Genomic DNA, 126,229 nt, shown 5'->3' with positions numbered 1-126,229 from the left:
AGGAGGAGGAGGAGGCGGCGTCGGTGGTAGAGGTGCAAAAAAACAGGTCCTTGCAATGTCCCTCACTCTTTGTTTTTTTTTTTCTTTTTTTTGGGACAAGGAGGACTTTTGAGTGCAATGTTATGCATATAGATGTTTATAATCCTCCCTGTACGCACTGAAAGGAGTGAGGGTATCTGCTGTTCAAGTGCAGATGTAAGAACACAGCAGACACCGGTGTGCAATGTTAGTGACAGAAGGAGAATTGTGGCTGTAGACTTGAGGGTGGAAATTCCTCAGCTTCCCATGTTTGTCACCATTCTTTCTAAAACACCACTGAGGAGGAGGCGGTAGAGGAGGAGGAGGAGGCGGCGGCGGTGGTAGAGGTGCAAAAAAACAGGTCCTTGCAATGTCCCTCACTCTTTGTTTTTTTCTTTTTTTTGGGACAAGGAGGACTTTTCAGTGCAATGTTATGCATATAGATCTTTATAATCCTGCCTGTGCGCACTGAAAGGAGTGAGGGTATCTGCTGTTCAAGTGCAGATGTGAGAACACAGCAGACACCGGTGTGCAGTGTTGGTGACAGAAGGAGAATTGTGGCTGTAGACTTGAGGGTGGAAATTCCTCAGCTTCCCATGTTTGTCACCATTCTTTCTAAAACACCACTTTTCCGTGCTCATCTTCAGTGAAAAGGAATTGGCAATTGATGCCCCAAGAGCCTTGCTGGGGTCTTAGGTCCCTCACAAAGGATGCTCCTGCCAACCCCTGCCTCAATTCCAAATGCTGTCCCCAAGACTGAAGCTGCACTGAGGCAATGCCCTGAGGTGCAGCGGAGGGATTTGAGGATTTCTGAGGCTTCACTTGTGGCACAAACTTGAAGGTCTCCTCCAACACTAATGATCCTATGATTCCTCCACCACCTAGCCCTCCACCACCTCCTCCTCCTCCTCCTCCACCTCCACCGCCTCCTCCTCCTCATCCACAACGTCCTCCACCACGGCCTAATCTTACTTGTAGACTGCCTCTTCCTCCTCGTCCACTGCCTCTTTCTCCTCGTCCACCGCCTCCTCCACCTCCTCCACCGCCTCCTCCACCTCCTCCACCGCCTCCTCCTCCACCAGAGCCTCCTCCAGAGCCACCGCCTCCTCCACCTCCTCCACCGCCTCCTCCTCCTCCACGGCCTCCTCCTCCTCCACTGCCTCCTTATCTTCCCCCTCCTCCACCACCTCCTCCACCTCCATCACCTCCTCCTCCTCCACCACCGCTACCTCTCCTATTCTGACACTGCCAGTTGAAGTAGCATCTGCCGTCTCCAACTCTCTGCCTCCCACTGCCACCCTTTGGCCCTTATATAGGGAGGAGACGACACACCCACTATTGATGACAAGCCACTTGCACAACTCCTAACAATCACTAGGCAGCCAATCAGGGGACAGGCAATGCATCACACAGGGTCATGAAGATGCTGGGACCTGCCAGCTGCTGCCTTACAGGGCCACGGAGACGTGGTCCTGCCGGGTGTCAAATGGAACTAGAACTAGGAGCGGTGAGCAGCGCTCACCACTCGACCCTACCCGGGAAGCCACCTATGCACACCTGGTCCCTTGCAACTGCTCCTGACATCGCTGGGCTCACCACCATTGCTACCACCATGCCCTAGCCAGGGGCACGCAGAGCCATTTGGCCAGGAAGTTTCTGCCAAGGCAGAGGAGGCGGTAGAGGAGGAGGAGGAGGCAGTAGAGGAGGAGGAGGAGGCGGCGGCGGTGGTAGAGGTGCAAAAAAACAGGTCCTTGCAATGTCCCTCACTCTTTGTTTTTTTTTTCTTTTTTTTGCGACAAGGAGGACATTTCAGTGCAATGTTATGCATATAGATCTTTATAATCCTCCCTGTACGCACTGAAAGGAGTGAGGGTATCTGCTGTTCAAGTGCAGATGTGAGAACACAGCAGACACCGGTGTGCAATGTTGGTGACAGAAGGAGAATTGTGGCTGTAGACTTGAGGGTGGAAATTCCTCAGCTTCCCATGTTTGTCACCATTCTTTCTAAGACTCCAGTTTTCCATGCTCATTTTCAGTGAAAAGGAATTGGCAATTGATGCCCCAAGAGCCTTGCTGGGGTCTTAGGTCCCTCACAAAGGATTCTCCTGCCAACCCCTGCCTCAATTCCAAATGCTGTCCCCAAGACTGAAGCTGCACTGAGGCAATGCCCTGAGGTGCAGCGGAGGGATTTGAGGATTTCTGAGGCTTCACTTGTGGCACAAACTTGAAGGTCTCCTCCAACACTAATGATCCTTTGATTCCTCCACCACCTAGCCCTCCACCACCTCCTCCTCCTCCTCCACCTCCACCGCCTCCTCCTCCTCATCCACAACGTCATCCACCATGGCCTAATCTTACTTGTAGACTGCCTCTTCCTCCTCGTCCACTGCCTCTTCCTCCTCGTCCACAGCCTCTTCCTCCTCGTCCACAGCCTCTTCCTCCTCGTCCACAGCCTCTTCGTCCTCGTCCACCGCCTCCTCCTCCACCAGAGCCTCCTCCACCGCCACCGCCTCCTCCACCTCCTCCACCGCCTCCTCCTCCCCCACCGCCTCCTCCTCCTCCTCTACTGCCTCCTCCTCCTCCTGCACCGCCTTTTCCACCTCCTCCTTCTCCTCCTCCTCCACCGCCTCCTTCTCCTCCTCCTCCACCGTCACCTCCTACACCGCCACCTCCTCCACCGCCACCTCCTCCACCGCCACCTCCTGCACCAGAGCCTCCTCCACCACCACCTCCTCTACCACCACCTCTTCCACCTCCAACACCTCCTCCACCTCCAACACCTCCTCCACCTCCAACAGCTCCTCCACCTCCAACACCTCCTCCACCTCCAACACCTCCTCCACCTCCAACACCTCCTCCACCTCCAACACCTCCTCCACCTCCAACACCTCCTCCACCTCCAACACCTCCTCCACCTCCAACACCTCCTCCACCTCCACCACCGATACCTCTCCTATTCTGACACTGCCAGTTGCAGTAGCATCTGCCGTCTCCCGTCTCCAACTCTCTGCCTCCCACTGCCACCCTTTGGCCCTTATATAGGGAGGAGAAGACACACCCACTATTGATGACAAGCCACTTGCAAAACACCTAACAATCACTAGGCAGCCAATCAGGGGACAGGCAATGCATCACACAGGGTCATGAAGATGCTGGGACCCGCCAGCTGCTGCCTTACAGGGCCACGGAGACGTGGTCCTGCCGGGTGTCAAATGGAACTAGAACTAGGAGCGGTGAGCAGCGCTCACCACCCGACCCTACCCGGGAAGCCACCTTTGCACACCTGGTCCCTTGCAACTGCTCCTGACATCGCTGGGCTCACCACCATTGCTACCACCATGCCCTAGCCAGGGGCACGCAGAGCCATTTGGCCAGGAAGTTTCTGCCACGGAAGAGGAGGCGGTAGAGGAGGAGGAGGAGGCGGCGGCGGTGGTAGAGGTGCAAAAAAACAGGTCCTTGCAATGTCCCTCACTCTTTGTTTTTTTTTTCTTTTTTTTGGGACAAGGAGGACTTTTGAGTGCAATGTTATGCATATAGATGTTTATAATCCTCCCTGTACGCACTGAAAGGAGTGAGGGTATCTGCTGTTCAAGTGCAGATGTGAGAACACAGCAGACACCGGTGTGCAATGTTGGTGACAGAAGGAGAATTGTGGCTGTAGACTTGAGGGTGGAAATTCCTCAGCTTCCCATGTTTGTCACCATTCTTTCTAAAACACCACTTTTCCGTGCTCATCTTCAGTGAAAAGGAATTGGCAATTGATGCCCCAAGAGCCTTGCTGGGGTCTTAGGTCCCTCACAAAGGATGCTCCTGCCAACCCCTGCCTCAATTCCAAATGCTGTCCCCAAGACTGAAGCTGCACTGAGGCAATGCCCTGAGGTGCAGCGGAGGGATTTGAGGATTTCTGAGGCTTCACTTGTGGCACAAACTTGAAGGTCTCCTCCAACACTAATGATCCTATGATTCCTCCACCACCTAGTCCTCCACCACCTCCTCCTCCACCTCCACCGCCTCCTCCTTCTCGTCCTGAACGTCCTCCACCACCGTCTAATCTTTTTTTTGTGACAGGGAGGACTTTTGACTGCAATAGCATGCCGTTGGTTCTTTATAATCCTGGTCTACCTGATGAGCAAAGGAAGCATCAACATCATTAAATGATTTGGAGAATGCATTGGGAAAAGCAAAACGAGCTAAAGCATCGTCATCTTTGCTCCCCAACTGTGAGACGCCACTGGGCTGTTCTGTGGTATCAGAGGCAGCAGGGCAATGCCTTTCTGCTCTGCAGGACAGGTGCTGAAATTGTTAACGTTTGCTTATTTTTTGTAAGCAAATAAAGAAATAAAATTATAAATGATTTTTGCGGATGGTGGAGTCAGAACCTTTAAAAATGTCTGTAATTAGCTACTCATGTAGCATATGATGATATTTAGTAGGCCCCTCAGTGATAATTTTAGTAGCCTTTCCTGATGCCTGACAAATACTGAACATGGCATACTTAATTTTATTTTAATTAACAGCTCTTTAAAGAAAATGTCAGTGATGTTCCTGTAGCATGCGGTTTCTTTGGAGGAGTATGGGGGACACTAGGATTCCTGTTGTGAGAAGAAAGACAAAAAGATGCCCTTTTTCTGGGTGAAACTGTGTATCTTGTATGAAGACCTGTCTTTTCTTACATCTCTTCTGTTCTGAGCTGTCTGAAGTACCTCTTCTTGCATTGAGTACTTACGGTGGTATTTACCGTTTTATTTTTTGAGTTGAGGGAAAGGAGGGAGGAAAAGATTGCATCAAGTATTGAAACCACATTTCAAGATTTGTGAGAGGGGAAGAAAAGCGCAGGAAAAGAAAGGCCCTAAGATTACTTCCCTTTCAGAGCTGGTGTTCAGAGATGTCCCTGCTCAGTAGCAGGTGTCTGGCTACCCCAAAACATGGGACTGACATCCAAATCCCCATGTGCCTCAGAAGTGACCAACATTGTCCTCCCCAATGTACATTCAAAACAAACAGGTCCTAAATACCTGCATTTGTTATTATTTGCTTCTAGGTTCAAGATGTCTGAAGGTTGCAGTTTCATGATTTTCAGTATATCCTCAGGGGTTAATAAGATTCTTAATAAGAAACAAAACAAAACAAAACAAGGAAGAACTTTCTTTGACAAATTGTTTATTATTACAATTTGCAATTTGCAGTTGCAAAACTGAGTAGGTGAGGCATTCTAAAAGTGTCTTCAAGTATTTTTGATGGCTTTAATGGATTTAAAACATAACACACACACAAAAAAATATTAACCAAAAAAGGTAAAAAGTCAATTGAGCCCCTAAACAACCAGGTTTGCTACCTGGTTATTTCCAACAAAGAGCAAGTTTGCTTTGGTTTGGTTTTGATGTAGCCACAAGCTCAACTTTAAGCTTGCATTGCCTAAAGGATGGTTTGTGGTTGTGTGGTGCTATCCTGAGTCTTCACTGGAGTTTAATGAATTGAGTGCAGTTTCGGGGGTGCCTTTCCTCTGCCCATGTCCCCAAAGCAATTAGCAATCCTTAGGTCTGCCAGGTGAGAGGGCATCTCTCTGTGCTCCCAGAGCTCAGCTTTCCAGCCACAATTAAGGTGTTTTTTTATCTATTCGAGCTAGGTGTACTAACTGCTCTTGCTTCTCTCAGGGACATGGAGTTAGGCACAGCAGCCTGTCTTCAAGGATGCAAAGATGCTATCTTCAAACAATATCCTTACTGCTTTCTCCAGGGTGCTTTATTAAGCAGAGAACAGAAAAATAAACAGAAAGCACAAAACATCAGTGAGCAGTGTGCCAGAACGCTTTGGATGAAGTTTTAACAATTAAAATAATGCAGGGAGGAAAAAAAAATGCAGGATGTTCCAAATGCAGCTGGGGAGATGCCAGTTTTGTCCTTCCAAAGGAGAGTTAGAAGCAACTATCTTTACATCCAGCTTCCCAGATCTTCTTTTAAAGGGCATTGAAAGGAGTGGGTCAGAGGAGAAGCTGGTTGCTCAGACCTTGCGCTTGAAGGTGGAAACCAAAGTCTTTTGAATGGGCTCTCGAGCCTCGCACATGCCGGTCAGCAGCACAGGGTCCATCTTGTGCTCCACTTCATAGAACGGGCACTTCTTCAGGTGCTCTGACATGCACGCCACCTCGCTGTGCTGCCACCTGTTAACTCTGGAGAAGAGGCTGCTGAACTGCCAGGTCTGGGTGGTGATAAAGAAGGAGAGATAAATCAGGGAGGGAAAACTGGAATGTTAGTAAAAACAGAAGAGGATTTAGAAAAAACAGCTATATATGTTTGTAGTGGGCATGCATTACTTGTACTGGTTAGTGAAATCCAGACCACACAGGGCTGCACAACAAGTATAAGTGTAGTCTGTATTGTTATGTACCTCACACTTGTTGTTCTTGCTGCATTAGTCATCACCTGCCATTTTTAACAAGAAAGCACAGTTTTTGGTGCCAATCTAGTGCTGAACATGAGGAAACCAAGGACACCTGACCACCACAACATCACATGTGAGGTGGGGTCCAAGGTGCTTATAGGTGTATCCAACGATAATTATAAGGTACAGTGACTATGGGATGCTTGCGTGATACATATCTCAAAGAAACCTGACTTCATAAAGACCTTCCAAAGTGTTTATCAGTAACTTCAAAGGAAGGAACATTATAACACTGCTGTTACTCACCCCACCCCAGAACAAGCCTGGAAAAATCTAAGGTTGAGGTTATTCCTAGAAGAGTTACAAGCTTGTAAAAAACAGAAATGTGCAGTTAAATTTTTCTGATTCTTATTGCAGTGATACCATGTGTCATTTACTGATACACTACCATGTAGTGATAAGACTGTGAATAAGTCACTTGAATATTTCCTGTATGCCATTAAATCAAACGAATTTTTAAAATCATAGTTTAGAAATGTTTCTTCCTGTAGAAGGACAGTATGTGGATTTACTGCACTTAAGATTACCTAAGCCTGCCCTATTCCTATATAATCATAGCTATCATACAAAGTAGACAATAAATTCAGATTAATTACAAATGGGATGTTTTCAAGCAGAATCTGTGCACTGGATACAAGATTCCTGTGTGGTCAGTCTAGAGATCTGACAAGAAAGGGGTTAGACAGCCTTTAAATTCACAGCTGCTGGTTTGAAGTTGTGCAACCGTAACTGGAGTTAGTTGGAACTGGAGTTATTTAGCCCAGGTGGAATTTCTTCTTTATGCTACAGGAAGCTTCATCCTCCAGTAAATGGTCTCAGTGGCTAACTCCTGTTTGGATTTGGCTAATTCAGCTTGCAGCCACTGTACTTGTTGCACAGATCTCAAATTCTCTCCACTTCATGGTTTCTCTTAATAAAGATTTATTGTCATAAACTTCCATTTGGTAATATCTGTAGGTGGAGATTTTTAGGGGTCTGCTTGAAAGCCAGGTCCTCAAATAATTTTTATGAGCCTTCCTTGGATCTCTATATTTGTTCCCAGACCTCTCTCGTTTGCTTGGTCATGCAGGAACCTCTGATGTTATTATTTCAACCAGCTTTATGTTAGAGCAGCTGTAAGGCTAACAGAAATAAATCTGTATTAACTATTGTTTCAACTAGGACTTAAACTGAGCTGTATTTACATATTTCATTCTGATTACCCAAGCAGCCCATAAGGAAGATAATTTTCCAACACCACAAAGAGTGTGATGCCAGCTTTGCAGAAAAAATGCTTCTGCCTATGTTGTTCTCCCAGGTGCTCACATCCTAAGGCAAACGTTCATGACAATCTTATGAACTATGAATCATGAAAACAGACATTATCTACCTGGGCTTGTGCAAAGCATTTGACACAGTCCCACACAACAGCCTTTTCTCTAAATTGGAGAGACATGAATTTGATGGATCAACTGCTTAGTGGGTAAGGAATTGGCTGGATTTGGTCGCATTCACAGAGTTGCTGTCAATGGCTCGATGTCTGGGTGGAGATCCGTAATGAGTGGTGTTCCTCAGGGGTTGATACTGGGACAGGCGCTGTTTAACATCTTTGTTGGTGACATGGACAGTGGGATCGAGTGCACCCTCAGCAACTTTGCTGATGACACCAAGCTCTGTGGTGTGTTCAACACGCTGGAGTGACGGGATGCCATCCAGAGGGACCTGGACAGGGTTGAGAGGTGGGCCTGGGAGAACCTCATCGAGTTCAACAAGGCCAAGTGCAAGGTCCTGTAACTGGACCGGGGCAATCCCAAGCACAAATATAGGCTGGGTGGAGAGCAGCCATGTGGAAAAAGGCTTGGGGGTATCAGTGGATGAAAAACTAAGCATGAGCTGGCAATGTGCACTTGCAGCCCAGAAAGCCAACCATGTCCTGGGCTGCATCAAAGGAAGCGTGGCCAGCAGGTCAGGGGTGGTGATTCTCCTCCTCTACTCTGCTCTTGTGAGACCCCACCTGGAGTGCTACCTTCAGCTCTGGGGCTCCCAGCACAAGAGAAATGTGGAACTGTTAGAGGGGGTCCAGAGGAGGGACATGATGATGATCAGAGGGCTAGAGCACCTCTCTTATGAAGACAGGCTGAGAGAGTTGGGGTTGTTTAGCCCAGAGAAGAGAAGGCTCCAGGGAGACCTGCTCCACAGAGCAGCCTTCCAGTACCTAAAGGGGGCCTACAGGAAAGATGAGGAGGGACTCTTTGTAAGGGAGTGTAGTGATAGAGCAAGGGGTAATGGTTTTAAACTAAAAGAAGATAGATGTAAATTACACATTAGAAATAAATTATTTACTATTATTATATGATTCCAAAACACTGTGGGATTGATGTGAATGCCTGAGCTCCTTTCACAGTCACATCTAGTTCTTTACCCTTCAATGTACTCTATATCAGCTTGTAAAGAATAAAACAAAAGGATGAACTGCAAGTTCTTTTAAACCCTGTATGTGACCTTTAAGTACCAGGAATTCTCAGCTCCTAGTGCCTAAATACGGTGCAAATGCAAACAGGTTACTCAAGACAAGCTTGGGTGGCAACCTGCAGCTAGTAAGTAGATACCCACTTACACCTTCCTGCCTTTGCTAGATGTACTGTACTTTATAGCACTGACCTCCCAGGACACATTGGGCTGCAAATTCTTCACTTCATGAACCTTCCCCCTATCTACGTGCTTATATGCAGCATCACTTGCTGTGCTTGTGTGTAATCTGGTGACACCCCGTGACTGTCTTTTCCCCAGTGTTGCAGTCACTTGCCTTTCTGCGAGCTTTCCATGAAGTACCACCATGGGAATATCTTTTTTTCTCCCAGACCAGCAGGACCATTCCCCTCTCTTGAAGTAGAGTGGCACAGATATCCCTCATCAGCACTGACACTTGCGATAGCTGAGATAAACTGAAGCTGTCCAGGAACCCAGCAATGTACTTCAGCACTTCCAGTGGGAGGCTGCTCAGCAAATCCTTGTTTCTCCCTCGATTGTCCACTGTGTAATTGCATTTTCCTGATTCAGCAAGGAGGGTGTCAACCTCTGGTTTAATAGCAAATGTCTTGACAGGCTTGCTGTATATAACCTTGGCCTTATGTCCATCAGGGCGGAAGTGATTTTGAACAAAAGTACATCCCAAGTAGGCCAGCGGACAGCGATGCTGAAACCATCCATCCAGACATGACTGGATATCAGCATGCACATTCTTGAAGTGGGATGCAAACTCATCCCTCCTGAAGAAATGACTGCAAGTGAATGTGAAAGCTGAACTGCTTTTGTTGTGTCTTCTGGTTACACATTCAGTGTACAGCTCCACGTGGAGTTCTGGTTGGCTTTTTTCATCCAGAACATCTGCTAGAACAGCATTGGAGGAGAAAGGCTCCAGAGGAAAGCTGTAAGTCTGTGTTGCAAAGTCCACAAAGAGTCCATCGATACCCCTTGCTTCGGAGATCTCATGGCCTTTCAGTTCTTTCTCCAATGCACACAGCAGTGTGGCTTTAACTATATTTGCCGTAGGCAGTTCTTCTGGGTTTATTCCCAATTCTGAGGTATCCACCGACTTGTCTGAAGTTGGCATCTTGTGTCCCAGTGCATCTCCTAGTCGTGCTCTTTTGCCACAGTAACTAACTGGCACTTTGAAGGTGTAGACAGTCTTCACCTCCTGAGCTTCCAAGTTCCCATATACAAAGTCTTTTTCTTTCGGAGTGCAAGCAGCTAGCTGGCCAAAGCGGATAAGCATTCCCCCGTGATGTACCAGATACATGTTGTAATCGGCTACACCAACTTCTTTCTTCAGCCTCTCCAGGACCCCTTCTTGCCAAGGAGCCAGCCCTGTCATTTCTTTATTTGGAGTTACTTGTTCAGACTTTAGGTCTTTTGCTTCTTCTGTATTACCAGGCGTTTCCTTTGCCTTCTCTGCAGAGCTGGCAGCACAAGGTCCTGATGCTGTTTTCTTGGAAGCCTCCTCTGTATTTTTTCGTGTGCCAGCTGCTGAGCCTGTTACCTTGCAAGCCAAGAGCTCTTTGCTGAAAATGTTCTCCCAGGTTTTGTAACTCCCCAGATCCATTCCTTCCTTGTCCTTTGCCAAATCTTCACGCTCACGTTGGCTGAGCTCAGATGCCTGGTCATTGCCATCTTGGGAACCACAGGCCAATCCTCCCACGGCACCTTCTTCCCCACCCATGGTTTCATCCATTAGCTCTTCCACTTCATCCTTTTTCCTCCACTCCGGAAACAAGTCGGCTACTCTCAAACTCCTGAAAAGTATCTTCTGGTCTCTGAGTGCCAATGCTGTGTCCAGACACTCCTCGCTTAAGGTCTCCTTCATAATGTTCTTGTGCAGGGTTGTGTCTGAATCCACGTTTGGCCAGCGATTCCACTCCATCGAGCAGCAGACAACGCTGGCTGGACAGACATGAAGGTGCTTTGCCAGCTTAAAGCGGGCCATGGAAAAAGGACAGCCATAGTCTGAGTTGAGGCAGGGCACCTGCTCCAAGGGGCAGAGCAGTTGGTGCTCCTCCTCCTTGCATGTGTGGAAGGTGGCTCCGCAGTGAAAGCGGCAGCTGATCACCATGCAGGAGACGGAGGGCTCGATCGGTGCGCGGCAGTGCCGGCTGAAGCATCTCTCACAGTGCCTGTGCTGCCCAGGGGGAGTTTTCTGAGCCCTGTGCTGGATGTAGAAAAGACAAGAGTTACTGCCTGGAGGGGCAAGAAAGGACACAGACCACCAGTGCCAGTGCCCACGCCTGGTTTCTATGAGTTAGGTGTTCACACGCACTCCTAGCCTGAATAAGGCTATGTGTAAATGATGCCCAGCTCTGATCAGCACTGATCCCCGCAGCACAGTGTGCCCTGATAGCAGCATGGATATCAGTGAGACCTCAGTGCTCTTTGCTCTTAGCTCAGCAGAGGCAGCAAAGGTTTGAGAATGAGCTGTTTTCTGCCTCAATATTTTTGCTGATCCTGTCCATTGCATACTGCTGAAATCAAGACTGCTGCAGGCACAGAGAGGGAGCTCCTCCACTTCTTCGATATGATTTGAGTGGGAAAGGTGACATTTCTTTTTCCTCCCTAAAAAATTAGCTGGTCATTTGGCCCACGTCTTGTCACACCTTCGTCACCTCACCATGGACATGAATGGTCACAAATGAACCAGCTGCAACTGCCCTACTTTTTTTTAGTTCATCCTACATACTTACAGATCAGTGTCAAACACGACCCAGAACTGAAGAGGTGATCCTGAGGTGATCATATCTTAGATTCAGTTTATGACGCTGTTAGTGGTACCACAGGGGACCAGAAAACAGGGAAAGGTCCCAGGCAACAAGAACAGAAATAAACAAAACCAGTCTGCATTTCATAAATTCAGCTGCCACCTGGCAGGTCCATTAATTTAATGTTTTGCAACTCACAGACTGGATTAAAAGAACAAGTTGAGGATGCCAAAACAAATGTCTCAGAAATTTTAACCAGCCTTATCATAAAAAAAGGCTAAATGTTTTCTTAAGGAAGAATGCATGTCAGTTCTCACACTCCCATATTAATGTGGTTTCAAAAATATATATATTTTTTGCTTTTCTCTACCTAAAAAATGTTGAAATGAAAAGGACGTACCATTTTCCTGAGGTCCAACAGCAAAAAGCAGAAGTACAAGAATATGAAGTATGAAGACCCTTATGTAAAAAGATATCACTGCCAGATTACTAGCTTCGTGTCAGAATGAATCACTCATCTGCTTTGGTTTCATTATTGTGTTTTCCACTCTTTCCCAGTAAATCAATTAAATCACTTTAATTAGCTGAAAATAATACACTTATGAGGCCTGTCTCCAAAAGTTATCAGTGCCCCTTGCTTATAATATCCCCACCCTGGCAAAAAATCCAAGCAATGGGTATTACTCCTCCCTAAAAATGGGAAAACAGAAGCACAGAGTTTGACAGCAATTAAATAGAGACAGTCATTAGCATGAGGCATGTCTTCTTTTGTCATAAAAAATAAGAACATAACAAGAACATAACAAATGACAGTCTGGGTCAGACCAGTGGTCCATCCAGCCCTGCACTGTCCTTCGACAATACCCATAGGAGGTGAACCTTGATTCAGGGGAACATGTGGGACCTTCTGTGGATCCACAGGACTTTTCTCTTCACATGCTCTCAGCATCCATAGTTGTTGTATTGGAGACCTAGAAGCTGCCCAGTCCTTGTACTACTTGGAGCTACCTCCCTGGATAACTTGATCTGGTAGCAGCAACTTAGCCCAAAGAATACTGCAAGTAGAAAACTCCAGGCTTCTGTCTTTCTGCTCTTTGCAGTAAAGGGCGGTTAGCCAGGGCTTTTTTTTTTTTTTAATTTTATTTATTAATTTATTTATCATGAAAATGAGAAAAAGATTTTTGATACATCTTCCCACCATGCTTCCTATGCAGTAGGACCTACCATAGCTCAACACAGTTCCATTCCATCTATTGCAGCCTCCAACACTGACCAAAACCTGTTTAAATCCCCTTACCGAATCAACCCTATTCCACTGAAGTATACAGCTCAGGTGCCTGCACCTTTGTTTGCACAAGCAAAGAAAAGCTCTTTGGAAAGAACTGAAGACAGCAATGCAGAAAAGTAGTATTTCATGACCATTCATAATAGCATTCTCTGCTTGTCTTGGGAAGCACAGGGTTCTGCCCAGGGCTGACACCACAATGCTGGTCAGCATGACCCCAGACAGATTCAGCCCCTAAATAAATGTCATTTAGGACGGCATCCATCCTGCTTTAGGCTGTTTAGTGACATCTACATTTATGCAGCTCAGGGAAGAAAGAGACGCAGATGGATTTATTTCACATTGGCAGCATCCTTGCTACTGTCATTCTTGTAGCATTTTGCTGCAAATATAATCTCTAAAAATAGTCCCAGCTATGACTCGCATAAGGTCAGAGGAAGGCTGGGTACATTACACTGAAACAAAAACATGAATGTATGAACAATACTTTCCACTGCAAAACTAGCTATTAGAGAGAAATAATTGATAAATAAGAACACATCTGAAGTGCAGAGGCCTTACAGTTCTCCAAAAACACAGAAAGGGCTGATTGCTAAGTTTCTGGAGAGGAGCCTGCTTTCACACTGTTGTATGCTGAAACCAAACACACTAGACTCGCATGTAGAAAAAGAAAATATACGTTTTTTTTGTGAACAATGACGACATCACAGCATTCAGATCTAGAATCAGTCTTCATGATTACTCAGATTTGCCATTTTTAGTTCATTTTACCCCATCTCTAACTTGTACACGCTGTTCTGTCAGAAAAATATTGTTTTTCTCTCTCTTCTAATTGTCAGATCTGTGAAGCTAAAAGACAGGAAGAAGGGAGAGAGATTTTTTCTGATATATATTAGGATTTGAATGCTTCTGTTCTGACAAGACAATAATCATGAGCTCTGTATTTTAACTGATGATTTGCTCCATCTCTTAGCTGTTGATATCATTGTCAAACACAAACTACAACAGTGTTTCAACACACTTAACAGAAAATTTACAAATTCTTGCCTCAGTAAGTGATACATTAACATCCAGAGGCAGATAACACACAGATATGTCAGGTAATAAGACACTTCTCTAAACCTATATACATCTTTTTTCACTGCAACTTGCAATATTTTTGAAGGGCTGCTTAAAAAAAAAAAAAAAAGAACAGAATTTTTTACTTAAATCATGCTTAAGGTGCTGTGGAATGAAAGGATGCAAACTCCCATCCACAGTCTGTCCACTTTGGTAAATCTTTATTTTTAGACTGTCAGGACAGCAAGTCAAGTAAGATTTAAAAATATACAGCTGCCTTTTAAACTACAGATATGTCTGTGTCTGAAGTAGGTCTGTTCAGTGACAATAACTTATTGTTTATAAATCAATTATAATTTGTTTTCAGTAAATGCATATTAAATTTAGTTGCAGTTATTGAGCTAAAACAATACAACTGTTTCCTTATTTGGTATTTGTTCTGTGTAGGTGACTGATAATATGACATACCAAAATTACACATCATATCTGAACTCTTCTTGCAAATTCAAGGGATGCCTCCCAAGAAACCATTAAAAAAGGCCACCAGAAACCCCAGACAATTATCTTACAGACTGCCTCTGAGATCTGATTACCAACGAACACAAAACAATTTTTCTAAGATTTACAACATGATAAGCATCTCTTAAAAATCTCTGGAAAGTTTTCATCCAAACGCTGGAGCCAAGAATGTTAAAGTTACATATAATATTACAACAAAAAATATTTTAAAGGAATGTGAAGTATGTAGGGCAGATAGCAGTTATTTATTATCTCTTTTAATCCCTGCTACCCAGTATACAGCATTTATCTTGTTTTCAGCATAATACTTAAATCTTGGGATGAATGCAGGGTTACTAATTTCCTTACAGGGTTTTTCAATATATTTACTATGATAGTATCTGCGTGGTTCACAAGTGATAATGAATTTGCCTTGCAGTACTAGAGGTGCACCTGAGGTTAAAAGACATTGGTACTTCTGTCTGACATGTAGAATTGGAGTGTAGGAAGATAAAAACCAAATATAATTAAATATAATAGTTTACGTAAATAAAACAAAAAAAGCATGGGGATGCCCAGGTTCTGATGTCTCACTTGCCTGGCAGAGGCAGCAATAGAATCACATTTTCTAGAACATCCAAGCCTCCCAAAACTAGAGATTTTCTTCTCTTTGTGTGCAGTGCACCTCCTCAGTCACCACAACCCAAAAAACCTCAGCAAGAAATCAGGTTTGGGTCTCCAATCACTACACAGACATGTTTATTTCTGGGAGCCGAGGAAGAAAACACTACGCCAGTGGAAACTGCATGTGTATGTGATTACTAGGAGCCTAAGTTTTCTAACATCCTGCCCTTCATTACAAAATAAAAAGCAAATCCGAGAATGTCACCATCTGGAGTGACAGTGACCTCTAAGCGAGTGACGCCCCACATCTTCGCAGCCAGGACACTGTCCTGCATGGCACGCCTGCTCTGCAATTGCCATTCAGACTGATCTAATATTCACATTGCCAGCCAGGCTTCAGATGAGCCTGGTAGTGAACATGGCACAGCTCAGGGTAAGTGCAAAGGGAGAATAAAAAGTGGAGATGAAATCATTATCAGTAACACTAACAAACTTCTATCAAGTGTGTGCAAGGCATAGTTTCTTGGAGTCTTAACTCTTGAACAAGTTCATACAGATTTTACAGGGGCACTTTGATGCCAGGGCAATCCTTCTCATGAACCTCAAATCCCTGGTATAAGAGAAGAAGAGGGAAAAAGTGTTCCATGAGACAACTGTCCCGTTAGATAAGCCCAAATATGGAAAGACAGGTGACAATTAGGGAGCTATTCCGTGTATTTTTCAGCTGGGGAACAGCTGACTGAGACTGTGATGTTTTGTGGCAATAACCACTGGTTTGGAGGTGCTGAATGGGTCGGATTTGCTTTATATGAAGAAATATACTTTAAAATGGCAGGGATGGAGTAGGTCCACGGCATAGTGCATCAGTCAGGAAGAGACATCAGTTCCCTGCTTTTCTTCCAGATGATGCATTCTACTCAGGCTCCCGCAACAGTACATCTACTTCCCTTCAGCTCCCAAAACCTGGCACACAGGACCATGGAGCAAAAGATAAGCTGTCAAATCACCAGCCTTCCCTTCTCCTGGTAAATCTGTGCTGCACACGTGCAGTGAGGAGGCACAGAAACTCACTCAGGCCATTTCTATCCAGCCAAATGCACCAGTGCTGCTGAGGGAGGAGCAGGTGAGGCTTGACAGTAATGAGGCACAGGTAACACAGGGCGCTGCTGGTAGAAACCCCATGCAGCGCTTGCCTGCATGAGCGCCGGGTCAGCAATATTTCTTGCTCCTCCCTACCTGGAACAACATAGTCACAGCTCATCTAAGACAAACCCACCAAAAAATTCATGTGGATGTGGTCCCCTGGGTTCATGTGTCACGCAGGGCAGCACAGCAGCAGGGGCTGAGGAGTGGAGTGGGAAACGAGGAGACTGTGACAGGCACCCACTCTGCAGCACATGTGAAGGACTGTCCTTGGGAGGGACATACTTAGGCAAACTCTCACAGTGCATCAATACCTGGGTTTATGATTTGAGTTCACCAAGTGCCTTAAAATAACAGGTTACAGTTCAGTTGAAGCTTGAGAAAAACAAAACAAAACAAAACAAAACAAAAAACAAAACAGTTTTGTTTAGGGCTCGGGTTCTATTTTGTTCCCTGGTAACAATCTCATTAACATACTTTTCTGAAAACTTCTTGAGATAGTCAAGTGAATGGATTTAAGCAAAACAAAAGAAAACCAGCTGAACCCAGATGCCCGGTACAAAGAATGTGAGTGCTCATGGTTAAGATCTAAGTCATAAAAACAAAAGCTAAAAGATTCATGAATAAAAACTGCTAAGCATCCACAACTCTAAAAGGTACAGTAGTACCTGTAATGCTTGTAATTCTTACTTCATCACTGTATTATTTAGTCTGCACTAAAAATGTAGTTTGCAGTCTGAATCTTAAAACTCACTGGATTTTAAGTCTTACTTTTTTTTAGTTTCTTGAAAGTTACATAAATTGAATTTTTGATTTATTATCTGTCATACTACCGAAGTTCCCATTTTAGAGTCAGTATCTTAGTTTTTTAAAACCCCAGATACAGTGCTGCAAGCCGTGGCTAACCCACTGAATATGTTATGGAGGGTTTTTCTTGTTAGTGCAGCCTGTCACAGAAGTGTTCAGAGTTACCAGCTGCCTCTGTTCTCAGGTGTCACTTAAAGACATCTTGTGTCTGATTATTCTACTTCATCCTAATTACTAAGATTGTTTTGAAGACATCTTGACTTTCATAGCTTGATACAGTAACCATTGCATTGCATAAGTTTTCACCAATAAAGGCTCCAACCCTATTTACAAAACCTTACCTTAATCATAGTGTCCCTGTGTTTGTACCGAACACTTGCGCTCTTGGTTTTGCTCAGCTGGGTTGAAGTGAGGTGAGTAAGGGCTAACAAGAAGCAAAGACAGAAGAGAGAATGAGAGGACACAGAGCAAGCCCAAGCAGAAACATCAAGTAGTTTGAGGTTGTTAAAAATAAAACCTGTGCATGTGACTGGGCAGCTCAGCTTTCAGAGCTGTCTCTTCCACTGTATTTGTTAACACTGTCACTACTGGCGTGATACTTAACGGAGAGGATGTAAGCGATGGCACTAACCCTGCCCTCTGCCCTGGGTGTTAAGAGGAAAAGATCAGAGAATATCCCAGAGCCCTGTATCAGTTTCCTGCCATTCTCATCTTTAATGACTCCACTCCTCGCAGTGCCCACATCAGCCTGTAGTTTCTGCTGTTGCAGCTGTCACTGTGTCCCCTGTTCCTGCTTTCACTTACTCCAGCGGTGGGTGCACACAGTGATGATGGGTTTGCACCCACAGCAGGACCCGCCTCAGGGCATAGCCTCCAGCTGGCTGCCCTTGCCACAGGGCTGCTTGTCCTGGGACAGAAGAGCTGAACCAGCACCCCTCATGCTGACGGATGAGTTGCTGCTTCTTCCTGGTGGGGGAACACCTTGTTGCTGTGGTGGAAGCTCTGAGATCCTAAATCACAGCACGCTTTTTGTTCTGCCTTATCTTTCTCTTTTCCTATCTGTGAGACCTCAGTGACGCTGATAGTTTGAAACAGTGCAGGCAACTGTGTTTTCATTTTTAGGTTGAACGAAATGTCAGTAGGCGACAACCAAGGCTTGCTGGTGCCAATTGTAATTTAGTAGTGCTAAATACGGTTAGCAGGCTGGCTCCGTGGCCTTTTTTAGAAAGGGCTGTATTACTGTGGTACCATGTTGTATCATCCCACTGCACTCAGGAAAACAGGGGCCAGCAGGAATATGTCTAAATCCATATTTCACCCAATCACATTATCATCGATGTGTTTGTCCCTTCCACTTCAACCCCTCACCTTCTAGTTCACAATTATTCTTCAGCCTTGACCCACAACAACTTCTTCAATGTTGTTGTTGTCTTTTTAGACTGTGCTTAAAAACGTACTGCTTATATGCTTCACTTTTACACAAATCTACTTCTCAAAATTCTCTGCTACTAATTTAGGAATAAATTCTCCAGCTGAATTAACCCAGATGACAAATATTTAGTGCTTTAGAAGCAGCTGTTGCCAGAAATGAAGCTATCTTCTATCTTAATTTCACCAGAGAAGGTGACAGAAACCAGGAATTCATCTTTTTTATCTGCAGCACACCATTTGTATTAACCCAGATTCATCTGAAACTCTACACTCAGCAAAAATGGGTGAACTTACAGATCTCTGCTGCCACCGTTACCCATGCTAATTTGACTGAAGATACCTCAGGAACATCAACCCATAACCAGACCTCCCACTGCAGTACAGATGTACTTGCTGGTGGGATGGAAGAAATGCGACTTCTCTGAGAAGATGTATAACATTTATTTTGTGATGCACATACTGCTGGAGAAAGATGTTGAATGTATGCTTTATTCTCTCTTATCTCAATTTTGTGGGTGGAAATACTGTGCCATATGAAAGTCCTATGAAATATACGTATCTATATGATATGTGTATGCACATATGCATATAAATACACACATGTATGTACATACTGTATGTATATAGATGTGTAGTTGTACATATGTGCATGTTCATACCATATATATACAGATATGTAGCTGTGTACCAGCTGCCATGCCCCTCTGCTTAGGGAAGATGGCCTTTGTTGGGCTGATGGTGCCTGTGACAGGGCAGGGCAGAGACGAAGCAGGACTCCCCCTGCTGCGGCTGTCTCTGCGCTCCCTTGGGACACACGCCGTATCGCACAGCCCAGCACACGCACCTATCCCAACACACCCTACAGTCGCGATATGGCCTGTCCGCCACTCGCCAGACTACAACTCCCGGCATGCCCGGTGCGCTCTTTCTACGGCTGCGCAGCACTGGGGAATAACCTTGCGCTGCGTGCCGGGACTTGTAGTCTTTCCTGAGCCTACCAGCGCGGGCCCCGCCGGAAGGCCTCCCCCTCCCAGAGCGCTCCGCGGTCGGTCCGGAAGCTGCGCGGCTCGCCGTGCGCAGGCGCACTGCCGCCTCCAGCCAGCGCTGGGCAGGCAGGGAGGGAGAGAGGGAGAGGCGCTCGCGCGCCTCGGGCCCGTCAGCAGCCAGCGCCGGGCCGGGCCGGGCCGGGCCGCGCCGCGCCGGCCGCAGGTAGGAGGGGAGCGGAAGGGAAGGGGCCGCCGGAGGGGGGGCGGCAGCGGCTGCAGGGCGCCGAGCGGGGCCGGTCCGGTGCTGAGGGAGCCCCCGGCGTGCGCGCGTGCAGCGGGCGGGCGGGGCGGGGCGGGCCCGGCGGGAGGCCCGCGCGTGCAGCCCGGCGGCAGCCACCGGGCCGGGCCCGGCCGGGGCGGAGCCGCACCGGCAGCGGGCTCCTGGGCGCGATCGTGCCTCGGCATCCCCGGCACCCCCCTTCCCTTAGGGGGACGGGGCTGCGAGGGGGGCAACGCCCGGCCTCGTGGGGCAGGGGGCTTCCGCGCGTGCCTGCTCAGCCTGTCCCTCGTTTGTTTGTTTATTTATTTATTTATTTATTATTTATCTTCCCTCACTGATCTCAGCTGATCTTACAACACCTATCACTTCTCGCTGCAAACATGCCCTCGTATCCTTAAGTTCCCCCAGCGCTAGCTTTTTGCGTTCCTGCATGCGACGCTGCCCAGCGTTCGCTGTCCGGCCGCGGTGGCCGTTCGCAGCTCTCCTGCGAGTGGAGACCGGGTAATCGGCAGGAGCTCGCCCCATTCATAATCCTTAAATTTGTCTCCCTCGTACGGGGATACATGTGGTGATGATTTTGTGCTTTGCCTCTTGAGGGCGTTTAATGAAAACTGAAACTCTAGGCTGGAAATACACGGCGTGAGCTGTGAAAATATCGAGCTGCTGTTTTTGCAGAATTCCCAAATGGTTGCATTTAGGAGTTCCCTCATCTTTTTTTATTCAACTTTCTGTTTCTCTAGATTATTATTTTTTTGTTCCCTGACATATATTCTGCTTTAACTGCTTAGCGTTAATGACAGACTAAAGAAGTTGGGATGTGTCTGTGGGCTATCCAGAGATGGATTGTGACTTTACACCCAGCAGCTAGTTATTTGAAAGCTATCTTGTATATACTGGAATGGTATGGCAATTAATAGTTTGAATCAAACTAAGCTTTGGTATGTTTTTGTTTTTATTATGTTGCACTCCCTGGTACAGTAACGCATTGCACTGACATACGAACAAGCTAGTTCAAAGCAACTTTGTTTCTACTTGAGCCACAGTTGCACCTTTTAATTGTGCTTGAGATGTGCCCATAGGCACAGGGAAAATGAAGAGTAGATTGAGGCATGGTAAGGTAAGATGATGTGGGAGGTAGAGGTTCTCACAGTGGGGTCCCTTGCCAGAATTTTTCGAACAGATGTAGTAATGCTTCAGCTCCAAGAGAATATCGCAATTACTGAGACTGTAATTCCCCCCTGAGGCTTCTAAACAGTGCCTTTGTCACATCCCATCTCTAATTCCAGCACTGTACCAGGCCGTTTCCCTTTGCCATCAGTGTGCCATCCATTGGCTTTTCCTGATGTGTTCCCAGTGTTGAAGTGTTCAGACCTGGCTTGCTTTGGTGGTCCTGTCTGCGCACTGAGCTCAGTGCTGGTTACTGAGCAAGTCACAGGCCTTCCAGTTCAGAAAGGGAAAGGCAGCAATAGCTCCTTTCAGCAGCACTGACAAAAGAAACTATTAAAACAAAAAGCATTAAACTTTTCAGATATGGAAAAAGTTCCTGAAATGCTCTTTATAGACACTTAAGTGTAAATGTTTATTTAACTGTATTGTTTGGCAGTTTTATTACAACTTCAGTGTTTCCGTGCAGTGCTACCGTGCTTCTTTCTTTTCCTTTTATTTTTCTTTTTTCTTCTGTTGAATAAGTTGAAGTGAACAGAATGGTATATTTTATTTTAGACTGTTTGTATATAGCAGGCTTGCTTTGATGTCTTTGTCTCTTTCTTCTTGAGATGGTGGATTTTTCTCAGATGTTTTTCATGTCTTGGAGGGGCAAATGGGCCTAACTCATGTCCTTAAGAACACAAAAGGAAACTGCCTTTAGAGGCGACTGTAAAGGTCGAAAAAATTGTGGAAAGAAGTGTGAGATTAATGGAGCCAAAACAGTGCCCTCCAGAAAAATGAAAATCAAATTTATGTGAAAAAGCATAATATATAACAGTTAACCATGATTCACATCACCTATTTTGTACTTTATTGGTTCTAATTTAAATTAGAAACATGAGCGGAAATGAAACAGCAGCAGTAAGTAGCTAAATTTAGTAGATTTGTTTAAATACTTCAGAAGGCCAAACAGAGTAAGTGTGCAGAGGAGCCTAATAGGCTAGGAGCAAGTCAAGAAAAATAAAAGACAATGAAGGAATTACTCATTTGAGAAAACACTAGGAGAGGTTAAAATATCTGAACAGGAGGTTCTGGAATGATGTAATAGACAAACAACAAGTTAGAAAGACCAGACCACCTCTTCTTTCAGAGAACGAGAACTAAAGATGAACTGATATGAAAATTATTCAGCTTCATGTGAAGACACTAAACATAACAAAACTCCTTGTTTAAATAATACAATAATAGAGAGAAAAAATCCCCATATAAACTTCAGAGATAAGTGGCAATGATATGATAGCAAGTCACTTTTTTTCTGCTCTCAAGAAAAAAAATAAATGTGTCCATAGTCTATTACAACTTTTGAAGTCAAGTGGGTAATGGATTATACTGGTCTATTTTATATCCAGGCATGAGTGTAGGGTTTTCATGATACAAAATGCAACAGCAAGATGCAAGTCCCACAGAAATATCGGTGCTTTTGAATTGTTTTGAAGATGGTAGGGGAACTCTGTAAAAACAGCAAAAAGGAGCTTAAAGCACTTGGCGAAAACCTCCAGTACATAGAAAAGCTGCAGAGCAATAGGACTGGAAATCATATTATGCCACCTCATGAATGTCTTAGACTGTATTAAACATTGTGTGAATTCAGTAATTTATTATGAAGAAAAAAAAAGTAGAGGTAGTCTAGGTAGGTGATTGGCAGTGAATTTCCTTTCACCAGAAATTTTGGGTTTAAAAAGTATGTCAGTAGTAGTAGGTGTATGAAGAAGTGGTAGGAAGTAGTGGTGAATCGGACATAACTTTTCCATTTCTATTTATCCATTCATGCAGTAAAGGGGTAAACGGAGTTCAGTAGTATAGAATAAATCTTGTATCAGGATGAAGTTAATGCTTTCTTGAAACAAAATTAATGATCAGCGTCAGGAGGAGACAGAACCTGAAAATATTAGAACTGGAAGAAACAGGGCTGTGTTCCTGGGTGTGTGCAGAGAGTAACACACTGAGTTGTAAGAGTATCTCGTAAGATTTAAAAGTTAGCTAGTCACCAACTGCTGAAACTGTGATCTAGAATCCTTCTTTTCCTGCTTTTATTTGGTAGTTTGGGCTGCTGGCCAGGCTCAGCAGGAGAATTCATATGTTTTGTGAGAATCTAACCAGTTTGACAAGCAAGGATTTATTTTATTTTACAATCTGGGTTTGATGTTGAGATGGTAAGAGTTGCTGGCTTTGGAATTAAATATCCTGTGGCTAAACATCCTGAATGTCTTTATCTCCAAAGGCGGCATTGTAAGCCTACTAAATCTAGTGCTGAGGTTACACCTGACAGAAAATGCACTTGTTGCTGTATGAAAATGGCATTTTGGTGAACAAACCGCTTTTTGGTTGCAAACAAACCACAAAGTGCCTTTAAGAAATGTCAGATAATAATTTTGTCATTATGATTAAACTATTTTTTTTTAATTATATGAAGCAGGATGAAGTTGCCTGTTAAAAGACGTAGGACTCCTTTGTAGCTTACACATGATCACCTGTTTAACTGTCTGTATGTTTTACTGTTCTTTTGTGTTATTAAATGATCAGAAAGGAAATGTGCGTTCATTGGATTTAGGAGCAGTTGGTAGGAGGGATGCTAGGTGCCAGTGACGGGAGGCAGAGCCGGCATCATCAAGCTTTAAAGTTCTTGGGCGTATTGGCTTGATGTGGCTGATACATCTGTATTATGCAACTCTTTCAGTTGCTGATGTCCAAAGCTCGTACGCATTCTGCAGAATTTTGGCTCACTGTTATTTTGTGCTGCTACAATTGCTATTGGTGTCCAATTACCCGGAAGAGCTTTGGGCACATTTCATACCTTTCATAATGCTGAGTCACAGCAACCAATAAATTTGTCGAAGGCAAATTTGTCATCAGGGGATACAAGAGAGAGGTTTTGTTTCAGTGCCTGCGGTCATTCACAACCCCAAATAAAAGTTGCTTGAAACTACAAATTAAACTTAATTTAGTTTATTTTTTAACCTAATTTGTTTAAGAATATACAGGATTTCTTATTTTCATGATATGGAGTGCTGAAAGGTTCACGCTTGTTCTCTTGCAAAGAATGTTTAGGACACATTAGAAATTTTACGATGACTTTTTTTCCAGCAGACAACAACTGTCAAATTACATAGATAACTGTTGGACTATTGTTTTTCAAATGGCCCAGTTTTTAGAGAAAATACAGAAAATACATTGTGGGTCAGCACGTTCTGTAAGTGTGGGGAGGATGTGCTGTAATCTTAATGAAAATAAAAATGAATCTCTGCTTTAAAAGAAAAGCATTGCATTTTCGTCTGACGTGTAGGAGTAATCACTTTTGTTATTTCATGTACATGGTCATGTTAGCATGAAGTTATTTTTTTAATGTTAGTATAATCCTATGTGTTTGAAAAGTTTAATTCCCCATCACTAGCTGCTTTGTTTTACGGCTTGTGGGAACTTTTTGGTTTCAGGTTGATTGTTCACTATGGGTTTATAGAAATCAGCATTAATTTAAACAGATTTGTGTGCACTGCAATGGCTTTGAATGCAGCAGAAAAAATCCGTGTTTGTTATTCAAACCTAGGCCCTTTTAATAAATTTGTAGGTGGTTTCCTTTTAACTTCTTCTGACTTTGTCAGTGTTTTTTGGCCCTCTTGTTCGAATTAAAAGCTTTGCAGAACTTTGGAAGCTGTGTCTGTTGCCTCATTAAGTTAAAATGGACCTTTAAAAATGGGACTAAAACCACATCAGAAATAACTTGGTGATAGTGTACCTATAATGGAGTACTAGGTATACTGTGTCCATATATCTTTTATTGTTTTTTCTTCTTTAGTAAAACTGTTTTCTAATAAACCTCATAAATGCCTTACTACTTAATCTCTCCAGTGTTGCTTATTTAAAAAACAAAACCACACAACAACAAAAAAGCCACCACAAAAACGTAATCATTAAACTTCTTAAGATTGGCTAAAGTGACCAGTTCTGTGGGTGTCTGTGCACTTAAAAAGTAGTCCAGGCTGGTGCGCCAGATCTCTTTTGAGACAGCACCAAGTGCCAAGTAATTCTGTTAGTTCTTTTGCTGCAACCGTGAGTATGCTTCCTTGATTTTTTTTAAAATTTTTTTGTGTGTTTTTCAGTGTGATAAGGGAAGATTAGGGGTTGGCAAGCTGATGTTTCCCTAACTTCGGGGACATCTACAAAATAAAATCTGCAACCCCGTCCATGCTTTTATGAGTGCAGAAGATCTTTCTGAAGGCTACCTGGGAACATACTAAATTGACCCTTCAGGTTTAGGTGTTTTGCAAGAATACCTTTGTATGTTTGTTTTTATTTTATTACATTTTCACTTTATTTCTGCCTTTTTTTTTCTTCTCGTGGAAGATGAGATGTCCTTGAAATGTGACATCCCTACAAAATTGACATCAGGTCATCTCAGTATTGTCCATAAAATGTAGTGTATTTTCTATCTGTTTGCTTTTGAGCATATCTGTTATATTAGCATAACAGTCAATATTGAGCTTTTTAAATAGTCTGTAATTTGATGTTCCATATTGTGCAAAATTGTGCATCTTCTCAGGCTTTGTTATAATTGACTTAAGGTTGACCCCATATTGGGCAAGTAGCAGCCAAACTTGCTAAGTGGCCAAAGAACAGCCAGAACGTGCTGTATTTACTGTAGACGAAGTGGATCAATACCTGGTTTACTATCTTATAAAAGCTGCTAGGACAGAAGCAATTGTGAATTAACTGGTGATGGATGATGATCTTAGAGATCATTTCCAATCTAAATGATTCTCTGATTCTATGGAAGCAAATTAATAGGTGCATAATAAAGCAGATTTGAAAGAAATGGAGACGGGCAGGAATTCCATGATGAAATCCCCTTGCTACTTCCATGTTTTGACAACAGGTTCCTAAGACTCCTAACTCTGTTTCAAGGCTTTATGTTCTATACGAAGTCAACCATGAATTTTACGTTGCATTTGAAGCTCCTGTAATCTTTTGACCTCTTGGCTATCAGAAGGTGGTTCCTGCTTGTTCCTCTGTGAGGTCTGCTGTAGGAGTGTGCGTCCGTGCTGTTCTACATACACTGAGGTTTGTCATTCCTTCTAGTGAGTGGGGCTTGTCTGCTGCTGCAGCTTTCCCAAGCCACAGAACATTCATTTCACACGATCATTTTGTTTCCTAGTTAGTGCTAGTGTTTGAACTATCGTCATCAAAACTTACTTTGCAGGTCTTTACAAATACTCTAACTGCTCATTTTATAGTGCTTGTGAGACGTATTTTGCAATTTCGTTTTATAGCTGGAGAAAGTTAAGGTTTTAGAAATTGGCTGTGTTGTGCTTGAAGAATAGCTTCTTGGAGCTTAGTTAAATATACTTTCCTCTAATTGTCCTGAGCTTTACAGGAGTCTGAAGACTTTAGAAATTAGAAATTAATGCCTTGTCCCTTATGGTCATTCCATAGACTTCTGGCTTCTAGTATGCTTTGTCCAATAATTTAACAAAAGAAGCAGATACAGCCTCACCACAGTGTCAGTTTTTCAAGCAACAGGAGGTGGCAGTGAAGAGAGACGTCAGTCTACGGATATTCTGTATGTTCTTTTTTTCCTCAGATAACACTGTCAGCAATGCAGAGACTTGGATGTTATTTCATCTCTCTAGCATGATGTCAAATGTAGGATGCTGCATAAAAGCTTTTCCAGGGAAATAATAGCATTAATCCCTAGGTAGTATTTGTATCATTATATGCCATATATTATTCATGGTTTTACTATGAAGACTATGCCTGTCTATATGTCTGTGTACTATGAAGTTTTCTGTCACTTGCAAGAAAGCTGACAGCTTTTTTCCAAAATATTTAAATAATTCTGTTAGTATCTTGAACCTGTTGCCTTCAAATTGGCAGAAAGCAAAATAGCAAGGCTTTCTAAAATAAGTACTTTGTGGGTAAAAAATACACCTGTGGTCAAAATGTTGGATTTGTTGGCTGATGAGAGTAATGAATAACCAGGTGCTGCATTCAGGGTAGATGTTTTTTTTAAAAATTGGATATGTTCCCAGTCTCTCATTAAGAGCATCAGAAGGTGATGCATCCTGTAATCAGAAGTCAGAGAATTGCTAGGACATCTGTACAGGCTGTGCTATAGGTGTTTGGCATGATACTAAGAAGCACAATTGTGAGGAAACTTTAATTCTCCAGGGTGCATAGAGTCCTGTGGCAGAGCCATTGAGTAACCAAAAATCTCTGATGGTTAGTCATGTTGCATTCCTTCTAGCAGTGTCTGCAATTCTAGTGACAGTGATATCTGGTTTAAGAAGACAAGTTTGTTTTTGGCACTCTTTTAGATGATTGATACCTGATTTAAGAAGGCAGGGAGTTCCTTTTTGTCCCTGTATAGATGATTGCTTGGGACAAGGTAGGTCTCTGCAATAAGTGACAACATTTCACAGTGCAAACTGAAATTCTTTGACTTGATCAGCAAGGAGGAAAAGTACTGCATTTCTTTCTCCTAGAAATTTGTGCTCTGATCACCTCCACTTTTGGTATGGCCTTTGTCTTGATCAGCAAAAGAAACGGGGAATGTCTTTTCCTTAGTGAATGCAGACACTAAGGAATAGATGGTGATTTTTCATTTTATTAAAAATTATTTTTTTCATGGTAGCTAAACTGAGGAGGGGGTCATATGGGGTTGGGCTGGTGCTGCACAAAAAGTCAGAGAGTACATCATGAAAACTCCTCCCAGGGTCACCAAAGATTTTTATCTATAGACAGGAGTATCCAGAAATGTGGAAAATACTACTCTATCTTTAGGAAAGAAGAGATTCGTAGAACATTTCCATGACAACCACCACAGACTTTCACCAGAAGGAGCATTAATTTTGATAGTTCAGAGAAGATCCTGGATTTACTATGAAGAACTCGCCATGGGTGAATTTAAAGTGACCATTGAAAGATTTTCAGTTAAGCTGCAACAAAACTGCTGGAGACAAGTGAGAAGTATTCCCCTCTCTGGTTTAGTCTGGGGGAAAGGCTACATGCTGAAAAATGGAAAAGGATCTTTATAGAAAATAATTCTTGGGTGACTGTAATGACCAACATAAGATTATTTTATTTTCACTCCTAAAGAAAAAAAAACTGTGCTCACACTGAATAGGTCTAAAGGTGCTGGCAGTAGATGTGGGGTAGATGAAGCCCGGAATGTGGTCATAGAATTTTCCACCAGTGGTCAGGGAACCAACAGAAGAACCATGTTACTTTAGACTGAGTTTTAGGAGATACTGAGGGTATTATAGAACCCTTTAGAAAATAACTTTGGATTGAATAACTATACAAATTAGGCAGATATATAAAATGGTTGTATGGCCACATGTTGTGATCTTGTTGATTTGCTACTGGTTAGGGACTAGTATGAAATAATTACAGAATTCATTGCTAGTTGAATTTGGGAACTTCTCAGCGCTGAAGGGAGCTTAATTTCTCTGCCTTTAATTGGAAAAACTGTCTTCCTGGTTATTTGGTGGGAATTTGTAGGACAGCTTTACTCCAATGTAATACACAATACACTTGTGAAAGGATTTTAAGTGTACTGATCGCTCAGAAAATAGAGGGGGTTAGTCAGCAAAGTCTTACTTTGTCTTGGAAGTAAGAAATAAGCTTAGCCAAAATTTACAGCTGAATCTTGTAGAGGATGTAATATTTCTTAAGTTCTAAACATAAAAGAGAACGAGAAAATGTGAAGCCATTAGGTATAGCAGTTGAGGTAAAGTCAGAATTCAAATAATAAACTAATAAAAGCCATGCCTGTATTTTCAATAAAGATGATAAATAACACAACAGGGCAGGGCTAATAGAGCTATGAGAGGGCTGATAGAGCTAAATGAAAGTTATTTCCTCAAAGCCAGAAGCAAATTTGAAAGGAACTAATATATTAAGGTGGGAGATGAACATAAACAAGGTAAAAATGTATATATAAGGAAAAGGAGTATGATAAGGAAACTTGTTGACGATGAAGCTGGATTATGTCACTGGTATTCAGAAACATTGGAACATCATATGGAAGGACTGCATAACAGTAATGAGGTGAAATTTAGTAATAAGAAATGAAGATGATAAATGTCTAGTATTTCTATAAACTGTGAACTTTTATGGACTGAAAGTGAAAATGTGAAATGATCGCAGGAGCTATTGAAGTCCTAAAATCCCCAACGAAGGCAAATCTAATCTTGTGAGTTTAAGATGAATGATTAGTAATTCACAGGAGGCCGGAGATTTTATCTGGGCTATTGTGTATGCCTGTGTTCATGTTCAAGGGCAGATTGACTAGGGTGGCTACAAAGCCTTTTTTTTTTTTTTTTCCTGTTAGATATGTCCTTTTAGCTTGTGTTTTTCCATCTGGTATTTGAGTTCATTTTCTCTACTCTAAAATATATAAAATGTCTTCCAAAATGTTTAGAAACGAGACATATTCTATACTCAGCCTGAGTATTTGTTGGCCTGTATATTAACAGTTAAAACAGTAAAAGTTCAGGGCTCCCACAAATAGTTTTTCTGTTTACAATACAGGTAGTAGTCATTTGAAAAACCTAGAAACAGGAAGTAAATGTTATTGCCAAGCATATTGAAAGAAACGTGAAAACTTTAAGCTTATACACCTAAACACATGAAGAATATAGTCACACAGGAAGAATGTAGCTGTTAAGAATGATGTAGGGAACTTCTGGATTTCTGAGACTATGGTTTTGTAGGATTTTCAGTTAAAAAGAAGCTATTTTAGGAAGTCTTTACAGCAGAATCAGGCTGCTGAATTACCTGTGTGATCAGGCTTTCATGTTGCATTCAGTGCTATCTGTGACTGTCTGGTCTTGAATGCAGTAGTTTTGTGTTTATTAGCAGTGTTCAAATTTTGCCTAGTGGAACACAGTTTGAAGGGATACTTGGAATGTCTTCTGAACATCAGAATTTTTATACATGATTGTCAGGTATCAGCGACTTTAAAAAGAGGCTCTAATAAGAAATGCATTTGGCTATCTGCTGTTTTTAATCTCTTAAAACTCTTTGTGCTAATGGAAAGAAGAGAAGGTTAGAGTAGACTCTATTATACATCTGATATATTTTTTAAAAAGGTAACCAAAGCTATTGAGAATCTGTACACTTGCGTTGCTCCATTTTAAAATAAAGTGCACAACAGATCATTTGTCACCTGGTGATTCTGTGCTTATGGAATTTGAAGTGGGTAGCATATCTAATACAACACGTTCGGGCATTTGAGAGACCTTTAAAAGTCCTGAAGAGCCACTTTATACGTAGTATAGTTTCCTAAATTTCATATTACAGTTTCAATATTTACAACATATTGCACATTCTGTACCTGTAGGAAAATTCATGGACATACAGAGATATTTTAGAATTCTATTCCTAACATTGTTTGGATTTAAAGGGGAGATGTAAGAGAATCATAGAACGGTTCAGGTTGGAAAGGACCTTAAAGATCATCTAGTTCCAACCCCCGTGCCATAGGCAGGGATGCAACCCACTAGATCAGGTTGCACAGGGCCTCATCCAGCCTGGTCTTGAACACCTCCAGGGATGGGGCATCCACAGCCTCTCTGGGCAACCTGTTCCAGTGCCTCACCACCCTCTGAGTGAAGAATTTTCTCCTAAACCTCTAGTTTAAATCTCTCCTTTTTTAGTTTAGAGTCATCCCTCCTTGTCCTGTCACTATCTGACGGAGCAAAGAGTCACTCTTTGTCTTTTTTATAATTCCCCTTTAAGTACTAAAAAGCTGTAATAAGGTCCCCCTGGAGCCCTCTCTTTAGGCTGAACAGCCCCAGAAGTAACAGCAGAGTGGAGCACAGAGGGTAGAGACCTGATCCACAGCCCATTTGTTTTAAGGGTGGTCTTTCTACTCAGTTTTATAGCTATTGATTTATGCTAAGTAACTCCAAAGTGCATCGTTGTACATGTGAAAATTGTCGTGAGTTGATATTAATTTTGATCTACTGAGTTATACAGGAAAACCGGCACATGGAAATAATAGACTCAAAAAAGGCTCTTCTGTATAAACAGTAACAGGATTGCAGTCTGGGGATGAGGAAGAGGGGGAAGAATGGCACTTCTCTTTGCAGAAGCAAGTCTTTTGAGTGGTTAAACCATCCTCACCTGAAATGTGTCTGTCTCCATTTATTTTTTCTTGTAGGTCTTGTCTGGATAGAAGGAACACGAGGTTGTATTGAATTAATTTAAAATGTGAATTTGAAGCGCAAAAAAGCCTCTGTACTGACTTCCAAAGTGAATTAAGCTAAAAAGGAGCTAAGACTACTTCACTTCTGAGTGAAACTGTTAATTGCCTGTAGGGAGAAATATTAAGGTCTATTAGTGTAGCTTTCTTAGCTCAGTCTGTATCCTCTGCCTTACGAATCTCAGTTCCTTCTTAATAAAACGGTTCACTTATGTCTCGCAACCTCAAAGAGTGAAATAAAAGATTGGTGGTCTGATGTGGAAAAACTGGCACACTGAAGTGTAAATTCTGTAAAGTCATTTTACATCTTTGAAGTTATTGGAAGTTAGGTGACAGGTTATAGGGAGGCAGTGGCTGGAAGTGCATGGAGAGGTTCTATAGAGATGGAGACAGACCATAAACGGATGTGTGTTGAAGAGTAATTGTTCTCTGACTGATTCTGTTTTCAATTGCAATGTAAAGGAATCATGACGACCTCAGGAAAAGAGAATTTCCGACTGAAAAGCTACAAGAACAAATCTTTGAATCCTGATGAGATGCGCCGAAGGCGGGAGGAAGAGGGTCTTCAGCTACGGAAGCAAAAAAGAGAGGAGCAGGTACTGTACTACAGTTGTGATAACCGTAACCAGTCGTTAAACATTTGTGTCTTGCACTGTCTTTACTTCTTTGCTTCTCTTAAAGCTGCTTTGCTTGATTGTTCTTGCCCTGTCAAATTCACATGTGGTCAGTCTGAAATAGTTCACTTGCAGACTTTTACTGCCTCTTCTTCAGGAAGTACAAAATGTAGAGAGTGCTCATCATCCACTCAAGTGTAAGATTGACCAGAGCAGCTTGGAAATAACGGTGATTTCTGGAAAGCTGTCTGACCTTGCACTGGAGGTAGTTGAGGAATTCCTTTTTTTTTTTTTTTTTTTTTTTACTTTTCTGCTGAGTTGTGGTGACTCTAATCTTCATTTAAACAGTGGTAAGGTGAAATGAAAGGAAATTTTTTTAGTTAAAGTTAAGTAAAAAAGTTAAAACGATAGTAGATAGTAACATGCTTAGGTTTGGAATGATAGGTAAACTCTGTAATCTGTTCCATTTAATATCCTTTTCATAGTGTCAATACCAGACACTTTCAAGGAAAGTCTTTAGTCAGGGAAGAATTCTGAGAGGGAATTGCAAGATTTCTTGTTGGAGGTTTTAACTGGGAACAGCAGGCAGTATTTTCAGACCACTGGTAGTACAGAATGTACTCAGTCTTATCTGTAAAGCTGATACTAAATTAGGAAAATGAAGTCATTTTAGGAATCTCTTGTCTGTGCCTCTGACCTCCCTTGTACCTGATTACCACAGGCTGGCTAAATAAAGTGTAGTAGTACTTTTATTCTCTTAAAGAAAATTGTAGGTCCTATCTGGACAGACGGTGCAGTGGAAGTGGAGCTGCAAGCAGTGTTTTGTTATGTTCCTTTACCCCTGCAACAGTTTCAAACCTAATGTGCAGGTACTTCTATTTTTATGTATTTGGCACATGAGAATGTCAGTGGGATGCTTGACTGGTATTGAGGATGACAGAGTTGACATTGCATCTGCTAGTTAGAGCTGTGGTTTAATTATGTGAGGGAACCTCCTTTATTCTTTGACTTGCTTGTTTTCATTTATACTCAGGTTTGTATTCTAATATTTTTAATATATTCTTTGTTTTAATGTCTTAGCGCTGATTTTGCATTTTCAGCCTCTGTGGGGAGAATCTTTTGACCTTTTATTGAAGGTTGTTCAAAGTCCCCCCCCCTTTTTTTTTTCATTTGGCTTTGTATCCCACAAAAACAATCTCAAGCCTCTGAATTTTTGCATAAACTGCCAACATGTAAAATTTGGCTTAGGATTGTATTTGAGCAATGTTTGAAAAGCTTGGGTGGGCACATTGTCCATTAGCCTGGAAGGAACAGCACTTCACAAGGATGCCTATCACTGAACTGGGGCTGGTGTAAATGTACCAGCTTTGCATACTGTTTTTTCTCCAGAGAAGGCAGAGAAATAAGCAGCAGGTTGATGTCAGGGCTCTGTCTTGGCTTCCCTCTTTAGTGGTGCAAATCTGACATGGCTCAGTGCTGGAGTCTTGTTTCCTGAACTCTGAGCAGGAACCTGACAGGCCACGCAGCACTCCTCAATCCATCTTGTCATTGCTAATGTTTCTTCCAGTGAGACAGCTGGATTGAGAAGCTGTAGCCTCTCTCGTTCTTCTAATGACATCTCTGTATACCTCCTTTATGTGATAGCAACCAAATTCTGTTCATCCCAGTATCATATCTTTACACCACTCTCAAGTGATTATCCTCCAAAGTCTTCTCTTTTCCACAGTAACTCAATTATCCCAGTCTCAGTACCTGTTCTACAGGGATTTGTTATACACAGCAATTTTTCAGGTGTTTGAGAACGAGCCTCCCCTGCTAACCTAGGGGAGAGTAAGAAACCAATTGTCTGGAAGCTAGAGGAAGCTGGTAGGTGGAGCGTGGGCAGTGAAAAAAAGAAGGGAATACCAGTGAGGATTTCTCAGAAATGGCAGGAATGAATATTCCAGCACATTAAGGTGTTCATTTGCTCTGTTACTAAATTTTGACCATTTATGGTTCAGAGAAGTCCCAGAGTCTATTCTATTAGTATAGTATATTAGACTATTAGCTAGTCTATACTAGCTTCTTTTCAGGTGATATTGTATGTAATTTTTATTATGCATAATATGACATGTCATGTTTATATTGGCTCTCAGTTCTGTGCTGCTTTTATTAAATAATTTTTCTCTTTAGCTGTTTAAACGACGAAATGTTGCAACAGCTGAGGAGGAAGCGGAGGAGGAAGTTATGTCAGATGGTGGCTTCCATGAGGCTCAGATGAACAACATGGAGATGACTTCTGTAAGTGTTGAGACAGGAATATTTTTCATTGAAACTGAGCAGGTCTGTCATGTAGTGACTTGAGGGGAGCAGAATTGCACAAAATCGTGGAAAACTCGAAGAGCTTATGGACAACTTGCAAACACCTGTATCAGTGAACTGACCTGAAACAGATTATGTTATGGATAGAGTGAGTGGTTGCTCAGTGGATATGCCTTCAAGAAAATAAAATAAAATAGCATTGTTCCAGTCAGGCTGATCACTTCTTAGTTTTGATGTTGACCGTTATGGGTAATCTTATCAACTTCTGCCCAGAGTTGTTTATTTTTTAAATATGAAAGTCATAATGCTTGAAACATGGAAATACAAATGAGTCAATGTGTTCTTGCAATTTGGAAAGTAAAAAGAGGCTGGCTGGAAATCTCTGTTAGCAAACATTCAAGTGGCAGAAATTTAAACCAGGATGTTGGAAACATAGCTAGACCTGCTTAGCTATCTGCAAGTGTCCTTGAATTCCTTTTGAAGCTGGAATTTCATCCTGCAGGAAAGCCTTCTTTTAGTAGAAATTTAGTTTTTTCTGCTTTTTCCATTTCTTTACTGCAGTCTTCTCCCTGGAAAGGAAAATGGTAAGGGATTCAGGCTATAACAGAGAGGATAAAGAAAAATAGGACTCAATGTGGACTGTAAAGTTTGATCATTGATCTTCTTATTTGTTTTTGTGTTCAGAGTATGCTTTGATGGAAATCAGGCTGCTTTTGACTTCTGTTGGTGGTTAGACCAGTCTTGAAAATTATTCAAGAGAAATGCCTATAATGTGGTAGATAACTAATGGAATATATTGTTTTATTCTTCAAGATAGTCTTAATACATCAGATGAGTCCTACATACCATTTAATTATTTGTGTGAAAATACAAACTAAATAGATAGTAAAAAGTAAGGAAAGCCAATCTTATACAGATTAACATTTTAAATATAAATAATTTCAGGGTCGTAAGAGTTGGGGCTGAAAAAGGAAAGATCTAAAAGTACTGCATGTTTTGTTTCCCTTCTCTCTGTAAACTGTTTCGTGTGACAAAAATCTAGATTTATTCTGTTTTATTACTGGGTTGTAAAAGTACAGACAAAGCTCAAGTATTTTCATTACTGTCATCTATCTTCCTATGTGTTAGGGGTTTGGATGTGATCTATAGAAGGATTTGAATCAGAAAGAGGAATAAAAAAAACAATTTCCCTTTCATGGATTTGCATGGGTCAAATCAAACGATGTCAGATTCTACCTGGCATAAGAAAGGTCACTGATTTAGTTTAGCCATATTAGTGGAAAACATCAGTATTGTGAAAAACTTAATACTCTATTTGATTATGATGCCAAGCATTTATTTTGTCAATGCTTTTAAAATGACAGTTCCTGTACATTTTGGTGTAAGAGAATGACTCATGATGTACATGTTGCAGATATCCAAACAATAGCATGATCAGTGTTCTTCTTGCATAACAGTAATTGCTATTCTAATTTAAACTACTTTTTGTTAAAGCTGACAATTTTACAGTTATTCTAGAGAAAGGGAGATAAGAGAAAAGGGGAGAGAATACCTGTGAGAGATTATGAGAAGATTTTTTATGGCATAACTTGAGTAAAATCTGAATGTGGGCTTCCAGGAAGAAAGACTACTCTCAAGTATGTTTCTACTTACGGTAGCTGCACATGTATGATGACTCATTTATTGTCCATACTGGTTCTTATCTAGGTTTTTGCTCAATAAGAGATAAACTTGTTACCATTTTAGCAAATATTCTAACCTTTCCCCCACTAATCCCCAATTTTCTTTTTCTCTTGTTCTCTGTCGCTTTCATTCTCTCCCCCACCTGAATCGTAGAGTGCTGTCATTACGGCTGATATGATTGAAATGATTTTCTCCAATAGTCCAGAACAACAGCTTTCAGCCACTCAGAAATTCCGAAAACTTCTTTCTAAAGGTAAGGGCTGAAATTACTTGCAGAAAAATGTAGGAACAGTCCATGGCATATATTTTGACTTTGATAGCAATGAAGATTGTTTCATACAGAAATGTCTGGATGAAGAATTTCATCCAGTGTTGTTTTGCAAAATGCCAACTAGATGTATTTAATAGTTGCTTTTGCTTTTGAAATCTCTAAAACTATTAAGTGATGCAGATGAGATCTCTGATCTGTAATGTAAGTTAAAGTATTGTGGGCAACGTCTCCGTGGCTCGCATATGCTGCTTTCTAGAAGTTGAGCTCTGCACTTGTGTGCCAAAGTGACTTTGCAGATCTGCTGCTGTCAAGTTTATGTGCCTACATTACTGAGTGCATTACTGTTTTGAATTGTGTTACCTTATTTCAAAATTCAAGCTGGAGATTTCCTTTGGTGATAGATATGAATCTATTGCCTTTTAATATAGGCAAAGCGGTGTTACAGAAAACTAACACTCAGGAAAGAACAGTCAACATGCCATTTGATATCTTGATGCAGTAATTTGGGAAATCCCCAGCAAAGAAATGAATATATTTAACTTTGCATTTTATTTTAAATAGAACCAAATCCCCCAATAGACGAAGTCATAAGCACACCAGGAGTGGTGGCAAGGTTTGTGGAATTCCTCAAACGGAAAGAAAACTGTACATTACAGGTATACAAATATGAATATATCTGTCTTTCTGTATTACGAAGACATTTGGTGATGTAAATCAAGTAGAAAATGTCAGTACTTTGCTTAATGAGCTATACTCTTGTTCTTCACAAGGATAACACAGCTATTTTATATTGAGGGTTTCTTCAAGACAAATTCCATTTCTAGGCCTCTGATAGGGCCAGAAGAGAGAGAGAGGTCTGAGTTATGTTGTGTGGTGGCTAATATGGAGCGTTTACATTGACTTTCTTGTGTAACAAAAATCGTTTGAAATGTGGCCTCAAAGAAGGAAAAGCTGTTAAACTAAACTGTATTGTTAACCTTTTGTACCAACTGAAAGCAGTTATAAATTTTCAGAATTATGACTTAAATTTTTCATTAAATTCTAAAAAGTTTAAAATTATATGATGATAAACATAGAAACCCTGCAACTTGCTTGCTTTGGTTTGAAAAACTAAATTGTGTCTGCTACAATGGTGGTTAATTTGTTTTGGACCTACTTCTTGGAACTTTGTCTTTTTTCCAGCTCTCCATTTTTTCTGGTAAGAAATCTTTTTTCTGGGCTAGTATAAAATGGGAGGAAATTGATCCTCTCATGAAAGCAAACATTAATAGTTAACTGCTAAATACAATATGTAGGTTAAATCAATGTTCTTTCAAAAGGCATGGTTAAAGCAATATTCTTTGAAAAGGCATAAGGCAACACTTTGTTAATGCCATGCAATATCCAAATTTTGGTATGTGGAAATATGCAAAAAGGACTTTTCCTTTTTTCCTTTTCTTACAAAATAGAGGAAAGATATAATTTATAGGAATTACTTTTCAAATTAAGACCAGCAGAATTCTGAAGGTCTGCTAGCTTTTTCTGAGGAGTATGTAGACAGTAACAAAGAGCATGTATCCAAAGTATTTTTCCCCACATGCTGTTTGTATGATGGATTGAATGTGGAAACTCATCTATGCTGGTGAACATGAAACTGTTTGAGTCTTTGTGCTACAGGCTTCTACTGTATTGTCAATGGAATATCCAGTAAAAATGGACTTAAAAAGACACATAGTCATCATTTTTGGTGTGGCACAGAAGGGTCCCAGTAAACTTTCTTCTGTACTTTGTTTTCCAGTTTGAAGCTGCATGGGTGTTGACAAATATTGCCTCGGGAAATTCCCTTCAAACTCGAATAGTGATCCAAGCAGGAGCCGTCCCCATCTTCATAGAGCTGCTTAGTTCTGAGTTTGAAGATGTACAGGAACAGGTAGAGATTAAGAATGGTGTTGTGTTTTTTTTTTTTCTTTTTTTTTCTTTTTACCAAAAGGTGTACAAGACTAATAAAAGTCCTGTTGCTTTAGAGGAAAGTATATTGTTTGGCAGTTTTGCACAAGAGTCCCTTTCTACCTAGCCTGAGTTTAAGATGCAAGTGTTGCTTTTTTGTTTTTCTGGAAATATGTTTAACTACAGCCAATGTGGTAATGCATTTTGATCTCTACCGAGTTAATATTTTTCAGCTTACTGAGGAATTCAAGAAACCTTGCTTAAAAATCACTTTAGAGATGGAAAGATCATGTGTGTTACTCCTGAAGATAAAACACTATGGGATTCGGTTCTCCTAAAATGTAGGAAAAGGAGGCAAAAGTGTAATTAAGCATGCTGTAGGTCTGTTGGATGTTGTCAGAAAAAAATAGTGAAGCAATGTAGTTTACTAAGCTGATGGTTTTTATTGTGGGAGTTGGGCTGAAGTGAAAGAATAAATGTGATCTTTATCCATAAATTCAGTTTGAATGCCTTCCTTACAAAGTAGATTAATATTCTTTAAGGCCCAAAGGGATCAGTATAAAGAACAGACCAAACACTTGACTAAGTAATTTCCACTTGAGGGCCATAACTCATGTTTGAACTATGTAGGATTTTTAAAAGACATCTAATCTTGCTTTAAGTACTTAAGATGGTGAAATATTAATCATATTGATGAACAGATTTTCAGCAATTCATAATTCTAACTTTTATATATATATCTATAAATTTGTCTAGCTTTGGGTGCAGGTGTTTGCTCTTTTTTTTTTTCCTATAGCTAATAATAGATGATAGTTTAAGCTTTTCTTGAGCAAATGAAATTAAAATCTTAATTCTTATTAAGGATATTTTTTGTGTGTGTGTGTGTGATCCTTTTCTGAACATTTGTTTGTTTCAGTATCTTTTTGTGGTGGTGAAATAACAAGCACTGCTTATTCCAAGTAGTGCTGCTCCATCAATGCTGTTTGCAGAGGTGGTAGCTAATATTAACTTCAACTTGATTCTTCCCTGTGTAAATATCCAAGATGTCTTTGAGGGCTCTTTGCCACAGAAGCTTGCTGTGAGCTCAGGTTAAGCCGATTATCCAATATGATCCATTGTTCTTTGCAGAGTCACTGACTTCCAGGGCTCAGTTCTCCATCCTGTAAGTGTGCCCTCTATTCTCTCTTCCTAGATGTCTGACCTTGCATTTGGCTGTATTGAGATGCATGATTGGAGGAGTCTGACTCAAAAGTATTGGATCGCTTTGTGTAACTTGCCTTTATCTTATAGATGGCACAGAATGTGCCACCTGTACTTAAGGTTGCCTAACGTTTTACACAAGACGGACACTTTTCTTCCAGCTGCTTGTGGCTTTCCACTCTGTAACTTTCAGTTTTCAATGGCCTGTCTCGGGCTGAATAATTTTGGCAAAGGTGTTTAAAGAGAATTTGGTTGCCCCAGAAAATTATGTTCAAGGAAATAAGTATTTTTGTCGTTTTTTTATCTCTCTTTGAGGAAACACCCTTTTTTTTTATAGGAACTAGAAATGTGATAGGGAGCTTTCTGAAATGGTAGAGATGCTATGTTCTGCCTGTGTGAAAATCTATGCAGACTTAGCTATATGATATAAAAACTAATTTTTAGAGTCTTTTTTTTTGGGGGGTGGCATTACTTCACAAAGTCAGCCATCACTTGTAAAGTGCTGTTCCTGCAGAATGATTGGTGCACGGAATGTTTTAAAGGCTACTACATTTTTTACTTCTAATGGTCTCCTGTGTAAGAGCTAACTTTTTTATTAGGTTGTTAGTGTCATCCTTGCTGATGTTCAGAGAGCATGTGGGAAGATCCAGCCTGCTTTAGAATGAGTTGTGCAGCTTTCAGCCTTCAGATGTGTGTGAATTAACGGAAGAGCTTAGGGGGGGGGTCACAGTTAAGTCCCTCTCTGACTCCAATGAACTGTTGATATATTAAAGTTCAGATTGCAGGCAGAATCAGTTATAGCTACTGGGAAATATTTTTCTACACAGTTCAGGTGTTGAATCCATGATCTGTTTGTCATCAGTATGTCTCTGACTAACAGTACAAAATTGCTTTTTGTAGTAAACTGTGCTAGAGAAGCTAATGCTGCAGTGTTACCTACACCATTTCATAATGGATTTCTGTGCTGCGGGTGTAGAGGTTGCAGCCCTGCTTAACTGCTGACTTTTGGTTTAATTTAGGCCAGCTTCGAAAAAAAGCAAAAACCTGTTCTTTCTGACAGCTTTTTTTTTTTAATCACTTTAATATCTAATAAAATAAAAAATAAAGGCATTAGGCACATACATGTTAGCTCTTATACTTCTACCTTACAGAATAGCACTAAGTACACAACTGCACAGTGTTTTTCATAATAACTCTCATTCTGCATGTGTACGGGTCATTGCCCTAGTTACAGATCAGTGAGTAGTAAAGGAGGCTTTTAATTGTTACGCTGTGCACTCTTTGTTAAAGTTGGAACACATTGTAGTAGACGGAAAAAGGCAGAGATCCTTATGATTAAGGAGGTTGCAGGTTTCTGAGATAAATGTATCTGCCACGTAGTGTCTAATGCTGAAAAATTTGCTTATATCAGTTTTCAGTAAGTGGATATAGTTATGTCTTTTTTGAATGCTCTATGTAAAATAATTAATTTCTTTTTGTAGTTATGTGCAACTCGGCACGTTTGCAAGTGACTTTTGCGATTAGATTTTTTTTTTTTTTTAATGGATCTGGTTCTGGATATCTCAGGCTAGATTTCCAAAATTGGAGGATTGACCATTTTGGCCATAATTCTCTCCCCTGTAATCATCCTTTGATTCGTATCTTGTCTCACAGGAGAACTGTGAAGATGATTATTTTGCAATCCACTCTTGCAACAAACTATAAACTTACAGGAAAACTCGGAGAATAAAACTGTGTTTAGGGCATGCAAGCCAGAAGTCATGCATACAACCATATAGTAAAATAGGAAGAGAAAAAGGAATATTGGAGGCTGTGTTTAGTAAATCATTCTTTGCACTGATACAGTAATTCTGTAGAAGGAAATCTAAGTAGTAATACTGTTTTGAATATGTATCATAGTATAAATTGAAAATTACTCATTTTGTGATTTAATTTGTCTTAATGGCTAATCATTATCTACTGTTTTTGTCTTCAATAGGCTTACACCATTGAATTTTTCTTTTATTTAAAACTTCCCTTAGCAGTGGTTCAGAAAAACATACCAGTTCACCTTATCTAATCATGATTATTCCAACATTTTTTTCTTATTTGTAGGCCAGTTTTAATGTATTGCACTGTTTTTGCATATGCTAGTTTCTGAGTCTGGTGTGATGGTTGGTCTTACAGAAGTCAGTGAGGGATCTTTATAACTTTGTTTATTAAACAACATGTATTTTAATGAATCTGTAGCTTGTGACTTTTTACAAGATCTATTTCCCATTAAGCTATGTAGGCTGACATTTTATTACTCTACCATCCTTTAAACTCTCGTATTTCCTTGTTTAAGTTGTGTAACAGCCTTTCTTGGATATTCCCCGTAATTAGTGGTCAAACTATTTTTCTTCCAAAGAAACCAATTTTATTGCAGACGCTTCATCTCCATTATTTATAAAAACTTCTTGACTACATCTTTCTCTCTCTCTCCTTTCCCCCCACCCTTATCCCTTTTTCACCCCCTCTCCATTTTTAGTATACTGTTTTTTTGAGATTTAGTCAATGGTGTATCTCCTAACCTTCTTCTACTTCTTATAATTTTTCTTTCAAAATGCATCTAGAAATTTAGATATGCCAGCCTGAAGTTATTAGTATTTAAGGACTTCATCAAAGCTCTTTAGACATGCTTTTAAGGTTGATGTAGCTTCAGTGCAGTCTTAGCTGCAGTTCTATCCTGAATGTCCTTTAGTGCAGGCATATGTAAAAGCCAGTTGTCAGCTTGGGTTCCCTTGATGAACATAGAATTTCCTTCAAAAACCATACAAAGCGTTATGCTCCATGTTTGAAGTTCCTGAGATCGTCTTTCAGTGACAGATTTGTCATTCTGCTTTGCACCTGAAGGGTAGCAGGTGGCAGGAACACCCTCAGCAGCCCTACTATCCTTTGGGAATGTATGTGTTTTCAGCTAAAGCAAGCAGTTTTTTTTTCCCTCAATATTTTTCCATTTCTAGTTGTATCCCTGTTCCTTTCAATAACCACTGTTCGGCAGAGTTGACCTGTGAGTCTGGTATCCAAGATCTGTTCTCTGGCTTATACATCAGCAGCCCTACTAACTAGGTCTTAATAATCAAAATCGGGAAAAACAACAACAACAAAACAACAGTTGAGGCATGAGAATGAGATACTTTCTCTAGTTATTTGCATCATATTCCAGTAATAAGGAAGGATGATCAGCCTAGCTTCTGAAAGAAAGGTGTTTTCTTTGTTGGGGCATAGTAGAAGTAATTTCTTGGCCCTCTGGTGTCCTTCCATGTGTGCACTAGTCCAATTGCATTTGTATGTAAGCTGATCTTCACTGTCTTCATCCTAGCATTAGATCTGTTTCCCCATGTCAGCAGCCAAAAGTGGAAAGTGTTGATTTATAATATTTCTTCTCCACAGAAAAGCCCCAGACTTCATGCACAGTTGGTGGTTGGCTTAGCTCTTGGTTTCAGTATTCAAACATGTAATGGTATAGGTGGTTGAGAGCCTTGAGAATCCATGGAAACCCATCCTTCTGTGGATGGAACGACTGGCTGGGTAGATGAGGGGAGAGCAATGGATGTTTTTTACCGTGACTTCAGCAAGGCTTTCAAAACTGTCTCCCATAACACCCTTATAGGCATGCTCAGGAGGTGTGGGATAGATGAGTGGACAGTGAGGTGGATTGAGAACTGGCTGGATGGCAGAGCTCAGATGGTTTTTCTTTGCGGTGCAAAAGAAAAACCATCTGGGTTTTTCTGGTTGGGGGCCAGTAGCTAGCAGTGTCCTCCAGGGGTCAGTGCTGGGTTCAGTCTTGTTCAGCTTATTCATCAATTAAAAGATGAGGCAACAGAGTGCACCCTCAGCAAGTTTGTTGATGACACAAAACTGGGAGGAGGGGCTGACACACCAGAAGGCTGTGCTGCCATTCAAAGGCACCAGAACAGGCTGTAGAGTTCAACAAAGTTAAGTGCAGGGTCCTGCACTTAGGGAAGAGTAACCTCAAGCACCAGTACAGGTTGGGGGCTACCCTGCTGGAAAGCAGCTCTGTGGAGGAGGACCTGGGAGTCCTGGTGGATAGCAGGTTAATCATGTGCCCTTGTGGCCAAAAACACCAATGGTATCCTGGGGTGCATTAAGAAGAGTGTTACCAGCAGGTCAAAGGAGTTGATTCTCCCCCTCTGTTCAGCCCTGGTGAGGCCACACCTGGAGTGCTGTGCCCAGTTCTGGGCTCCCCAATACAAGAGGGACATGGAGCTACTGAAACAAGTCCAGCAGAAGGCTGCTAAGATGATGAGGGGACTGGAGTGTCTGTCATGTGAGGAGAGGCTGAGAGAGCTGGACCTGTTTAGCTTGGAGAAAAGAAGGCTGAGAGGCGATCTCGTCAGTGTGTGCAAATATCTGAAGGGATGGTGTCAGGAGCATTGGGCCAGACTCTTTTCAGTGGTGCCCAGCAATAGGACAAGAGGCAGTGGGTACGCAGGAAGTTCCAGCTGAATATGAGAAAACACTTCTTTACTGCGAGGGTGACAGAGCACTGGAACAGGTTGCTCAGAGTGGTTGTGGAGTCTCCTTCTCTGGAGATACTCAAAACCTGCCTGGATGCCATCCTGTGCAGTGTGCTCTAGGTGACCCTGGTTGGCAGGGGGGTTGGACCCGATGATTTCCAGAGGTTCCTTCGAACCTCATCCGTTCTGTCATTCTGTGAAAAGTGGAGAGTTGTCGGAAAGCATGTGGCTTATTCGCAGAATGCACCATATAGCTTAACGTTTCTCTAGAAAGCTTGCACTTTACTGTTGCTGACTATTGAGGTTGTCCAGCATTGTATGAAAAGCCTCTGGAGTTGAATAATGAGTAAAATATGCTGGAGACGTGCAAAAAACCACACTTGATCATTAGCAATAAATTGAAATTTATACAGCTCTACAAAAATCTGTACTGTCAGTTGACAAGGTAGCATTTGCGTTTTTAGTTTGTATACAACTTGATACTGGTTCAAAAGACTGTGAATCTTAAAATTATGGGTTCTTTTAATCTTCGAGTCTGGATGTGGCTAGTGGAAAGTACTGAAATTAATTTTATTAAGCCTGACATTTTGATAAATGTAATAAACTCTGAAGTTTACTGGAATTAAATATCCTCTTACTTTGACAGCTATCTAGAAGAGAAGATAAAAATATTTGCGATGTTTAGAATGAAGCCAAAAATGTTATGGCAGTCAAACCATTTGCGTCTTGAGGAGTGTGCATTAGTGGAAATCACTGAACGTTATTCAGAGAGAAAAGCTGAAGACACTTGTCATTGTTCACATCTTCATGGAAACCACAATGAAGCTTTGTGTTTATAGCAGTGTCTGATAAGAAGAGTTTAAGTGAACTTGATTTATGTTCCTCATTTACCTGAAGACTTGGAATGGTGCCTCAAGGAAAGATATTTTCCTTGTTGGACTGTACTCTCTGTAGTTTTGCTAAAGATATTTCAGTTTCTTTGCATCACTGTAAGATCCAGAGCTACTGGTGGTTAGCATGAGATTTTTTTCAAGTCCTGTGGTATCAGACTACTCAGTCAGACTTCTTTGTCCTACAGAATCAAGAGCAGGCAAACAGTAGAGAAGTTTTATGACTTCACTTGCCAGAGTTTCTAATGTGAGATTTGCTGTTGCAGAACCAGTCTATCATTTAGTGTCAGAATAGATGCTTGGATTAAATGACTATTACTGTTGTCAACCCTGAAAATAGATATTACTATAATGGCAGTCTACAGATGAGTGAAATACAGTTTTCAGTGGGTGTAAGGGTGTCCAGACAAGGAGGCTGCATTGTTGTAGAGTTACCCACATGTTCAATAAAATGAAATTATTGCAAAATCCTTCCCCCCCTCCCCCGTTTTTACCATGATTCACAAGGTTATATAGAACCTGCTGAAATTTGAAAGTGATTCATGCCTGGGGTTTCTCATCACTGCAGAAATACAAGCATTGCAATGAGCAACAAGCATGGCTTCTTACAGTTATAATACAAATGAAACTTTGGTGGAGCTGGCATATGTTCTGTCTCTTAAGGTATTTTTTTTTCTAGTAGCTACCTTCTCCCATCTTGAGCCACAAGGCTGCCAGACATAACTAATTTCAGACAAACTGTTGTGACAACAGTTGTAAAATAATAAGAATTGGAATGAAAAATAAGCTTTCTTGATGAAGATTAGGTTTAGAGGAACATTCCAGAATAGTAGTAACAGTACAATTTCACAGCAAAGGACGGTATAGCCTGGTACTCTCTGACGGTGACTGACAGTAGAAGCCTGAAAAACAGTAGGAGAACAAAGCAAACTAATCTTTCTCCACAATAGTCTCCTAGTCTATAACAACTTGCAGTTTGGGGACTTCTATCAGTCGATCTATCTATAGCGTTGTTGGTACAGAGGAGTAGTTTTTGTACTTTGCATCTAGCAGCTGACAAAATGCAGATACAGATTTTTTTTAATATACATTTTATTACTTTGCTTCAGCTTTATTAATTTTACGGAGGTTTGCTAGTGTTTTTTTTGACCTTTAGAGTGGCTGGAAGAGGAGTCACTTGTATTTTAAAGTAGCATCTCTTTTTTGCCATCTTTTAAAAACTTGTTACTGTAGAAATTTAATGCAATTAACCAATTGACATATTGAGAATGAGTAAGTTTATTTTAGACTATCTGAGAATTTCTTTCAGATAACAAATAGGGCTTATTCTGTCTATTTGTTTAGAGGAGTAATTTATTTCAAGTAGAGACAGAAAAAATGTATTTGTGGGGAATTTAGGTATGTTTAGTTAAAGAAATGTTTACACACTGCTTTTTACTGAAATAAATAGCTGTCAACTGAAGAGAAATTTATCAAGGACATGCTGCTGTTGTACATGATAAACAGGATTGCTTTTGTCCTCAATATGCAGCAACTTCAAATGGAAGTATTTCCAGTGGTTGTATGGACTTTGTGTAGATCTTACCTAATAAACAGATAAATGTCTCTATTTGATATGACACTTAGCCGTCTGTTTACTTAAAAAAAGAAAACATGTTTCATACGCTTTCTTGTGTGGCAAAATGTCTGTAAATCACATGGAATTCATAAAACAATCTTTTATACTTGTACAGACTGCTTCCTATTTTTTTGTTATAGTTCTTGTGTAGTAGACAGTGATACCAAAAACACCATTTGATCCAAATGTATTAAATCTAATAAAATCATTCATTCTCTTCATATAACAAAAGATAATTAAAGAAGCATGAAATCTGTCTTCTCTTATTTTGGATCTTATTCCTCAAAATGAGGGCTTAGAGTAATACTGATGCCCAAGGGAGGAAATAGCTGTCCTTGCATTTTGTCCTGCATATGTCTAATAGCCAGCACTGGTTCTGTCTTCTGTAGTTCTCTTAAAATATAACAATGCCCATCTGAAAATATAACAATGCCCAATCTTGCATTTAAATCATCATTTTCATCTCTCTTGGTATTAGTGTTCTTAATGTGACTGTGTAAACAAAGCATGCTTTAATGGCTTCTTAGGAAATACTAATATGAGCTGTTGTACACATCTCTGAGTAGATCAAAACTTGCTTGACCTGTGCTTTGAACCAGCTCTGAACCAGGGGGTGTGTAGAATTAGTGTGTTACTGAGCCTGAGGAGATACGTTCTCATGTTGTGGATAGAATAAGGTTATGTCTACCTGCAAAGTCTTTGGAGTCATACATGTTGACTGTTTTGGTACTCCTCTTAGATCTGTGTTAATATTCCTGAATCATATATTGAGCTTGGGTGTGTATATATATATATGTAACTCTTAACCAGAATGCATTCCTCTGCTGTAAAGTGTCTAAGGTCTAGTAGTGAGAATAGAGTATCTCCCACTCTAATACATATACTGAATAGGTTGAATTGTGAAAATAAAAACAATTACTATTCTGTTCTTCATTGCAGGCAGTATGGGCTCTTGGCAACATTGCTGGAGACAGTACTATGTGCAGAGACTATGTACTGGACTGTAATATCCTGCCCCCTTTACTGCAGTAAGTCTGTTTTAATATGTTCTTCAGAATTTTGCTCAAGTGCCTGATGAGACTGAAGTTTGCTTTGCCTTGAAAAACAATTATTTATTGTCATGGACTAATCAATTTTCTTTATGGGGGCTTCTTTTTTAATGTACCTAAAAGGAAATGTGTTAGGTGTGGCTAAACTGAAGCTATTTTATTCTACAGTGTGTGTGGATGCCTGGGACTATTACAGAATTATAGAATAATTTAAAATGACCTCTGGAGGTCATCTAGTCACATCCACTTCTCATAGTAGATGGGATCAAAATTGGTTGCTTGGCCACTTAACTAGTTGTGGTTTAAACCTGCAGGCAGTTAAGAATCACGCAGCTGCTCTCTCACTATCCCCAGCTGGGATGGGGGAGAGAATTCAAAAGGTAAAAGTGTGAGAAGTCATGGGTTGAGATAAGGACAGTTTATAAAGTAAAGTAAAAGCCATGCACAATCAGGGCTAAACAGGGAGTTCATTCACTACCCATCAGCAGGCAGGTGTTCAGCCACTTCCAGGAAAAGAGGGCTCATCATGAATAACGATTTTTTGGAATGACAAAACCTGTTATTCCAAATGTCGTTCCCCCCCCCCCTTTCTTTTTTTTACCCTGGCTTTTATTGCTGAGCATGATGCTATCTGGTATGAAATGTGTCCTTGGTCAGTTTGGGTTTGGCTGTGTCTCCTCCCAGCTTCTTGTGCTCCCCCAGCCTCCTTGCTGGTAGGACAGCACGAGCAGTCATTGAATGTGTAAGCACTGCTCTGCAACAGCTGAAAACATTGGTGTGTCATCACTGCTATTTTCATTTAAAAATCTAAACCAGAGCATCATACAAGCCTCTAAGAAGAAAATTAATTCTATCCCAGCTAAAACCATGACAGTAGTCGAATTTGGAAAATCATACATAGATTCTATAACCACCCAGAGCAACCTGTTGCAGTATTTGACTGTGGCGTGGTGAAAGGACAGTGTTCTGATACCTAATCAGAATTTTCTCTGGGGTTCTACCCTGTTGTCACGGAGGCATTGGTATGGTATGGGATAGCTGTCAGAAAAAGAAAATGACTTGTTACAGTTGTGGAAAAATTAGGCCTTGCCTTAATGCATTCAACTTAGGCCAAAGAACACTATGACTAGTAATTTCTACACTGTCAGGAAAATGCCTCATTTAGAGGCTTCACACTGTTTGACTTAATTAACCAACTGCACAGGCATAGTTGTGCAGGATTGATCTCAGATGAAGGGATGCACAGTGTACCGGAGACTGGAGCGGCTTTGGTCAGTGTGGTAGTCCTAACATAAGAGGGCAGTTTTGGTATGCAGATATCATAAAGATGTCAGTATTACAGTACAACATGCTGTTGGCATTCCTGTGTCTCATGGAGCAGAAGCTGAACCCTGCAGATGGTGTGTGAATATCATCCTGTAAAAACTGCAGAAAGCTACTGGTTTGGGGTGACCTGTAGAATTTTTGGTCTTATAAGAACCCAGTGGGCAAGAGTTACGCTGGGACTGGAACCACTGTGCACAGAAAGTCTGTGAACTGTGGTTGCTGTGAGATATGTGACTGCTGTAAACGTCTGGGAAACCTTAAAGGTGATTGTAAGTATTCTCTTAAGTTCTATTCTCAGACCCTAGTAAGCTTAACAAAGAAAAGTCTATAGTAGAGCCGATGGACTAAGACTGACACATAAATGGCTGTTCAACAAGAGAGTATTTTTCAAAACTATCTATACATCCACTTACAGTAATTTTGTCACAATTCCTGTGCCTCTTGACTGTTAATCTGCCATGTCAACATCTAGAAAGTTAAATGAACATGATTTTAGTGTAATAGTATTTGTTCTTGCTAGGATACTAGTATTCACATTGTCTGACATATAGGTTAGTATACAGCTATCAAGCATAATTTTCCTCAGGATGTATTTTTATAGAAAAACATTCTAGTGCATTTTTCCCTTCCATCAGTTAAAATGTAAACCTGAGTTCACGTGGATGAATCAGGTGAATGACCCTCCTGGGTTGCCTGGTTTTGACTTTGAAAAAGTAAAGCTTGGAACTTTTGTTTGTTTTAGGTTGCTTTCAAAACAGAACCGTCTCACCATGACCCGAAATGCTGTATGGGCTCTATCCAACCTCTGCAGAGGAAAAAATCCTCCTCCAGATTTTGCCAAGGTAAGAAATATTTGAAAGGAAATATGTCGTGAGGTGGCAGTGTCCAAATAATCAATAAAGGTGGTGAAGCTTAAACTATACCAGAAACATTTCTGAATTTCTTTGATACAATGTATTGGCTTCTTACAAACTATTGGTTTTAGTCTTTTTGGCAGATATTCACAACACCACTGTTTTGATATTGCTGCCTCCTAGTTAACTTGTCGTTGTTCCTATATCAGAGATGCCCATTGCACAGTAGAACAAAAAACTCTGCATCATGGCTGCTTTAGTGCGAAGTATGACATGTCTTAGTGGACAACTATGAGTTAAAGTTGCCAGATATTGTACTGTAGAGGCTGAAGAATTGTCATAGTGCTTTTTTGCCGACTTGCTCCTCCCTATTTACGTAGCTACAGCCCTGCACAGAAATGCTACAGAGGTCTGAAATTTTCATAGTACACGACCTTGCTATTGTAGAATCATAGAATCAATCGTTTGTGTTGGAAGGGACCTTAAAGATCATCTGATTCCAACCCTCCCTGCTATGGGCAGGGACACCTTCCACTAGATCAGGTTGCTCAAAGCCTCATCCAGCCTGGCCTTAAATACTTCCAGGAATGGGGCATCCACAGTTTTTCTGGCCTCATAGTAAAGAACTTCTTCCTATTGTCTTATCTAAATCTTCCCTTTTTTAGTTTAAAACCATTCCCCTTTGTCTTATCACTATACACCCTGATAAAGAGTCCATCCCCACCTTTCCTGTAGGATCCACTTTAGGTACTGTAAAGTTGCTATGATTTCTTCCCAGAGCTTCTTCTCTGGGCTGGACAACCCCAACCCCTTCTGCCTGTCTTTATAGGATAGGTGCTCCAGCCCCTTGATCATCTTTGTGGTCCTCCTCTGGACCTGTTCTAATACCTCCATGTCCTTCTTATGCTGAATGCAGCACTCCAGGTGGGGTCTCATGAGAGCAGAGTAGAGGGGGAGAATCACCTCCTTCGACCTGCTGGCCATGCTTCTTTTGATGCCAGTGCATAGTTCTATTGCCATGTACAGAATTAACTGACATTAATAAATATTCTTGCCCTTTTAATTGTGTAACGTATGTATCTATTCTTAATGTTTTACAGGTTTCACCTTGTCTCAGTGTGCTTTCCTGGCTGCTCTTTGTCAATGATACAGATGTATTAGCTGATGCCTGCTGGGCTTTGTCCTATTTGTCTGATGGCCCCAATGATAAAATCCAGGCTGTGATTGATGCAGGAGTCTGCAGAAGACTTGTGGAACTGCTAATGTAAGAAATTCATTCTAAGCGAATGCATTATTCACTCCTTTCCCTAAAATCAAGGTTGCTTCAACAGGAAGCATAATTAGATATATCCTGAAATTTAATAATTTTCTAAAAAACAAGATTTGAGTTTTATAATTTTACCTGTCTCCACTCATGAATAACAGGAACAATGAAACTTCTTTTGTCCTAGTTTTGCTCTTGAGACATTTTCCCACATCTAACAGATGCTTTTTTGTAACATTTACCTAAAACCAAGAAACAATAGATTTCAATGATGTAAATTAGAAAGGCAATTAAAGCTTGTTAGATTAAAGCTAATCTGTCATTGAATTAATGAATAGAATGTGTTACGTAAGGTATGTTTTTTATAAAGAAGTGTTTTCATTTCAGAAAAAAAAAATCTTTACTTTTTCCTTCCAGTTTTGATTTTAACGATGATGATGGGAAGATGCAGTGCAGGGGCGAATGCATATGGTGGTAGAATATGATTAAATGACTGTTTACAGAGGACTTTATTCCTCTGTCTCATTATTTGCCTTTGTGCACGCTACATTAGGCATGTTCCATAGTTAAAGCTGATTTTTTTCCCAAAGATGCATATATTCTGAGGTATTTGCATTTTTTTAATCTCATATTTGAATTTTTATGCTGCTAAATGATATCTAACCCTAGAAAGAGTTACCATTAGTTTAAAATCAAAGTGTGTGTTGTTTCAGGTGATGAGTTAAGTCAGACTTAGCAAGGAAGTTTTCCCCTAGCTCATGTTTCTTCCTTGAGGAGGTAAAGATGATGACAATTCAGGATGGTTAACACTTCAGTCTTTCTTTGGTAATTCTAGGCACAACGACTACAAAGTAGTATCTCCTGCCTTACGAGCTGTTGGGAACATAGTCACAGGAGATGATATCCAGACCCAGGTATGGATTTACTTTCTCTCATGTTGTACCCCTCTTCATCTTTTTGTTAATAGTGATTAAGCTGATAAAACCTATTCACAAGCATCTCTTGCCGTTCCTTTTCAAGTTTGAAAGTGAAAAGATTGACACTAGTTGCCTCAAAATATGTATTGGTTTTCTTAGGTTCTCTCTTCAATCCTGAACTGCTGTTAATTCTTATATAATTGTGTCTGGGATTCTGATGTAGCTGTCCAATACTCTGTGCATTTTTCTTTTCCTTTCTGGTTTGTTTAAAGCTAGTCTGCCTCTTGTGCTGAATTTTATGCTGAATGATGTAGCATGGTGGGGCTATCCAGGGCCTGTTGCGTTTGACACCAGTAACAGTGTCAACATATTCTATGATGAATATACCAAAAAAGAGTGATCAGATTTTGGATAGTATGTAACACAATCTGCGTACATTCTTGGAGAAGTAGGAGGCAGTGGCTCCCACCACTGTGTTGGGATTAAACTGGGAGCCAGGAAGCTGATGCCTCAGAGGTACTACTAGGTTTTCAACCTACTGTTTGGTAGGCTTCTTAAGAGATGGTGGCTCCTATCAGTTTTTGTGATCAGTGGGAGCAGAGACACCTTGCCTTGCGTACATGTTACCTGTGATCCACTGGCTGGTGGCAACCTTTTTTTTTTTTTTTTTTACATGCAGAGCAGAAGATCCCATTATGAGCTTCAGCCGTTGTACCTTTTGTTAAAGTTTTCACACTTCTTTGTGCATTCTGACATCCTTTTGTCAGGCTCAGTTGGTGAGAAAAAAGCAAAGTACAGAGTAGGCTACTGCTTTTGACACTTTGCTGAATTTTAGTATAAATCTCTAGTTCACAAACTAAGAAGTGCAAAAAGCATGCCTATATGATGCAGAGCTGTCAGACAAATGCACAACCAAGCTGGATTTCAGGGAGTGTAGTGATAGGACAAGGAGTAACAGATTTAAGCTAAAAGAGGGGAGATTTAGATTAGATACAAGGAAGAAATTCTTTACTATGAGGGTGGTAAGGCACTGGAACAGGTTGTCCAGAGAAGCTGTGGATGCCTCGTCCCTGGAAGTGTTCAAGGCCAGGCTAGACGGGGCTTTGAGCAACCTCCTCTAGTGGAAAATGTCACTGCCTATGGCAGGGAGGGTTGGAATCAGATGATCTTTAAGGTCCCTTCCAACCCAAACCATTCTGTGATTCTATGACTGACGTCACAGGCTCAAACAGGCTTGCTGTGGTGGGCTGTTGACTTTGTTAACGCTGATGGCAGAAGTGGGATCAAGAAGCAGTGGTAGCTGCAAATGAGGAGTGCAGTGTGGAGGAAGTGAGAAGGACATCCAGGAGATAGCAGTGGTAGCATCCAGTGGTAGCAGCTAAACGCGTGAGATGATTGGAAGAATTTAGACAAAGATGCTTTCAGTCAGGTGTAGATGCATAAAGCATGTGATTCCCCATGCAAAGCATTGAATTGCTTCTTCCGTGTAAATTATGCTGAAGTTAAAATCTAATTTCCTCACCTTGAGGCTTGTTCAATGCTTATTTCTTGGCTTGTATAAGTGTATCCTTTTGAATTTTTTTGCTCTCTGACAATGAGGTCAGAGACAAGGATGAGTTAGTCAGCAGCAAGATAATGTTTGAATATCTTGTCAGTAGTGCTGGAGCAGGTCATCATGTTTTTTTATTGTTACTTTGATTGTTGAGTAGCTGGACTGTATTGGCATTTTTGTATTTTCTCAGTGGCTGTTTTGCAGATTGCTCATGAGCAGAGCTTTGTGATTTCATAGTGTTGTTTTTCTAAGTAAAACCTCAAGGGATCACTAAATCACGTGTAATGCAGATAATTAAACAGTGCGTTTCATAAACCGAAATCTTAAGAGTTCAATTCAAGAAAATGTTTCAACTCCTTTGCATGCTGTTTTTTTAAGAAGAGCATACCTAAGTGTTCCTAAAATTCTAAAGAATATTTAAAGGAAGATAGCTTGATGACCCTGCATGCAGACAATGTTGTATGCTAAAGAGGGGTCCAGAACACACAGTGAAATCTCTGCATGTAAACAGATCTTGGAGGGAGAAGGAAGAGCCCGGCTTTGACAGTCAATACATTTCTGAATATGAGAGCAGCATACACACCAGTTGACAAAAAAAGGTTTGTGTACAGCCTCAGAGAACAAACCTGCTTTTACCTAACATCTCACTTCCAACTATTAATAATTGCCAGTGTTTGGAGATAGAAAAAAAAAAAAATGGCATGTGCGAGAAAAAATTAACCCCTCTTGTCCCAGTGTATATCTTAAGAAAATCCTAAACCATAACCTTTTTCTTTTTTTCTCATTTTTTAAAATTCTTAATTTGCCATGGAAAGTTTTAGGTATATGTGAAGAGTTTGAGAGGAGGTGGTAGGGGGTGGATAGAGAGAGAGTGATAAGCAAGGGAATTCAGTCCACAGATTTCAAGATTAGAAATTATCACCATTACTTAGTTTGACTCTCTCATCCTTTTCACCTTCACAAGCAGGCTGAAGAATTTCTCAAAAAAAATTTTGCATCACAAGGTCTTTGTAAGCTGCCTGCTTTCGCTGTACAAGGCAAAATTACTGTGTTTCTTGGTAGGCTCTTCAGATTTTTGACTCTTTTAGGATATGGCAATTTAATTAACATTTTAAAAAAAAACAACCTTCTCTTCTGTGAAGTTCCAATTTTTTACTTTTTTTTTTTTTTTGCATCAAGAGTTGCCCATTCACATCATTGGGCACAACACTGGCAATTACTTGCTCTGCTGTGCCAGCTGATGTAGAAAACAGAAGTAGCTGGAGCTTCCAGATGTGCAGAAGCATAGAAGACCAGAATATAGGAAAATATTGGTGTCTAATTTTTGTTGATCGTAATGGTCTCAGTATCTTGGTATGTTCAGGTGATAATGAAGATGTATTCAGGTGATAATGAAGATGTATTGTCTTATTTGAACTACTCAGTTGTTTTTCTCATTACCTTTCCTGCATATAAAATGCAAACATTTATCTTAGTTTTTGCTCTATTATTTAAAATAAAGCTTTTTGGGAATTATCTTGACGGCATATACTTTCTAGCTTTTGAAGATACTGCATTCCTTATTTCATGTAATTCTCTATTCTAAATTTCTTCTAAGAAGTGATTTTTTTTTTCTTTTGTATTCAGGTAATTCTGAACTGTTCTGCCCTGCAGAGCTTACTGCATTTGCTAAGCAGCCCTAAAGAATCTATCAAAAAGGAAGCCTGCTGGACAATATCTAATATAACAGCTGGAAACAGAGCCCAGATCCAGGTAACCTTTTCAGCTATGATTGGTAATTTTTGTCTTGCAGGCTAGAAAGAACATATCAGGTGGTAAACTATTTTTTGTGTTGTATGTACACAATTACATAGATATGTATTTACTTATAAGCAGAAGTATATTACAAATTTTGTGGATAATTAGAATATTTCAATGCCTCAGTCATCTCTCAGATGCAATTTAGAATTATTTAATTTCATAATCATCCACAGATTAAGGGGAGGGGGTAGACAGTAATGCTAGAGAATGACAAAATCAGACTAAGCTCAAGAAAAACTTGCTTTAAATAATTTGCGTCATGCCTTTGACAATTATGATATAGCAATCCTCAAGTAAGAAACAAGGAAGCTACAAACTTTGAGAATCAAATAACTTTAGATGTTTCTTGATTTCGCCACCAGATATGGACCAACTACATTGTAAATACCTTCTTTAGTCATAATTATATATTTTTATAAATCCTAAAACTGGCAGTTGTGCTTAGCCAAATCAAAAAATACTTTTTATTAGACTGAACAGTAGTAGAGGATATCTAACATGTTGCTCTGTGGTTTGTCCTTCCTGGCTGTACCAAATTTTGTAATCATGATAGCACACACAAGCAAATAAAAGTCTTAGTCCCTTATGTCAATCTTTACAATTAGGCCTCCGAAAGACCGCGTATTTGTTCAGAATCTGCAGTTAGGTTCAGCCATCAGGAGGAAGTCCCGGGACTCGTCTCCCAGTGGTACAAATGAGAGATTGACCATCTCTACAGAGAGTTTTTCTTTTTTTCTTAGACTAGGAGATGAAGAAACTGCTAAATACGTTTTTGTTTTCCCTGAATGTGAAGTTTTAATAACAGCCATACTAAGAAACTTTTTGCTTGGCTTTCAAGGAGAATGTCTTTCCTTATTTTTTCCCAGAATTGCTCAGGGAAGTAGTTGAGTCACCATCCGTGGAGGTCTTCAGTAAGTGTGTAGATGTAGAACTTAATAGCATGGTTTTGTGGTGGACTTGTCAGTACTAGGTTAAGGGTTGGACTAGATGATCTTAGAGGTCTTTTCCAACCTGAATGATTCTACAATTCTTTGAACTGATGGAAAAACAATATTGTAGTGAAACCAGGCTGCATCTGACAAATGTACTAGGTTCCCATCAAGTTGGTTGAATGAAGGTTCCTTACATTATTCAAACTTAATTTTTCTGAAGTTACATTTCTCAGTGCTCTTCTCCCTCACAGGATGTAGAGAGTATTCTCAGGGATTGCAGAGGATGTGTTGAAGTCCAATTGAAGGCATCTGGTCTTTGAGAAATAGAAAAGAATAGCAGAAATATTAGGCTTTAGAAATATTTTTGTCACTGTTTAGTAACTAGGCAGAAAGCAATCCAAGTCCATATTACGTTGGCAGAAGTGACTGATAGATATTTTTGTCATGTCCTTTTCTTTAGAAGGCAGTCTAACTTGCTGTTCTTATATCTGATGGCTCTGGATTATTCATTCTATATCAGCAGAATTAGCATGAAGTGGTTAAGCTTCTTCACCAAAGGGATGGAATTCTTTTTGCAGAAATCTTGCAGGAGATTGTGAAAAAAGCTGCGTTGTTTTCCCTGATGATGCCCTGATACATGCTTTGCAGGTGTTTTTTGCAGCAGTTTAGTTATGCCTTCTACCTTATGAACAATGTTCATCTGCTTAAGGGGCAACATAAAGTCTTAATATCTTGAAGAGGTCTTCATCTACCTTTCAGAAAAAATAGGAAATGAAGATGAGACTTTTCAGGAAGATAAGTCTCTGCTAAGCTTCCTGGAATTAAGTGTGAATGTTTATCTAACTTAAGAGGTACTCATCTTAAAAAAATAAGTAGGCAAGAAAATAAAACTTATGAGCTGAAAAACATCAGGTGAAAAAGATGTACAGTAAGGATGTGACTAAGGTGGAACTGAGAGCAAACAAACCTCTTACAGCTGTATTTACATTTCTCAGTCAAGATTTTACTCTTTCCTCTGAAGATCATGTTTTTTGTCAGATTCAAAAGGATTTGGTCACTTGATCTAATGTTGGTAGAGCTTCAAGAATTTCGATTCTAGTTCTGCTGTTGCTTGTGTATTAGATCTGTGGACTAGGTGAATATTTAAGAAAAAGCACTGTATAAAATCAGCAACTGCATCACTTCTTTTCTTGTATCAGCAGTTCTAATTGCTGTACAATTAGCAGTGCCAAGAAGGTAGTTACTACCACTTGTAATAAGGTAAAAATGTTTTTGCCTTTGCTTTTCTTGCAGTGAAGGATCTTTTGGCTGCCTTATCCATGCTGTTACTACCTTAGAAAATATTGCTCCTCCTTCTTTAGTAGGCTATTCTTGCTTTTCCCAGGAAGCTTAAGAGGCTCTGGGGAGCCTAAGAGTTCTGTGGAACAGTCCAGCCCAGCACATTTATTTAATTTTGTTTTCCCCAATTCTGTCAGAGGAGCTTTAAGATATAGAATCATGTAGAAGTGGTGCAAACTATGAAAAAGAAGATCTTGAGAAAATTAGAAATATTCATAAAGTCATTCCATAAAGAAACAAGTATCTAAAGTGGCAATAGAAAGTAAAGTTCATAATTAGAGCATTTTTTCAGAACCTCAGGATCTCTGTTTTCATATTCGTAATCTACTGAAGATATAATTGTGAAGAGTTCTAGAGGTAATTTGTTCTAGTACATCTAGAAACTATTTCAATAATCCACTTGGCTTTTCTGCCTTCTACATAAGTATTCAATTTATCACATCATCCTGTTCAAGTGAAGGAGTTACTGTTCTAACAAGGACAGACACTTTTCCTACACCTGATATGCACTGCTCAGACATCTAAAAGTAAAGGTGTAGGTGGAATCTTAACTATACCCTTCACAAACCTCTGACTCTTCAGCTGTTGTCTCAACTTTATTTGAAAAAAAGTGATAATATCTCTTTTGTTAAAGTTAACAAAATTTGCCTAGTCTAGCTAAACAAATTTGTTAGGTAGTCTAGATAAACAAAATTGTTAGGTACATCTGTGTATGTGTGTTCAGTAGTTTTTAAAGGTTTCAGAATGCCTCATCACCAGTTTAGATGAGATCTCTTTCTACTGAGAACAGAATAGAATTGCTTTATGCCTTTGGGAAAGGGAGGTGGGGAAGGAAAAGATGGGGAAATTAATGCTATTAGCCATTAATATTGCACCTTCATTTTTAGCTGGTGATCGTTTAGAAGTACAGAAGAACCCTTTTGCTTTGCAGAGAAAAATAGTTATTGTTGTCTGGGAAGAAGCTCTTTCTTGGTATTCTTGTGTTAGGAAGAAAATGTAGAGTCAGCCACATCATCAAAATGCGTTTAGATTTAAAGAAATTCAGCTTTAAGTATAGCCCGCCTTAGGCTACATCACAAGCAAAGTTGGAAGCTTGTTTTTCAATGAATGTTTGCATTCAATTCAAAAAAAAAAAAAAAAAAAGAAAAAGAAAATTTTCAAAAGTGAAAGTTGTAGTTCCTCATTCGAGAATCCCCTAGGCCTAATTCAGAGCAATTGAGGTACTTTTGAACTCTAAGCACGCACGTGCAATGTAGTGAAATACTGACTCTCCCAAGTGCATTACTAATACAATCTATATTGTCAGCTGTAAAGCTGAGATTTGGAGAAAAAAAAAAAGTGCTTCTTATCTGGAGCAGGAGTTAACTATCCTGATAATTGGGACATTTTGCAAATCACATTCATCATGAGGCTTAGGTTTTTGGAACTAAAGAAAGAGGCCTGTTAGAGGAAAGTTGTGAAGTAAAGTATGCTTGAAAATGTTTGCAACATGTTTGATTGGAGATCTTGAAGCCACTGTTTCTCAGAAGTAAATATTAGCAATTACAAGTGTAATTGCAGTGATTATTGAATGCTGAAAGTCTCATCACAGATGTGTAAAACGGTTCCAGAAAAGCTCTAATTCTTTAAAGTCTAGTCTGACTATAGATTTTGTCATGTGAGGTACAAGGTGTAATAAAACCACCTTTCAATTCTGGAGCTGATATGTCTGCTTTTCTCACAAACTTCCTTCTTTGAGCTATTCTTTCGGATAACTCCTACTCCATGCCAATCATTGTAAATGCTTGAGTTGAAAAATGCTTCAAAATAGTTTCTGAAGTTGGAATATGCTTTTGGTAAAGTGCTTCTTGAACATGGTCCTATGCTAAAATGTAGCACAGAGAGTAGAAGCTGTTTTCACTAGCTGAGAGGACAAGGGATAATTCCCATCTCTGAAGAATATCCAATTTACTAAGTGCATGGATGGACCTATTTCATCCATGTTGCATTTTTTTACTTTGTAGAAATGAACTTCAAAGGTAATGTCACACATTGCTATGAATTAAAATATCACTTCTTGAGAATTGCCCTTCATTACAGAAGGAATTCTAAATACTAGATGCAGCTCTGAACTAAGTCATTTATTTTCCTTCCTCCCCAGTCCTTCCAAATTGCTCAGTAGTTCCTACTGCAGATTACAGACTGTAACCAGATCTGTTCCAGTCTGTGCTGTATTAACTGGATTTTGACTGCTCGCAATCTTTAGCCAGAAATCAAGTAAAAAAAAAAATCACTCCATGGTAATGTATTTCCTGAAAGTTAAATATCTGCTTTGCATAGTAAGTACATTATTACAAGTTACAAGCTGATCTAATGGGTGGGTTGTTGCTCCAGAGCCATCAGGATGTTTGAATACTGTGGAAATTCTGGGTAGTGCTCAAACCATAATCTAAGCATCACTTCAGCACACCAAGAAGAAAATGAAATATTTCAGTAAATCTAATGCATATTTACCTAACCAATATTAACAGACAGAGCTATATTTAGTGTTGTTTAAGATTGCATTGGGTTACACTTCCTCCATCCACCCACTCAGAAGTATAGAAATACAAAGTTAGAGGGAAGGACTTCTATATTCATTTCCACTTTCATACTGCCTATAATGTTGTTAGCACACTCCAAGGCTTTCACTGCCATTTCTAAAAGATAAGACAGCAGCCTATCACTATTAGATTTGCACTCAAACACAATCAAGTAAACTCTTCCTAGTGTTAAAGCAATGTAAGTTAACATGCATGAAATGTGTGCTGAACTTTGTTTGTATCTAATGTTTAAAACACGGGAGTGTTTTTTTGTTTTTCCCTCACCAAACGTGGAAGTGAAAGCCTTTCTGAGTGTGTTATCAACAGTGTTTAGGCAACAGAAAAGTGATGGAATACAGCAGTCTTTCCCCTCTTTATTTCTGTGCTTTTAAGGTTTGGGATGGATGTGTATATCCTGATGCAGTCATGATTGTCACTAAGTATAGTTTTTGTTTGTTAATTTCCTAGTTTGTATACAGCTTTGCTGTACTTCAGAGGATAGCTTCCCCAGTCAGGGAGAAGGGGAACTACATCTTCCTGGGAATCAGAAGGAGAACTGCACAACTGAAGCTAAATCCTGACTGTCGACCCTTCTGAAGGGTATGAAAGGCTATCAGATGCCTCAGAAAACGCAACCTGTTGAAAAGCTATGAAAGGCAGTACACCAGATACAATCTTCCATATCTGACAGTGAAGACATCATAGGAGTTCTCTCCTGTTGACAGGTTAAGAAACTTATCACTTCTTTTCTGATATACCTTAAATTCTCACAAGAACATCTGGAAACCTGAATACGGCTATATATGGTAGCAACAGGATCTGTGCCGTATTTTTCTTTTTTAGGGTTTCCTATCCTTGATGAAATATGCCATAAGCAAGTGTAGCGAATGCTACATTGCCTATCAGTTCTAGAAACTCTAGAATGAAATGCATTTTTACAAACTGGGTAAAGATGCAAGCTGAGAATTGTCAGAACTTCTCCAAAAAGGCCAGAGTAAGGCTGAGGACGTGGGAAAAGAATACCGCAGTTCGCATGCAGAGTTGCAGTTTACACAGGCAAACCATCAAATTATTTAAGTATAAAATGTGTTTGGTTCATGCCTTAGTTTGCACAAATAGTGTCAAATCCTCATGTGCTGTTTGTGGTGGCAGGACTTTAAAAATAAAAAGCCTCTCAAATAGGAGCAAAATATGGTGTTGCTGAAAATGTCATGTTTGTCTGTGGACCAGCAAAAGTCAGAGATGAGTGATTTTTAGGTTTAAGTTTGTGTTTAAGTAAAACTGTTGTTAGGCTTCCATATGTGGTGCATCCATACATCATTCCATATTGAGGGTAGCACAGCTAGAATACCTTTGATTCATTTCTTCTGTCAGAAAACCTCAGCAGTGCGTATTACTGTTTTTTTGAAGGACAGACCCTAAAATCTGGAGACAGCTCAGCACAGTGCTGTTCATTATAGTGCAGGTTCTTCCTGAGAGCAATAGCAACCTGTGTAAACTAGTATAAAGTTTACTTTATACACAGCTTGGAGTATATGGACTTAGTGTCTGTGTCAACAACGTAAACCCATTAGAAATGAGATCTGAAGTGCTTCATTCTTGACTCATATCGCAGCAGGTTTGTGCTCATATGCCATCATCTGAAGTGGCTTTGCTTCCAATATTTGCTAGGTCATTTAGAAAGCAGTTGTAAATTGAATCTGTAAACAACGTAACTGGATCACAAGTTACTGAGAAACCCCTGTGAACTAAAATTCCCAGCCTGGAAGAGAACATAGTAGTAGGACTATACTCACAGCTGCCAGATAGGGTGGTGACTGTAATCTTGAATTGCTAAAGGTAATGAGAGAGCTTGCAGGAGCAGAACACAATCACAGAATAAGACTTTGTTGCTATCACAGGCATGTGGTGAGTCATGTGTAGACACTTGTCTACTATATGTGTGTTTTTGCATACCGTAAGTGATTTATTTGTGGGAACCCAAAGAAGAGGAGCAAATTAGTTTGGTATTGACCAGTTCATGTACTGATTTAATATGCTGCTGCTGAAGAGCTGCTCCCTAACCATGACTATATTGTAGTTAGGTTCAGCATCCATGCAGATGTAATAAAATTCTGAACATTCATTTTCATCTGTATCAGCTCTTTAAAATCAAATATTATGAAGTGAATAAGCTTGATTAAAAGAAATTAAAAGGATGAAATGTTTCAAAGAGGCAGACAACCCTCTTGGAGGGTCAGAGCTGCAGGAATGCCATCTGTTCTAAAACAAAAATACTTCAAAAGCGAGGGCCAGATTTTCTAAAGGACTGGGTATTACACTTCAATTTCAAATTAAATTTGAAAATTTAGATTTTGATTCAAATTCAGTTTAATTTTCTGAAAGACTCAGTTATGAGTCAAAACAGAGTTCAGTTCCAACAAAAGTGAAGGGATACAGTTGGTCATAAATTTTGGTGTTAGTTTCATTTTTTTAAAGGATGGGCTCTGCATTAGCTCTTGGGCATAAAACAAGTTTATAACATATTTTTGAAAATGCTGCCTCAGTGCTCAGTAGCAGCCTAAAATCAACATGAATATTTGAAATCTTAAGGAAAGGGATAAATAGGGAAAAAAAAAAGTTATTCTGGTTCTGGTATAGATCTTCAGTGTTGTCCTGTACATACATCCATTTTCAGAGGACATGGTGAGAAATGAAATGGGTGGTAAGGAGGACCATAAAATGTCAACTTGATTCTGTATGAGGTGCAACTGTATAGACTAAGGGACAAGTAGAGGGACAGAGAGAATGCTGTAGAAACATGAGTGGCATCTGAGAAGATGAATAAGGAAGGATTATTTGCTTTTGAGCAAGATCATCAAAGGCAGAGACAGCAGAGTAATGAGTAGGTGCTGTACAAAGGAGCACATATCTTTTCCTACAGGTGTAGTCAAACTAAAACTTATTGCTGCAACTGAATTTAAAAACATGAAATACATCAGGAGTTTACATTTTCCTGTGCATCTGCTTTTGATTGCTGTTGGAGCAGGATGTTAAAATATTTTTCTTATATGCGAGCATAACAGTGATTTGGATTGAAAAAATCTATGTGAACTGCTAAGAATGACATGGTTCTTGGAGTGTTTCTTTAAATTTGTTATCCTGTTAGCCTGCTGTTATCATACTCCTTTAAAAATTTCAGTCACCTTTAGAAGGCATAGATAAATAAGAAAGTTACCATACGTCAGTTGCTCAGAAAGAATGTTTTAATATCTTTTACGTTATAGCTAGTATGAGGCAGCTGCCCACATGAATGGCCAAGGCACCTATAATTTTTCAAGGAATAGTGGAACACTTGAACAGCTGGCAGAGTGAGATGTTTGTATGTCAGTCTTTAGTTTACACCTTGAAATTTTTTCATATTTTATTTTTATCATTTTTTAAAAAGTTATTGAACTGAAATCCCTTAATGCTGTTCATTTTATTTGAAAGATACTATAATCTTGAGCATTCTTTATATTCACTGCGTTACTTTAGTTTTCAGCACATTTCTATGTCAGATGCACATACTGTGGTAATAGGATTTAAAAAAAAAAAAGTAATTCAAATCAACTCTTAAATCATCAATCTTAGGATTTCATCTTACCACAATCCTTTAGGGTGTTGCTCTGCCTCAGGTTTGCTTTTCTTCAAGGGGAAAAACAAAACAAAAAAAACACAACAACAGTCTGTTTCAGTAGCTTACTATTTTATCGTGTAAGTAAATTTAATTGAAAGGAACACAACTTATTTCTGTAGTAATAATTCACACATAAGATGTCAGAGTTAGGAGTCCATGTGTATTCTAGTTTGATTTCAAGAATAACCGCTGTAAGAAAGGCTGTAACATGGGGTTTAAAATAATAGATGCTGCTAGCACTTTTTCTTCAATGTTTTATTGTTTTCTTTATTAATGTTTTATTGTTTTCTCCCCATTGGAGCTTAACTGAACCTCCAAAATTCACTGAAGATATTAAGTTCAAAGCAAGCTATTTTCTGATCTAGTTAATGTTTATTTTACAAATACAAGGCCTGTGATTTTCAACTGTCAATAGACTGCTAGTTGAAAAACCGTGTTGAACTATAGAGGGATAGTTAAGTGCATTTTACTGGGACTCATTCTGGAGTGAGGTGGTGACAGCACTTAACCCATGTTAAGCAGTGGGAAAAGTAAAAGTCTAGTGACTACTGGTTTTCTCTCCTGAGCCAGTCTCCTTGCATGAAGTACCTTTCCAAAGGCTGTAGTAATCATTGTGGTCTTTTAGCCTGTTCTTGGGTAAAGATAGCTGAATTTGTGATACAGCAGGCAGTGAACAATGTGCCTTTAAGCATTTATACAATAGGTTAGAAGTTTGATCATTCACCCAAGAGATCTGGATTCATTTCCTTCTGAAAAAGTTCAAATGCATGTTTTGCCACTCTCAGGAGAGTGCTTTTATCCACCAGGCTTTTCATGGAAGCAAAGAGATCAGAATTAATGAGGAAAAGAATTAAGATCTTCTGCTATTTTTCCCACTTGTTACCATACCTTTGCTAGTGCCCCTTGTTCTGGGATTCTCCCTACTATTCACCTCTTACAGGTCTAAATTGAGATACTTTAAGGTTTTTTTTTTTCTTTTGGTGATCAAAGTTAAAATACTTGCAGCCTGTTGGCTAAGATGTGCTGATTTAGTTGGATGCTATCGTGTAACTTTCTCTGATTACTAAAGAAGTTCGTTCTGAGAAGATGCTTTATGAGTAAATAATTCTCTTGTAAAAGTTCTAGTTTGGGAAGAGGGATTTAAGAAGCAATACTTTTCAAAAAGTTCAGCAAAGACAAAGGGTATCTTAAAATATTATTGTACCAATTTTTGCAGTCTTGCATGCATCCCTTCAAAATATGTTACCCTAGATGCCAGAGAAGTTGCATTATGATCAGTGAAGCTAAGAGACATACCTGTGAGAGAGTTATGAAAGCCCAGTGTTGGGTTTCTTATATTCCATTATTGCTATTTGTTTAAGTTGCTGTCCTTTGGGAGGGTAAAGTTTGGTGGCAGGATTGTGGAGTCTATAGTGCTGTGTACCTCTGAGCAGTGCAGAAAATGAAAAAGGATTCATGTTGAATCTTGTTACTGTTAGTGAACGTTTTCCCTCAATCTAATGCAAATATGAAACCTTTCAATGCTAGAAAGAAGAAAAATGTAAGAAAAAGTTTTTTCTTATCCAACTTCTGTTGAGTTTTATTTTGTGATAGGTTTTAAATTCATACACTCTTTTTAGTTGAGGGCCACAAATTGCCTTTATAGAATTGCAGATTCTGTGGTAAAAGAGACTGTTGATAAAAACCAATGCACAGTATGGTATGGATTTACGAGTTCACGCAGTGTAGATGCCCAGATAAACAGGAAGAATAAAAGAAATGTCAGCAGGTAGTTTTTTTCACTGGGTAACTGTCCACTCAGTGAATTGCCTGTAACTCTATGCTGGATGTGGTCTGTTTCTTTCTGTAGAGCTCCTTGCAGAGGATCTCTGTCTTTCTTTGAATTTGCTGTTACTGGTTCAGTGATGACGTACTTATTAAACGGTTGATTTAAAAATGCAACCGTAAGCTCTTGTTTCATTCAGTTACCCTTATGAAAGAAAGTGTTTCAGATCTTTGTGGTAGGTGTGTAACTGAACCGGTTTTATTTTTTACTGCAACAGGTTCTTTCCAGGGGCAGTTACTAGAAACTTTGTGCTGCTGCTTAAATACTCATTTGACTTGTATCTGTTTAGTGGGTTATGCAGTTAACCATATTACTGAACCATCAGTTGCTTTGTCTTTTCATCAGGAAAAAATATCTTGTTTTGAGGAGTTCTTAGTTCGTACAATACATTCTCTCTTTTCTGTTGTCTAACCTTGCCAAAATATAGTATCTCACACACAGGTTTATGAACTTTTTTTTTCTGTTTAGCGGGATTTTAATGACTTAGTGGTTTACTGACTTAATATCCGAGTGGTTCATTACCTGGAAAAATAAGGGAAATATGCCATTCTCCTGCTGTCGAGGCATAATTAAGTTGCACGTTAGATACGCTGATAGTTTCAGTCTGAACATGTTATGAATTACTTTAGGATAAACAGTAACCCCAGTGATAATCAGGGTTTTGAGTATAAAGCTATAAACTGATTTTTGCCCATTGAGAAGTAATGTTTCATTGTTTAATGTGTGGTGCTGAGCACAGGCATTAAATGGCTCAGGACAAGGAATTTATTTCTAATTTTTATTATAACCCTGACATGTCATTTCTTTTTTGCAGACAGTCATCGATGCTCATATCTTTCCAGCTCTAATAAATATTTTGCAAACAGCTGAGTTTCGGACGAGGAAGGAAGCTGCCTGGGCAATCACAAATGCAACATCTGGAGGGTCTGCTGAACAGATCAAGTATGAAATAGTGCAAATGTTTCAGTGAAATTGAGTGAGTTAGTGTTTTTGCAAGGAACCAAACTAGTAACATAGAAACTCAAAAATGTTTCTGTAAAGAGTTGGTACAGTTTTGACAGTCTGTATGTAAAATTCTGTATGCTTCCAGAGTTTGTCTCCAGAGAGATGACAACTTTAGATTGAGTTGTGAATGAGCCATTCATTCCTGTATGGAGAAATCACAGAATTTTAGTTGTAATACTTACTTCATTAATTGAACCATTTATCTTATGTGGAAAAAAATAAATTCAACTTTTAAACTTTTTCACAGTGGTCATTACAGAGTGTAACAAAAGGCATTAGCAACCTGGATAGGCATAGCTGAAAGTCATACTCCCAAGCCCCTGAGACAAGGGCATCATGTGCATTGTTCTTCCAGTTTAACTTATACTAGTATATGATGCTTATATACAAAGTTGCATAAAGTTAATACTTCAAAATTTAATATAGTTAATCCTGATAACATGCATTTTAAACTTATAAACTTTTATCTATTTATAAGTTACAAAATTAAATGATTATTTCATATCTTTCTACACTTACAGATGTATAGACAGAAAATGTATTTTAAAGATATCTTCAGTCTTTCAGCAGAATTGACGGGATACATATAGATTTCTGTAATTTTTCCAGTTTCTGCAACCAAGTCGGTGTTTTATCCGTTTGTTTTGGTTCTTAGTATTTCATACTAAATGCTTAAATGGCTATATCACTTTTAACTTTACAAACAATTAACTGTTGTCTATGTGGTATTTTTCAGGTATTTAGTAGAATTGGGATGCATCAAACCACTCTGTGACCTCCTTACAGTAATGGACTCAAAAATTGTGCAAGTAGCACTGAATGGGCTGGAGAACATCCTGAGGCTTGGAGAGCAGGAATCCAAATGCAGTGGCACTGGCATTAATCCTTACTGCGCTCTTATTGAGGAAGCATATGGTATGAGCAAAACATCTGTGGATGGCAGGGATTAAAGCAGTGATCATGGATCCATTAGAGTTTCAGTAGACCAGATTGTATTAATTTCCTTACCACTTTTACTTGAAAATTAACTGTTCTTAGACAAATCATTTACCAGTGTGCTTCAGTTTTCACATTACCTTTGTATGTAGCTGGAGATAGTGTCTGAATATTTTATTTATTTCTTTTTCACATTGAGGAAACCTCCTGGGTGTCATTCAGCCCTAGTATCTTCTCTCTGCAGCAGATAAAAGTTCAGGAGCTCTGCTATGTCTCTCAGGTTTCAGGCCTTTCCTTTCCCTCTCTGCTGCCCTGCAGAATTCTGCCAGCAGCAGCAAATTCTTGTTTTGGCTTTGCTTTGCTGTAGTTATGGCATGCACTGCCATCATTTAATCCTGGTTCTGAGGTATGTCTACTCTTAAGGTTAGTTTCCTTGTTAACAGGCCTGGGGGCTTCTCAATTCAGTCTGGCCATTTTCTGTCCTATGTGGTATATCTCTCTTCACCTCAGCAGCTTTTCACAGCAGAATTAAGTATTGTGAAAAGCATAATCTTGTGTCATGCCAGAAAGGATAAAACTGTCTAGCAGTCTGTCTAGAAGTCTGAAGGTGGAGGGCTTGTAAATTGCTCACCGTTTAACACTATTGCCTTGCTGTGGGATTTTTCCCTAATGCATCGTTCAGGCAGTGACAGCTCATCTCTTCTGTATGGTTTTCTTTTTTTTAAGCACAGAGGACACAGCAAGTATGCTTGCTCTCCACTTCATGAATCTTGATCCTCTGTCCTCTTCGCATACTGCTCTGATGGGACATTCTGCATTCCCTGTCCCTAAACTCACAGCTGCCCTTAAATTTTCAAAAATACTGAAATGACAAGCAATTCATATTTAATCTATATGGTTGTGGTGGTTTTACCCAGTTGGGCAGCTGAACTCCACCACAACTGCTCTCTCACTCCCACCTCTCGAAGGGAAAGGGGGAGAAAATAGAATGGAAAGGGCTCAATGGTTGAGATAAGGACAGGGAGATTGCTGAACATTTATCATCATGGGCAAAACAGACTCAGAATAAGGTGATTTATATAATTTATTGCCTATTACTAACAGACTAGAACAGTGAGAAACTAAAAACAAACTAAAAACAGAATTTAATAAAAAGGTAGGTCAGACTATGGATGATGAGGTACAGGGCTTTGGCCAGATGAGCATACTCATTATATGCAACCAGCCTCTTAATATCGCCTCCATTTCTCTACTTTCTCATGTTTGTTTCTCTGTGATCTACATTGATCCTTCCCTTTCCCTGCCATTGGCTTTTTCCCTAAACATATGTTAAGTCCTACATAATTCCAGAATTCTCCTGTTCAAATCCAATTCTCTTCCCTCAACCCTAGCGTAAGTCTTCTAACCCGGTATGCAATATAGCTTGCATAGCGTTCTGGTGAGAATTTCTTCTTTGGATTGGCTAAGTGGGTTTTGCACCAGTTGTAATGTATTAATTGTTCATTGCCTTAGAAGTAGTAGAATCAGATGGAATTGGTTGTCTAGGTCATTTTTTTTTTTAATATGAGTAGCTCTTAGTGAGATATCCTTAAATGCTCTGAGGTTCAAGAGGAGTAGTCTTGAGTAAGGGCAACCTGTACTGGTGCTCAGTCACCCTCACAGTAAAAAAAGGTTTCCCAGTGTTCAGACAGAACCTTCTGGGCTTCGGTTTATGTCCATCGCCTCTTCTTCTGTCAGTGAACATTGCTGAAAATGGCCTGGCTTACTCTTCTTTCAGATCTTAATAAGATCCTGTCCCCGCCTGCTCCCAAACCTTCTCTTCTATAGGTTAAGCAGTTCCACCTCTCTCAACTTTTCCTGATGGGATAGATGCTCCCTTCCTTTATTCATCTTTCTGTCCCTTTGTCTTCTGTCACAAGTTACTGTGAGATCAGTAGTTCTCTTCACAGTATCACAGTCTTAAGTTGGGATATACCTCTGATATGTACCCCATTTAACAAAAGCCACAGGTATAAACAGAACTTCCCTTCTTATATCAGTGTTGCAGAAATGTCAGTACAGTGTCAGATAGTCGTTTCCTCTAGTATCCATACACGGTAAAAGGAGTTGAACAAGAAAACCTCTACAGTACCGAATGTACTAGAGATTTACTAGGGTGGCTACATCTTGGATTTCATTATAGCATCATTCCTACGTATCAAAGATAGTTCAGTTTACTGTATTTTCTGACTATGAGGCTTGAGTTTGCCCACACGCTTAATGTGATTGTACAAGTTTAACTGCATTGTATATACACATGATATGCAGTAGGTAGTGGAGTCTCCATCACTGGAGATTTTGAAGACTTCGCTAGACAAAGGCACAGCTGACCTAATCTGGTATTGCTAGTAGTGCTGCTCCAGGCTGCAGGTTGGATTAGATGATTACCAAAACTGACTTCTAACTTGCAGTTACGTGATTATATAGTCATGGCACATATAAAAAAAAAAATAAAATGCTGTGAACACACTTTCAGGAAACATGGTTTCTTTTCAGAAAAAGTCTTGAGGCCTTGTTTTTCACATATTCATTGATCTATTAGATTTTTGGAGTGGGAGGGGAAAGGCAGATAGGAATTATGAAACATTGTGCATTTGCAGAGAATTTCTGTAGCTCAACCTGATTTTCCCTGGCTGTTGAGAGTGAGAGTGTTGTAAAGGTCTCCATAGGGGGATCTGTTTTTTGTGAAGGTGGGAGAGAATTGCCATGGAATGTGATGTTCACAACAGACTGAAAATGATCATGGTCATAATGCTTTTGCCAAGCTGTAACTTTTACATGCTTCTTTTCTCTGCAGGCCTGGACAAGATTGAATTCCTCCAGAGCCATGAGAATCAAGAGATTTATCAGAAGGCCTTTGATCTGATTGAGCACTACTTTGGAACAGAGGATGAAGACAGCAGCATTGCCCCACAGGTGGATCTTGGCCAGCAACAGTACATCTTCCAGCAGTGTGAGGCTCCCATGGAAGGCTTCCAGCTCTGAGGTGCCCCTGTGCTGTGCGCTCCTCTTCCTAGCCAATCCTGTTGTTGAGCCACAAGCCACCCGTGGAGTGATTCTCTCAATGTTTTCCATAATCCTGTTTGCGCTCATTCGCTTGCCTTGTGCACATGCTCTTACATACGTCTGGAAAACTCTTGGCTCCGTGGCAGGATGCCCCCTTCTTGGCAAGGGGTTGCCAGAATCACCCTTTTTCTCTAGATTCTGAACCTCTCCACTGTCATCTTTGTGGAGTTGAGGCACCTTTCTATACTTTGAGATATTCCCTACTCCTGTTACAGGAAAATAATTCCTCCTCCACTAGTCCCCACACTCCTGGCATCCAAGGTAAGGCTGCCTTTCTCACGTATTTACTGCAGTGTGTGCCTGCAGCCCAGGGAGACATTCAGACTTTGAGAACGTAGCTGAATTAATTTCCCATACTCTTTTTTTTTTTTCCTGGATGCCTCTTTGGATAGCTGCGTGAGATGTGTTAAATCTTCACATGCAATGCATCTACTTTGCTATATGTGCCAGCTGGAGTTATTGGCATACAGAACGTTACAAATAATGGAATGAGTTCTCTGTCCCCTGCAACAACAGGCTCCAATGGACATGGTTTCTGATTCTTAAGAATACTGAACACACATGGTCCTTCCCCTTCTCAATGCTGAGCTCTCAAGCTGGATTGCAGACCACTGTGGAGATTTGTACACCTTCCCAGTCTTTCCTCTCCATCCACAAAGAAAACCCACCTGTGAATTAAGTCACTCTTACCACACCCCCAGAAATGACTTTCCAAACCAGCTTCTAGAATGGAGAAACTACCCCCACTTTTTCTTGCCAGCACAGTATGATCTGCCATGCCTACCTTAAAATCCAGCCCTTCCTGACTTCGTATTTCAGAGTCTGGTCCTTGGTATTAGAGTTATGGTTGGAAAAAATCCTATCTGCCTCTTTACATTTTTACACAGCTTGACTTGAACAGATTTCTCTTCAGAAAAATTATACTCTGAAAGCAAAATCTTAATTTGTAAAACTTAGCATAAGGAGTGTTAGATCTCCTTTGATTTTCATGAAATGAGCTTCCTCTTCAACTCACACGATAGAGTCCGTGTGGTCAAGCCCCTTATTTAACAAATAAAATGACACTACATTCAAAAGATAGTAATATTACACCCAGGTCTGCCTGCCCCTTTCATTTCATTTTTTCTTCTGCTGTTTACGGGACTTCAGGTGAATTAGCATGGAATACGTGGTTCCTACAGGTGACATCTATAAGGCATTGCTGACTGCATGACAGCTGTTATCCACAGCTGTAGACTGCTCTTCTGCTAGCAGCATGTTTTTGGCTCCGCAAGCTGCTTGGATCACAGACATCTGATGCAAAGGCCTGCCACTCCTCACTGAGTTCAGCTGACATTGACACCAAACTCTTCACACATCAGGAGATGCTATGTGATTGAAAGTGGCAGTTCCATTTCTGTAAATGCAATGGATTCTCCAGGCTGTCTGCTCCCCCTGGCATCAGGCTATGTTCTTGCAAGCTGTTTGGGACGTTTGGAACACACATTTGTCCAGTGTAAGCATTTCAAAAATGCCACTAACATCTGCAGCGTCATGTACCTGTGGTAAGTGTTAGTGGCAGAACTGTCTGCAAGATCCTCCTTATGACTCCTCTCAGTGACAAGCCACTGCAAAAGCAAAACCAGCCCATTGGATTAAGAGTTAAAAAAAAAAAAAAAAAGTCACTTGTCAAACTGCTGAAAGAAGCTAGGCAAAGGCCTGAACATCAGCTCTGTGTGACCATTATTTAAATACAGTCTTCAGTTCTGTCTGTACTTCAGGATGGAGACTCTGACCTGTGTGGCCACTGCAGAAGCCACCTGCTGCCTCCCTAGCTAAGCCAGATGGCCTCCACCTTCCCCACCTTCCCTCTCCCAATTATTTTCTCTAGTGCTGCTTTGTGCTGAAGGAACATTTAGTTTACTGCACTTGATCTGTAAATGGACTTTGATTCTTTGTAATTTTAGGGGGTTAAATTTGATGGTTAATTTAAAAACAACAAAAAAAACCCTCAATGTTGCCTTTACATCACATATAAATAACTGTGTTTCTCTTTTCTTGAAGGGTGATAGAAGCACTGATTAGTAGCAAAATCTTGTTTTAGCTTTTGGATTTTTTTGTGCTGGATTTTTTTACGTGTAAATTTCCAATAACATGTCATTTCTATAAGATTTGTTTAAAATCATTTACCTCTTATTGGATGGTATAAAAATGCTACATATTTTGTAAACAAATCTGAGCAAAGTGTGTGTGCATATATTCTGTATATTCATATATGTATATTCTGTGTATATATACACTTGTGTGTATATATACATATATATACACACACACCTGTGTATATATATACACACAAATACGTATGTGTGTATATATATACATATCTATATATCTATATATCTATATATATATATAAGTGTTTTCTCTTCCAGGCTAGTGAAAACAATGTGGTGCATTGGCGTTTCCCTCCCCTGCCCCCAAGAAAAAAAATGACAGTTGCCTCTAAATGAGTGAATTAAAAAGCGAGTCCATTTAAGCTGAATGGTGTGCCTTCCTGTGTAAGGAGCCTAGCCAGTGTTTGTTACTTTTGCAGTGGATATGTGAATTCAGAGCAGATAAGTATAAATCTTTAAACTTGGTATGTTTGTTTGAAGTGACAGGCTTGGGTTGACACAGGTAATATTGTTGTCATATATACTTAGACTGTGTAAAGCATTTGACTGGTACTGCATAATATTTTGATCGAAAACTAAAACAATACAGAAATCAACATGGCACACATTAAATGGATTAAAATGTGGCTAACTCATAGGTCTCAATTTAATTTTAAATGGTGCTTAATTGAGTGTATTTTCATCAGGATCTTCCAGCAACCAGTTCTTGTGCTTGCTTTACTTAGCCTTATTAATGACTTGAAAAGAAATACTACTTCTAACAAAGGCTGCAAATTACATGAGTATGGAGGGGAGAAGACGTGAATTACGAAAGGAACAGTTTACTGATAGAGACTGATCAGAATTACTTGGTAAACCAAGGGCAATCAGACTGTTTGCATTTGATAGAGCCAAATGTGTGGTGTTACATTACCCATCTAATAAATAACATTCAGGCCACATGCGAAGGACTCTGTTTTGAAGGAAAAGGGCTCTGAAAAAATCTGAGGTTCATTATGCATTATCACTTGAATACTGGTTACCTGACGTGATTCTGTGCGGCTAGTGTAATTTTCACAGGTATAAAAAATCTTTTAGTAGAAATGGGGAATTATGTGAACTTTATGTTCAGCTTTGTTGAAACTTTTTTTTTACAGGAGCATTCTCAATGTTGTTATTTTCACTTAAAAAGAGGCAAGAAACTGGGAGCAACAACTGTTAAAAGGTGTGAGGTTCCATTCAGATGAGAAACAAGGCACTTTTTTTTACCCTCAAGAGCTGTTAGACTGATATGAGAATAACAAGTATTACGTTCACTGTTAGAAATATTTCAACCGGTACTCTCTGCTTTCCTAAAGAGTATGTTGCTGTTCAAATGGAACTAACTTAGAGAATGCCTGTAGCCTCCTCCACTGTTTGAAGCGATCTGTTCTTGTTTTGTGTACAGCTAGGAGGCAGCACCGTCTAACAGGCAGATGATATGCCAGGAAACTGTTCGATGTGTTTGGTTCTTCTGTTAGCTCTTCTATGCAGTGTATAGTGCCAGAAAAGTGATTTCACGTATTTTCTGCTTCCCTTAATGTATAAATGGAAGTTAATGCATTTGTTTCTGTCTGTGTGTGGAGACCCCATCTAGGCAATTTCCAGAAGCCTTGTGAGCTGGTAAGGTGAGAAGATTCTTGAGAATCAAGAATTTCTGAGTTGTTCTTGGAGCATCACTAAGGAACTGTCAGGTTTTGACAGCGTCAAACTTTAAATTGGGCATTAGAGCAAGGAAGATGCAGGATTGTCTGGTATTTTTATCTAGCAGTCCCGTCTGCAGACCTGTAATGCCTTTTAAATGTTGTGTGTTTGTTGGGGCAGCTAATTCTTTCCGTTGGTAAAGATCCCAGTATAATGTGGCACACAGGATTATTTTCTTGGATTCAGGAAGATACAGGAGATGGTGGGGCAGAAAGTTAACAAAATTTCAGCAACTAATCCAGGACCAGTGTTTGGGGCTCCTGAGAATACACCACAGAGGCAAACAATCATTTGCTGCCTGGAGACTTCAGCCCATTCTTATATTTGTGTTGGTTCTTTGACGCTGACTAAATACTGGTGGTCAGAGTCCCCTCTGTTAATCTTAAGGGAAGACGGGAAGACATTGACCCAGGAAGATGTGTGTTCTTGACCCCGCATTTCTATAACATCAGCACTAAGATTGCTAAGAACTAAATCCCACCACCCAGTTCTGAAAGTGCTGATGCTCCTGGTGATGCACCTCTGTGCTTTCCTGAGGATTTGCAGGACAGCTATCTTACCTTTGGGCAGTTTTCAGCTCTGTGCCAGCTTTAAGTACTTCCCCATGTCTTCCAGTATGTTTTCTTTTTTTCTGGGATTGGGACAACATGTCATTAGTACTTTCACATGCCAATTTTAGCTAGCAGACGTTAAGGTTTTTTTTTTTCAGATGCCTGTGTTAGTCAGAAAATAAACAGTGTATCTGTGTACTACTATTACAATGTCCATAGGGCTCCTGCTTGGTCTTTTGAAGCAGTGTTCAAGTTGTGAGATTGATCATTGCATTGGGAAGTATCTATTGCATCTGGAAGAGGTACAGCAATAAAGCATATGGTGTAGGATTAGTAATTTTACTTCTCAGAATAAACATAAATGGTGTTGCAGACCAAACCAAAGGGGAGAAAGGAAATATTTTTCTAATGGATTAATATATTCCTTTTCATCAGGCGCTGTTATAATAGTGTAGGCTAAAGCTACGACCTAATCAGGTGATGTGGGATGTTCTCCAGTGAGCTAGACTGGCTGCTTAGGCAGAAACAAGACGTTTTTAAAACACTGTCTGTGTTCAGAAGTGCTTTCTTAGAAGCCATCACACTAGGAAAGAGGTGGTTACTTTCGTCCCTCTCAGATTTTTCTGGTGCGCTACTTGCAAAAAAGATAAATAAATACTGCCATGGTTGGGAGTGAGCTAGAGAAGGCACAAAGCCCATGCTCAGGTTTTTGAGACCGTGAAGCCTACATGGAAGCTGAAAGAAAACAAACGGGTGCAGTGATAAACAGGTTTTATGGTAGATCCAGAAATGGTGGTCATACCAGACACGTAAGTAAAGGGTATACCTCTCCTGTGAAGAAAGGCCTGAGAGCTGGGGATGTTCAGTCTGGAAAAAGCTCTGGGGTACTCTGCAACTCTTTGCTCAGGCAGACAATGACAGGACAAGAAGGGGGGAATGGCTTTAAACTAAAAAAGAGATTTAGATTGGATGTTAGGAGGAAGTTCGTCACTCAGGGTGGTGAGGCACTGGAACAGGTTGCCCAGAGAAGCTGTGGATGCCCATCCCTGGAGGTGTTCAAGACCAGGTTGGGTGGACCTTGGAGCAACCTGATCTAGTGCGACGTGTCCCTGCCCGTGGCAGGGAGGTGGAACTAGGTTATCTTTGAGGTGTTTTCCAACCCAAGCCACTCTATGACCCTTATGACATGACTACTAAATGGAGCTTCTGTCAAACTAATGGTCCAGGGTTTGATTTTTGAATAAGCAGGCATAAAGCTTATAGATATTTGAGCAAAATGTAAAACTGTTGACCATTGCTGCTCTGGGCATTGCTTTCTGAGTGGTATTTTGCATATTTTTATTTGAAATGTTTTACCAGCTGGATGAGTCCAAATAGTTTTATATACAAAAATAAATGAGGTACCTTCTAGCCCTGTTGAAAGAATATACTCGGAAGTGCTTCTTGCAAGCATAATACTTTCTGGTTTTAAGTTCTACCATCACCAAGCGTAAGTCAAATCACCGGTTTCTCTCTGTAGTAACCTGAAATATTGCCTGAAGTTGATGTTCTCCTCCTTGGTCTCATTTAATAAATCCACAAGCACAGGCACATAATCTGGTAAGACTTTTTGATTTCCACCTATATGCTTACTAGTGTAGTCATGAAAGATCTGTTCACATACCTGCAGTGGAATTAAGCATGACTTGTATTCAGTATTAACTGAATGGACAAATCTGTGGGAGCTGGCTCTGCTTGCATGACAACATACTTCTAATAATTGTCTTAGTGAGAAATCTGGTAACGGGTCATAGCATCATCTGATTGCTTTAAAGTTCTGTGGAATGACTGTATGGTTTCTTTGATTGGTTATATCTCTGTAGTATGGGTGGTAGCCAGAAATGCAATTCATAGAAAGATGGACTGAAGCAGTTATTTATTTTGTATCTGTAAAGTAAAGGACAAAGTACTAGGGAGGACTGCATTAGATATCTCATTATTTCTTTCCAATTATAAATACAAGATTTATCCTGCATTTTTGAAGGGCTTTTAATTCAGCAATATTGCTAATTTGTAGTAGTACAAGAAAAACAGTGAAAAGTTCCAGGAAAAATAATCTGCCTCCCACTATCAGGATGTTCACAACCTACATCTGTCAAACATGCCTCTTCTGTTTCTGGAGTCCCCAGGGGCCAGTTAGCATGCAGTCCTGGGAAAATACATAGTTTTGAACAGTCCTGATGGTCCTAATCTACATTTCCTTCCAAATGATTTGAAAGGAAGAGGGAAAAATACTGGTCTCTAGTTGCTGTGTGCTGTTCAGCATGAACAGTATGTGACTCTTCTGGGATGAATGCCAGAAACAGGGCTACTGGGAGTTGCTCTTTGCAGGTGTTACTGGGTCTGCTGCTTCTGAAACTTGAGGCAGGTGATCTTTATGTGGGTTAGCAACATGAAAGTACAGGTGGCATTTTAAAGGGAAAATATGCAAATAAATCCGTATACATTTTGGAAAAAAGGAGCTTGGCAGCAGAGAGAAGAAATGCTTGATTAACTTTCTTATACTCATGTACCTCTAAGTAGCATATCTGATAGCACAGGCTGAAGTTATTGCTCATTATTTGTCAAAATACTCATCTCTGTACTCTTAACTTGAATTTCCTCTCACCTCACTAGCAACTCCAGTGTAAAAAATGTTAGGTTGTCTTGTGCAATACACTGTTTCTGTGGTATCCAGGGTATCACTCCCTTTCCTCCTCTTAGCAAAAGAAGACAAGTAATCCTTGACCTATACAGAGGTAGCCAGAATATACTGGACCTGGAACAAGTAAGCAAGCAGACTTTCTAACAACTTCTGATCATTTTGTCCATGTTAATGCAGTCATGTAATTATTCCCGACTCAAGGACTTCCTTAATAATTGTTCTCTCTTACACAAAGAACATACAGAAAAATTTGGGCAGCCTGTAACAATACAGAATACGTATAGCACCACTCTTTTTAAAGGGACCTGTAGTAGAGATAGCGGATGACTGGAGTTATGACTTTAAGTTAATGAAGGAAATAAAATTACATGGCTTGAAGAAGAGAGTTAGGGGGAAAGGGGAAGGTACCAGGAAGAAAAACAGATGTTTCTGTTTTTAATGATCATAAGTATTCATTCTTGAACACAAGTACAGAACATACAAGAAAGATGTGACTATATCCTCCTCCCAGTGCTGAGGAGGACTTCAGGCTTTTCTTCCCCCATCCTTGGTTTCTTCATTTCTTCCTCTATGGTTTAGCAGATGTACTCTGAGTAGCTTCTTCTTTCCATTGAGCTTTCTTCTCCAAGTTTATGCTTGTAAGCGTTTCATGCCTTTTTATAGCCTACAACATATGACAAAGAGCAGAAGGGGTCACCAAAAGTACCACAGAGATGAAATTTGAATCAATTGTTTTCAAAGTATCTGGCCTGTCACAGAGAACTACCGAGGCCTACTAAGGCACAGTTCTGTCAGCTTTAGTGACAGGAAGAGAGAAGGTTAAAATACAGCATCTAGAGATTAGTTTAAATTTATCATTTCTCTGGGAATAAATTAGGCCCTTCTGTTAATGGCACTAGCAGATGTATTCTGGGCTTCTAGTCAGTATTTAATATTAATCTCTGGTCATCAGAAGTCAAGAGACACTGGAAAAAAAATCAGAAGTTAAATAGATTCCAGCTGCTGTGAAAACAAGGGTCCCAAAGCAGCTCTCCTCTTCCGGTGTTTGCATTCATATTATATAAACCTAAGAGGAAAATGTTCTGGGAATTATCAGTCATTGATTTCTTCTGCTAAGGCAAAAAAGAAACCTTTCCACTGATTTCAGAGTGATGCATCCTTTTCATTTTGACAGGCAAATGCTGACAAGTAGAAATGCTACTTGACACTTAAATAATTTGCAGTGTTTTATTAACTAAGACTCAGTTAATAAAGTTTCGCTAGTAACTTAGTTGTCAATAAAAAGAAGATGGGAACATGGTAATCAGAAGAATGGCTGCAGAGAAAGGCAGCATACAGTAAGGTTCTGCCGGTATAGATGCTTTAAGAAGCTCAGGGTTTTCAGCTTCTAGTCATTCTTAAAAGAACGTAGTGGACTGTGTTTCTGTTAGTCCTGTGCTTTTTTCCCCCCAGAGCAACATGACAATAAGCTGCACAGACTATATTCAAGTTCCTTGACTTTGAGACTAATGATGCTGAGACTTGACTTCAGTGTGCAAAAAATTTGTTTATAAAAATAACAGGAAGTTAATAGTTTACCAATCATGTTTAAAAAAGTACAAAATTAAAGCATGACTAACCCATCCTTCACTCGGAAGCTTAAACTTTACACTTCTTCACCTCAAATTATGCAAATTAAATCACAGACCTAGTTCTGCCACAGGCTGAACTTCTTAGATATCATGACAAATATATAAGCGAAGGACGCTCAGCAGCTACAGGACGGGGGAACTTTTCTATAATATGAACTGTTTTTTTTTTTAAAATTAGTTCCATCCACAATAGAGACTTTTCTACTACAATTAAAGGGCACAGAATTACTGCTGACCACCTCCCCACTGTTTAAAAAAGATTTTGAGATTTCTCAGTCTGTGTGTGAAGAAATACACCCATCTGCTGTTTCCATTACATTGATTTTTTTTAAGCATTGCAGTGTGTAGAGAGGTGTTTGTAATAGATCCACACAATGAACTGTGTATGGATCCTATAGGCCCAAGGAGCATTTACCTGCCTACCAGACTGACAGAAGGGAAGATGCTCTTTCCTTTCAAGTTCTTGCAGCCTGTCAGCAAAACTGAGGAATTAAACCAGTACAAGATAAGATTAAGTATTGCACTGAGGGGCGGGGGGGGAAGACTGTTTTTGCTTATACGGTCTTAACAGTGACATCACCCTTTTCTGACTTGGGAATTAATTAGTGAGGGTTAGGGAATGAGAAGGACAAACAGTACAAACAATCCAAATGAGTTTATATCAAGATCCATTTGCGCTTACCAGCCAAAAATCTGTGCTTACCTGCTTCCCTCTAATCACCATCGCTATGCATCCCAGTATAGTCAAGGCAATCATTACATAGCTGACCTTCACACGCAGTGTGGTCTGTGCTGCTCTGATTGCTTCAATCCTCAGGAAATAATAATAAAAGAACAGACTCATTACTGGAGACCCAAATAAACCATTGGCTAGTTGTTTGATTTCTCCTGGCATTCTATCTGTATAATCTAGGTATGCTCTCTGTGTATAATGCTAACAGTACTTGGCTCTTTCCACAAAAAAAAGAAAAATAAATTTAAAAAGGTTTTACAAGAATGGGAACATCTGATTCCTAGCTACTTTGGGATATACAAAATCATGGTAACATAGGACTTTCTCAAAGCTGGGAACAAACCCAACATTTTAAAATATTAAATCATTAGAGAATGCAAGGGAAAGAAGGCTGCAGTATTTATGTATGTTCCCTACAGGGAGGACAGGAAAAAGAGAGGGATGCTTTTACTAATACTAGTTTACTAATACTACCACTTTCTAAAGTCTGTGGAGACAGCAAGTACGCATATCCATACTAGAACTTCAGTGTATTTTAACACTGTAAAATATGCATGTTCCCTCAATAGCAGAAGCATGGTAAAAAACATTTGTCAGAAGGAATAAAATACGTTATTTAACAGTTTGAGCTTCTTGGACAGAGGGAAATATCATCACAACTTAGCAGTTCTTTTTGCCTGAGGTTCAAAATGCTTTCATTTATGGTACCATCTACTTTCCAAAGAAAGCTTCCTCTACTACAGCATTTGATAATGCTATTTTTAGACTTCACACTGGCTGCTAAACACAATACTCCTAGAAATTCTGGATAGGACTTGGTAGAAGACCAGTGGTTACGAGTTCCCTTCTGCTAGGTGAAACAGACTTAAAGTAATCCGTTTTCCTAGGAAACTGTGGAGGCATAGAGGACTGTAAGCTTTCCAACGTTGATTTTGGACAGGTAACTCCTTTAAATCTTCTCTGTATTTCAGCACGCTTATCCATATGTACCAGTAGCTGTATCGCTCCTTTAGGAAACCTGTTGCCTTGTCTATGGTTATCTTTTAGAACACAGAAGTCCTCCACAAGAAAAATATCAGTTATTAAAGTCTTTCAACTGTACTGAAGATCATTCTACCAAACTGCATCTCAAATACTGCAAATATGTAAGGAGATTTCTGCTCCTTGCAGAATTTAGAGCAGTTTACTCTTCTTGTTGAGGAAGTCTAACATTCTCATTGTTTAAATTTGGTATATTATAAAATTACAGGAGACTGGAAAAGCATCAACATAATGGCACAAAAATGCATCACATGAGGTAATTACATGCCAAGCCTAACATGGATAATAAATTTCACAGAACTGGGAGACCAATATTGTACACAAACACCAGTAAATATGTAATCATATCACATTTTGACCGTTATACTTGGAGGAAAAAGACACCAAGGGATTCACGATGGTTCAGCATGGTATATCACATAGGACCTGAGAACTAAAAACATTCTGTTTTTTTGAAGAGGAATGTGACAGTCATGGATCACCATTTCATAGTACTGATCTGAGAAAATTTCTAATCATAGAGAACATGTCAATCTAACATCAAGCTAATAATTTAGCTTCCAGGTTATTTGTTTTTGCAAATAATTTGTGATGAACAACTTTGGTTCTTGGCTGCACTTAAGCTGAAATGCACAGATTTAAAAACTATTAGTTTTTATTTTTGAGTTACCTTGTGTGTGCTAGACTATACAAGAGGAAAAAGTAGTTATCTGAATGCAATTTTCACTTAAAAATTAATTCAGTGGCTAAGATTAGCATTTATTTTGTTTAATAAATTATTTACTTTTGATGAGCATAACTTGCAAGAGATGGTTGTATCACATGCCCTTGCAACCCAAACTTACGCGGTTTAGAGAAACAAAACAAGCTTTTGTGTTTTTATAGTTCTTAATCGTCTCTTCAACTTTGGCTGAACTATTTCCCTAAACAAAACCACTAATTCAACCTATGCACTTGCAAAAATGATCAGCTTTTATCAGAAGTTGGTTTGTCCATTCAATAAAGCATGATTTTAGATGCACAGTCAATGCCTTCACTCAGTCTGATAACTGTTTTCTTAAAAACACTCATAACAAGTATTTTGTATGCAAAAATATAGGAACTGACATAATTTAATGTTTTAATAATTTAAGACTATGTATTTCAAATTTAATTTCAAGAAAAATGATCCAAACCAAAATTGAATAATTAATTTTCAACAATTTTATCTATTGTGATACACTTAGAAAAAGCTTAGATACATGGGTGGATTTCCAATTCCTACACCATGCATCCAAACAATATCTTTAGACAGGAGCTACATAATTTGCTCACCTAAGTAATACAAGATTGACCGAATCTTTTGAATAAATATATATATAAACATTAGAAGCGTATTCTAAGAGATAACTATACTAACACCAGAAATGTTTTTTTAAACTAATAATTGCATTTTATTTTATTTTTTAAACTTTGATCTTCAGTTTAGGTAGGCAAAATAGAACATCCAATTTTATTTTCTACATCTCACACAGGACAAAGCATTCACATTCAGATTTCACCAGCAATGGGGAAATTTTGACTATTTTATTTTCGTTAGGGAACCTTTCCACTATTTGTTAGTTTAAACTCCAAGAGTAAAGAAAGTTGGCCTCTGCCCCCCAGATATTCATTAACAAATATTTTAAATGCGTTTCAATTATTTTATGGCTATATCATGAAAATTTCATGTATTAGGCTTTGACATATTAAGAAAAACACTATGGAAAGCTCACACCAGTATTTGCAAAAAGCTTTTTTGATTGGAAGAATAAAAATTAATTGAAATGTGTTGTTTTTCTAATGAAACAACTGATAGGTGCTGGCCATCCCTTCAGAAAAATCCAAATGCATGTATATCAAAATAGAGAGTTCCCCAGGTCATATAATCTTATCTACAAGGTGATACAACAGTCACAGCAGCATAAGAATTTTCAGCTGTGGAAACCTATTCCTGTTAAGAAAAGGTATTTACGAATTGCATTCAAGTAACGTATTCCTGTGAAAATGCTGCTTCTCTAACAGCTTCAAAACTGGCACTTACGAGACGGTCTCTGGTATATCCTCTGGTTTTTTGAAATGGCCTGCCCACAACAAACATTTTTTCTCCCAGTCTGTAGGCTTGTGTCCAGGTACCCTTAAAGCAGACCGACCTAAAATAAAATAAGGTAAACAAACAAAAAAATCCACAAAAAATAGAAAGTCAGAAAAGTTGAATTGCCGCAGCTGTAATAAACCAGTTAGGTTGAGCAATGAAGTACAATTACTAGAGTAGGTTACAGAACAAAAATTTATCACAGTCAGATTAATGAACTTCTAAATATGGATTAAACTTAGGCCATGTTAGGAAAGCCAAATCTTGCCCAAGGCAAGCTCTGAATATTTACAACTCTAAATTTATGGAACCTGCTCCATCATCTATGCTTCCTAAGCTGCTGTGATATAGTTTTCTACTACATTTAAATTAGTTTAAAGAAATGAAATGAAACTGCTACAGAAAAGCCAATATGCTGCACCATAGCATAAGAGTATTATACGTTTTCCATAGACTGTAGGATTTTATCTTATTTGGAGATATTAACAACCAAATGACCATAAGCAAAGATCAGATCCTTAATTTTCAGTTCAGTCTTTCAACCTCCAAATACAAAATATTTAGAATAAAACAGGAAAGTTTTTCTACACATAACATTAAAATCTAGCATACAAAGTGCAAAAATAAGCATTAAAACAACAACAATGGGATGTGTTCTTCATGGATGTATGTTGCTTAGTGGATTCATAAATGATCTAGGAAGTAGTGTGGATACATAGTTTACTGACAACACTGTTATTAAGAAGATGGCTAGGGGTGAAGATCTGCAGGACTTCAGAATCCCAACTCAGTGAAATCCAGTGAAAATCCCTCCCATTTATGTAAGTAAGAAGCAGTTCCAGTTCACATACAAAGGACAAACTCTAACCTAACCATTATTGCTGCAAAGTAAGTCCTTGGGGTTTCTCGGAGGTTTCGGAAAAAGTTCAGTAACAGAAAGGCAAAAGGCATTATTAGCAATGACTAGGAAATGAACACAGACCAACACGAAAGCTTTATTATGCCACTGTATAAAAAACGTGACTCCAGCATTTTGAAAAGCTTGCAAAATGCTGATCCCTCATCCCAAAAACAGTCCAACTAGAATGGGCACAGAGAAAATTCGCAAGTGTGGTCACAGCTATGGAATGGCCACCACATAAGAAACACTGTAATAGACTGAGACCCTGCAGCCTGGAAAAGCACTAACTGAAGGCCCTTTCATCACAACAGAGGGCGCCAGAATCGCCAGATTGCAGTGACCGTCGAGGAAAACAGCGCATACCACGCTCAAAAACAAATACAAGCCTGTACTTATTTTCTCAAAGCACAGTTCAGCCGAGGAACTCCTTCGCAGAGGCTGTGGATGCCAAAAATAGATAGAGCTTCAAGATACTGGGAAAATTTACAAAAGTAAAATCCAACAAGGACCATTAAACAAAGACTCCAGCTCTGGGACAGCAGTCTAGGGAAGAAACACTATGTTTGCCCTGTTTCTATATTCCTTCTTAGAGCCTTGCTATTAATCACCGTTCCTGTTAGTCCTCACAAAAATGTAAGGGCCCTCCTTCACTGGCTGCTACTGGAGAGTGACATTGTTAAACAGACCTTTGGTCTTACCTAGTACGGCTGAGTTACTGATTTTATTTTTTTAACAAAGATGTATGCAAAATGCTTCACATCTGTATGCTGCTTTTATCTAGCATCAACAGGCCAAGTAGGGAAACAGTTACAGAGGAGTCTGATTAGAGTACCAAAACTGTGCTCTAATCAGTTACAAAATGTCTCAACACCCGAGCTTTACCTGACCAATCTCACCTTTAAATAGGAACTAAGCCAATGATCAAGACTGACTCTCTCCTGCAGGGCATGTTCAAGTTTGTGAACAGCTGGAGCTGGTTCTACTATGGAAAACTGCAAAAGTATTTTAGCTAGTATAATATTCCTAAACACCGACAGTTTATATTGGGGCTGAACAGTCTGTTACTAGAGCACAGATAAGAGCCTCAGAGTGCAGGGCTGTACATCAAACACAATACTAATGACCTGCTACAAAGCAAAAGCTGTGTTACTGTCACAAGACAAAATATTGTCCCCTGGCTTTGTTAAAAAACAAGATCTCATTGCTAATTTTGACGTTCAGTTTTTCAGTCTAAAGATTAGAATTCCCTCTCACAAAATCAGGGATATTGGTATACATGTCTGCAAAATGCCTGTTCAGATGACTGCAGCCTGAGTACCTAAATATTTCAAAGCATGAAATGTGGCATGATCTTTATCAGAAACTTACTTCTTGGCTGAGGTGGGCTTTCCTTGAGGGGTTTGCTGCAAAGCCTTCTGTTTATCTTCAGATCTACTCCTCTAGTCAACCTCAGAATTGAGGGAATGTTTCTTTCCAGCAGTTTAACAGCCCTGTCTGGAAGAGAAAGCAGAAGAAGCAAAGGGGTTAAATCTAACTCTGAATATTAGAGAGTGAGAACACTGGAAGATAAGTAGGAGGCTGTTTCTCCTCCCCACCTCCAGGAGAAAATAAGAAATAAAAACAGTGGGTACAAACCTAACACTGTGCAAGAAACTGCAGGTTTAGGCTGCAGCAGAATCTAGGAAAGAAATTAAAGACAACTCCATAAACCATCGCTGGAGCTTACCGGTTAAGCGCATGTAGAAAAACCGGACTGACAGATAATAGCCTACGAGCAATTTCTAAGACGTGCTACTAACGTATCACCACTTCAAGGCACTTATCTATTCCTGCACATCAGGTATACTTCGGGCAGTGCTTTTTCAAGGACCATACACCAGGATTTTGACAGCCTTGTCACATCCTAGAAGTCACATCCTTGTCTCATCCTAGAATGGTCTTTTGATAGAGGGTTACCAAGACATAAGCCAGACCTCGCAGTGCTGAGATACTGCCTGGTGGTGCGTCAGGAGACGAGGAACCTTATATATGTAAACATGCTATTTTAATTGAAAGACCTTTCAATTTATCATTTGATGAAAAATTTCTGAGGAAAAAATGAATTTTTGGAAGATAAAAGGGTAGTAAAAAATTTATATATATATATATTTAATATTCTTTATGCTTTAAAACTTCTCAACTACAGAAAAAAAAAAAAAGACACCCTCAAAACCAAACCATTCCCAAGGTTTTCAGAGGAGAAAATTAAAAATAAAAAGTCACGAACCTCCCCCCCCTTCCCCCCCCTTTTACTTTTTAAGCCAGCTCGGAGGCCCTCGGGCTTCAAGCTTCAGCGCGCACCGTGCGCGTCACGGCACCCACCGCGGCCGCCCGGCCCCGCTGCGCTCCCTCCCGGCCCCGCAGACCCCCCCGGACCCCATCCCGGCTCCGGGGCCCGGCCGGGGCCGGGCACTCACCGGCGCGGCCCCACATGGCGCTGCAGCCCGCGGCGCGGGGCCCCTCAATGTCACCCCCCCGCTCCCCGTCCCCGTCCCCGCCGTGGTGCTGCCGCCCGGTGCCGCCCCTGCCCCCGCTCCGCCCGCCTCGTCCCGCCCTCGCCGCCCGGTTGGCTGCCGCCGCGCCCTCGGCCTTTCCAATATGGCGGCGCCCAGCAGAGCGGCGAACTGTGAGGACTTCGCCGAGTTCCAGGTAGCGAGAGCGGGGCGGGGAACGGGGACGGGGGCCTCCTCTCCCCGCCGGGGGCCGTCGCGATGTGTGGCTGCTGCCTGAGGCGGGAGGCCCCGGGCTGCCCCTCGGCTTCCCGGCCCTCGCTCGGGTCGCCCGGCGGCAGCCCCCGGCCGTGCCAGCAGGCAGGGGGCGCAGCAGGCCGCTGGGCCGCCCTGAGGGGCGCCCGCCTGCCCTTCGCTCCCCGGACCGCAGAGGCTGCGGCTTCCCTGTGTGTTTTTGTTTTTCTCTGAGAGATAAACATTTATTTTTTTATTTATTTGATGCAGGAGTTGCTCAGAGTGATGAGGACGATTGATGACAGAATTGTCCACGAGTTAAATACTACAATTCCGACAGCTTCCTTCGTAGGGAAAATCGATGCCAGCCAGACATGTAAAGAGCTCTACCAGTCTGTAAGTGTCTATTTCTTTAACTTCAACTCATTTTCTGAAGTTATACTCAGTGCGGTGGCAGCTAAAGCAGCGCATCTCAATTTCTAAGGAAAAGACTCTTGATATATCATGCTTTATGTATTCATAATGGCACACCTGACTTCTCTATATAGCTAAACCACGCGCATGCGAAAGCTACTTCACTTTTAAGCCGTGTTGTGGACTTGCTTGTCCTGCAATACCGATCCTTTGAGGTGTACTGCAGACAGCCCACTTTCTTTTAAAAATGGGTGCTGGAGCACTTTTGTGGTACTCAAAGACTTATCTTGTATCTTTGACTTTTACCATCAGTTCACGTCGGTAATTACTGCTCAAAGCAATATTGCTTCCATGTAGATTATAGAGTCAAAGGGAATTCTGCAGGCATAGCAATGCCTTAACTTCAGAAAGTCTCTTAAATTTGTAACTCAGAGCTTTTTTTTTTTTTTTTCTTGGGTAGTTGACCTAGTTGTTGTGACTTTGTCTCATCCCCACTTAGCTGATGGAAGCTCACACCAGCAGAGAGAAAATCATCAAAAACTGCATCGCTCAGACTTCCAGTGTAGTGAAAACTCTCAGAGAAGAGAGGGAAAAGGCACAAGATGACGTAGCATTATTAAAGCAACTCAGGAAAGAGCAGACAAAGGTGAGTGGTGGAGATTTTTTGAGGTCACTTAGAAGTCAGAGGGTGTCTTTCCCAAATGGAAAGATCTCCATGATGGAGAGAACCTGAAGGGGGTCCTGACTTAAGTGGTGTTGTCCTGGGTTCTTGTCAGCTGGGTTTGTGAGTGGTGTTTTCCCTGGCACTCAGAACAGAACTGCTTTTATCCTGTAAATTGAACATTTTTGGAGATTCTATTACACAAATGCATAGTAAAACATGCATGCTTTTCCAGAGTGGACTCTTAACTTTCACTGACTAGCGCCACTTAGTGTACAACTTAATAGGGGCTTGTTTATTCTCTTCAAAATGTCTGGAGGTTCCTTTTGCCTTTTTTGAGATTTTGTGAAAAGTAGTCTGTCTGCAAATGGTGGATGTGTGCCAAGATGCAAACACTAGAAGATAATGAAGTGTCTTTCATGTTTGTCTCTTGCACCACACAGTTACACAGACTTAAAGCTGTCCCTATTCAACATCACCCTGAGAAGCATTATTCTTACTCAGTGTATTAATTGGAGTTCCTGTCCCCTGTGAGGAGCTGCCAGACAACCTTGAATTCCACTTAAGCATTTTTTTGTTGTTGTTTAGTGTTTAGCTTTTATGGTGTAAGAGTGACTTCTGGGTTTGCATAAGGAGTTTTAATGTGCAAACCTTCTCAACCTTATGGCCTCTGGATGGAAAGTGTAACTCACCAGAGGTGAATTAGATGGACTATCAGAAGTGGAAAGAAGTGGTCTTTTGCAGAGTAGTTGAATGCTGATGCAGTTGTAAGTGCAGAGCTTCCTGGGGAGATGACTTGAGTTCAGGGGTTCACAAACCAGCATTTGATTTTCCCAGACACTGAGTGAACTGTTTGACTTGCTCTCAGAGAAGTGCTCTGTTGTGAGCTCAGATTTAAAGAACCAAATGGCAGGCAAGTGGTTTTGTCCTTCAAGCCTAACTTACAGAACTTCTAATAAGCATCCATATTAGTTTTGGAAAAATGGAATGATAGCTTAATATTTTGTGTAAGGTTCTTTCAGAGTCAATTCTTTAAATCACTTAGTTAGTGAGCCCAGAACCTACCACTGAAACCAATAGGAGAATCTCAATGATAATGTTTAATAATTGGATGTGATTTCAAATGTTAAAAGCAATCTGTCATTTCGAAACATCCCAGAAATCCTTTGATCAGATGACCTCAAATTTGCACTTGATTTTGAGAGTGGTTTCTTCCCGATTTCCACCTTTTTCTTTTCCTTCTCCATGAGTGTTTTTTTTTTTTTTTTTCCTGGAACAACTCAAATAAGCTCTCTTGACAGAACGCATCCTACATTTAAGATTATTCATTTTGAATGTGTATTTGTTTGAAATACAGATCTGTTCTTTTTTCTTTATACTTTTCTCATACTGTTAATAGTACAAATTGGAGGACTTTATACAAAATTACTGCTTCTGGGTCACTGCTTAAAAAAAACCTTGGAGTTGTGTGGCTCTAGCAGTCAATTCTTTCAGACCACTTACATAAAAGTATCAGTTGATTATTGTATTAATTTGGTATCATCTTAGTTCTCTTGTATGAAGTGTCATAAAATAGCCAACCAAATTAATTCTGGAAGTTCAAAACATACAGCTTAACAAGTATTAGCTTTAGGAAGTGAATTAGTGGGGCCTGCTAAAAAATACTGGAGTATGTTTTTAGGAGGAGAGAGAAAAACACAAACTTAACAAACAAATGCACCTGTATAGCCTTGTTGATTAACTGATTGCAATGCTGATTGCATTGCTTTTTGGGTCTGCAATCCTAAGCAACAGGCTGAAATAGTAGTTTTGCTGAGGCTTAGTGTCAAAGATGAGTTACGTGACAATGCTGACAGTTGTAAACCTATTCACGTATTCCAGCAGGAAAAACCCTTCTTTGAAATGCTAAAGATCTTCTGAGCAGTTATGTTATAAAGACTAATGCTGGTCATCTAGTGACCCTGTTAATGCTGGGTTATTATTTCAAACAGTTTGGAGTCCTGTTGAGTAGGTAAAAGCTCATCCAACACCAGTATAAGCTGTGTGTGTCTGGACATCCTACTTGAGTTTTTTTTAAAATGTAATTGCTCTCTTGGTTTGTATCTGTTCACTAACTCTCTAATTGGAGACACATATTTAAAACTTATTCACTCTAGAGTCTAAAACTCCAACAAAAATAAATCCTAATCATAGGCATAAACAGTAGTTGGGCTTTAAGTCCTCTACTGTTGCTTCTGGAACTTGTGGCAGGGTCAAATTCCCACAGGTCATCTGAACTCAGCTGTCACATGTGCCCCTTGGAGTTACTAACAGAGGTGAAAAAAAATTTCTCATGGATTGAGTGAGTGCTCAAGATCTGCTTATTGTGGCATTTCTTGCCAGAGGTCTTGCATCTGTGTAAATCTGATTTGTCCTGCTGTGATCACGTACCATAGTAAATGGTTCAGAGAACATGAACATATATGATCTGTTCTTGTAGACCCTTTTCTTGGTCAGTGCACAGAATAGATGTCTTCGTGATCTTAACCCTAAATCAAGAATTTGATTTCTGTCATGGTTTTGCTGCCAGCTGTCCTATGACTCTAATAATGCATGTGTGGAGGAATGAGAACTCAAGGCTGCAAAGCTAACCCTAGCACTACCATTTCCTGTGCTGAGTGCTTGAATTTGGCATAGTTATTTTTGTTGGTGAAGCCATGAAGGTTAATCAGCTAATTGCTGGCAAATCTTGATGGGCGATATTTGAGAATGAAGAACTAGTAACCAGTAGTTACTTCTGCAAGGCTTGCATTGCAGGTCTGCCTTCACAATACCTCTTATGGACAACTCTAGAGTACCCAAAGCATTGGCTGAATGGAGGGACCAGACTTCCAGGATAACTACCTTCAGTTCGTACCATTGGAGGGGATGCACACCTGGTACTGGGATTTTGTCAAGGAAGTTGCAAGGGTAGTGAATACTGAAGGCTGCAGGGAGCCATTTTGACAAAAACCTGTTTCTTTGTCTATTCTGCAGTTGAAATTGATGCAGTCGGAGCTGAACGTTGAAGAAGTGGTAAACGACAGAAGTTGGAAGGTACTCAGTCATTTACCAAAGCGTTGTGGTTCTGTGCTGAGGGTTTGAACTGTCCTGCACTGCAGGTGTGGGACTGATGCCTTAGTAGGCACGTTAACTAGAAATAGGTGAGGGCAGTGCAGGGGAAAGTAGGGAAAGTGCTCAGTCATTTTCCTATTTCTAGGTGCAGAGACCAAAACTTCCCAGATGCACTATGAAGGAAAGAAATGTGGCTGGTTTAGTGGGGAGGAGGGACTGTGGAGTACTCCCTATGTATTCTCTTGCTGCAGCATTTCACTTCAAATTAAGTGTTTAAAGGGTTTCCCAGTTAGTACTGACTGGGAAAAGCTAATCATGCCCTTAATTATTCTCTTTTTTAATGAATTTAGAGCCAACTTGGATAAAACTCAGAAATGCCATATCTGTAACAACATGTTACAGGCCACCAATGGCAAACATTTCATGGCAACACTACTGTCAGTTTTATTTTAAAAGGGCATGGGGTGAATTGGCTTCTAAAATAAGACATTTGCATTAGTCTCTGTATATCACTTTTACAAGGGAGCTTATCAGCAGAGTGTTTTGTATTAATACATAAAAGACAGCAAAATCAAACTCTTACATAGCAGCATGAATTTTAAGGTATCTTGGACAGTGTTTTTTCTCTGTCTGAAAAAAAGATAGTACTTCAGGTAGACTATAGGAGTTAATTGGACTGAGTAACACACTGAGATCTGTGGGTAGATGATACTAAAAGTAGGAGATGGTGTTAGTAAGTTCACAATATTGATCTTCCATGGGCTTCAGAGGCACTGACAATGATGCTTTCAAAGTTTGCATGATAGCAAGCTGGAAACTGAGTTTTTTTTTGGTTTTTTTGGTATGTTGTTCGATGTGAGAGAGCCAGCCTTACAGTGGTTTAGAGTGTATTTGCAGTACCCTTTCAGACATATGCATATTAAATGACTTGGATAACGTGGAACAATCTTCCTAGTATTAAAATGCTTCTGAATAGGAAATTTTTGTGACTGCTGATTTCTACTGTTTCCTTCTATCATTTACTTGATTTTGGATCTTTTCACACTCTTTAACTCTTCCAGAGCTGTCCATTGCATGTGGTAATGTAATGGGACAGGTTGTGTGTGCATGTGAAAGAAATTATATCACAACTTCCATGTTTTCTGTAAGGCGAATTGGTTTGTAATATGTGTCTTTCTTAAAGTAAACCAAATTTGGTGGTAAGTCAAAGATTACTTAAAAATTGTTAGGAATAAATGCATAATTAAGGCATGCTGCATACCTCACTTTTGTTGAAGTTGCCATTGGTGCTGAACAAGGAGATCAGTTGCAAAAGTAGACAGTTCTAGGAAGATAAAATTTAAAGTAACATTTTACATAAAGTGATACATAAGTTCCCCCAGATGACAAGACCAGTCACTTTGCATGTGAAGCCTAAGGGAGACTTCACAAAACTTGACATCCCGAACATCAAAGGCATTTGGATCTGAAAAGTACCTGGATACCCCGGCAAAATATACTGTTGTGGGAATCCTGCTGGTGGACCTAATAACCGCCAGTGCCTCAGCTTGGTGCTAGGTGGAGCTCGTGTTACACTTCAGGACGTGCGCTGGGCAAAGCTTGGCGCCAAAACTTTAAATAACTAAATCCCCTGAAAACAGCCCCAGTAACTTTGGTGTGAGCCTGTGTGTGTTGTGCTTTTGATTCAAGCTGCCATACGTTAATTACTGGCCCATGTCAGGTTAAGCAAGCTGTTTGATGAGGTCTGCAAGTTTGAGCTAAATTAAAACGATCTCAGGTTCTAGTTCTGTGTGCTAAATTTTACCCAGAGAAGGTGCCTAAGGTGAACGCGGCGAGAGCAGCCTGCCCTTTCTGAGGGAATGCTGGCAACATCAGCGCCCCCAGTCAAATAACTAAAAGCAGGACCATTGCTTCCAAGAACACATCCTTGCACCTCTTTTTAGCTGTTGCAACAATGTAAAGTGTGTTTGCTCAGGAAAGGGAAGAATGTGATGTCCCAGTTTTAATGCCACAGTGAACTTAACACAGCTGGTCAGGATCCTTCCACTGGTCTTTTCCCTCCCTCTTTAAAACAGCAACAACAAAACCTCCCACCAACCAACCAATCAACCAAAAACTTCAGCATCTTTGGTAGTGACAGACCACCAGGATTATAAGACTGCCCTATCTGAGGGAGAATACTGTTAGTGCTGTGCAGTCAGTCCCTCAGCACCAGGCTGCAAGCTTTGGATTCAGTAAAGCCAGGAGAGAAAGTGAATGGAGACAGATGCCTTGGTAAGTACCATTTATTGGTACAGCAGGGCTGGCACCTCAATGTGGGTGCTACAGGAGGAGGCAGTTGCCTGAACTAGCTCTGAAGATCAGATCATCCCATAGACATGGACTTACTCACTTTTGCTTTTCTGTTTTGGTGTCTCAGGTATTTAATGAACGTTGCCGAATTCATTACAAGCCTCCAAAGAGTCAATGATGTTAAGTACTTCCCATCAAGGTGGTCCATAACCATGAGAGCCAAACTGGAAAGAGACCTTGGGCGAGCTGAATTGGGACCCTCCAGAGCCAGGAGAACCCAGTCCTGTTTTGTTTTGGACCTACTCTAGCTGGAATCTCAGTTTAAATAATTCTCCTCTAATTAAGAGAAAACAACTCATCTTTTGTACAAAATATGTGAACAAATGAGTTTTATAGTATTAAAATAATTTTCAAATGGAATGTGAAAGTGGTATCTTTCTTAAACTTTTCAAGCTTCAGGAGCCCAAGAGGGGAAGAAAGTGTTGGGATTTGTTTGTTTTTAAAAAAAAAAAAAAAAAGGCAGCTCTGAGCAGTGTGGACAGGGTTTTCCCAGAACTGATGCTTGGTAAACAATCATTGAACATGGTGCGAAAATTCAAAAGGAAATAAACATTGCAGAACGATAAGCAACCGTAGGTTCAGCACCCATCAAAGTAAGAAGCTGCCAGCATTGTTTTGAAATACTCAACACTAGCAACACTCATTCAAACCCTGCCTGTGGATACAACTTTCCCATGGTTTCCCCAGTGCTGACAGGCAGCATCTGTTGCAGCTGCTGTTTCACCTTTGTTACCATGCTCTGGATTTTTCTTTAAATCTGGAATGTGATGTTGATTAAAACTACTTTGTGTTGGAAATGAGAATATGTATTTGAACAGCATTTAGGAAGCAGACAGTTAACTCTGTTGTCCCTGTTCCACCCCTTTTTCTGAAAATTTAATTCTGTAGGTGAATTATATCTAGAGAAAATAGCTGTGCGTACCTCATACAGCTGAATCTGCTTTTTGTATTGTATTTAGAAAGCTTTAAATATAACACCCCTGCAGTAATACAAAAAAGAAAGCATCATTTAAAACTGGAAAAATATGACTAAAGTGAAATTGCTGTAATCATATCTTTAGTTTTTTTTTTTTTTTTTTTTTTTTTACTAACTCTGACTGACAAGTCAAATGGTCTGCTCGGTTACCAGCTGTTTCTGTTAGAGTAATAATACTTCAAAAAAACATTGATCAGAGCCTTAAAAATACAGGCACCATCTTGCAAACACTTTGGAATTCAGTTACACCACTGAAATGACTGCGTACTCTCATGTCCTTAAGAGCTTTGCACATATGGCGAGTAGGAAGTAGCTGGAGGAATGTCCTTGTGTCACTGAAAACTGCAAAGATCTTTGCAGTGTCTTCTCCATAGTCATTTGTCCAGTAGAGCAGTAGAGATCCTTAGACTATATGGTGACCTATGACTTTTAGGTGGTGTCATTTAGTCACACTTTTCTTTGAGAACAAGGTAGAAATCTATCTTAATTCTTTAAGGATGTAAATCCTAATTTTGAAAAACTTTCTTTTCCCCCCACCCCCCACCCACCCCCGGTACTGCAACTGCACTAAGCAGAACTTTACTCTGACTGAAGGTCTCATTTTCCTCTTGAAGTATTCATTGTTTTTCTGCAAGTCTGAAAGCAGGGGAAAAAAAGTTTGTCATTACACTGATAAATTCTTATTTGTTTATTCTTTAATATTAAGTGTTTAGAATAAGTGTTTATTCTTTAATATTAAAACAAAGTGGAAGTCAAGTACTTCTCAGAACAGTGGGCTGAGTTGCCAGTAACCTAATTTCCATAGGAGATGGTCTGTTAATCAAATACTGAGAGTAGTTAGTTTTAATGTCAAAGTTGCTGCTCTAAAGCTGGTGTCTAATGTAAGTGCCTAAAATATTTGTTCTCTCCAGGGTCTGGGTCTACAACTGCAGTCCTTTTAAGCCAGTTTTATGATACAAATTTCTGCCAGTGTGTATAAGGTAGCATCAATATCTCTGAAATAATTAAGCTTATGTTGTATTTCAGTAGAAACTTGAGATTGTAACGGGAATTAGTCAGTGTCTTCCTTTATTCATCCAGATGTCTGCTCAACTGTTGTGTGAGAACTTCTTCAGCTAAGCAGATGCTGTGAAAAGTGACCTGTATGGATGTTATACATCTGCAGGTCTTTTTTTTGAGGGGGATGGGGTGGGGGTGTTGTTTGTTTGTTTGTTTTTGTGGTAGTGCAGCTTAGCATTAATTGGGAGAGATCTATGGGAAAAAAAAACACTAATGCATTTTTTTCATTAGAATATAAAGCTAAGCAAGTAGATCTATATAAGCCTGTATATGGAAAAAGTTCTGAACCCTAAGAAGATTTCTAAGTCCCTGTTTGGCACTCTTCAGTTATTTACAGCTTGTTACATACAAAGGGTTGTACTAAAAAGTTGAATTACTCTATTTGGTCTGCTCTGAGTGCAGAGGGCTATCTCTTACAGCGTATGGCAAATGACGTGGATCAGGAGCTGTTTGAATCTTGCTCTTGAGCTTAGTGGAACACGAAGGTGAGTAACTGGAATTGCATGTCATGCTTTGGGGCATGGGAAAGGAGAAAAAAGCTTTACTATCTTTTGATATTTAAGATCTGTCATAGAATCATAGAATGGTTTGAGTTGGAAGGCACCTTAAAGATCATCTAATTTGAACCCCCCTGCCATGGGCAGGGACACCTCCCACGAGACCAGGTTGCCCAAAGCCCCATCCAGCCTGGCCTTGAACACCTCCAGGGATGAGGCATCCACAGATTCTCTGGGCATCCTGTTCCAGTGCCTCATCACCCTTGTAATAAATAATTTTCCCCTTATATCTAATCTAAATCTACCCTCTTTTTGTTTAAAGCCATTACTCCTTGTCCCATTACTACACTCCCTGACGAAAAGTCCCTCCCCAGCTTTCCTGTAGGCCCCCTTTAGGTACTGGAAAGTTGCTATGAGTTCTCCCCAGAGCCTTTTCTCCAGGCCAAACAACCCCAACTCCCTCAGCCTGTTTTCGTAGGAGAGGTGCTCCAGCCCCTTAATCATCCTTGTGGTCCTCCCCTGGACATGTTCTAACAGGTCCTTGTCTTCTTGTGCTGGAGGCCCCAGAGCTGAATGCAGCACTCCAGGTGGGGTCTCATGAGAGCAGAGTAGAGGGGGAGAATCACCTCCCTCAACTTGCTGGCCACACTTCTTTTGATGCAGCCCAGGATACGGTTGGCTTTCTGGGCTGCAAGTGCACACTTGCTGTCTGTGAGGTGGGATGGTTTGTGGTGGAATAGAAGCGGTACTGGTGTGAGCTGTGGGCCGTGCTAAACAAGTGCAGATAAAATGTGCCTCTGTGTCTAGTGACCCCTTTTCATGGGATCATGCTTAGTCTGTGATTGAATCCTCTTTCAACTTTGCCATTAACATAGTCACAAAATTACTGGGCCTCTTGATCAAATACTGGACCCAACAAATACCTGGATTTCATCCCGTTCCTGGTTCAAACTTGGTTTCTGCAAGTAAAATCACTTTAATGAGAAGCTCAGCTGGTATCCCTGCCGAATCTAGATCTCGTGCAGGTAGCTTGCCCCTCTACTGAGGCTTCTCCATTGTTTGAAAATGGTGAATGTAGATGTGCAGATCCAGGTTGCTTAGAAAGCCCTCTCAAGCACTTACTTCTTATCTCCTTTTGTGAAATAAAGAGAAGCATATGTTCCAGCATTCAGTGCTGCCATCTTCTCTAGTCTTTAAGAACTCAAGACTGGTGAAATAGCTAATCTCTACAGAAAATTTCTAAGGATAGAACTTGGTTATTTTGAAGGAGCTTGAGAAGACGCTCCTATCTTGTACCATAGGCTCACCACAGGCTGGGTTGATTTTAACAATTAGTGATAAATAACTTTCTGCTGCTGAAGCTGAAGTTTCTGTTCATCTTTCAAGTTGATGTATGGTGTCAGACATCTTTTGAATTCAGGATTGGTGTCAGGAGGGGAAACCCTTTTCTGGCAGAGTAGTATGTTAAATGTTGAGGCTAGTGTTCCTGTGATGATACCAACTAGATCCTCAGTCAGCAGATGGAGGAGCTTCCTTTCACAGCTGTTGAAATTTGGTGCAGACCATGTGTCATTTCATCCAGTCAAGATTAGTCATGTCATATCACTGCAACCACAAGACTGACCTACTCCCGTAGATGTCCCAATCATTTCTATGGAGATGGCTCCATTTCTTTTTTAAAATAACTGCTAAATACCTAATCCTAGGGTTTGGATTCTTTTTTTGTTGTCGTTGTTACTGTACTGATACTTTTATTGACTACAACTTCTGTTTACTACTTGAAATTGCTTACACAGAACCAGAGAGTAGTGGTGTACAAGCTGCAAAGGTTTTTTCCGCTAGCTGAATAAGTAGAAGACGCTACTCAGCTTTAAAGCTATATAGAACAGTAGTGCTGTTCTTCCAGCACAGATTCTCAAAGCTTACAGCAGAACATTTACCTGAAGAAAAACTGCAGTCTGTGCAAATGCTGAGCATAGGCTGGAATGGTATGTAACATCAAACGTGTCCCACATGCTAAAGTGGAGACGCGGTCAAGGTTGTCAATGTTCTGCAAGAGATGTAATGAGGATGGCTGTTTTTTTCAAGGCAGCGTTCCAAATATTGTTTCATTACATCCAAAGCTTAATGGAGAGAGGTTTAGATTGCCTTGGATAGCCTGTTGCTGCTGATTAACAAGTTTCTGAGATGTCAGCATTTCAAAATGACTTCATGAGCTACGTGTGCAAGAGAGCTCTGCATTCCAATGTTAAATGTATCACTGCATTTTGAGACAACATTTTTGAAGTCAAAAACCAACAAACACAGAAATGTGGAGTCCAATGAATGACTTCCACACAACAATAATGTCTTTAGTTTCACTCCTACGGTCGTCCTGAGGTTATAACGTAACTCTTCTTGTCTTTCTACTTGGTGCATTTCTTACTAATCAGAAGCAAGAGTTCTCCAGAGGGGTTGTGTTGCTTTGGGAACCGTATCAAAATACCTTTGAGGGGCATTAGTGAGATCTGCATCGTGGTGAGTGGATAAATTTATAAAATGGCTTTGTTTAGCCCTGGTGCTGTGCTGTTATTGGATGTACTCTGTGACTTGTGGCCTCAGTATGGTGAGCTGGCTCTCCCAGTTAGTTAGCTCATCTGTCTTGCTGTGTGAATCAGACACGTGGTAGGAATGTGGTGGAAGACAATCAGTGTTTGCGTGAATCAGCAATGTCTTGTAGAGATGAAAGAGGTTGAACTCATTGGCTTGAATTGTCATTCCCTCCATGAACGGGGCTGTGAGGATCTCCTCATCTGGTGTGATGAATTGAGAGAAAATGGAAAGCTTCCATTTTTAAAACCTGCCACTCCCTTTATTCCCAAGAACTGCAAGCAATTTTCACTTTGTTCAGGAAGATGCAGCAGGACAGCTGTTTTTCCTCATATGGCTTTCATCCACTCACATAACAGTTTTGGGGAATTCTGCAACATCCTTATCTGTAACATGCTCCTATCTTGATCTGTATACCGTTGAATTTAGTCCTGTCAGCCCTAGTTTCTCAATCTCAAGCTCTTTGTACCAAGGACAGGTCTTGAAGTTAGATATGAAGTACATGTTTGCAGTCTGTTGCATCACTTGTTATCTGTGAGGAGGTCAATAAGCAGGAAATTGGCACTGGAGTTTCGAGAAAAGCATAAATGGTACTACATATTGAGTCTTTATCTTGATTGTCTGAATGCAACTAACTACAGGATTGATAGGAAAGGAACAGAGTTAACTAACTTGTAGTACTTACCTGAGCCTAGGACTAAATTTTTTCCGCTTCTGAATTTTGCCTCTGCACCTTTCTGGTCAGGCAGAAGTAAGTAAAGTCACTGCATGTAAAACAAAATCTGTTCCTCTTTCCCACCTGGAAGGATATTGAGACAATACAATTTCAAGTAGATCGGGACCTGCACTAAGGAAATTACTGAACGCTTTCTTCTGATATTAAATGTGTTGGGAAATGATGGGTGTGGCTTTGATGCATTTCCTGAGTGTACGGACTAGTCACCTGCATGTGGGTGGGGAGACAAGAGGTTTTGGTTTCAGCCCTAACCAACTGTCTTAAGGTATGGATGGCTGGAGAATGTAGTTTACTTTTCTTACTGACATGGAGCCTTTATACATGTGCTCTTTACATGTGCTCTTTATACATGTGCTCTTTACATTTGCTATTAATATCATTAGTGCTTTACATGGCTTTTTGCCCCTGCTCTCAGCATTTCTCTCCTCCTCCAGTTCGGTAGTGGTAGGTTCCATATGTTAAAAGTCATATGATTCCATGACACATGTGTATGTGTATATATACGAGGTGCCTGGTGACTCTTCTCAGACTACTCTGGACTTCCCTCCTCAGAACCACCCATCATTTCGGAGATGTTACCTACCCCTATGATGCCTGGGGGCTTATCTGAAACTAAGCCTGCTACTCCAGAAATCCAGCATATTGTTGACCAGGTGAGTTGCAACCTATCTGAAGATAAAGTCTGCGTGAAGGGTGAATCTTTTGCCAAGGCTGGGAGACCAGGTGGTGATACTGAGTGTTTAAACTGAAGAAGCTGAAAATGCCTTTGTCAGTAAGTATTTTTCTCAGTGTTCTGTGTAGGCACGGTGCAAGTAAGATAAAAACAAATCACTTTTCTGTTTCATCCTTGTCCATAGGCAGGCATAGTACTGGCTACCTTCACTTAATCTTTGCATATAGTTAAAAGACCAACTCTATTGTGCCAGCACTGAGGTCGATATATTTGAAGGGAGAAGATTGTACCTGAAAAAATTAATTCCTCACTGAAGTATGTGGATAGGACAAACCATGTGCAGTGTATGCACGAAAAAAATTATACGCAGGACACGGCATAGTAAATAGTATGTTCTCTCCTGGCATCTAGTGCTTTCTAGAGTTAACAGCTGTGAAGCAGGGACTGTTGGTGAGCCAGCAGGGCAAGGTGAGCTTGGCACAAGCCAAACAGGGTGAGACCAGTTGCCAAACCTCTTCTAAGTTGCCAAAGTAGTTAGTTACAGGCAGTGAGTGGTGCCTTCCTGGAAGCACAAGTGTTGACAACACCTCTGGAGATGCTCTAATCCTTTGTGGTGCAGCAATTCAAAAAGATACAGAGCACATCTTGAGGAGCAGGAGAGGGACAATGTGGCATGGGAAAGCTCCTTTCATACCTCCCATCTGGTGTTCCAAGCCATCCTAGCACTCCCCTTCACCCTCGCAACTCTGAAGGGATGAGCTCTTCCTTCTTTTGCACCTGTACAAAGTATAATTTATGCCCTACTTGAGGAAACAGATAGAAGAAGTAGTGGGGCTGAAGATGTTGTCTGATACTGCTGCACACTCCTGTGTGCGCAGGACTCCAAGCTCTCCTTTGCTGTGCCATGGTGGACACCATTTCCACCAGCACTGTTTCGTGTTTCCTGTGAGCTTGTAGGCTAACAGCAGGCAATGATGGAGCCAGACTAAGGTGAGCTAGGTTGTTTATGTGGAGAGGCATTGCAACCAGGAGATCCTTGTAAAACAGGCAGACTGAGGCTGTCAGTTGTACATATACATGGGGGAGACTTGGTGTATGTGCTGGTGGATGGTGCTAACAGGCTAGTCAGGAGATAGTTTGCAGAACAGGAAGGGAAAGGGTTATCTAAATTTGTCTGTGGGACATGGATTTAATTGCTCAGGAGCAGTATTACTGTTCCTCCTATGCTGACAGATGTGGTTTAACAAGCAGCACTTGCATAGATCACAAACTCCTTTTTACCCACAGAGAGACCACAGACTGCTGAAGACCATAGAATGATGCCAGGGTTTGTGGTACGTTTGTGTATTTGCAACTGTGGTTTCTTCAAGTGTAAGACAGGGAGGGCAATGTCTCCAGCCAGCTGAAGGCTGTGAGGTTTGACCAACGAGTGTGTTAAATGTGTAAAGGCCTTCTTCGAATGGTGCTAAAACACAATAGCATACCAGATACCGAGCTGTGTTTTTAATGCTGGGCTGTGGTATGGGTGGTCAAAATCCTACCCTATTGCAGTGCACAGCAAGTATGAAACCTTGGTACCTGGTGGTCAGTGGGCAACAAATGCACCTTAAAATGTAAAAGTCCATTTCAATCTGTGCTAATGTTCACAAAGTCCTGAACAAATACGGAATCTGAAATGTGAACGTAGTGATATTCGGTTTGATTCCAGAAGAGGACTGATCTAATTTTTGGTGCTCTTCTATTCTCAGTAACTTCAGGAAAATGAAAGCAAATTATTCTTTGCTCTTAATTTTCTGCAAGGTGAAATTTCTGCCTTCTGTTGAGCGTGAGAGAGGGATGTCCCTGGTGCTCCTCTCAGCCCTCCCCTTTGCTGGCCATTTGTCTTCGAAAAAGCTCATGCCCCACTGCAGAGCCTTTGATATAGTTCTGTAAGGAAAATATTCTTGTGAAGGCAAACCTTATGGTGGGGCAGCCCTCCTGTGCTTCTAGCCAGATAAGCGTCACCCTTTAATGATGCAATTCTATACAATTTTATGATCTGCAAAGAGGAGGAGCAATTAATATGATTTGAGTGAAGTTATGCATCTGCATAACTCGGTATCTTATATACCATATATATAAATATATTTGTTCAAGGTCTGTCAGCTCTTGAGATTACATAATTATTTACTTACACCTTTTGCCTCGTTTGTACTCTAAACCTTAGTGAGTTGGGGAATGCTCTTTATCCAGTCTCCTTATTTTATAGCTATTGCCTAAAGCTGAGGAATGTTTGGGGTTTAAGGAGCTGTTAAATAAGGGCTTAGAAATGTTGTATTTTTCCATTTGAGGGTTAAGAAGCTGTCTGCTTGCCCACCTGAATTTACTGAAGGCTCTGTCCATAAATGACAAGTGTGGAAATAGTGGTCAGAGGCCAGGCGAGATCATAAACCTGGGGAGGGGAAGAGCTGACTTTCTTTTGTCTTGAGAGAGGAATTAAGTGTACCTAAAGATGCCACAGTTAATTTTTGCACCTTAGAAGCCCCCAGACTCAGCCAGCTGGAAGAGCGTTGGAAATTGAAGCCATATGCAACCTGCCTCGTTTGTCTGGATGAACGTCAAAAGGCCGTTAGCAGTTACTTCAGTAAATGATAACAGTGAGAGAGTATAAGAAGCCTCAATATGATGAATTGAAGGTATTGGATAATTTCTGACTGATAACAGTTGATCTGGATGTTACCAGGGCACTCTTTGGGACCTGCTTGGTAGGAAGGAATGGGAGTGGCAGAGAGTTGTAGGTGGGTGTGCTGGGAAGGGCAATTTGTTCTGTGAATGTATGTGAAACAGCTTTGTGGTGAGAAGTGCTGAGCTCCTCCCAGGGACTGCCTGAGCAGGCTGCTGAGTGATTATGCACTGGTCTGCCCGACTTCTGGAATGCATCTTCCGTGCGTCAAGCCATTAACGTGTGTCATGTGCTGAGGAGAGGCTGTTACCCAGCCTGAAAAAGATAGCTTATGCTTTCTAGATGACAGAAATAAGTTTTCTGGTTACTTTTGCAGTGTCTGCCTTTCTGTTGGGAATTTGTGTCATCGGATGCAAATGAACAGTAAATAGTAAAACAATCACTGGTACATAAATTGTGATGCCTTAGACACCTGGACAGACTTCCACTACTGCTCACAGCTGTCCCCCTGCAACTTCCCTGCCCCTTCAGCCTTATAATTGTCAGAATATTTTGCCTCAGAGGGCTGTATCAATGTGATGGGTAATGAACTTAAAGCTTTCCCTACACTTTGATTCAGGACAAACAGTTACGTCCTGTCTTTCATTCTTTCTTTCGTTCTTTGAATATGTATATGAGAAGTCTGTAAATGTTTTAACTGTGCATATTTTAAGATCCACAGGGCTTAACCTGGATACTGCGCATAAATGCATCTACCTGAACTGAGAGGGTAAATGCTTTCAGCACACAGTATTTTTTCTTTTGAAACTACACTGTCTGCAACTGCTATGTAGTGAAGAACTGATGATGTTTATGCAGTTCTGTTTTTGGTTTTTGGCAGGAAACACTTTAGATGGGCAGCTTTTAGGAAAAAAAAACTATTAGGAAGCCTAATTCTAATATGATTTTAAAGAATGCTGGAGGCAACACTTCAAATAAGGAAGAAGGCTGGAGATTTAGTTGTAAATTGAATTATTTTGATGGTTCTGGGTTTATTTCATTACAGGTGTGTGTTTAGAAATCTGAAAATTGGAGTGGTAGATGGGAAGGAAAAGTCTAAATATGAATCTGCCAACCATTTTTCTTTTTCCTTTTTCAGGTAAAGCCACAATTTGAAAGCAGGGAAAACAGAACATATGGCATCTTTCGAGCCATAGTATATAAGACTCAGGTGGTTGCTGGAATAAACTACTTCATTAAGGTTTGTATGTTTTATAAGAGGGATTACTCTGTAGTCAAACAATATAGGTGACTTGCACAGTGGCTTATAGCAGGAAAGGGAAGCACATGTAGGAAACCTGATGTGGCTAACAAGAATCAACACTATCTGTAGCTGCTTATAAAATTCCTCTGTCACTACTCTAGAATAGAAGTATAAAAACTTAACATTCACTGTGCTTCTTCAGGTGTGAATGATAACTTTTGTAAGATAATCTTAGTTGAAGTCAGTGGATAGCCTTATCAGCTCAAATTATCTAAACTAGCTGTAACCGTGCTCCCCTGTTGCCTTTCAAGGCAAAGCAACAGATTTCATATTGCCTCTTGTGTCCTCCAGTAGTGTTTATTATAATTAATTTGAGGCCAGCCTGAGCATCTGTTGGAGAGTTAGTCAACTTTTTAATTTAATGCGAGCATCCCAGATTCTTCTAACTAGTTTTGCATGCAAGCACGTGTGCTGGCCCTTTTGGTTCTGTGTCATCTGCTGCAGAGGTAGAACCAGAAGTCACGCCCAGTTGCATTTCTTCCCTTAGTGCTTATTGCTGACCTAGGCAATCACATGTGTAAAGTACTTGCCTGCTGTCCATGGTAAGCCTCATGACCAAGCTACTCAGAAATTAAGACTGATATGTAATCAAACTTAAACACATTTATAGCACTGGTGACTGATGATATCTTTCCCAATTTTGCAAGTGACAGGAAACACTTCTTCAATTTAGCATTAACTGGAATGAGCTCTGTTGCAAGAGTCATTCTTTTATACTTGGGAATTTTCCACATCCCTAATATTTTACCAACAAATTTACAGCTGAGATGTAATCCAGACAAAGACAAACATGGTGCAACACTGCAGTTACCAGAACGCATGTAAAGACCTCTTAAGAGTCTAAGGCATTAAACTTTCCTTTAATATCATAGACCTCACACAATAAGAGTTGAACACCTGTTGTATTTGGCTCTGTATGTAGGAAATTCTGCGCAACTTTGTAGAAAATCTTTGTGTGGGTTTTCTGGAGGGGAAGGCAAGTTTTTCACTCATGGTCATCCCTGCAAGCATGAAGACATGTCATGTTGTCTGTCCAGGCACCAAACCAGCGTGTTTACAGTACATAAGACAAGGGATCTTGGCTTTCAAGTTGTCATTGCATCTCTGGGGTTGTTCTTAAGACCATGTGAAGGTTTTGGATAGATCCTTTTGTACCCTCTAGGAGCTGATATGGTCTGTGCATCTTGTCCCACCTCTGAGCCATTAGGACTTATTCTTGTGTCTCCTGCTCTGAATGTCCTGAGAAGTTTCAAGCTGATGGACTGGAATCTTGATGAGCTATATAAGATGCCATCAAAACCTTTCTCCTTTTGTTTCTTCTGGTGCTTCTATATCCAAGAAGTCCTGGTTTTCCATTAACATCTGTCTGATGTGTTTTTTTTTTTAAAAACTTGTTTTATTACAATCTGTGATACATGGAGACATAGAGTTCTCCGTGTAGTTTCTGCCACCAGTTACCATCCAGACTTGGGCTAAGAGTCATTGAAGTGAAGATATACCTAAACTTAAGTTTCTGAGAGAAGATGTCCTTCCAAGTATACAAGAGCACCTTTTAGTTTCACACATGATCCTCATTCTCCCACTGTTCTGATTTCTAGGTCCAAGATTCTGATACTGACTACGTCCACTTAAGGGTGTTCCAAGGCCTTCCTCATGAAAACCAAGGTCCCAGCCTTGTCAGTTTTCAAACTGGCAAAACCAGAGACGATCCTCTGACCTACTTCTGAGAGATGGTGGGGAATGTTTCTGGACTTCTGCAAGTTGCACGTGGATTCTGCCTGTGTCAGTAAATGCATGAGAATAAAATAAGTTTTGAAAGCTTTCTTCATCTTGTGCATATTGTGTCTAGGTCTGCTGCCTGACTAAAGCTTGAGAGGGCTCTGAAATACTAGTCAAAGCTAAAAAATACCATCTCCATTCCACACCATACCATTTTAGCAAAACAAGCAGCGCGTAACATCCCTGACGTATTCCACCAATGTTCCACATTGGGAGTGTGGGAGGATGCTTTGGGCTGATGTGAGTGAAAGAATATATGCAAAGAAAGTAGTTTGAGCTCCCTTAAGTTCCCCTTAATAGTTAGGAAACAGAACATGCTCTAAACAGTGCTACTTACTTGCTCACACAGCATTCCTGCCACAAGAAGCGTAATAATGTGCATGTGTAGTTTCTTCAGTGTGGGACCAAGAATCTGCACCGGTGTCATACACAGGTGGGCTGTTTCTTCTCAGTTCAGAATGCAGCAACACCTCTCCCAAAGTAAAATATCAAAATTTCCAACACACACACACTTTTCCTCCCACCCCCATCCTCCCTCCCCAAACTGATTTTGTTGCCTCACCAGATTAAAACAAAGCATTTCTAATTAAAACAAATATACATGTAAATGTAGGTGTCGTGCTTAGCGACACGGTTTAACGATGGAATTGGCAGCATTAGGTTAAAGGTTGGACCAGATGATCTTAGAGGTCTTTTTCTACTTAAATGATTCTATGATTTAGTCATTTTGAATCTGAAAAGGCTAATGCGAAAAAATGGAGCAAGATAGCAACCAGTATTAAAAAAGCAGTAAAGAAAACAGAGAAATGCCAATGAAATATACCATCTAAATTTGAGAGAAATATTTTTTATTAATGCAGAAGTGCTTGTACAGTTCAAATTCCTTTCTCGGACTTCTTCTTAGGACTCAGAAAATAAGCAATTTTTTTTTTTTAAACTCATACACCCTCTACTGGACATTACATCCTACTGCTTCAAGAGGATAAACATGATTAAGGGAATGTTTCTTTCCAAAGCATACAGTACTCCTCTTTTTCTTTCAGCATCATTTCTGTTCAAGTCCACCTTCCAGTCTTTGCCAATGAAATACATAGTATACCTTAAATCTACAGATGTATTCACAGTTGCAAACCAGCACATAAAAAGATTCAGGTTTTCCTCTTGCTCCTTGCTGCAAATACATGAATGCTAGTGTCACTCCCCTGCAACTTCCAGGCCAGGGAAGTCCACAAACACAACTCAGGCACAGTATTCTGGTTAAGGTGCACTGTAGCCAGTGCAGCTACTTGGGTTTGCATTAGCAAAAGGTGAAAGGAGAGCTATGTGATTCATTTAGATATAGTGCAGTAAGAGAATGGCATGAGAGAAATGGATTTTTTTTTTCCAGCATTGTTAAAGAAAAGGTACTTTCTTGTTCTTTGTCGGAACAGGAATCAACATTTTGTAGCCTAGGAGGGAGTGACCTGCCCTGTGTCCTTTACCTTGATAAAGTAGTTTGTTCCAGCAACCACCTGAGCCTTAAACTCACTGCAGTGAAGACATCAAAGGTTTTCCCTTCTTTTTCTTCTAGCTGAGACTTCACCTTAAGGAAACATCAAGTTATTAAGACTGATGCAATATTCAAGTATTTAGGACTTAAGGCTCACACTATCAGTGTGCCTGATTACCCTTAAGGTCTTTTTTGTGTGTTAAAGCAAGGCCAGAAGTCTAGATAGGCAGCACAGCCAAGACAGTGATGTGATTCAGTGATCACAGACTGAAACCAAGTCTGGAGACAGCCTCTAACAAAGAACTGTGTTGTTATTCTAGAAGATTTATTTTGACGTTATTTCCACTAGTAACGTCTCAGCTTCCCTTTCTGTCCTGTATATTTAACAACAAATGTAAAGCAGTTTACTATATACATACGCAAGACTTTAGGTCTTTTAAAAAGAGGAGATTTAAAACATATGTAATTTTTACAAAAATAAGAGGGCTGTCTTCAGCGTTAGCTCCCTCTTCAAATCACGTAACAGACAGGCCTCCAAAAACCAAGCTTGGAAAGCAACATACCTCAGCTTGAGGCTTTACAACACTTGACAGTTCTTCCAGCATTTAATAACTGCAATATGAAGTGTTTCAAACTGTAAATAGTTCCCCCCCAAATAACAAGCATTCTGAGCCATCATTCCCAGTTTCCAGAGAACAAAACCTGTGCTCAAGAAGTCAGAATAACCTGCCCAGTATCCCTGATAAGGATATGTGCTTTCATGAGTTGCAGCTTTTCTGTCCCGCAGTTGGCTGCCTAGAACATCATGGCTATACAGTAAGATTCTTGGGTAGGAAAGCAGATTTCAGGCTTTGTTTACAAGGGCAATAAGAAATAGTCTTAAAATCCCTGCTGCAAGCTGAGTGCTACCCAGAAGGCCTTCCCTGCTGAACTGCATCATTACATAGCACTCGTTCTGCTGCCAGCGCAACAGCAACAGCAGTGAATAAATTTTCTCTTTTCAGTTATATTACACTTCTTCTTTGTAAATTAATACATTTGCTATCCTGCCTGCATCCCACCTTGGGGGAAACAAGTGCCACTGCCACCACTCAGGTGCTGGACCAAACTTTGGTGCTTTTCTGTACACAATAGTTGATTCCAAATTTTAGGAAGCACAGGGGAGGGCAGACATAAGTATCCCACTGCCCCTATCCTGCCCCGTGCTCCCTAACTAACCCTAGATGCTGTGCAAGTTTGGTTTCACAGGTCTCAAAATTGCCCCAGCTCAGTGCATTTTGTTCTTCCACCAGAAAGTCAGCACTAGGCTCCATGACTACAGACAGCTCAGAGTCACATGCAGCTGTAGTTTGTCAGGGTATCATGGCAATGACTCACCACAGCATATGACAAACGGACATCCTGACACAGTACGGAGTGCTCAGAGAGAAGTAATCCCCGAAAGAACCAATTTCAACCCACTCTGCTAATTCATGATCAAGGTCCAGATCTGGGGGTCCTGGTGGACAGTACACTAAACATGAGCCAGCAGCGTGCCCTGGTAGTAATGACAGCTAATGGCATACTGGGCTGCATCAGCAGGAGTCCACGCAGAAGAGAGAGTAAAGTGATTATTGCCCTTTACTTGGCACTCATCAGAGCACATTTAGCATACTATGTCCAGTTTTGGGCCCCCAAAACGAGAAAGAGAGATGGCAATAAGCTGTAGTGAGCTCAGTGAAGGGCCACCATGAGGTAAGATGGCCGGAACACTTGCCCTTTGAGGACAGAAAGAATTTTTTTTGTATGAGGACAGTCCAACAGCACAACAGGTTGTCCAAAGAAGCTGTGCAGTCTCCATCCATGGAGGTTTTCAGGACTTTAGTGATCAAAGCCCCAAGCAGCCCAGGACTGCTGACCCTGCACTGAGCAGGAGGTGTAGTCTCTTCCCACCCGAATGACATGCAATTCAATGACAGGGCTGAAAATGATCACATCCTGACAGTTCTTGAATGATCTGCACAGCCTGTTTGCCTACTCCCAAACAGCTACAGAGATATTTTTTTTTTGGTATGTTGTTTGACATGAGAGAGCCAGCCCTACAGTGGTTTAGAGTGTATTTGCAGTACCCTTTCAGACATATACATGTTAAATGACTTGGACAAAAGTGGAGCTATTTTCCTGGTATTAAAATGCTTCTGAATGGGAGATTTTTGAATGGAGATTTTGAATGGAGATTTTTGAGATTTTCATTTTCTGAATGGGAGATTGTGACTGCTGATTTCTACTGTTTCCTTCTGTCAGTTACCTGATCTCGGATCTTTACACACTCTTAACTCTTCCAGAGCTGTCCATTGCATGTGGTAATGTAATGGGACAGGCTGTGTGTGCTGTGTGTGCATGTGAAAGAAATTAAAATAAATAAACAATTTAATGAGAAGTTCAGCTGATATCCCTGCCGAGTTTAGATCTCGTGCAGGTAGCTTGCCCCTCTACTGAGGCTTCTCCATTGTTTGGAAATGGTGAATGAAGATGTGCAGGTCCAGGTTGCTTAGAAAGCCCTCTCAAGCACTTACTTCTTATCTCCTTTTGTGAAATAAAGAGAAGCATATGTTCCAGCATTCAGTGCTGCTGTCTTCTGTAGCCTTTAGGAACTCAAGACTGGTGAAATAGCTAATCACTTTACGGAAAATTTTTAAGGATAGAACTTGGTTATTTTGAAGGAGATTAAGAAGATGCTCCTAACTGGTATCGTAGGCTGGGATGATTTTAACAATTAGTGATAAATAACTTTCTGCTGCTGAAGTTGAAGTTTCTGTTCATCTTTCAAGTTGATGTATGGTGTCAGACATCTTTTGAATTCAGGATTGGTGTCAGGAGGGGAAACCCTTTTCTGGCAGAGTAGTATGTTAAATGTTGAGGCTAGTGTTCCTGTGATGATACCAACTAGATCCTCAGTCAGCAGATGGAGGAGCTTTCACAGCTGTTGAAATTTGGTGCAGACCATGTGTCATTTCATCCAGTCAAGATTATAGTCATGTCATATCACTGTGCAACCACAAGACTGACCTACTCCCGTAGATGTCCCAATCATTTCTATGGAGATGGCTCCATTTCTTGTTTAAAAATAACTGATAAATACCTAATCCTAGGGTTAAGATTCTTTTGTTGTTGTCGTTGTTACTGTACTGATACTTTTATTGACTATAACTTCTGTTTACTACTTGAAATTGCTTACACAGAACCAGAGAGTAGTGGCGTACAAGCTGCAAAGATTCTTTTTTGTTAGCTGAATAGTATACAGTACAGGATGCTACTCAGCTTTAAAGCTATACAGAACGGTAATGCTGTTGTTCCCACACAGATTCTTAAGGCTAACAGCAGAACGTTTACGTGAAGAAAATTTGCAGTCTGTGTGAATGTTGAGCATAGGCTGGAATGGTATGTAACATCAAACGTGTCCCACATACTAAAGTGGAGACACGGTCAAGGTTGTCAATGTTCTGCAAGAGATTGTGGAGTAATTGCCTAAAGTGACTAGGAAGATTAAACTAATATTCACATTTTAAAGAAAATGTACAACATTGGAGAATTTTTCAGGGTGGAGTGTAGCTGCATTACTGAAGTGTTCCCTAGGCCTCTAACCTTAGATGTTATTGCACTAGGGGAACCTGGTGTGCTGGCTCTAAGAGGAACTGTACGGAGGGTGGAGTGGAGTGGAGACACCACAGCCAGGCTCCCAGGTGATAAGATGGGAACTCAGAGGTACATCGGAATCAATAAGCTGCATATTTGCTACCCTGGGCCAATGGCCCGCCATGTTTTTGACAAAATGCTGTCCTTTTGGTGAACTTTGCTCATTATAATATCATTATAATACCAAAACACACCTCCATCCCCAAAGCTACCCACCTCCAAGGTGCGACCACCCCTCACTGAGCATGCGCTCTGAATTTCTTGGAGCCTATAACTTTAAACAAAAGTGAGAAAATTTAGCACCAATCATAAGAAAGGTGTGTATGACTACAGTCACTCAATCTCCAACTAAAAGATAGAAAATAATATAAATTGGATTAAGAGAGAGGGGATGTTAGGGAAGATACCATCCTGACTTCTGGGATCAGTCGGTGGGCTGAGCCTCTCTTCCCCCCCCCCCCCCCCCCCATTGGAACACCTTTGGGTGAGATTTGAACACTTGGTTATACTGGGTGTCTCTGCAGAAACACAGAAATCTCTGTAGGGTCTTTGTACCTTTTTAATGCGTTAATTGCCAGGCTGTGTACCTATGTATTTCACGCATGCTAGCTTGCTTTTGCAGACAGTAAATCATCACCAGCAATCCAAAGAACCTGTGTACCTCTTGCTGTAATAAATTGCACTTAATCGCATTGTTCCTAGCCATGATAGTTCTCACTGAACGTGACTAGAGTAAGGGCATGTTACGTTGTTGGTGAATTTGTGACTGTGATAGTTCAGTACTCTGAATCCAACCGGACCCACATCGGTTAATGCATTATTGGTGAAGCTGTGACTGTGATAGTTCAATAGCCTGAATCTGACCAGACCCATAATGGGTAATCAGCTACACCCCTTTACGCGACAGAGATGTAATAATGGCTGGTCTTTTCAAGGCAGCGTTCCAAATGCTGTTTCATTACATCCAAAGCTTAATGGAGAAAGGTTTAGATTGCCTTGGATAGTCTGTTGCCACTGATTAACAAGTCTGTGAGTTGTCAGCATTTCAAAGAGACTTCATGAACTATGTGTGCAAGAGAGCACTGCATCCCAGTGTTAGATGTATCGGGACAAGCTGCAAAGATTTTTTTCCGTTAGCTGAATAAGTAGAAGACGCTACTCAGCTTTAAAGCTATATAGAACAGTAGTGCTGTTCTTCCAGCACAGATTCTCAAAGCTTACAGCAGAACATTTACCTGAAGAAAAACTGCAGTCTGTGCAAATGCTGAGCATGGGCAGGAATGGTATGTAACATCAAATGTGTCCCACATGCTAAAGTGGAGACGCGGTCAAGGTTGTCAATGTTCTGCAAGAGATGTAATGAGGATGGCTGTTTTTTTCAAGGCAGCGTTCCAAATATTGTTTCATTACATCCAAAGCTTAATGGAGAGAGGTTTAGATTGCCTTGGATAGCCTGTTGCTGCTGATTAACAAGTTTCTGAGATGTCAGCATTTCAAAATGACTTCATGAGCTACGTGTGCAAGAGAGCTCTGCATTCCAATGTTAAATGTATCACTGCATTTTGAGACAACATTTTTGAAGTCAAAAACCAACAAACACAGAAATGTGGAGTCCAATGAATGACTTCCACACAACAATAATGTCTTTAGTTTCACTCCTACGGTCGTCCTGAGGTTATAACGTAACTCTTCTTGTCTTTCTACTTGGTGCATTTCTTACTAATCAGAAGCAAGAGTTCTCCAGAGGGGTTGTGTTGCTTTGGGAACCGTATCAAAATACCTTTGAGGGGCATTAGTGAGATCTGCATCGTGGTGAGTGGATAAATTTATAAAATGGCTTTGTTTAGCCCTGGTGCTGTGCTGTTATTGGATGTACTCTGTGACTTGTGGCCTCAGTATGGTGAGCTGGCTCTCCCAGTTAGTTAGCTCATCTGTCTTGCTGTGTGAATCAGACACGTGGTAGGAATGTGGTGGAAGACAATCAGTGTTTGCGTGAATCAGCAATGTCTTGTAGAGATGAAAGAGGTTGAACTCATTGGCTTGAATTGTCATTCCCTCCATGAACGGGGCTGTGAGGATCTCCTCATCTGGTGTGATGAATTGAGAGAAAATGGAAAACTTCCATTTTTAAAACCTGCCACTCCCTTTATTCCCAAGAACTGCAAGCAATTTTCACTTTGTTCAGGAAGATGCAGCAGGACAGCTGTTTTTCCTCATATGGCTTTCATCCACTCACATAACAGTTTTGGGGAATTCTGCAACATCCTTATCTGTAACATGCTCCTATCTTGATCTGTATACCGTTGAATTTAGTCCTGTCAGCCCTAGTTTCTCAATCTCAAGCTCTTTGTACCAAGGACAGGTCTTGAAGCACGTTTGCAGTCTGTTGCATCACTTGTTATCTGTGAGGAGGTCAATAAGCAGGAAATTGGCACTGGAGTTTCGAGAAAAACATAAATGTTACTGCACATAAATTCTATCTTGATTGTCTGAGTGCTGGGAAATGCTGGGTGAGGCTTTGATGCATTTCCTGAGTGTATGGACTGGTCACCTGCATGTGGGTGAAGAGGTAAAAGGGTTCTAGTTTCAGCCCTAACCAACTGTCTTAGGGTATGGATGGCTGGAGACTGTCATTTACCTTTCTTACTGACATGGAGCCTTTATACACACAAGATTTTAATGTGCTCTTGCTCTTTATATTTACTATTAATATTATTAGTGCTTTACATGGCTTTTTGCCCCTGTTTTCACCATTTCTCTGTTCCTCCAGTTCTGATTAAGATTACACCCCTCTTCTTACAGAGCTTGGAACCAAGGTAACCCTTATGAATTTCTTGCTGTTGTTCCTTGTAACTGTACCTTGTTCACTTTGTGCTTTGAATGACTCTTTGTGCATGGATCCCACTGTAAAGCGGGCTTTGTCTTCTGTACATGATTTACCTGATGACTTCTTTCCTGATGTAAGAGTATTATTGCAACAATCAAAAACTGTTCTTGAGCCTTATTGGTCTAATGAAAGTTTGAATGCTCACTGTTACTATAGCCACCAACTTTGCAGATTTGATAGAAGATTTTTACCAAACCACCATCACCTTACAAAAGGCTTCTGCCAGGTCACAGGAGTTAGCACCTGCTGGCACAGACATTGCCCCAGAAGAAGTATTGGTTTCTAAGGAAGAAGCTGAAGATTTGGAATTAGATGAATTTTTAGAAGAACAAGTTTTAAAGATACAAAAAATGGAATCCAGGTTATCCTATTCCTAGTCAGGTGGCAGTTCATTTGGCAGTGTATAGTGAAATTCAAATGACATCAATTGATAGAGCAAAATGATTATTGTGGTGGTGTATTAATCGTCTCACTTGGGGAGAATCTTCTATTGCGGAATATATTGCCAGGCTTCAGACTTGTCTGTCTAACCCTGAAAAAAATAGGGGAAAAGATGCCCCAACCATTGAAGCAATCACTAGACCAATTGGAGTATCACCGCACCGCTCAGGGGCATCTGGACCAGCTAGAGGCCCTTTTCGATCTAGGCAACAATGTTTGGCCCCTAGATGATGAAAGGTCAAAACCACGGCTGAATATGGATGCCCTGGTCCAAATCGTGAGACAGACAGAGTTCACATGTGGGATCCCCGGTCCTGCATTCTGAACCATCTACCTCACGATCCTCCCCAGCTGGGAGACAATACTGACGGGATTCATCAACTATGCTTGTTAACAGGATTATAGAAAATACCTGGGTGCAACTTTAATCCTAACTGGAAAATACCTGTCTTTACAGAAACTAGTATTTCTTTGGAGGCACAACTGGAATTTCCTTTGAGAAACTGGAAATATTTATCCCCAGTTAAATTTTGGCCCAAGGGTATTTCCTATTTTCCAGTGCAAGCTGGGGTAAAGGTGGATAAGTATCCAGGTTTTGAAATCTCCCATGAATCCCTGTGTAAACTTGATCTCCATAAAATGTTTCAAGCTGGGATCTTGTACAGACAGGAGTCAAAGCACCAAGTCTCTTTTTGCGGTACAGCTTATTCATGGGAACAGCAAGACCTTGTTTCCAAACAGATCCAAACAGGACACAGACCACACAAACCCATGTCAGGGTACCAAGCAAAAGGAGTGGAATCATTAATCAGAAAAACTTGGAATTGGTTAAGGGTGTTAGAACACTGGTTAAAATTGGTTAAAACACTGTATCAAGTTATCGCTGCTAAATGTAACTTTTTATTTTTCTCATACTTACAAAGTAGCTGTGTACAAAGGTACTACAGGGACCTGCAGGTTGGCACTACGTCCTTGTAATAACATACCAATTCCAACATCAGCCATGGATGCTATATTGCAAAAGGGGGCCCTATCCCATATCACCAGGGGGTGGTCAACATCCCAATTTAGCAAGTAAAGGGCAATTCATAGAATCACAGAATCATAGAATATCCCGAGTTGGAAGGGACCCACAAGGATCATCGAGTCCAACTCCTGGCACCACACAGGTCTACCCAAAAATTCAGACCATATGACTAAGAGCACAATCCAAGCACTTCTTAAACTCTGACAGGCTTGGTGCCATGACTATGTCCCTGGGGAACCTGTTCCAGTGCGCGACCGCCCTCTCAGTGAAGAACCTCTTCCTGATGTCCAGCCTAAACCTCCCCTGCCTCAGCTTGACACCATTCCCTCGGGTCCTATCGCTGGTCACTAAAGAGAACAGATTGGCGCCTGCCCCTCCACTCCCCCTCGTGAGGAAGCTGTAGGCCGCAGTGAGGTCTCCCCTCATTTGTTAATGGTTAAACTGAAGGCCATACTGTGTGATTCCAGCTTTGTTTGCCATAGGCATTTTTCTACTCTGACGTGGCATGTTACAATGTATGCAAAGAACATTCTTAGGAATATAGAGATGTACTATGTTCCCTCACAATATAATCCTACTGATGACAGGCCAATTCCCAGGAAACCCCTTGATTAGTCCTCTGTGCATTAAACACTTCTCCTGAAGCCTTTAAAGTTGCCGGCCAGGCTATATTCTGATTAAGATTGCAGTAATGGTTGGTTCTATATGTTAAAAGTCATATGATTCCATGGTACATATAGGTATATATATATATATACAAGGTGCCTGGTGACTCTTCTCAGACTACTCTGGACTTCCCGCCTCAGAACCACCCATCATTTCGGAGATGTTACCTGCCACGATGGTACCCGGGGGCTTATCTGAAACTAAGCCTGCTACTCCAGAAATCCAGCATATTGTTGACCAGGTGAGTTGCAACCTATCTGAAGATAAAGTCTGCGTGAAGGGTGAATCTTTTGCCAAGGCTGGGAGACCAGGTGGTGATACTGAGTGTTTAAACTGAAGAAGCTGAAAATGCCTTTGTCAGTAAGTATTTTTCTCAGTGTTCTGTGTAGGCACGGTGCAAGTAAGATAAAAACAAATCACTTTTCTGTTTCATCCTTGTCCATAGGCAGGCATAGTACTGGCTACCTTCACTTAATCTTTGCATACAATTAAAAGACCAACTCTACTGTGCCAGCACTGTGATTGCTGTATTTGAAAGGAGAAGATTGTACCTGATAGGTATCGATACGCAGCTTTTAGGAAAAAAATCGTTTAGGAAGCCTGACTCTAATGTGATTTTAAAGAATGCTGGAGGCAACACTTGAAATAGGAAAGAAGGCTGGAGATTTAGTTGTAAATTGAATTATTTTGATGGTTCTGGGTTTATTTAATTACAGGTGTGTGTTTAGAAATCTGAGAATTGGAGTGGTAGATGGGAAGGAAAAGCCTAGATATGAATCTGCCAACCATTTTTTCCTTTTCTTTTTACAGGTAAAGCCAGAATTTGAAAGAAGGGAAAAGAGAACATATGATATCTTTCGAGCCATAGAATATAAGACTCAGGTGGTTGCTGGAATAAACTACTTCATTAAGGTTTGTATGTTTTATAAGAGGGATTACTCTGTAGTCAAACAATATAGGTGACTTGCACAGTGGCTTATAGCAGGAAAGGGAAGCACATATAGGAAACCTGATGTGGCTAACAAGAATCAACACTATCTGTAGCTGCTTATAAAATTCCTCTGTCACTACTCTAGAATAGAAGTATAAAAACTTAACATTCACTGTGCTTCTTCAGGTGTGAATGATAACTTTTGTAAAATAATCTTAGTTGAAGTCAGTGGATAGCCTTATCAGCTCAGATTATCTGAACTAGCTGTAACCGTGCTCCCCTGTTGCCTTTCAAGGCAAAGCAACAGATTTCATATTCCCTTGTGTCCTCCAGTAGTGTTTATTATAATTAATTTGAGGCCAGCCTGAGCATCTGTTGGAGAGTTAGTCAACTTTTTAATTTAATGCGAGCATCCCAGATTCTTCTAACTAGTTTTGCATGCAAGCACGTGTGCTGACCCTTTGGTTCTGTGTCATCTGCTGCAGAGGTACAGCCCACCTGTTCTTTCTTTACTTAAACAAACAAACAAACCACTTTGCCGACAAATGTAGTGCAATTCATCCTCTATTGGAAAACCTTACCCATGGATTTCAGCAATTTTCTGAGAAGTAACATACAAGAAATTGCAGGGCATATCCTGCAACCAGAACTGAAGGCTCAAAAACATTGCTTCGGGGCAGGCTGGCTTTCTGTACATAGCACAAACCCTGCATGTGAATGTCCTGTTATAACCTCACGTATGTGTGGATATAAGCGTGGGTAGGATGTGCTCTCTTGACAAGATTCAGAGTTTGTTTTTTATGGAAGAGAACTGGCAGACAGGGTTTGGGGAACAGTGATTCTGCAGAGACATAATGAACATTTGCTCTCAGATTCCCGTATTTAGTTGATCTCAGGAAGGACAGATACGGCCAAGCCTTCTTTCCTGAGTCCTTCCTTAAAATAATTCTTAACAGTTATTTCTACATTCTGAGGGTACAAGGGAATAGTACTGACAGGCTACCTATTATATGGCCATTCTGATTCTTACTTAAACAAATGTTTATCCTTCCCCTGCTACTGTGAGATGTGCCTTCATTTTGTGGACAAGATAGTGAGTAATGAAGAGTACAAAAACTCATAGGAAGGCTGCGGTAGAGCCAGAAGTCACGCCCCATTGCATTTCTTCCCTTAGTGCTTATTGCCGACCTAGGCAATCACATGTGTAAAGTACTTGCCTGCTGTCCATGGTAAGCCTACCAAGTACTGAGTAGCCTACCTACTACTGAGTAGCCTGACCAAGCTACTCAGAAATTACGACTGATATGTGATCAAACTTAATAAACACATTTATAGCACTGGTGACTGATGATATCTTTCCCAATTTTGCAAGTGACAGGAAACACTTCTTCAATTTAGCATTAACTGGAATGAGCTCTGTTGCAAGAGTCATTCTTTTATACTTGGGAATTTTCCACATCACTAATATTTTACCAACAAATTTACAGCTGAGATGTAATCCAGACAAAGACAAACATAGTGCAGTCACCAGAAAGCATGTAAAGACCTCTTAAGAGCCTAAGGCATTAAACTTTCCTTTAATATCATAGACCTCACACAATAAGAGTTGAACACCTGTTGTATTTGGCTCTGTATGTAGGAAATTCTGCACAACTTTGTAGAAAATCTTTGTGTGGGTTTTCTGGAGGGGAAGGCAAGTTTTTCACTCATGGTCATCCCTGCAAGCACGAAGACATGTCATGTTGTCTGTCCAGGCACCAAACCAGCGTGTTTACAGTACATAAGACAAGGGATCTTGGCTTTCAAGTTGTCATTGCATCTCTGGGGTTGTTCTTAAGACCATGTGAAGGTTTTGGATAGATCTTTTTGTACCCTCTAGGAGCTGATATGGTCTGTGCATCTTGTCCCACCTCTGAGCCATTAGGACTTATTCTTGTGTCTCCAGCTCTGAATGTCCTGAGAAGTTTCAAGCTGATGGACTGGGATCTTGATGAGCTAAATAAGATGCCATTAAAACCTTTCTCCTTTTGTTTCTTCTGGTGCTTCTATATCCAAGAAGTCCTGGTTTTCCATTAACATCTGTCTGATTTTTTTTTTTTAAAAACTTGTTTTATTACAATCTGTGATACATGGAGACATAGAGTTCTCCGTGTAGTTTCTGCCACCAGTTACCATCCAGACTTGGGCTAAGAGTCACTGAAGTAGAAGTGAAGATATGCCTAAAATCAAGCTTCTGATAGAAGATGTCCTTCCAAGTATATAAGAGCACCTTTTAGTTTCACACATGATCCTCATTCTCCCACTGTTCTGATTTCTAGGTCCAAGTTTCTGATACTGACTACGTCCACTTAAGGGTGTTCCAAGCCCTTCCTTATGAGAAACAAGGTCCCAGACTTGACAGTTATCAAACTGGCAAAACCAGAGACGATCCTCTGACCTACTTCTGAGAGATGGTGGGGAATGTTTCCGGACTTCTGCAAGTTGCACGTGGATTCTGCCTGTGTCAGTAAATGCATGAGAATAAAATAAGTTTTGAAAGCTTTCTTCATCTTGTGCATATTGTGTCTAGGTCTGCTGCCTGACTAAAGCTTGAGAGGGTTCTGAAATACTAGTCAAAGCTGTTTCTGCCACCTAAGGTGCTGTAGCTCTAAGACAGAGTACACTCCTTTTATCTTTTTTTCAAGTACTGTCAGTATTTTTAGGTGTAACAGGCCACATATTTCTTGGGTTTGCTCTAAGTGCATTAAAGACAAGCTATTGGCTGCTCTTCAGAAAGTGTGAGAGAATCTAGAGGAGGAATTGAGAAGCCAAACTGTGTGCCCCTCTGTAAGGGCAGCTTGACTGGTTAGGGTGGGGTGAGGAAAGGCATGACCTACTCAGAGTAGCAGGAAGAGGGACCTCCTGCTGCAGCAAGAACAGCTCAATCCCAGCATCCAGGCCCTGGAGCAGAGAGTGACCATCATGATTAGAGAGCATGGTTTACTGGAGATGCATGCAGCTCATTCCTTTTTTGTAGCATCAGGAACCTGCAATGAAACCAATTTTCAGTTAATCTCTCAGGGGACAAAGGTAGAAAGCAACCCCCAAACCACGACAACCATATTTTTCTGTTAGCAGCTGCTCAGGTAGGTGCTCTTGAATTGCCCAGTGCAATCCAAGCCAATGAGCTTGGGCTCAGGTGTGAGACATCAAATGTTTCAATGGGCTTCAGGCCACACCTTGCTTGTGTTCATATTTGGTGCTGTACTGAATAGGCATGTAACTGTCACAGGTTATGTAGTACCTAGAAAAACATGGCAGAGGCCCCCCCCTCTCCCCACCAATTCCTCTATAATACAGCCTGGATCTGATGCTTTAAGTCCTTGAAGGACTTGCTTTAAGCAAGAAGGCAATGTGTGGACTCCTGTGACTTTCGGAGTACTTTCATGGTGAATTTAAGTTTTCACAAGAGCTGAATCTTGCTGTCTAATGCTACAAACCTTAAAATGCAGCCAATCTAGCATTATCAGCGCTAGCTGACCTCTCTCAGAATACCATTTGGCAATACTGTTTAGCTTTTTTGAACCATATAAAACGACTGAGGATGGAGAGTTTACCAATAACAAAAAATATCGTCTCCAGAACCACCTTATTTTAGCAAAACAAGAAGTGCACAACAACCCTGACGTATTCCACCAACGTTCTACGTTGGGAATGTGGGAGGACTCTTTGGGCTGATGTGAGTAAAAGAATATATGCAAAAAAGTAGTTTGAGCTCCCTTAAGTTCCACTTAATGGTTAGGAAGCAGAACATGCTCTAAACAGTGCTACTTACTTGCTCACACAGCATTCCTGCCACAAGAAGCGTAATAATGTGCATGTGTAGTTTCTTCAGTGTGGGACCAAGAATCTGCACTGGTGTCATACACAGGTGGGCTGTTTCTTCTCAGTTCAGAATGCAGCAACACCTCTCCCAAAGTAAAATATCAAAATTTCCAACACACACACACTTTTCCTCCCACCCCCATCCTCCCTCCCCAAACTGTTTTTTGTTGCCTCACCAGATTAAAACAAAACATTTCTAATTAAAACAAATATACATGTAAACGTAGATGTGGTGCTTAGTGACATGGTTTAATGATGGAATTGGCAGCGTTAGGTTAAAGGTTGGACCAGATGATCTTAGAGGTCTTTTTCAACTTATATGATTCTATGATTTAGTCATTTGGAATCTGAAAAAGGCTAATGGGAAAAAACGGAGCAAGATAGCAACCAGTATTGAAAAAGCAGTAAAGAAAACAGAGAAATGCCAATGAAATATACCATCTAAATTTGAGAGAAATATTTATTGTTATTAGTGCAGAAATGCTTGTACAGTTCAAATTCCTTTCTAGGACTTCTTAGGACTCAGAAAATAAGCAATTTTTTTTAAAACTCATACACCCTCTACTGGACATTACATCCTACTGCTTCAAGAGGATAAACATGATTAAGGGAATGTTCCAAAGACTACAGTATTCCTGTTTCTCTTGCTTTCAAAATCATTTCTGTTCAAGTCTACCTTCCACGAGTGGTAGTATCACTCCCCTGCAACTTCCAGAGCAGGGAAGTCCACAAACACAACTCAGGCACAATATTCTGGTTGAGGTGCACTGTAGCCAGTGCAGCTACTTGGGTTTGCATTAGCAAAAGATGAAAGGAGAGCTATGTGATTCATTTAGATATTGCACAGTAAGAAAATGGCAATAAGAGAAATGGATTTTCTTTCCAGTTTTGTTAAAAAAAAAAAAAGATATTTTCTTGTTCTTTGTTGGAACAGGAATCAACATTTTGCAGCCTATAGAAACTATACATAAGAAATCATTCGGAAGACAAGTAAGTTTGCTAGAAATAAGTCAGTTCATCATGCTTCGTCTTGCTGCTCTGGTATCCATGGAGACTCAGTGGCTTATTCTCATGAGGAAGGCTTTTGAACACCCGCAGGTGCACGAACTCATCATTTCCAACATGGACCTGAAAGGCACGAAAACCAGTGAGTGCTATGGAGTAACAGTCGCCTTCATCAGGAGGGATGATTTAGGTTGGTGCGTTTGAGGTTGGGGAAGCAGAGACACAGTAATGAAAAACATCACCTCAGAAGGTGTGGCCTTGTTTGGGGCAGACTGGGAGTTGTGACTTTGTGGAAATACCACCTGATCCTTCTGTCTGCTAATCCTCCCTATGCCTGAGATAGGGAATGTGCCTCGGAGTTGCTGAGAAGTGATTAAACACATGAAAAATACTCTAATCTTATCTGGAAGAACAAAGACTTAAATGCTTTGATCACATTTGCTTTTTTTTTTTTTTTTTTTTTCTTTTTTGTGTGTGACATCACTATAGGCAGAGTCAGAGGAGGTTTGATACTTAACTGTATCCTTCCACATCTGGACTTCACTTAATACAATTTTAGTTCTCAGCATCATGGATGTGTAATTATTACAAAACCAAGTTTCACAGAGTAACTTAAGTACAGATCGTTATGATAATAGAAAAGTACGCTTATCTCCATTTAGTATTTGAAAGAAGACAGGCTGGGAGGTGGGGGTGACTTTTTTTTTTTTAATTTACATGCACAGATATTTTCTTATTAAGGCCAAATCACAAGCATCCCTGTGTACACAAAGTAAACAAAAAAAATTTGCAAATGTGTTCTATGAAAAAAAAAAAGAGGGATTCCCCTGCCCTGTGTCCTTTGCCTTGATAAAGTAGTTTGTTCCAGCAACCACCTGAGCCTTAAACTCCACTGCAGTGAAGACATCAAAGGTTTTCCCTTCTTTTTCTTCTAGCTGAGGCTTCACCTTAAGGAAACATCAAGTTATTAAGACTGATGCAATATTCAAGTATTTAGGACTTAAGGCTCACACTATCAGTGTGCCTGATTACCCTTAAGGTCTTTTTTGTGTGTTAAAGCAAGGCCAGAAGTCTAGATAGGCAGCACAGCCAAAACAGTGATGTGATTCAGTGATCACAGACTGAAACCAAGTCTGGAGACAGCCTCTAACAAAGAACTGTGTTGTTATTCTAGAAGATTTATTTTGACGTTATTTCCACTAGTAACGTCTCAGCTTCCCTTTTTGTCCTGTATATTTAACAACAAATGTAAAGCGGTTTACTATATACATATGCAAGACTTTAGGTCTTTTAAAAAGAGAAGATTTAAAACATATGTAATTTTTACAAAAATAAGAGGGCTGTCTTCAGCGTTAGCTCCCTCTTCAAATCACAGACAGGCCTCCAAAAACCAAGCTTGGAAAGCAACATACCTCAGCTTGAGGCTTTACAACACTTGACAGTTCTTCCAGCATTTAATAACTGCAATATGAAGTGTTTCAAACTGTAAATAGTTCCCCCCCAAATAACAAGCATCCTGAGTCATCATTCCCAGTTTCCAGAGAACAAAACCTGTGCTCAAGAAGTCAGAATAACCTGCCCAGTACCCCTGATAGAGACATGAGCTCTCACGAGTTGCAGCTTTTCTGTCCCGCACTTGGCTGCCTAGAACGTCATGGCTATACAGTAAGATTCTTGGGTAGGAAAGCAGATTTTAGGCTTTATTTACAAATTACTTAGAATGAATTACTTAGAATCCCTGCTGCAAGCTGAGTGCTACCCAGAAGGCTTTCCCTGCAGCACTGCATCATTCCATAGCCCTCATTCCACTCCCAACGCAACAGGAGTGAATATATTTTCTCTTTCCAATTATATTATGCTTCTTCTTTGCAAATTAATACATTTGCTATCTTGCCTGCATCCCACCTTGGGGGAAACGAGTGCCACTGCCACCACTCAGGTGCTGGACCAAACTCTGGTGCTTTTCTGTACACAAGAAAGGATTGGTTGTCATCCTGACCCTCAGAGCTGTGACCATACTCTACATCTTCCCTCCAGGGTCACAGCTCTATACTTCCTCCAGGCTATAAGCAGTACATCAAAAGTAATGCAATGATGTTTGGATGATTGTGTACACATGCTTTTTGGCATATAGAAATCAAAGTGCACCCAAAAACTTTGCATTCTCAAATGCTGCGCGGAGGGGTTCAGTCCCCGAAAGCACAGTAATTCAGTCCTCCCTCTTTCTTTCCCCGAGTCAGAGGATGGAGCAAGTGGCTTCAGTTCTCATCCCTAGAGCTACTGTTCCAAATTTTGCGAAGCATGGTGGAGGGTAGACGTAAGTATCCCAGTGCCCCCAACCTGTCCAGTGCTCCCCAACTAACCCTAGATGTTGTGCAAGTTTGGTTTCACAGGTCTCAAAATTGTCTCAGCTCAGCGCATTTTGTATTTCCACCAGAAAGTCAGCACTAGGCTCCATGACTACAGACAGCTCAGAGTCACATGCAGCTGTAGTTTGTCAGGGTATCATGGCAATGACTCACCACAGCATATGACAAACGGACATCCTGACACAGTACGGAGTGCTCAGAGAGAAGTAATCCCCGAAAGAACCAATTTCAACCCACTCTGCTAATTCATGATCAAGGTCCAGATCTGGGGGTCCTGGTGGACAGTACACTAAACATGAGCCAGCAGCGTGCCCTGGTAGTAATGACAGCTAATGGCATACTGGGCTGCATCAGCAGGAGTCCACGCAGAAGAGAGAGTAAAGTGATTATTGCCCTTTACTTGGCACTCATCAGAGCACATTTAGCATACTATGTCCAGTTTTGGGCCCCCAAAACGAGAAAGAGAGATGGCAATAAGCTGTAGTGAGCTCAGTGAAGGGCCACCATGAGGTAAGATGGCCGGAACACTTGCCCTTTGAGGACAGAAAGAATTTTTTTTGTATGAGGACAGTCCAACAGCACAACAGGTTGTCCAAAGAAGCTGTGCAGTCTCCATCCATGGAGGTTTTCAGGACTTTAGTGATCAAAGCCCCAAGCAGCCCAGGACTGCTGACCCTGCACTGAGCAGGAGGTGTAGTCTCTTCCCACCCGAATGACATGCAATTCAATGACAGGGCTGAAAATGATCACATCCTGACAGTTCTTGAATGATCTGCACAGCCTGTTTGCCTACTCCCAAACAGCTACAGAGATATTTTTTTTTTGGTATGTTGTTTGACATGAGAGAGCCAGCCCTACAGTGGTTTAGAGTGTATTTGCAGTACCCTTTCAGACATATACATGTTAAATGACTTGGACAAAAGTGGAGCTATTTTCCTGGTATTAAAATGCTTCTGAATGGGAGATTTTTGAATGGAGATTTTGAATGGAGATTTTTGAGATTTTCATTTTCTGAATGGGAGATTGTGACTGCTGATTTCTACTGTTTCCTTCTGTCAGTTACCTGATCTCGGATCTTTACACACTCTTAACTCTTCCAGAGCTGTCCATTGCATGTGGTAATGTAATGGGACAGGCTGTGTGTGCTGTGTGTGCATGTGAAAGAAATTAAAATAAATAAACAATTTAATGAGAAGTTCAGCTGATATCCCTGCCGAGTTTAGATCTCGTGCAGGTAGCTTGCCCCTCTACTGAGGCTTCTCCATTGTTTGGAAATGGTGAATGAAGATGTGCAGGTCCAGGTTGCTTAGAAAGCCCTCTCAAGCACTTACTTCTTATCTCCTTTTGTGAAATAAAGAGAAGCATATGTTCCAGCATTCAGTGCTGCTGTCTTCTGTAGCCTTTAGGAACTCAAGACTGGTGAAATAGCTAATCACTTTACGGAAAATTTTTAAGGATAGAACTTGGTTATTTTGAAGGAGATTAAGAAGATGCTCCTAACTGGTATCGTAGGCTGGGATGATTTTAACAATTAGTGATAAATAACTTTCTGCTGCTGAAGTTGAAGTTTCTGTTCATCTTTCAAGTTGATGTATGGTGTCAGACATCTTTTGAATTCAGGATTGGTGTCAGGAGGGGAAACCCTTTTCTGGCAGAGTAGTATGTTAAATGTTGAGGCTAGTGTTCCTGTGATGATACCAACTAGATCCTCAGTCAGCAGATGGAGGAGCTTTCACAGCTGTTGAAATTTGGTGCAGACCATGTGTCATTTCATCCAGTCAAGATTATAGTCATGTCATATCACTGTGCAACCACAAGACTGACCTACTCCCGTAGATGTCCCAATCATTTCTATGGAGATGGCTCCATTTCTTGTTTAAAAATAACTGATAAATACCTAATCCTAGGGTTAAGATTCTTTTGTTGTTGTCGTTGTTACTGTACTGATACTTTTATTGACTATAACTTCTGTTTACTACTTGAAATTGCTTACACAGAACCAGAGAGTAGTGGCGTACAAGCTGCAAAGATTCTTTTTTGTTAGCTGAATAGTATACAGTACAGGATGCTACTCAGCTTTAAAGCTATACAGAACGGTAATGCTGTTGTTCCCACACAGATTCTTAAGGCTAACAGCAGAACGTTTACGTGAAGAAAATTTGCAGTCTGTGTGAATGTTGAGCATAGGCTGGAATGGTATGTAACATCAAACGTGTCCCACATACTAAAGTGGAGACACGGTCAAGGTTGTCAATGTTCTGCAAGAGATTGTGGAGTAATTGCCTAAAGTGACTAGGAAGATTAAACTAATATTCACATTTTAAAGAAAATGTACAACATTGGAGAATTTTTCAGGGTGGAGTGTAGCTGCATTACTGAAGTGTTCCCTAGGCCTCTAACCTTAGATGTTATTGCACTAGGGGAACCTGGTGTGCTGGCTCTAAGAGGAACTGTACGGAGGGTGGAGTGGAGTGGAGACACCACAGCCAGGCTCCC

General features: G+C 40.5%; 7 protein-coding genes across 9 annotated transcripts; 4 read left to right on the top strand and 3 right to left on the bottom strand.

The window, feature by feature from the left end:
• Positions 1–5,158: 5,158 nt before the first annotated feature.
• On the bottom strand, positions 5,159–17,598 carry FBXO40 (F-box protein 40). 2 transcript variants are annotated; one of them, XM_013201519.3, is made up of 3 exons: positions 17,445–17,598; positions 9,245–11,143; positions 5,159–6,216 (listed from the first exon to the last, which is right to left on the bottom strand). In XM_013201519.3, exons 1-3 carry the CDS (start codon positions 17,451–17,453, stop codon positions 6,019–6,021), a joined length of 2,106 nt encoding a protein of 701 aa, XP_013056973.2. In that variant the 5' UTR covers positions 17,454–17,598; the 3' UTR covers positions 5,159–6,018. The 2 variants fall into 2 exon arrangements, with proteins under 2 accessions (XP_013056973.2, XP_066860474.1); XM_067004373.1 differs by having other exon boundaries at positions 9,245–11,138.
• Positions 17,599–19,585: 1,987 nt separating this feature from the next.
• On the top strand, positions 19,586–73,113 carry KPNA1 (karyopherin subunit alpha 1). 2 transcript variants are annotated; one of them, XM_048055156.2, is made up of 14 exons: positions 19,586–19,743; positions 31,670–31,803; positions 33,994–34,101; positions 35,959–36,058; positions 36,638–36,732; positions 37,854–37,985; positions 47,152–47,240; positions 49,330–49,429; positions 50,542–50,705; positions 51,541–51,619; positions 54,801–54,926; positions 66,103–66,230; positions 67,030–67,208; positions 70,066–73,113. In XM_048055156.2, the coding sequence occupies exons 2-14, from the start codon at positions 31,675–31,677 to the stop codon at positions 70,251–70,253; spliced, it is 1,617 nt and encodes a 538-aa protein (XP_047911113.2). In that variant the 5' UTR covers positions 19,586–19,743; positions 31,670–31,674; the 3' UTR covers positions 70,254–73,113. The 2 variants fall into 2 exon arrangements, with proteins under 2 accessions (XP_047911113.2, XP_066860431.1); XM_067004330.1 differs by lacking the exon at positions 19,586–19,743 and adding an exon at positions 24,983–25,053.
• Positions 73,114–77,865: 4,752 nt separating this feature from the next.
• FAM162A (family with sequence similarity 162 member A) lies at positions 77,866–86,446 on the bottom strand. Its single transcript, XM_048055161.2, has 5 exons — positions 86,319–86,446; positions 85,231–85,356; positions 82,911–83,019; positions 79,778–79,886; positions 77,866–78,107 (listed from the first exon to the last, which is right to left on the bottom strand). The coding sequence occupies exons 1-5, from the start codon at positions 86,332–86,334 to the stop codon at positions 78,012–78,014; spliced, it is 456 nt and encodes a 151-aa protein (XP_047911118.1). The 5' UTR covers positions 86,335–86,446; the 3' UTR covers positions 77,866–78,011.
• MIX23 (mitochondrial matrix import factor 23) lies at positions 86,418–93,465 on the top strand. Its single transcript, XM_048055159.2, has 5 exons — positions 86,418–86,550; positions 86,856–86,981; positions 87,499–87,645; positions 90,676–90,735; positions 93,173–93,465. The coding sequence occupies exons 1-5, from the start codon at positions 86,500–86,502 to the stop codon at positions 93,221–93,223; spliced, it is 435 nt and encodes a 144-aa protein (XP_047911116.2). The 5' UTR covers positions 86,418–86,499; the 3' UTR covers positions 93,224–93,465.
• LOC106049291 (mitochondrial matrix import factor 23) lies at positions 87,593–105,423 on the top strand. Its single transcript, XM_048055162.2, has 5 exons — positions 87,593–87,645; positions 90,676–90,735; positions 99,515–99,615; positions 103,436–103,537; positions 105,199–105,423. Exons 3-5 carry the CDS (start codon positions 99,535–99,537, stop codon positions 105,325–105,327), a joined length of 312 nt encoding a protein of 103 aa, XP_047911119.2. The 5' UTR covers positions 87,593–87,645; positions 90,676–90,735; positions 99,515–99,534; the 3' UTR covers positions 105,328–105,423.
• A 10,087-nt stretch (positions 105,424–115,510) lies between these two features.
• LOC136791785 (cystatin-A-like) lies at positions 115,511–119,048 on the top strand. The gene is made up of 3 exons (XM_067004366.1): positions 115,511–115,805; positions 116,375–116,476; positions 118,814–119,048. Exons 1-3 carry the CDS (start codon positions 115,725–115,727, stop codon positions 118,940–118,942), a joined length of 312 nt encoding a protein of 103 aa, XP_066860467.1. The 5' UTR covers positions 115,511–115,724; the 3' UTR covers positions 118,943–119,048.
• A 1,746-nt stretch (positions 119,049–120,794) lies between these two features.
• Positions 120,795–122,323, bottom strand: LOC136786544 (cystatin-B-like; the record flags this gene model as incomplete). The annotated part of the gene is made up of 2 exons (XM_066979054.1): positions 120,795–121,487; positions 122,210–122,323. Coding segments are annotated over 2 exons (243 nt in total), but the record flags the coding sequence as incomplete, so codon positions are not given.
• Positions 122,324–126,229: the final 3,906 nt, after the last annotated feature.

This window comes from Anser cygnoides, chromosome 1 (assembly GCF_040182565.1).
Source record: "Anser cygnoides isolate HZ-2024a breed goose chromosome 1, Taihu_goose_T2T_genome, whole genome shotgun sequence".
NCBI classification, from domain to species: Eukaryota; Metazoa; Chordata; class Aves; order Anseriformes; family Anatidae; genus Anser; species Anser cygnoides.
The sequence above is the reverse complement of the archived record's forward strand: the minus strand, read 5'-3'. Positions and strand labels throughout refer to the sequence as shown.

Coding starts and splice junctions, on each gene's coding strand:
- FBXO40 (XM_013201519.3), bottom strand. Junction 6,217..9,244: donor CATGGAAAGCTCGCAGAAAG/GCAAGTGACTGC, acceptor ATCACCACCCAG/ACCTGGCAGTTCAGCAGCCT.
- KPNA1 (XM_048055156.2), top strand. CDS start 31,675: ATGACGACCTCAGGAAAAGAGAATTTCCGACTGAAAAGCTACAAGAAC. Junction 36,059..36,637: donor CCGAAAACTTCTTTCTAAAG/GTAAGGGCTGAA, acceptor TATTTTAAATAG/AACCAAATCCCCCAATAGAC. Junction 66,231..67,029: donor GGGTCTGCTGAACAGATCAA/GTATGAAATAGT, acceptor GGTATTTTTCAG/GTATTTAGTAGAATTGGGAT.
- FAM162A (XM_048055161.2), bottom strand. Junction 83,020..85,230: donor AAGCCCACCTCAGCCAAGAA/GTAAGTTTCTGA, acceptor ATTTTATTTTAG/GTCGGTCTGCTTTAAGGGTA. Junction 79,887..82,910: donor GATATACCAGAGACCGTCTC/GTAAGTGCCAGT, acceptor TTATTTCCTGAG/GATTGAAGCAATCAGAGCAG.
- MIX23 (XM_048055159.2), top strand. CDS start 86,500: ATGGCGGCGCCCAGCAGAGCGGCGAACTGTGAGGACTTCGCCGAGTTC. Junction 86,982..87,498: donor GTAAAGAGCTCTACCAGTCT/GTAAGTGTCTAT, acceptor ATCCCCACTTAG/CTGATGGAAGCTCACACCAG. Junction 87,646..90,675: donor TCAGGAAAGAGCAGACAAAG/GTGAGTGGTGGA, acceptor TCTATTCTGCAG/TTGAAATTGATGCAGTCGGA.
- LOC106049291 (XM_048055162.2), top strand. CDS start 99,535: ATGTTACCTACCCCTATGATGCCTGGGGGCTTATCTGAAACTAAGCCT. Junction 99,616..103,435: donor TCCAGCATATTGTTGACCAG/GTGAGTTGCAAC, acceptor TTCCTTTTTCAG/GTAAAGCCACAATTTGAAAG. Junction 103,538..105,198: donor GAATAAACTACTTCATTAAG/GTTTGTATGTTT, acceptor TCTGATTTCTAG/GTCCAAGATTCTGATACTGA.
- LOC136791785 (XM_067004366.1), top strand. CDS start 115,725: ATGTTACCTGCCACGATGGTACCCGGGGGCTTATCTGAAACTAAGCCT. Junction 115,806..116,374: donor TCCAGCATATTGTTGACCAG/GTGAGTTGCAAC, acceptor TTCTTTTTACAG/GTAAAGCCAGAATTTGAAAG. Junction 116,477..118,813: donor GAATAAACTACTTCATTAAG/GTTTGTATGTTT, acceptor TCTGATTTCTAG/GTCCAAGTTTCTGATACTGA.